A 144179-nucleotide genomic window follows, 5' to 3' on the forward strand; every position below is an offset into this window, starting at 1 on the left:
GTTTAAGTCTCGCGGGACTTTGTTGATGTTTTTTTATTTGTTAAGAACTTTTTATTTATTTTATTTATTTATAGACGAAGTGATCCTTCATCAAAAAAAAAAAACGAAGTGATAAACATCATGTGAAACTCACATACACAATTGTGATGTTTGAAATTCAACAAATCCCTAAAAAAATATCTAGATTAACAATATTAACATTGTTAGCTGATGTATGTCTTAGAGACATAATTTTTTTTATTTTTAATTCTGTCTTTATGTCTGATTTTGCGTTTTTTGTGTGGAGAGGTTTTGTACTTCTCTGTCTTTTATGTCTTGTTAATTTGTCTACGTCAAACATCTGTATTACCGTGTAAAACTAAGAAATATATCAAAGTACTACTCCCTCCGTCCCAATTTATTTGACCCCTTGGCTCATTTCACACAGATTAAGAAAAATGTATAAATAAAGGGGAAAGTGGAATATATTGTATTGGGAATGATAAAAGTAGTATTATTTAGTGTTATATTGTATTGGGAATGAAGAAAGTTGTATTGAAAATTGAAATGGGTCAGTTATTTTGGGACACTTTTTTTTAGAAAATGGGTCAGCTATTCCGGGACGGAGGGAGTATAAACTATCAAGTATTGGATCACAATTATAGTTGCGTTTTCATCCGTTCTTCTATTTTGTCGTGTCCACTAGTGAGACTGAGAGCTTGTATTATTGACTTGGAGGAAGATGGAAAAGAGACACCATTTGTGTTTGACTCCAAGAAGATGGCTGAAGAATTACATTGAACGACAAATGTATGATTACAAGCACTAGTGATTACACCCGTGCAACGCACGGGAAACTTAATAATTGTGATAATTGTATAGTAATTTTGTATTTTCAAGTCCTCGTATTTTTTAATGAGAAAATTGTTTTGATTCTCGTTTAAAAACATTATTCTCTTTATTAAATCTTCACACATTTAAAGAAATCAAGATTATATATATACAATTCATATATATTCTCGACCCGCGTTGAACATGTATTATCTTTTTTTAGGTTTTTTTTTTTGTTACAACATGTATTATCTTTATAATAAAAAGTCTTCACACATTTAACAGTAACATATATAAAAAAAGAGACACGATCCGTTGACACCTGGTGTCAACGAATTCGTTGACACGAAATCTTAACCGTTGATTTTATTTGATCAAAGGCCAATTACAATTCCACATTTTCATTTATTGTGTATCATTTCTTTCAATCACACACTATTATTGTTAAATGATGGAATGGTTCTCGACAATCGACATCTACAAATTAAAGCTATGCCCTTTTTTTGTGAAATCAAAAACTATGGTTGTTAGACTTTTTCATAAAAACCAGAAGCATGATTATTGAGTGGGGTTAAAGATGAGCACGTTAATACTAATATGAATAAATATGAGCCATTAAGATTATGAAAACTAATGGATAGGATTTGATGTCAACGACACGTGGTGTCAACGGATCCTATCTCATAAAAAAATAATTTAATATATATTTAAATATAAAATTTATCCATTATAGTTTGTCAAAAGTACCTCCAACTACGAAAATTGAAACATAATGACCATAAGAACAAAGAGATGTTTGTTTTCTTGTTAATTGAACCCCTTCAAATTTGTATTGACCATATGATTGTTCGAATTTTCTAATTGTAATACTTTTCTCAAGAGGAAATTACAATTGATTTTAAAAAACAAATAAAAATTGAAACCCTTTCATGACATCCCCTTATTTAGATTCTGCATAATTGTTGCCATCCTAAAATTTGAAATTTCAAAGAAGCTATAAAATACCATCAATGGAAGAAACATATTCACAATCAGCTATGAATGAAATTTTTGGTTTGAATAAAGGAGGAAGAAGAAGAAGAGAGAAGAGCCTTCCAACTTCTTAGAGAGAGTACAATGAAAGAGATAATCTAATGGTAGAGAAAAAGTGGTCCAACTTGAACCTATAGTTCAAGTGGTGCAAACTATGCAAAACCTTCAATACATAGAAACAGTGGCTAAATAACCATTTAAATACATTCTTTCAAAAAAAAAAAAAAACATGTAAATACAAATTTTTAAGCCCCCTATGCTAACAGTGATATTTGATGTCAACTCGCTTCCCGCATACCTACGCATAAAAGGCACCTTGTCAGAACAAATTTTATGGAAAAAAGAGTTCAACTCTCTTCTTCTTCTTTTTTTTTGGGTAGATAAGAGTTTAACTCTTTATTTTGACAAATCAATTTTATTTAGATGTACATTCACTTTTAATCAAGAGAGGGAGAAATTGATATTTGAAATTGATTCCAATTTCAAATTCATGCTGCAGAAAGAAAAAAAAATAGTGGCAGCCTTGATTCCCACTAAAAAGGGTGTGTTTGGGATGGTGGGGAAGGAAAAGATGAAAGCTAAGGTTGAAATGAGGAAAAAAAAGGAAAGATTCCATCTTCTCCTAGCTATTCTCTTTTGTTGTTTAGTGTTAACAGCTGTGGAGGAGTGTGGAGAAAGATTCCTGAAAAAATAGCACAAATATGGGATGCATAGAGAAGATTATTTCTGATTAAGTCAACTTATGTCTTAATTGGGTAAAATAGTTTGGATAGTAAGCTAATAAATTGGGGCCAAACTTGCAAAAAAATAATTAATTCCCATAAATCACACAATGTCAAAGTCAATGAAGCCAAGAATAGTCTAGTAAACATGGCCTAAATTTATCAAATAAGAAAATGAAATCAAACCAAAAGAAGAAGTGCAATGGCCCAAAAGAAGAACCGCTCATTACTTAAATGATATACCTGCAATTGAACCAGAAGCTTCAGCAGCCTTATGTCTAACCATTGGGTGCTCATTCACATCTATAAATATAAGCATCATCATTAAGGCAAGTATGTAATATTATTATTCGTTTAGGTTTGAAATGATAAAACTGATGTGTGAGGTAAGTAAAGACAGATCTGTCGCTTTCAAAAGGACAATATCACCCTATGAATTTTAATTACATATAGTAAAAGAAAACTTGCTGCAGATAAAAACCTGTTGTAGATTCAAATGTGAAAATTAAAAATATGATCAATTCCCTAATTAAGAGTCAATAATAATAAAGACTTTTACCATTTGTAAATTGTCTCATATGGAACTCATTGGGAGTGATACATATGTTTCATTAAAAACACCTTTGAACACCAAAAGCATACCAAAAGGATCAGAATATTATCAAAATGATTGACTAACCAAGTGATAAACTGAAGTAGGTTCAAATTTGAAATTTGAAAATTTAGTATAAAAACATATTTAATGTTTCTAACAACACAAACTTTTGCATTGAAGAATTGATCCCAGACACTATTTCATATAGGACTAAAATAGTGACTATAATTTTTATTACACTTTATTAGAAGAAAAAAACCTTGAACACTATTTCATATATTGAGTCGAGTAATGCCAAATCTGTTCCAATCATTAAATGATCAGACTCGCATATGTCTATTCCAATATATTACTTCTTTCGCGTACTTGAATTTCAATATATTACTTTAATTCTATTCCACCAAAAAAGCATTCAATAAAATTGACCTGTGTATCTCAATTGCTGGTGTGATGTCTAAGGAATTAGTAGCCGACAAGCAATGCAGCTGACCGAATCAATATTTAGACAAAAATACACTAAGGATAGTTATAATTTTCCCTGCAAAATAATGTACCGAAGCTGAAATTTAAAAACTTCAAATTCTATTCTAGTAGATTGATTATATAGATCTAAATTATATATATGATATACTCAACTACATAAAACTCACAAGATGTAAAAAATGTGACTATTATGAAAGGCAAAATTGGCATGAAATACGCATCTTGTAGATTGATTGATTAATCTCAAAGGTGACACTAATGACTAAACAACCTAATAGTTTTGACATATTGTATCAATGAAAGCATAACTATAGCTTTAAGATTCACAAAAGAAAAAAGGAAAAATACCTTATGTTGGTTTCGTGTCAACAACCTGTACAAATACATAAAATAACATCAATGGGATTGATAACATAGTTAAAATCAAACAATTAAAGAATAATAGTCAGCTTAATGATCATTACAACTATAGAAAACTAAGTAACTAAATATATTACCTTTTCATTAGGTTTAAAGCTTTTGGGAATTACTCCACCTGTCAGAGAAAACTAACTCAACATCAACCAAAGCATAACACAATTACGTAAAATGAAAAATACCATAAAAAAAGAGACACACCTTTGACCATCTCACCTGAATATATACATAACCTTCAAAAGACAATCCACTCAAATAATTTCACAACCTACAAAAAAGAGGAAAAAAATCAGGAAAATGAGGGATGAGAAAGCCATGAATTTTACAACCACATATAATATTAACACTTCTACACCTTAATTCAGACAATTATACAAACATCTTGTGGGTTGAACAAATCAGCATCAATGCATTTACAAAATTCAAATAACTAATTACAAAATAAATCACATAAATGCAAGTATCAAAAACATAACAATCAAAAATGAAAACAACATATAACAACAACAGCCCAATTCACATTTCAGTTAAAAATCAAAACTTATTTATAGTGTTTTCAACAGTAACATCAAAACAAAATTATACACGAGAAAATTAAGAGAGGGAGAATGAACCAGCTTTGAAATCAGCAACAACACTTTCTTTTGGGGTTTTGCTGCGGCTACTGCTGGCTTTGTTCATCATACTACTCGACATTCCTTCAATTTCGAGGTTCACCATTTGTTCTGCACAAAGAATGAAAAACAGAAAACACCATGAGAGAGAGAGAGAGAGAGAGAGAGAGCTTCTAGTGAAAATATCCATGGGCCTCCACCAAGGATTGGATCAGAGAAGAAGGAGAAGAGTGGGGGAATGAGAATGATGTAGAGTGAGATGGATGTTCCTTTGAAGCTGTGACAGATTGAGTTTTGAGAAGTTTGTTTTGAGTCTGACAGCTTCTTCACTTGTCTTTTAGTGGAATTTGAATTTCAAAAGAAATGATTTCCCTCGTATTGCATCAAAGCTAAATGTGGCTAAAAAAGAGAACTTTTAGTTTTTGTGATGTATAGGTGGATGACTTAGAAATATGACACTTGTCAAAATCTGCCTAAAATGAGACTTACAATAGTCTAATATTAAGATTTCAACCAACAATCCAAGAAACATTATTTGAAGCCAAAAGTTGAATGAGCATTACGTGTCTAACAAATTTTTTTTCTTTCCCTGTTGAACCAATTGAATTGTGCGGATAAAACCTGTATAGTTCAGGTCTATCATAAAATATAATGTTGAGACAATAATATCAATTGAAACTAAGCTCAAAACATGACGATAGAGGGGGGTCAACCTTTCTAGGAATTACGTAAAACAGAGAGATTTTTTCTTCTTTTTTAGTAAAGTATAACGTGCATCATCAAAGGGATAAGCACAAGCAAGGATAAAGATTTCCTTTAACAGAAAGGGGAACGATGCGGTGTTCCTAGCATTACTCTCCTAGATAAATCTAAATATATATGTGATAGATTCTAAAATAATCTTGAGTCTCTTCACCATTCTCATTGAACCTTAAATTTAATTAAGGACAAACTCGACGGCCTTTTGTAACCATTTGTAAAAAGTATTTTTTTTTTATCGTAACCAATGTCTAAGGGTATTCTTTAGCATTTTTTATTTTTTTTCACCTTATTAATTTCTCATGCATTACATAGATTTCAGATTATATAATTTGAAAAACTTAAAACAAGTTAAAAAATCCTCCGAAACTCTATTTCTTATTTATTTAAAATTCACAATAAGATATGCAAGAAGGTAGGAGGGGAAAACGGGTTGCCTCCGATGGAAAACTCTCATGTTTTCTTGTGTGGGGCAACCCACACCCTTAAATGTTAATTTTAATTCGAGGTAATAGTTATTTCGATTCTTAGGCGTGTAACGATAAATACAATAGTCTCTTAATGTATTAAAATTTTAAAATAATTTTTTGATTGTACATTTTGTTAGTCAAAATACTCTCTGACATTAAAATGTTTCTTTAATATTGCCATACTAGTCTTTCAATACTCACGTATTGTCATATCAGTCCTTATAATACTTACTGTCAGTCCATATATGAAAAAAGTTAGTGTGAGTATTTAGAGATTATTTTCGTGTCAAAGACTATTTTGACTAACGAAGTGCACAATCAAATACTTATTTTTGAATTTTGATACATTATAAAACTACTGTGACTACTCGTTACACATTCATAGACCAAAATGACTATTATCCCTTTTAATTATTAGAGTCTTTTACCCTTTATTTTTCTATGGTCAAGATTTCACTAGACTCTCCATTGACTAGAGAGGATCCGGTCTCATTGGAGGGTAAGAAAAGAAACATTCATTTGTGTCTCCATGAATTTAACTCAATTAGTAGGGATATTGCATAATACATGCAAGAATCTTGTTCGAACTCCGGACATCCAATATATAGAGGTCGAAGTTCAAGCTCTGAACATCCACTTATCCATCTTAAGAGGTGAATTTGATAGCTACTAAACTACTTGGTAAAAAAACACTCATTTATTAATGCCAAAAATAGGAGTATGGTAAAGGTGCCTTCGTGAGTAGTGACACACTACAATATAAAAGAGTTTAAGTTTTGCGCCTATAATTTTGTTCAGCAAAAGTTTCAAATATACTTCCTCAGAAATAAAATATAATTAAAAGAGTTTAAAAAACTAAATGTCTTTATTTAAATATTGTATTAAATATATTTGACATTTAAAATCTCTTATTCATATTTTGGGGTTAGAATTCTCTCCATTTGTTATTTTCTTCATTTGCTCTATTACTAAAGTTTTGAAAATAAATATAAATACAAAGATTTGAGTCTAAGAATACTAGCGGAGTTCGAGCACAGAACTTCTGGGTCCAATCTTTTGTACATATTTCAAACACTTGGAGTTAATATTTTGTAAAATAAATCTTTTATTTTAAATAAAATAATAAAACTTTTAAATTTTAATAACTCGTGTACTATCATATTTATTAATTGACGTGTCAACACATCGTTCCGTAAAATAATTGTACATTAACAAACATACTAATTAAGTTGTTTTCTTCCCCTAAAAATAATTAACTTGTTTTCTTAACGTACATGAAACGGTCAAATAAATAACTTATTTTGAGAGTGAGAGTATATGAGATATGATAATTTCAACTTCCATTGGTTCCTATAAATATCTGCAGTTTTATTTTTAGTCCCTATAAAAATAAATCACATTTTTTAGTCCCTACAAAATTTTCCGTTAATGTTTTTAGTCCCTGTTAAATTAAAATTTGTTTAATTATGCTTAAACTTCTAAATTTTTGAAAGATTTTTTACAGACATGTTCATAACCTCGTAAGATTCTCTTTTATAAAATCTTTTAGTTTTTTAACATGTAATGAATTAAATATGAATTTTTTAAATTCCAAAATTTCAAGATTATATTAATGAAAATTTGGACCTAATAATAAAATTTTGAGTTACTTTTTTTGCGGAGAAACTTTGTATAATGTGCTAAATAAGTATGTAAAAATTATGTTAAAAATTTAAAAGTTTAAGCACAATTAAGCAAATTTTAATTTTACAAGGACTAAAAGTATATGTTGGTCCCTATTAAATTAAAATTTGTTTAATTATACTTAAACTTTTATATTTTTAAATGATTTTTAACAGACATGTTAAGAACATTATAATAATCTTTTTTATAAAAAATTAGAATTTTTTAACATGTAATGAATTAAATACAATTTTATTAAAACGTCAAAAATTCAAGATAAAACTAACGAAAATTCGGACCTAAATATAAAATTTTGAGCTAATTTATTGCGGCGGAACGTTTTATAATGTTTTAAACAAGCATGTAAAAAATATTAAAAAATTTAAAATTTTAAGCATAATTAAACAAATTTTAATTTAACAGGGACTAAAAACACTAACGGAAAATTTTGTAGGGACTAAAAAGTGTGATTTATTTTTATAGGGACTAAAAACAAAACTGCAGATATTTATAGGGACCAAAAAATTAATTAACCCTTAAACCTTTGATATGTCCTATCTAAAAAATAAACGACATAAGAGCTTCAACTAATTGTGTGCGCACGAAACCTCTATAATGAAAGGATATAGATTCATGGTGAACAAGGCTAAAATAGAGAGAATAATGGAACTTGTTAATGATTGAAGAGTGTTTAAGTTTTCATTTATAGTGAAAGAGAGGTGTAGGCTAAGCATGCTCTCACTAGATCATTGCCTATGAGAAAAGAAGGAATAATATTTTTTCCTCTTTATTTTGAGCAGATAATGTTACAATCATTCTTAACCATGAGCAGATAATGCATTCAAGTTGAAGTCATCGTTATGATCAAATGACATTTAATATCAGTTCAACAAAATGATAAGAATTTGTAAAAAAAATAAAAATAAGAATGAACTTTGAAGAATAAATAATTTTAAGATTGAATGGTTTATTAAGTCATTTGTCGATGAGAGTGATTGAAGAACTATCTAACAAATATTTTCATGATCCTAAGCATGAAGAATCAGTCATAACAGACTTAGCACGATCCAAAAGTGTGCCAGCACTATTTAGGATTTGTGATACCATTGATTATTTGAATCAACAATTGTGGCTCTCAATAAACCTTCTATTTCATCAATGCCCCACTGTAGATATATATATATCTGCACGATAAATAAGTTGCATTTCTCTTATAAAATCTAAAATATAAAAGTTCAGAGCATATATATCATATAATTGAGACAATATTTGGTGTGTACTTGATAATACGAAACAATATTTGGTGTGTCAAATATTAAATGCAAACACCTCTGCAAATTCTCACATACGTATATGCTTAGTAACAATTTTTTTTATCATTGATATCAAAGTGGATATTTAAGTGATTACTAGGAATGATAATGATAATATTAATAAACATTATAAAAAAAAAATAATAACAATAAAGCAGTAGGTCTATAAAACTAATTGACTTTCACCACACACACACAAAAAAAAAACAAAAAAACAAATTGACTTTGAAACATACCTTTCCAATAGTACATCCCTGTGTAATTTAAAACACCGTAATTAAGGGTATTTTTTTTCCCATACATGCTCGAGTTTTAAAAATGGCTGGCGGAATGGGAGTGGATTCTGAAAAAATAACCTCAATTGCCATTAAAAAAATATTTCATTTCCTTGTCTAATACTGCTAAATTTAATTAACTTATTTTATCAATTTAATTAACTTATTTTATCTACATCTAATCTAACTATATCATATGGTAAACCAACCAATGCTGTGATCAGCATGTCCTCAATTAGTGTGTATAAATTAGTATGAGAATAATGTTATAAAAAATTGTATGAGAAAAAACAATTGGTTATTTATATTTTGGTTTGATATTTATGTCTGTCAATTATTGCACATACCTTTCAATTTCATACTTAACTTCTTAATAGGTGAGGTGTTGTAATAAAAATAAATAAATTCTTAGTAGGTGCACATTATATGATCAAAACCAGGAAGTTTCTTAGCATGCGGGTCAGATGGTGACTTCCCAAAGACATTGCATCATTTGCATGTGAATTGTGAGGTGAGGATATATCAAATGAATGTTTTTGTGTTGGGTGATGAGACTGCATGTAATTGAGTTGATGGACCATCACATTGAATTAAAAACAATTACACCAATGAGGTACTCTAACTCGAAAATTATCATATATCCAATCAGGTACTCTAACTCGCCCTTTTTCTTTAGAAGAGGTAAAGGAAGCGGTCTGGGACTGTGACAGTTGTAAAAGTCCGGGGCCAGATGGTATTAGTTTTGATTTCATCAAGCAATTTTGGGACTTACTGAAGGATGACTTTATGAGGTTCTTGGTGGAATTTCATCGGAATGGGAAATTGACTAAAGGGTTAAATTCAACGTTTATTGCTTTGATTCCGAAAATTGACAGTCCTCAGAGGTTCAATGACTATAGGCCTATATCTCTCGTTGGGTGTATGTATAAAGTGTTGGCTAATAGGTTACGAAATGTTATTGGAAGCGTGGTTTCGGACACTCAATCAGCTTTTGTCAAGGGGAAGCAAATTCTTGATGGTATTTTAATAGCCAATGAAATTGTCGATGAAGCGAAACGTTTGAAAAAGGAGCTTCTAATGTTTAAGGTGGATTTTGAAAAAGCATACGACTCGGTGGACTTGAACTATCTTGATATGGTGATGGGTCATATGAATTTTCCGACTTTATGGCGTAAGTGGATAAAGGAATGTACTGGGACAGCAAAAGCTTCCGTTCTTGTGAATGGTTGTCCAACTGAAGAGTTTTCCATTGAAAGGGGACTCCGTCAAGGGGACCCTTTGTCTCCTTTTTTATTTCTGTTAGCGGCTGAAGGTTTCAATGTTCTCATGAAAGCGGTGGTAGGGGCGCAAATGTTCCATGGTTATGGTATAGGCCGAGCTAATGATGTCAGGTTAACCCACCTTCAATTTGCAGACGACACACTGATAATTGGTGAGAAAAATTGGTTGAATGTGCGCTTGATGAGGGCGGTGTTACTCTTGTTTGCGGATGTGTCGGGTCTGAAGGTCAATTTCCACAAAAGCATGTTGACAGGTGTAAATGTTTCAGATTCTTGGTTGTCGGAGGCTGCGTTGGTTTTGAATTGTCGAAAGGGGACCATTTCGTTTAACTACTTGGGTTTGCCTATTGGTGGTGATTCGCGGAGGCTGAGTTTTTGGAAACCTGTTCTTGATCGTATAGTGGCTCATCTGTCGTCCTGGAATAATAAATTCCTCTCTTTCGGTGGCCGTCTGGTATTACTAAAATTTGTTCTGTCTTCTCTTCCGGTTTACTTTCTTTCCTTTTTCAAAGCCCCCACAGGTATAATTTCCTCTATTGAATCTCTTTTTAAAATTTTTTTTTGGGGGGGTGGTGAGGATAATAGGAAAATAGCTTGGATAAAATGGGATACGATTTGTAAACCTAAGGAGTTTGGCGGTTTGGGGGTTAGGAGGGTGGGTGCTTTTAATTTTTCTTTGTTAGGTAAATGGTGTTGGCGGATGTTGACTGACAAGGATGGGTTGTGGTATAGAGTCCTTAAGGCTCGTTATGGAGAGGTGGGGGGGCGTCTGCAGGAGGGTGGAAACCAAAGCTCTCTTTGGTGGCGAATGGTGTGTAGGGTGCGTGACGGGGTTGGTGAGGGAGTTGGACATTGGTTTGATGATAATGTCCGTCGGGTGGTAGGTGATGGCCGAGGAACTCTTTTTTGGTATGATAATTGGATTGGGGGGATTCCCTTACGTTTAAAATTCCCAAGACTTTTTGAGTTAGCTGTTTGTAAGGAGAGTACGGTGGAGGAGATGTCGAGGTTGGGGTGGGAGGAGGATGGGTTGGCGTGGGGGTGGAGGCGCCGTCTGTTAGCGTGGGAGGAGGAGAGTGTGGGGGAGTGTTCTGCTTTGTTAAATAACATTGTTTTGCAGGAAAATGTTCATGATACTTGGAGATGGCAATTGGATCCTGTTCGTGGCTACTCTGTGAAAGAAGTCTACCGGTACGTCACGAGTGCCGACGTCATGACGGATAGGACCATCGTAGATGATGTTTGGCTGAATCAAATTCCATCAAAAGTATCTCTGTTGGCGTGGCGACTTCTCCAAAACAGATTACCGACTAAAGATAACTTGTTAAGGCGGGGTGTTATTAATGAAGCTGCTTCAATTTGTGTTGCTGGTTGTGAAGTGCCTGAAACATCATTGCATTTATTCATGAACTGCGACGTTTCCAATGGGCTTTGGGCAGCTGTTCGATTATGGTTGGGTATTTATTCCGTTCATCCAGGTGACATTCGACAACATTTCCATCAGTTTACTAAAATGGCAGGCATGCCTAGGAGTTCTCACCTATTTTTATCGATCATTTGGTTTGCCGTTATTTGGGTTATTTGGAAGGAGAGAAACAATCGGGTCTTCGAAAATGTGGTTGCTACTCCCTTCATGCTTTTAGAAAAAAGTCAAGCTAAATTCATTCTTATGGCTGAAATCTAAACATGTTTCCTTCAGTTATAGTTATCACGACTGGTGGAAACATCCGATACCATGTATGGGCATAATTATGTAATTTAGCTTTTTGTTTGATTCGTGCTTTCTTTTGGCACCGTGACTCTGTAAATTTCTCCTGCTGTTTCTCCTTGCACACCTTGTGTGGGGGGCAACTCAGTTGTTTATAATATATCTCATTTTGATTTGTTCAAAAAAAAAAATTACACCAATGAAATTGAAATAAATATTGTTAAATCAAATTTTACGTCAACTTATTTCGCTATGGTGAAAACTGAAATCAACTCGTACAAACTTACCTTATATACTAAAATGTTATTAAAATTTTTTTTTTTTTAACAAATCAAAATGGAATATATTGCTCAAAAGAGAGTGACTCACCCCGCACAAGGTGTGCTAAAATGATGAAACACCCAATGCCTGTTACAAACCACCGTTACCTAACAAGAAAGCCACCAACTAAAAAATAATTACAAAGAAATACAAAGAACAATTACATGACACCCATACAAAGTAGTGGGTATCTCCACCAATCATGAAAACCAAACGCAATAGGTACCGGATGCGAAGAAAGCCACAAAAAAGAAGTTTGCTTCACTTTACCAACAATACTAGAAGGATCAAATACCGCATTTTTGAAGACACAGTTGTTTCTTTCCTTCCAAATTACCCAACAACAAGCCATCCAAATGACCTTAAGATAATAATGAGTACATTGTGGTAAGCCTGCCAAATGAATAAAGTGAACATAATGGTCTGTAACTGATCCGGACAAAACATAATGGACACCAAGCCATTGACTAACCAAATACCAAGCACTACCAAAAAAGTCAAAACCCCTGAAAAGATGATCCTTCGTTTCAACCAACCCACAGCCACTGACACAAACATTGTCAATAGATTAAAGAACCTGTCGACGCACTAAATTAGCCCGAGTTGGTATTCTATCTTGAAGTAAACGCCAAGCAAACAACGATACTTTGGTAGGGACTTGTTTATGCCAAACATCATGAACAACTCCAACAGGTATATGAACATCTGAATTGGTTAGGAAGCGATAGGCTCCACTAACTGAATAGCCATGGTTCGGCTCAAGCAGCCACCTCCAACGATCCTGAATAGTATCCTGCAAAACCACATTAGATAACAAAGCAACACACTCCCTCACACTATCCTCCTCCCACGCCATTAAAATTATTATATGCATAGCATGTATCCTTATTTATTAATTTTGTTACGTCTGCAGCAACTTAACCTAATTTTTTCCCTCTCATTTGCTTCATTAGGTTTGCAATTATTTAACCTAACAAATTTCATCTAAAAAAATGCATTGCACACCAATTTCATTCATATCCGCTTGCCTTTTTTTTAGAAGAAAATATTTTCTACCATATCACTACCATATCAATGATCACATATGATCCTTCTATTTTATACTCTTTTTTTTTGGATTTTTTTTTTAATTTCATGCCTTTTTTTTTGACATCCTTGTTTATTAATTTTGTTACGTCTGCAGCAACTTAACCTAATTTTTTCCCGGTCATTTGCTTTATTAGGTTTGCAATTATTTAACCTAACAAATTCCATCTAAAAAAATGCATTGCACACCAATTTCATTCCTATCCGCTTGCCTTTTTTTTGAAGAAAATATTTTCTACCATATCAATGATCTTACGGGTTAAAAATTATTTATTGGTCTCTATTATAGTCGAGAAAACCCGTGCGACGCACGGGTCAAAAGTCTAGTACTTATATAATATTATAGATCCATTGAACAAGCCGACCCTAGTTTTTTTCTCTCTAGATTTTCTCTTTCAGTTTCTCCGTTGATGGGTGGTTTTGTAACACCCCGTTTTCCCAACGTGAAAATTTCGTAAATAAATCAGAGTATTCATCATAAACGGAATGTCACATTTCATAAAAATCATAAATTGAATAAATAAATATTTATCCTTCAAAATTATTCAACTTAATCTTTAAAACTTCGCAGCAGAATTAGTTCAACAACATAAAAGTCTTTGGCACGCAGGCCTCGTCATAAAAGTCTCATAAATCTTAGTTCAAAAATAATTCTTAAACTTCAAAAGCAATACGTAAAGGAACAGAAAATAGTATTAAAATCCCCATCCCGTTACGTATCAGAGCATCCTAGACACAATGTGAGGAGTCTACTCACGAACATAGCTAGTCTTTATTACCTGCACATTACCCACGGTCGAGGCAACATATACGCAGAAGGGGTGAGATTTCTCAAACAATAATATTAAGCTTATAAATCATAAATTACATTTAACAACTTAAATATCATCACATATCTAACAATAATCATGTAACATCATAGAATTATCTAAACATAGTATTATCATAATCAATTTCATGTTCGTTCAGCAACATCGCTTGATAAATCGACTTAGCACTTGACTCGACAATGCAACTCAACTCGACTATGCAACTCAACTCGACTATGTAACTCTTAATCAGCTTAAATCATCTTAAACATCTTGATAATATGCATGTGGTACCACCAGGGCATTAAGCCCCCTTCGCTAAGGTCATATTTGGACCTGTCGGGCATTAAGCCCCCATCGCTAAGGTCACAAAGGACCTGTCAGGCATTAAGCCCCCATCGCTAAGGTCATAAAGGACCTGTCAGGCATTAAGCCCCCATCGCTGACTATGCAACATCACAACTCTAAATGCAACTTGGACAACAACTTGAACATCTTATACAACTCCATTAAAATGGACAACTTCTTAAATCATGACAACTTAGACTGACTCATGCAACTTCAAGACATTAACAGTCAACAGCAGTAAACAGCAGCAAGGTATATCATATAATGGTGCTTGAATGCATTAACATCATTTAAGGAATGAATTACATCAACTTAATTATCATAAAGCATCATAAATAACACGGATAGTGCGTAAATAACAAGATCACATCTTTATATAACCCATCTTTAAATCACACATCTTCAAATAGCACATCTTTATATAAGACATCTTTAAATCACACATATTCAATTAGCACATCTATATATAAGACATCTTTAAATCACACATATTCAATTAGCACATCTATATATAAGACATCTTTAAATCACACATATTCAAATAACATATCTTTATATAACACATGGTCAATTATTTTATTATTTACACATTGTCAAATAACACATCAATTACATCATTAAATAATACATCAATACACATCATCAAATAATTCATATAAATTATTTACACATCAAGAAATATTATGAAAAACAAATAGTAAAAATAGAACTAGAATTCTTTCACAAAATATTAGTGTGATACCGTGAGCCAATTAACAAGGGCAGGATAAAGATGCCAATTAGTATGTAAACATTTTGAAGCAAGACTAATTGAATTTAGAAGCTATCTTAAAATTCAATTTATTATAATAATAGTAATAGTAATCCTAAACTAGTGAACATATACGTACTCATAAACTTGTCAAAAAAAAAATATACGTACTCATAAAATTGCATCAGACTATTTTGAATCAAGTTCAACAATAAATGAATTGAGGCTCATCGAAGTGCAAGATTCTTGGCAATTTAAAGAAACAAATTTCATTCAAAGCTATACCTAGTCAAAAGAGTGTGTATGTTCCAAACCTTTTGGATGGCATCTCGTTTTGGATCATTAGCTTCTTAAGTAGTATATTTCTTTCAAAAGGTAATAGCATCATGCTATTGATAGTTAAAATTAATCTTCTGTGAAACTAGATACCACAAAACACGTTCAAATAGAGATAAGAAAAGCATTGGTTTCGGAGACTTCTGAACCATATTCAAAAATTAGATAGCTCAAATTAATTTATCAAAACATGGATTCTATAATATTTCTTTGCAGCATCTCTGCCGAATTGTAATTTCACTCGAACGAAAATATAACAAAATCAATTTAACTATACAATCAAACACGTTTTAATCATTCAATTATAACTATGAATCTATTGCAAATTTAGCACATAAAAATAATGAATTCAAAGACACAAAATCACAGCAGCAAATTAGAGCACGAATTTAACATGAATTCAGTAAAAGATCATGAAAAACAATGGAAAACTAAAGTCCTTCACTACTTATATGTTCATACAGCCCTTATGATAAATATAGACTTCCCTTACAACTCATCCTAAAGCATGTTAGATGCAATCTAATGATTCACAGACCTAATATTAGTGAAAGATAGTCTCACCCTTACCTTAGATTGTTTTTCTGAAATCAAAAGCAGCGTTCTTCGTTCCTAGGGTTTTCTCTCTGAGTTCTCCTCTTCTCTTCTCTTCTCTCTTCTCTTTCTCTTCTCTCTTGTTCTCCTCTTTTCCAAAAAACGGTTTAACGTAAAACTCTTTCTAAAAACCTAACTTCTCTATTTATAACACCTTCTTATTTCTCTTACACCTCAAAACTACTCTTTTCCTCATAATCTTATTTAATTAAATATATCTCTACACCAATTTAACAAATATATTATACTAGTAAATACCAACATATAACATATTTAAATAAATCACATAAAGAAACCCTAACTTAATAAAAATAATTAAATAAAAAGGAGGGCGTTACAGGTTTTGAGTCAATTTTTGACCTGAAATCACCCCTCTTCATCTTTTCCTCTCTAATTCAATATAAATAAGTGATTTTTTTTACATAGATCTAGGTTTTTTCTTCGTGATTTTGTCATCCGAGTGTGGTGGTGTGGTGTTCGTCGTCTTGTGCGGCGTTGTTTGATTTCCCGTATTGTTGCGGTGTTCATTTAATTCATACTGAAAGATCGGTTATTCAATCAAATAATTGGGTGTCAACGTTGTAGATCCGGAGGCATAGGTATTCCGGTCACTTTAATTTTATCGTATATTTTTGTATGCATTATGTCGTTATATGCATATAACTTGAATGTTGTGAGTTTGTTCGCAGATTCATCCTTTACGTTTTTAGCGGTGTTGAATGATGTAATCTATCAATTTGAATAAATGAATATCGTTTTGTTTTTGTCAAAAAAAAGTATTATAGATGCATCAATAATTTAAAATTTCAACTTAATTATAAACAAAAATATACAAAATCATTATACTAATGTATCATGCTCATAAGATACATGTATCAAACAACATAAACTATCCCACCAAATCATAAAAACATCTAAAAAAACAAAAAATTGACAAGTTTCTAAAGTTATTTAAGGTAAAGAAAATCCATAAAAAAAATTAAATTCTTCCAAATCGGATAAAACTAAAATAAATTAACTAGGGTTAAATTCATATTTCACTCAAAACTGATTTTACAACCAAATTTACCCGAAATTCACTCCTACAAACGTAAAATTAGACAATTTTACATCTTAACACGTGATTTTGACAATATTGATTGACATCGTATCTTCACCAAAAACATCAAGGAATTAGGTTTATATGTCCTCTCACTTGTATGTTAAAACATCACAAAGTTAAATATGAGTCTGATACCACTGTTGAGCCATGAGAGCGAGCCTCAACAAGTTGAATCATCATATTAAGCTAAGAACAACCACACAAGGGATATTGAACATCACATTTTCATCAAAAACCTTAAGACAATAGGTTTACGAGTCATCTTACTTTTATGTTGTTCAACCTCACACTTGACATATCATAACATTTTGTAGCTGAAAGGACACCCACAACAAAAGGTTACTTAAATCATATAAGACCGTATATAAACTTAGAGCAGTGTTACTTTAACACTATATTGTCTGCCGATGAGGGAAAGTCTCTTTGTTTTGAATTATCACACTAGACTAAGAGCAACCACGTATATGAGATTTGACACTATATCTTCACACAAAATCTTCAAATATCGAGTGTATGAGTATTCTCACTTATATGTTGCTTAACCTCAACTCGTATATCCAATGTGAGACTTTAACTCATATTTGACACATCAACATAATTCCTCTATCAATTGTGAGTCTCTTTGTGTCCTTGATCCAACATACACTAGAAATGTCTACCACTTCCCCAGTTGAATCAGACTTTGATACCATTGTTTGGCCATAAGGGGGAGCCTAACTGAGTTGAATCATCACATTGGACTAATAACAACTATACAAGTGAGAGTTGACACATCTTCACTTGAAACCTTACGGCATTTAGTTTATGAGTCCTATTACTTATATAGTGCTTAATATTTAATTTTTCAAATAATGTGAGACTCTTGATCACATTTGAAGTATCAACATATATAATCTCACGTCGTATTTAGACATCATATAAAAATACATTTATCAGAATTGTTGATTTAATTACATGGGAAAGGGAAAAAAAGTATATCTATACAATAGCCGACAACAATTTTTATTTTTATCAAACTGGCATTTCTTTAAGAATAAAGATACATTTTAATCCTTCACAATTTGTTTGCGAGGCAATATAATTTTTAACATAAAATAATATCTAAATTAATCTTTGATACTTTTATAAGAGGTCAATCTCTGTCCTCGTGAGCTTAACTCAGTTGGTTAGGACAATGCATAAAATATAATATGCAAGATCCGGGGTTCAAACCCCGGCCACTACAAAAAAAAAAAAGAGGTCAATCTCTAACTCGTTGTGTAGAAAGACTAATTAGTCCTTTGCAAAAAATGTCAAGAACTAATTTAATATTATTTTTGTTAGATATTGAATTGACCTCAAGAAAATAGTGAAAGACTTTCTTTAAATTTTATTTGGACATGAAAAATTTTATCCAAAAAAAAATCGCACATGAAGATGATTATATGTTTTTAGTTGACTATACATGATTGCGTCAAAAAAAGAGAAGACTCTATAATATATGAAGACAATCAAACAGTTCACTGAAATGCATTATTTCACATGGTGGCATCTCAATCCATCAGGGCCCGTCCCAAATTCACATTCCAATACATGCGAAATGAATTAAGGAAAATGATAACTAGTGTTTTGGGAGCATTGATTACAGAAATAAATATAGTAATTTTATACTTGAAATTGTGCAATTAATTCATTAAAAATATAAAAAGTGTTGTTTTCAACTTAAAATTTGATTTTTTTTTTGGACTTATTTTAACCAATGTCCCGGCCGGTTAGCATGACTTGTGAATTAATTATTCCAAAATTTGTAGTTGTAAGAGCTACCGCAACTATTGATAAACTAGCTTTATTCGCTGCACCACACTCTCCGCGAAGGCAACCATTGTGCTGACTTTTTTGCTAAGTTAGGAGCTATCTCAGATGCTGACATCCTGATCCATCACTCGCCTCCTGAAGATCTCCACCCTCTTTTGAGAAATGATGCTCTTGGGACTTGGTTCCTGAGACGTTAGTCTCTTTTTTGCTCGTTTTCCTGTTTCTCTTTCTGTTTCTTTCCTCTTGTAACCAAAAAAAAAAAAAAACTATTGATAAACTAGCTAGCAAATCTCTGCGTATCTACAAGATCAAGAAACTGTTTTATATTTCAGATGATTGAAACAAATTATTATACACTTCATAACTAAACCGTAGGCGTTGTTACCGTTGGAACAATATTTTTAAAAATCGGTTAAAAAAGTTTTTCAGCCATTGAAAAATTTCTGAGATGAGCCCAATAATAGGTCGTTTTTCTTAAGAGTATTTGTGACATTGTTTAAATTTGTGTAAGTAGTCTATCAATCAATAACCTTCAGGATAAAATAGCTTAATCTAAACTATATCATATTTTCTATTGTCATATTTTCTATTGCATTATAGGAATTGTTCTAGATATACACCCTACCCTCTATATGATAATCTAAACTATATCAGATTTTCTATTGTATTATAGAAATTGTTCTAGATATACACCCTCTAGATGATACTTGGATCATTCAATATGATACAAGACCACTCTTACTTTTGAAGAGATAAGAAAAAAAACTGAAGGGACTATTTTTACGAAGAAAAACGGAAAGGACTCTTTTTTTTTTAAAGGACTATTTTTTTCGAAGGGACAAAAAAGTAAAAGAAGAAAAAAATAGTTTGTCAACACAAGCCGAAAGAGGGAAAAGAGAGGAGGGAAATTTTTTTTGGCAACTCAAGAGAATTTTTAGTGGGAATAGAAGTGAGGGAAACGAGCTCTTTGTATAGTTGAGGAGTCAATGATTGGTTACAAATCCAATGGCTGAGATCATTTGACAATTGAAGAAATCAATGGTAAGATCAACCCTCATTAAAGAGCACATGCACTAGCGTGTAACAAGTGTATGATGACGTGTGCAAAATGCTTACGTGGTGATGATGTGTACTAAAACAAAAAATTTTAAAAAAAAAATTAATTAAACTAAATGTTTCAAGTCTTTAAAAAACTAGTACACCACACGGTCTAGGCTTAGCCGAACATTGGCGTCGCGCGTGTGTGGTAGTTACTTTGAGCGCGTCATCACCCGTTTACATAATTGTGTACCTCTAAGGACACACCTTTAAGAGAAAAACCTCCATTATATAAACACAAGTGTAGTATGTAATCTACCCGATATAAAACATATACTTTTTTTTCAATTCACACACCAACACATAATAATCAAAAAGTTTTTTATTTCTTGCGGGGATCTATAGTGAATACACCATATTCAATGAGGGTAGCACTTGGGCACCCCAATGTCGTGTGACATTGGCCAACCGAGAAGAGAACTACGAGATCCATGACAAGAGTCAAGCATGTGGCCCTTTTTTTAATTACACAATAAAAATATATTGAATTAGTTTTCGTTGTGGTAAATCTCCTCTAGACACCCCTATGTGGCACACACTTGACAATAATAAATAAAAAATGAAAAGGAAAGAATGTCAATCTTAGTTCCCTCACACTTCCTCCTTCGCCAATTTTTTCTCCGAAGTAGATGCAATATGCATTAAATTAGTTGAAAAAATTATCAACTAATTTAAAATATATTAATAAAAAATATTTAAATAAGTAAACTTAATAAAAATGGATAAATTTAGCTCAAAGTTTTAAAATTCTAAAGTTTATAAATTATTAACTTGATTCAAATGAATGAATAAATCTAGAATTTAATCAATATTTAATGTTAATGTAAAAATTATTTACAAATTTATATTCAATTCATCAAAGCATATTTTAGTAAAAAGATAGTTATGGGTAACTAATATATACTTTTTTGGTACAATAGGTGAAAAGAAACAAAAAGGGAGAACAGAAGGAAAAAACTATCTAAAAAAAGAAATACTACTAACTGATGCTTGTAGGGGTAGGCTAATTCCGACCGAAAACCGATAGGTCTCATGGCTACCAGCTTCATAAAAAAGTGTGAACAAATTAAAAAAGAAAACTAAAACAGATCGAGCTGACCACATGGATTGGACCAAACTCTAGAATATGTGACCCAATTACAAATAGATTGGCCTAAACTGACTCATTTATGTAATCAGACCTCTCGGATCGAACCGGACTGGGCTAGATCAGCCTGTTTGACACCTCTAATTTTGTCATTTTTCATTGCTGGCCAGGGGCATAGTGCCACGAGCTATTACGTGATTGTCACAAATTTAGTAACCGATCACCCATTGTATGTTTTAAATCTAATTACTGGTTTGCAGTTGCAGCGAGCCCCACAGCCAGGCTCCACCATCGTTTACGTCATGTCATGTCTCACTCAAACCTCCTACCTCAAACAAAATAACATTATTCTATCTATCCATATATATACAGTACTAACTAGTATTGTTATATCATCAATCACTCACTCACACATAATTAACAAAACAAAATAGGTTTGTCTTCTTCTATGGCGAGCGGCACACCATTCATTCATGATTCATCATGGTTCAAAGTATTTTAATTTATTTTGGTATCATTTTTTTATTACTTCTGAATTAAGAAATGAGAATTAATTGAATTAAAGTATATATTAAATAAAAATGAATACAAAAAACAAACAAACAAACAAACCAAAAGAAAAAGACTCATTCAGATTAATTTCACCGTTTGTTTACGCATCGAACAGTTGAAGCGGTGTGAAAGAAAAGACAAGAACAATGGTCCATACACGTGTCCACCATAACCTAACCTGTCTTTGAGAGCCGTCAGATCACCAATCAATTGAAACAAGGAAAACGAAAGCAGAGACCAAACAGCGGAAAATACTTAGGTGACATAATGTCACCGTGATATTAAGTCTGAGCCACACAAATGTGTTGTGTTGTGTGGCCCAGATGTGTTGTATGTGTTGTGTGGCCCAGATATTGTGTGACAATATGTGTTGTGTGGTTCAGATTTAATGTCACGGTGACATTATGTCACCCAAGTGCTTCCCCCAAACAGCACGCCGTATTATAAAACCAAACCTAATATCAGTAATCTAGAGTTGTCGAAACCAAACACAATTCAATCTCCTTTCTTAACCAATTAAACCATTCTTCATCGTCATTATCTTCTTCTTCATAAATAATTTCCTTCTTCTTCTTCTTCTTCTTCTTCTCTGTAGCTGTCTACAGCGAAGGAATGCAGAGAGATGAGAGGCCATTGCTATCGGTTCTCTCCATCTGAAATTGTAAGCATTCTTACAAAACGCATCATTGGCGGCAGACATTGCCACCGCAAACACGTTGAAGACGGTTGATCTATTCTCCATCTTCATCGTCTTCATCTCCTCTTTCCCAAAATACCCTTCATTTTTCTTCTTTCTTTTACTAGTTTATTACTCCTTTGTAAATACTAACCACATACCATGTGTGAGAAGGAAAACCCGAACTCTCACTCGGCTCTGCTCGATGGAAAATACGAGCTGGGTCGAGTTCTCGGTCACGGAACATTCGCGAAAGTTTACCACGCCAAGAATTTGAATACTGGAAAAAACGTAGCCATGAAAGTAGTTGGAAAAGAAAAGGTGATCAAAGTTGGAATGATAGAACAGATCAAAAGAGAAATCTCTGTCATGAAGATGGTGAAACACCCTAACATAGTTCAACTTCACGAAGTCATGGCTTCAAAATCAAAGATCTACATCGCCATGGAACTCGTCCGCGGCGGAGAACTTTTCAACAAAATCGTCAAAGGTCGACTCAAAGAAGACGTTGCTAGAGTCTATTTCCAGCAGTTGATATCCGCGGTTGATTTCTGTCACAGTCGCGGTGTTTACCACCGTGATCTCAAGCCGGAGAATCTCCTCCTCGATGAAGACGGTAATCTTAAGGTATCTGATTTTGGTCTCTGTACTTTCTCTGAACATTTGAGACAAGATGGATTGTTGCATACCACATGTGGTACTCCGGCGTATGTTTCGCCGGAGGTTATCGCGAAGAAGGGTTACGACGGTGCTAAGGCTGATATTTGGTCCTGTGGTGTTATTCTTTACGTTCTTCTCGCTGGATTTTTACCGTTTCAGGATGATAATTTGGTTGCTATGTATAAGAAGATTTACCGCGGTGATTTCAAATGTCCACCGTGGTTTTCTTTGGATGCTAGGAGGTTAATTACAAAGCTTCTAGATCCGAATCCGAATACAAGAATTTCCATATCAAAGATAATGGATTCTTGTTGGTTTAAGAAACCGGTTCCAAAGAGTATAGCGATGAGGAAAAAGGAGAAAGAAGAGGAAGAAGATAAGGTGTTTGAATTTCTGGAGTGTGAGAAATCATCGATGACACCGACGACAATGAATGCTTTTCATATAATTTCCTTATCAGAAGGATTTGATTTGTCGCCATTGTTTGAGGAGAAGAAGAGAGAAGAGAGGGAGGAGATGAGATTTGCGACGTCTGGGACGCCGAGTAGAGTGATATCGAAACTGGAACAAGTGGCGAAGGCGGTGAAGTTTGATGTGAAGAGTAGTGATACGAAGGTGAGGCTTCAAGGGCAAGAAAGAGGGAGGAAAGGAAAGTTGGCTATTGCCGCGGATATTTATGCGGTGACACCGTCGTTTCTGGTGGTGGAGGTGAAGAAAGATAAGGGTGATACTTTGGAGTATAATCAGTTCTGTAGCAAGGAGCTTCGTCCTGCTTTGAAAGATATTTTCTGGACTTCTGCTGACCCTCCAGCTGCTTGATGAATAATTTTCATCATTAATCACAATGTTATGTTCTTGTCTTGTTGTTTAATTTACTTATATTATGTCTCATTCTTCCCTTTGTAATAATTGTTGTTTAGGAGGAGCTTCATGTTTTTTAGACTTGAGATTATGAGATTTGTGTGGTTCTTGTTCTTGTTTTAATTATCAATTTAGGTGAATTATGTTTGTGCTTTTGTATCTCTATCGACTAAAATGGTTGATGATTGTCACTTGTTAGAAGAACAAGCTAAAAAATCCTTGTTGATGATTAATTGTCTTGTTTGTGTGTGATAATTTATGTATGTATAATTGGACTGTTATGAAATTCTTATTCTCCTTTACAAATTTCATAGCTGCCTTGGTTATTGTTTATTTTAACAATTTGCTTCATCCGTCTAGAGTTGATATTATTGAGGAATTTGATTCACTTGGTTCACACACCATCCCGAATTCTCAACCCGTGAGGGATTGCATCAACTTGCTAAAATATCATAATTTTGCTTCAACCATCTACAATCAAGATTATTGAGGAATGAATTGTTGGTTTACACCACCACCATCCCAAATTCCCAACCGTGAAAGATTGCCTCAACTTGCTGAATATCATATTAGAGAGGCTGCATTGAAGAGCACATGGATGGGACCAAACTCACTCTGAACATGTGCATGTCATTTTCTTTTTTTTTCAACCATACAGTTTTTTCAAGTTTTGCGGTCTTGATGTTATTTATTAAAAAAAAAAATTGACCGTCTCTTTGATAACTTTTTAGTTCACAAATTTTATTACTCCATTTAAATGAAGGGAAATGTTAACCAGGCACTGGTTAAGGAGTTAAATATATATCTTGCATTGGAAGTTGTGCTGTCATTGCATTAAAAGCTTAAAAAATGTTCTTTTTGACTTAAAATTTCCACTTTTGGCTTCCTTAACCAGTGCCCCCGGGGCACTGGTTAACATGACCCTTAAATGAATTATAAAAAAAATATAGAAAAAACATTAAAGAAAAACATCAATTATTGAAAGTCGAGAACTATACAATTATTGAACATAGTTGGTCAAGAAGAAAACATCAAAGAAAAACATATATGTGGTCACTGCATTATTTGGTACTCAGGTTTCACAGCTTTAATACTTGTATTTATGTGCTTTATATGCAGGTGAAGGATGATAATGAGGGACAAACATGGTCCCATATTATTATTAGATAAATTATTATGCAATGAGAAAAGAGAACTCATTCTCTCTTTGATTTCAAGAAACGATACTGATTTGTGAAGTTTGTACAAACTAACCTTTTCTCCTATATAAACTAAGTTAACTGGTAGTAGCTTGTTACTGATTCAAATATTACAGCTTGAATTGAAAGAACTATGTAACTTTTGGTGAAATGTCCATTTCAAAACGGGAAAAAGAGGGGTGGCATTTAGGTGGGTGAGGGAAAGATTTTCCCACCATGGGAAAGTAAATTTTGGCCACTAAATTAAAGAGGAGTACATATTTTATCATGATCTGTCAACACTATATCTTTTTTCACTTTGTCTTCAACCTCACTATCATCAACCTCCATGAAACTACAATTGACCCACCACCACACTGATTGACCCACCACCTATAATTTGATTATTCAACACCAAGCTATTATAGTATGAAGTATGAACTATATTTTGCCAAGTTCCTAAAACACCATTCGTGGTTGGAGTATCAGAAATTAAATTGAAATGTCTAAAAATTATAATGCTACAAGGTAATTGTTACCATATATTTCACAACTTTTTATGAATTATTACCGTCTCAAAGGAGAAGATAGCAGTCGAAAAGAAAAAGAAAACAAAAAGTAGCACATGAAGAGAAAAGAAAATATAGAGCATGTGTTGAACTTCCATCGCCGCATCTTCCTCCACCGCTCTCCAGTGTGGTGGTTTCGCCGCGAAAAAATGACCTCTACTACAACTAGTCGACGACGATGGTTGTGAGTATGAGCAGAATTGGGAAAGTTTCAATTGATGAGGAAAACGAGGTAAGTGAATGAGAGCAGGATAGATCTAGATGGAGAAGAGATTAAAATCATTGGTGGTGGTTGTGGTGGACGATGGAGGTTGAAGATAATGTTTTTTGTTTGACAGAAGGTTGAAGGCAAGGTAAAAAAATACAGTGTTGAAAGACCATAATAAAATCTATGCTCCTCTTTAATCTAATGACCAAAATCTATTTTCCTATGGTGGGAAAATATTTCCCTCACCCACCCTAAATGCCACCAGAGGAGGTAACAAAAGTAAAATCTTGGTAACAGAATTGAGCGAAACTATAAATACAAAATATCATATCTTTAGCCTTCAGCCGCAATTTGACACATTGACTCAATCGATGCATTCGTGGTGGTTAGATTGAGATCGAAATGTTAAAAATTCAAAATCGATATTTTTTATTTCAAAAAATCAAAATGGCATTGAACCATCCAATCTCGATCCAATAACCACACTGTAAGTACTTCAAAAATTCAGTTTTGACTGCTGGAAGTTAAATCTGACCAAATTTACAGCTTCATGCTTAGCTACACCAACCAAGGAGTGAAGACGGCAAAGAGAGATGATACTCCCTCCGTTTCAAAATGAGTGTCGCTTTAGCCAAAAAAATTGTTTCAAAATGAATGTCACTTTCTGTTTTCAATGCAATAATAACTTTTTCTTTTCAATTGTACCCTTCAATTAATACTATGTTACACTACTTCCAAAGTATTATTTTTTCTTTAATGAAAAACAAACCAATAGTTGATTAGGATAATTTGGTAAAATTGCTATGACATTTGACTACTTTATTTCATTCCTTAATCTGTGTGCAATTGGCTAAAGCGACACTTATTTTGAAACGGAGGGAGTAATAATTAACATTATCTACCTTTTTGTTTATCAACTAGAGTCCTCAAATAATTGGATAACATTAGCCAACACAACAAACTATTATGCATGCTATAATGAATTATTAACTAACTAAGAACAAAGGGAGCCCCTAATATGGACCTTGAAAATAAAGGTCCACCGATGGACCTGTATAAGTGACCTATTATAGCCAGTTCCATACAAAAGAAATGATGACAGACTTCTACCCTACGTGTGCACCTCTATTTTTCTTACTTTTTGACACTAGTCTTCCATCTCTATCTTCAACATCTTATGTTTATGTTTTTTTTAATGGAACCTATGATGATCTTTGTGATTAAACTATTTATATTTTTATTTGTAAACCATTTTAGCTCTAAATATTTGGAACAATAATCATTTCCCAAAATAATTTTTTGAATAATTAGATCTGGTTATTTGGAGATGATGGAAACAATAATCATTTCCCCTAATTTTATCCCAAATAAAGGGTCTTCAGCTGGGATTGAGTTTGCAAATTAGAGGAGAAAGTGAGAGAACAACAATGGAAACATGGACTTGATTTTTTTTTACTAAAAAACCACTCTTACTCCCGTATGTTCCCACATTGTGTCCAGGAACCTAAGCAGCAGCAACAACATAGATATAAAAAAGTACTTTAACAGACTTGCTTTTACAACCTTTTCATTTTTAGGTTCGACCATTTTTTGGTGATAAGGTTTGATTTTCAATCATGCTATTGTGATTGTTGCACTACCCCCACCAAGTCCATTTGCCACCAGATCAATAAAATCCCACAAAGTAATTAGGTAAAGACAAGCTTTGTTTGAATCACATAGGAAATAACTGTGGAAGATTTTCTGCATAATTTGTTGTTGATGAAATTCTACATAAATCTATTGAGAATGGATTTGGACCATCTTCATCATTCATCAACGTTCGGAAATGCAAGCTGAGAATTTTGGACCTTTCCAATAGAGACCATTTCTGGAAAATTAGCTTTGATCTTTTGTCAGGATACGAGGATATTCTAATAAAATTAAAATTATTATCTAAATGATGGTAACCTGCTGCAGCAAGTCATTTGTACTGGTCCACCAATGGACCCTTACTTTTGAGGTCCATATTAGGGGCTCCCAAGAACAAAGGGATCCAATGAATACATTTTCACAAAAATAAAATAAAATCATATATGTTGTTGTCCTGCCAGTCTGTTGTCTAAACCATGTATGCTACCCACTATACACCACTACAACTTGTGCATTTTCATCAACAAATTGTCTTCTGCGAACCACAAGTTCATTCTTTACATCACTTTGGAAATCTTGTTAGTCACCAAACATGATAGATGTACTATTATGACATATTTGTTTGTTGTGCTTGTTCAACCCATACTTTGGAACATTGAAAAGGATCCATTCCCAAAGTCACAATCCGTTGAAATAGTATAGAAGCATGTAAATTTGCATCTTCTGTGCTCCCGTTTTTGGAATCACTAGAAGTAAATGTGCATCTTCTGTGCTCCCGTTTTCGTAATCACTAGGCATCACGTACATGTCTGAAAATGCAAACCTGTGAATTCAAAATTTATTACCAAAGCAATAACAGTTTAAAGAAGCTGAAAGATAACATTATGATCATTAACAAACAATAATAGTATTAGCAGTACCATTCAAAATAACTAAACCACAAAATAGACTTAACAGACAACTAGAATTCAAACCTCATTCCGAATATCACACAATAAATTAATGCAAGATAAAATGACACAAGATATTATTTTTTTTGAAAAAGCTAAAATGACACAAGATATTATATCACCACAATGTTGCAACTTTAAGACTTGAGTATCTCATGTGACATGCAATGGAGCAATTTTAGAAAATAAGTTATTTGACGAGGTTAGCAAGTTGAAAAGGGAAATCAAGGAATCCAAAATTCCAAACAAAGGAAGACGATAAATCCTAAATTTTCCAATTTAATGTGAAACAAATCATATTCTTGACGTAAGGGTATTATTTGCTATTTTATCACAACATCATAAACATATATGGATTCAGAAACGGGAAGCCAAGGAATAGAAATCAGTTTCTTCCACTCTTGAGTAATGAAGGGTGTCGAAGAATACGCTCCATGTCTAACAATTCTTGAGTAATGAAGGTTGTCGAAGAATACACTCCATGTCTAGCAATGGATAGAAATAATTAACATTTTCCTCTATGATATTGCAACTAATTTGTAACAATCATATTCCAAGATCCTATATTAGCTTTCTACTTTTCTATTATTTTGAACCCTAGAAAATTATAAATAACATCATACCAATATAGTGGCAAAGCTTTTCATTCCTCATATTATTTTGAAGAAATAGGAATCTGTAAAACCTGATAATTTTACTCTGCTAAGCAACCACAGAAGTGTATATAATAAATAGGTACTCCCTCCGGTCACTATTATAAGCAAAAGTTCACTTTTTAGATTCATTCAATAAATGATGTATGTGGTCTATATATAGACTACAGACATCATTTATTGAATGAACCTAAAAAGTCAACTTTTGCTTATAATAGTGACCGGAGGGAGTATACTCGAGCACATGATCACAATCCACCACACACTGTTCTGACTTTACAACGGGAATAAATGCTCACTTTTATTGCATAAGGATCAAAATCAATTGAGGGGTAACCTTGGCGCAACTGGTAAAGTTGTTGTCATGTGACTGAAAGGTCACGGTGAAAGGTCACGGGTTCAAGTCCTGGAAACAGCCTCTTGTGTAAAACAGGGTAAGGCTGCGTACAATACACCAAATGGTGGGACCCCTTCCCGGACCCTGCATATGCGGGAGCTCTAGTGCACCGGGTTGCCCTTTTTTTTAAGGATCAAAATCAATTAATGTAAATAAGGTAAAATCTTGTATTCTTGTTCGATTCCTAGTCAAAGTAAATCCAGCTGAAATGGAAATAAAAAGAGCAAACTGGTTTAGTTTTATATCACTCTGATGCAAGTGCACTTTTAGGAACAACATTAAACAAGGAGTTGTTTAAAAAGGTGCATTTCAACAAGTTTACCATGGAACCTTTTATTCTTTTGAACTTAGATATATATAAAACCCATTGGTAAGCCTACACCTAATATTTGAATCACATGGGAAGGATGAATGCTTCCCTCAAAAGTACAACATCATAGTCATCTATGTGGTAATGAGATAAACCCTTGATATCTTATTTCTCTATGTAAAACATCATGGTCACATGGTCTTGTCTACATCCCAAGTTCAAGACCATAAGGCTTTAGAGAGCATAATAGATAAACATATATTACGATTTAAAGTAGTAACATGATAATCTAAACTTCTAGGAGTGGCTAGCTCATTGAATATAATCCATTTATCTGTGTGTGTATACTTTAGCTCACGAGTAAACAACACTTGCATCATGAGTTAAGCAGAGAGAGAGAGAGCCAATTTTAACAATATATTCTCCAACACACTTTTTCCAATACACTTTTATTACTAGATGAAATTTATGTGAATCCTATTTAATCATGAGCCAAACATACACTATATATATTAGGTGGGACTCTAATAAAAGAGAGTATGTTTAGACAGTATGTCAACGACATTTCTCTTAAACCAAAGGATAAAGGCCAACTAATAAAGTTACGACTATGATAATGGTTACGAAGTTTAATTGAAATATACAAATTCTAACCCAGCCAGACTCAAGTAAATACAAGTTATAGCAATTAATGACAAAATGCAATTGTTAGAGGGTAAGGCTTCTCCTATCCAAAATTCAAATTTTGAGCAAAATAATTAAGTTTTTGTAATGGAATTGCCACTTACTTACCAGAGATAAGTTGACATGCTTGTTCCTCTAGCAACAAAGCTTGAGAAGTAGTCCGTACCATTATGTATGATTTCTATCAACCACTTTGAATCTAGCCAATTTGTGGCTAAATTCCTGGTTATATACCGGCCGAATTTTTTATAATTATACATTTGGATCCTGGAATAAGATATCGCCACGTATAGCATTCCTTGTGACCTGCATATATATAGCCCTTAGTACTGCATTTCATATAATAAAATCAGTAGATCACAGTTGTATCGCCATGTCATGTTACAATGCCTGACAGGCATATCTACTGTTATTTTGCTGACAACAAGGTTACCAAAACCAATTTCTAGGATCACAGCCTGGTAATTTAATGCACCAATTTTTTTTAAAGCATGTGAGAAAATCTTATGTTATTTTGTCAGTGTTCACTTTTTATGTGTTAGTGCTCAAAACTTCCTGTCTTTTCTATCATGAAATTTCAGACAGATGAGTCATTTCCTTATGTGATGATGTACTGCACATACATAGGTGTATCGCAGTTTGAGGATTAATACCTCTTAGCCTGATAATATGGCTAGTAAAATAGTTAATGAGCTCTTAGCCTGATAATATATGAGAAAATCTTATGTTATTTTGTCAGTGTTCACTTTTTATGTGTTAGTGCTCAAAACTTCCTATCTTTTCTATCATGAAATTTCAGACAGATGAGTCATTTCCTTATGTGATGATGTACTGCACATACATAGGTGTATCGCAGTTTGAGGATTAATACCTCTTAGCCTGATAATATGGCTAGTAAAATAGTTAATGAGCCACAACAAAATACTAATACAAGTGTTCCAGATCAAGCTTAGTATTAAAAAAATTACCAATACAAAATTAGATAAGAAATCAAAATCCAATTAAGAATAAGAGATGATTTATGAATAGTTAAAAGATCTAATCCCATAATAAAAAGACATAATTAAATTTGTAATATTCTAATATGAAATGTATAATAAAATCCTATCAATTTGCATTACATTCACTAGGAACGCTAGCAACACAATTTTTTGGCTACAGTTTTGAATATATTTTTAATCTTATTTTTCTAATTAAATGTGAAACAAATCCTATTTATCCATCTTAATGTAACGGCATTGTTAGTTACTTTATCTCACCATCATAAGCACAGAAGGATTGAGAAATGGGAAACCAAGGATAGAAATCAGTCTCTACCTCCCTTGAGTAATGAAGGGCGCCAAAGACTACTCTCCGTGTCTAGCAATGGATAGAGATATGTAACCTTTTCCTCTATGATATTGACATATTGTAACTAATTTGTAACAATCACATGGAATTCATAGATCCTAAATTATTTAATACTTTTCTATTATTTTGAACCCTAGAAAATTACAAACAACATCATATCAATATAGTGGTAGTGACAATGCTGTTCATTCCTAATATTATGTTGAAGAAAATAGGAATCTGTAAAGCATGATAATTTTACTCTTCTAAGAAACTACAAAAGTGTGTGTATAATATATAAATATATTCAAGCAAATAATCACAATCCACCGCACTATTCTGACTTTCCAATGGGAAGAATTGCTCAAGTTTTGTTGCATAAGGATCAAAATCAATTAACTTAATGTAAAATAAGGTAAAAACTTGTATTCTAGTTCAACTCTTAGATAAATCCAGTTGAGATTTACAGAAAAAAAAATTCTATCCTAGAGCAAACTGGTTTAGTTTTATATCACTCTGATACAGGTGCAATTTTAGTGACAACTCAGACAGACAAGGAGTTTTTTAAAAAGGCTTATTTCAACAAGTTTAGCATGGAGCCTTTTATTCTTTTCAACTTAGAGATATTGGTAAGCTTTACCTAATATCTGAATCTCCTGGGATGAATGCTTCCCTCAAATGTAAAACATCATAGTCAGCTATGTAGTAATGAGATAAACCCTTTGCTATATCCAATTTCTCTTTTCTAAACTAAATTCCAGAACAAGACAATAGTCGCATGGTCTTGTCTAGCTCATAAGGCTATAGAGAGTGTTATAGAAATATATATTATATTATGATTAAAAGTTGTAACATAATAATTTTCTTTTTGGGAGTGGCTAGTTCATTGAACATAATCCCTTTCTTTTTGGGTGTGTATACTTTAGCTCATGAGTAAGCAAAACTTACATCACGGGCATTGAATGTACCGTGCCTTCATCAAGTTAAGCTTGAAAGGTGTGCTAACAGCATTTCTCTTAAACCTAAGGATGAAGGCAAACCAACAAATTCTACTTAACGAAGTCATGACTATGATAATGGTTATGGCATTTAATTAAAATATAGTCTAACACAGATAGACTCAAGTAAATACAAGTTATGGCTATAACTAGCTACCTATTAAAGACAAAAATTAAATTGCTAGAGGGTAAGGCTTCTCTAATCCAATTTTCAAAGAACTAAGTTATGGTAATGGAAACTGCTACTTACCAGAAAAACATTCCAAAAGTTGGCATGCTTATTGATTACTTTTTATCTAGAACTGAGTTTGAGAAGTAGTCCCTACCACTATGTTTGATTTAACAACCACCTTTCAATCTCCTTCAAAAAAAAAAAAAAAAAAATCTAGCCAAAATAGTGGCTATATTTTTACTTATACACAGACCTACTTTTGATAATTATACATTTTGATCCTAGAATTAAGAGATATCCACATAGAGCATTCCCAGTTACCTGCATTAGTATATCCCTCGGTATAAGGATTTTCATATAATAACCTCAGTATATCGTAATTATCTCCTCATGTCAAGTTAGAGTGCATGCAGGCATATCTACTGCTATTTTACAGACAACGTGCTTACCAAAACCAATTGCTATGACCCCAGCCTGGTAACATAATGAACCATAGGAAACAGATCATCCCCTTAAAAACACTCCCTACTTGGCTTAAACCATTCTGGAGGAGGGTTATTGGGGATGTCAATGCCATGTCGTGCGAACTGTTCTCGGAGTTTACGAGTCGAGTTTACCTAGGCAAAACGAGTTGAGGTAAACTCTCGAGTTGCAAAACCATGGGTAACCCTTGCTAGTGACTCCGCATGGTATGTTACACCTCTTATAAAACAAATGGATCAATCACAAAGTATGTTCTAAAAAATGTATTGCTAGCAACCCCCTTATATTCATTAACTAGCAATCCCCTTGTATTCATTAATTGCATAAACACTTTGCTAACAATGATAGTTTAAGACTTAATAAGGAGTGCTCTGCTTATTTATGTTGTAATACATAAAATGAGAGTCTCCCCAATATGGACCTCAAGAAAGGGATCCAAAGGTGGACCCCCATCATTTTAGTAAAATGCCACATACATCTATCTTTTTCATAAAAAAACCATTATTTTAGTGAAAAAGGGTGGGGGGGGGGGGGGGGGGTCCTCCTTTGGACCCCATAAAATGATAAAACTTTGCAAGTGAACCAACAATATACTTATCATCATAAATGACTGTAGTTTTAGCCTAATAAGATAAACTGAACCACATTTTTAATGTAACAATATCCATGTTGGTCTTTTTGTTAGTTCTCTCACTATAATAATTTATACACTTTTGACTTTCCATTGTTCTTATTATCTTGTTTGGAAAGAAAAAAAATTACTCTACTGCATAGTTTTTTTACTCTTTAGTAAAAAATAGATAGGCAAAGGTTGATGGACTGTATATCAAGTTAGGCTGAGCTTTAAAATGGAACCTGGACATACTATAAAGTTACATTGGACATTTGAGTTTTAGGGAAAGAATAAAGATCAAACCTAATCAAGTGCAACAACGTACATCACTGGGTAACAACAAGGGAGACAAGGAGAGACAGCAAATATGTTGATAACTACTTCATTTCTATGTTTGAGAAATCTGAATTAATTAACTGTTACTTTACTTGCAGCAAATTTTGTACATATGCGGAGAATCCAAAACGTGAAATTATTTATTCCATGTGTATAAAAACGATATATTTAAATGTGAAGAAATTAAGTCTTAAATTCTCGTTCTTATTTAAAAAAAAAAAAAAAAAAACTTAAAAGTCTCATTTCTCATAATGACAATAAGGAAGTTTGAACCATCTGCAATTGTCTATAGCCTCTCATCAGTAATCCAGTGGCTGAAGATAGAAAGTGTTTAGGATAGCAAGTAAGACAAAGAGGCCCAATGGTCTAGCCTCCACTAACCTATATACATATGTTTATTAGTTAATTAGTATTTATGTACTTAACCTAAAAGGAGATTAATCAAACTTTCATTTTGATTAATGAACAATTTAATCATTTTCCATAGATTATATTTTCTTTTACCTTCAAAAGAATAAAGCATCCACATTTACACTATCATCATAAATTTGAATACTGATACAATGAAAGTACAGAATTCCCGCGTATGACCATTGCCAAATTCTTAGTAGGCTACAACAAACTCGAATAAACAACAAAATACATAAAAAGAATTTTAGTATGAAACTGGGAACTTGGGACACACTTCATCTGTTAAATCCTAAGCAATTGTAAACTTCATTTCCTCTAGCCTGCTTCATTTCTTGGTTATAGATTTTTAACTTCATGCATGATGAATAATATGGATATCAATAAATCATCAAGAGTCACTTCTAATGTAATTAGTCCTGATCTATTAGTACTAATTGAGTGTATACAGGTTGTTTCGAGGAAGGGCTTTTTGGTTAAGTCAACTGGAGTTTTGCTTGTACTATGAGTGCTGTGTCGCTCCTTTAGAGTTTATATCTGGAGAGTAACCTTACCAGTTTGTGGGGAGTTTTTTTTTGTGTGTTTTTGATGATTCCACTTTGTATATGGGTTGGAGTACCCCTTGCACTCCCTATTCATCAAATTTGTATTGTTGTTCAACAAAAAAAAATTAAGTGTAAACTAGAAGTCCTTAGTGACAGAGACTACTGCTATTATTTCAGTCCAAAAGAGTGACCAAGATATGATTCAATTTCAAGTTTGAATGATTATTTTTGGCTTAAACGTACTTTTGGCCCTCCAACTTTACAAACTTGCAATTTTGGTCCCCGGCTTTAAACTGACACTTTTTTCCCCTATCTTTAGCCCCTTTTGCAAAAGTGACACCCCCATTGATTTTTACCAAGTCAATGCCGGTGTTGGGGTCCAAAATCGCCAGTTTGTGTCAATTAGGGAGTCAAAATTGGCAGTTTGTGTAAGTTGGCGGCCTGAAAATGCAATTTAGCCTAATAATAAAATACACAAGTGGCATTTGAGTCATTAAATTTGGTGTTTGCGTATGCATTGACCTGGTCAAAATCGAGGGGATGTCACCTTTGCAAAAGGGGCTACAGTTGGGGGGACCAAATCCCCGAGTTTGTAAAAATTAGGGAGCCAAAAGTGTGTTTAAGCCGTTATTTTTTTACACCATGTTGGGGATTCTAGGGCGCATCGGGAGCAACATTTCAAACTGTGGACCACATTATATGGTCACAAGAGAAGTGCTGGCAACACTCTCTTTAACGGCCACTTTTTTATCGGGTTAAATCAATGTGGATTCTACACTTTGGAAACGGGATCCACATAAAGTGGTCATACCTACATTGATGTCAATCAATAAATTGGTGAGTGTTAGAGAATGTTGAAAAAATAGTGTTGCTAGCACTCATCGAGGTCACAATATTGCGGTTGTGGCATGTATGCAAGCGCATCAGGCCGCAATTGCGATGTGATTGTAAATCATAATAAAAAGCACATCGCAACACCATAATGTCCGCAGTATAGTTGACCCAACAGCTGCATTGTGCCGCATCAGGCTGTAATGGACTATATAATTCTCACACAAATTATTTTTCTATCTTCCTTTTTCTTTACATCATATACTTAGAGATATCTTTAAGCGATAGTTAGTTTTCAAAATATAAAGTGATACATATATAGTTGATAATGAGATATATATTTGATTTTGAGAGAGAAAATAAGAGATATGCATGTGAGTTATAAGATAAGTAATAAATTATAATATTTTATGCTAATGAAAAATAAAATCCCACCGCAATGATCGCAACACCCACAATCGCAATAGCGGTATCCACTGCCGCAATTTAAAACCATGACAATCATCTAGAATCTTAAAATATATCATATACGAGTCTTTTATATTTTGAATAATATGATTCATCTCTGTTATATATCATTTATTTAACTCATTCAGTTAACTCATTCTCAATTGATTGGGAACTAAATATTCACACTTGAAATCAAACACATATGTTATGCATCTAGTGAACATTTAATATTTATTTATAGCAGTAACATAAACTATAAACTATGTAATATATTCCATGAAGGGGTTTATGAACCATACCCATCTCACTCAATCAACTTTGTTTCTCCTCCCTCTCTCTCTCTCCATTGATTGCCTGATCGTGAAAATTGAAGGAAAAAAAGTTGAAAATGTATGAGAAAATGATTATTTGAAAAAATAGGTGACCTAACAAGGAAGGTTGGTGCTTGATTACCTGTATAATCAAGGAAGGTTGGTGCTTGATTGAACTCCTGTATCACTGTACATATCCACTCCAGTCCACACCTAGGAAGCTAGTACAAAGGGGAAAGAACAAAACAAAACAAAACAAAAATTACCATATTTAGCTACAATATGCATCATTTGATTATGACCCATCAAATTCTTATTATTCCCAACAATTTCTTACAGAATAGTATATATTAAGCACAAAATCTGGATTCGAGAAGATGCATGTAAGAAAAAAAGGGTTTAATAAAACTTCATTCATCTAAGTTAGATAAATAGACTAAATTTTCTGTTAGAGAATGAATAGTAACAAGGCGTACCTTTGATTTGAGAAACTCCATTTTGATTTCGGATAATGAAAACAAGAAAGACAAGTACCATGAAAAGCCACGCTTTGATCTACTTCCATGATCACAATTGCAGCATAAATAAATAATATATTCTTTTATTATTATTATTATTATTATTATTATAATCAAAATATAATAATCATAGAATGAAGCTTACTTTTCCTTAAAAAAAATAAATAATTGGGATTATTTTATTATTCTAATTATAATTTGATCATTGTTTTATTTAATGAAAAATGTTAGATTGAGTTAATTGTAAGATTAATTTTTCTCTTTTGTCTGACTTTAAACATAAACCTCTAACTCCTTATCCATTAACTCAATCTAACCTCCTAATTTACATATATTGTTTATATGCATCTAATCAAATCACACTTTGAAATGATTTCTACATGTTGATATGATTGAGTGAATCTATAAAATCACACTATATAATATCTTTACAAAATTTACGTGGTAAAATATGATTGAATGTATGTTATAAAATAGTTTAAGCGATGCATAAAATTTAGATGGTTAGATATAACTGAATGCATGTATAAATTAAGCACATAAAAATTAAATTCTTAAAAGGACAAAACTTAGGTTCATTTCTTTAAGAATTTTTTGTGTGTTTCTTCATATAAAATACTCGTAACTAAAAATGATTTCTTAAATCCACAATTTTCTCTGTTTGTTTTAAGCATAAATGATTAATTTTATGTGAAGAACCACACGAAAAACACCTAAAAAAATGCACTTAAGTTTTATCATTATTAAAAAAATTAAAGTACAAATAATAGAAAATCGTATAATTAAAATAAGACACAAATATATGAAGTACATCTCATATGGTAAGAGGCTACATGGGATCTATGAACCAAAAAACAAAAGAGGTTGTATGGATATATGATATGCAAGGGAGCTAGTTTAAACCTGCCACTTCTCAATATATACTTACTGTGTGAGTTTCACCGTTAGACGCATCAAAATGCAAAAATTAAGCCATAGATATATACATTATATTGTTTGGAGTAAAACTAAATTGGAATCCCTTAAACATTGTCTAGGTGAAAAATATATGATTGGGAGAAAAAACTTCACCAAAATAGTCGATCAGGTTCTACAATAAAGATTAGTTATCGATAAAGACGATGAATACTTCGCACTAATAATGCTTAAAAAAAATTAAGTAACAAATATGCACCCAAAAGAATAAGGTCAGAATGAAATAAATAAGGGCTTCAATTAAAAAAAACATGGATAAAAGACTTAATTATCCAAAAAAATAAAATAAGATAGATAAGGCAATTGATCGAACTTGAAACAAGAAGATTCACATATCTTTCTCTCAAAAAAAAAAAAGATTCACATATCTTGTTTAAAGATAAGAGGCTTCATTATTTAGCAAACACAGGTGAAGGGATGTGAGAGAAGACTAGGTGAAGAAAATTACAACAATGAGCTGCAAGATGGAGTGGAATCATCAGAAAACTTGATTAAAGAGATGAGATCTATGGAAAAGAAATGGAAAGAGAGACACAGAAAGAAATGAAGAGTTGAGAAGATGACAGAAAGAGAAGTGAGCACGCACCAAGAATTGTATGCTATCATACAATCACTGCAGCATGTGCTCACTCTCTTCTGTCAATATCTACTCCACTGTGTGTCCCCTCTTTTGAATATTCAGTAACATATAATGGCACTGGCAGAAGCTAGCACGTATATTAATTGTTCATAGCAAAACATCCACAAATGTTGATTCACTCTTTCTTCTCTATTTTCTAATTTCTACCACTCTAATGAATGAGTCAGATCAGATCTGCAAACTCATATCCTCCTATTTTTGGCACAGTCCTATGCTGCACATAGCTAAATATATATATGAAACACCTAAGATTTCAACTATAATATCTATCACTCAAAATGGCCTATTTTGATCTATTTGCATTAGGGCTCTTTGTTTTCTTGCTTGCTTTCTGTCTCTCACTCTCTCCCTATCCTTTTCAACCAATATTGGACAACATTTATACCAACCAAACCCTTTTGCATCTCTTTTCTTTTTCATTTGGAGGGCAAAAAAAGAAAACTTTTTGACTTTCTATCCACCTCTGTAGCTAGCTAAAGTTACTTATATATATAATTAGTTGTCTTTAACCTCTGGTTATAAAAAATATATGAATGTTATTTATAAAAAATATAAGACACTAACACCAATACTTATACATATATAGTATAATTAAAGAAAATATTAATGTTATTTTTAAAACATCCAAATTGAAAATCAAAATATGCATCTAAATATAACAATTTGTTCCATTGCAAACAATTTAAAACCATATAATGTGATAGTCTTTCATTCATTCATTCAACGTTCAACACACCATAGAGAAAGACGAATAGTTCAAGAGAACTTGAGTGTGTATCCTGGCTAAAATAATTATTAATCAAGTTTTACTTACCTCATGACGAACTCCAAATTATCATGACCCCTTATGCCCTAAGAACCTAGTAAGTTTAAACAAAAACAAAAAACTCGCACCGAACACCATTGCTTCGACATGTCTCTAACGCCTCTATGTTTGAGATGTGTTCAGAGTGTCAAATGTGTGTGGAAGCAAAGGAAAAAATATATATTTAGACACTTGTTTGAGTTGTCATACAATGAACTAGCCTAAGGATCAAGTAGTTCAAGCTAGGGTTTTTTAGACCTCAAAATTTTAGACCAAAAAATGGCCTCAAATTAATTATTTTATAAAGAATAATGCTGCATGTCCCGACAAATAGCAATCCCGAAATCATCCCGAGAAAAATTTCAACTAAATGTGTTTTTCCTTAATTACAACAATACCCTCCCATGTATTGTGGGCCCTCCCTTTTATTGTGGCATTATACTGTTCGGGAATGCATCGGGACAAACCATGTCGGGACAAATAGCAATGCTGTTTTATAAAATATGACAAATTTGTTATAAATGTTGACCAACTTCAGTTAGTCATGATGAGGGTTCTGCATCCTATCTATCCTCGGCTCGAACTTAAACTCGGCAAAACTTGATTTTTTATATATTATTTTATTAGCATAAGCTTTATGTTATTTATTATTTTATAAAATAAAAAAGGGCAACCCGGTGCACTAGAGCTCCCGCATATGCAGGGTCCGGAAAGGGGTCCCATCATTTGGTGTATTATACGCAGTCTTACCCTATTTTACACAAGAGGCTGTTTCCAGGTATTATTTTATAAAATCTCAATATAAATTTTGTTGGACCGGTTGTACAAGTGTCTTACACCGACATGTGTCGAACACAATGACGCGCTTGATCTAAGAAGTGTATGTACTTCACTTAGGTTTGTTGGAAGAGAATAAAAATCTATAGATGGATGCTTGGTGGAAGAGAATAAAAATCTACAGATGGATGCTGGGGAAGGTGAAGCTAGTGATGATCGATACGCGGTGGTGTGATACATGTTTTTATATAATTTTTCCCATTTGTGAAAATTAAAGTGTACTGCTTTTTCAACGGCTTTGTGAGGTTTATTACTATTTCAGAAGAAAAACACGGCAAACAGGACAAGTTATGATATGATATAACACAAATGATGAGAAAGACCGTGTACTTTAATTTCAAATTTCAATTTCAATATTATAATTTAAAATTAACATCTTATTGTACAAAAATTTCATGCGTCCAATCAACACAACTGCAAGACAGTCGAAGAAAAAAGGACAATGAGGGAACGGAATGAAAGGGTAGATGTCGAGTGTCTATTGGCTTGGAAATAGGTTAAGCCAGGTGTCAAGATACAGTTGGTCGACAAGAATTTGACAGTTCTTAGCAACGATATACCAAAAAAATAATCCCTCCGGTCCTTATTATAAGAAACAATTTACTTTTTTGGTTCATTGTGTAAGTGATGTATCTAGTCTATATTTTCAATAAGATACATTACTTATTCTATGAATCTAAAAAGTCAACTTTTTCTTATAATAAGGACTGGAGGGAGGACATAAACCTCTGAATTACGGTACTTTTTTTAATAAAATTCTGATGAATTACAGTACTGCTGCTATGTACCATTAACACCATTATAGTATACTACTTCATGCAATTAACAACACTGTTTGGCTATTTCATATTTCAGTTACCATGTAGTCGCAAGACAACTGATTTTGTTCATTATATATTGTTTCTGCATTTTGAGAGATTTTACTATGTTACCACTGTCCTTTATTTTTGTTTTGGTTGATATTTGAAACGTTAGTTTTGTATGCTGATTAAAAATTAAAAATACAGCTTATACGTGTACAGTATATAACCCGCACAGTTTTGTGCCGGTAAACACAATTAACATCGACAAGTCGACCATACACTTGAAGTGGACCATATTTATTTAACGTTAGTGTTGGGTTAGTGGCAGCTGCAAACTATAGTAAAGTCAATAAACCGACAATATCAACTAGCTTGTCGATAGCCTGAGATTAGCAAGGAATAGGATTCTCTAACTTCCCATCCTCTATCTTTAGGACTTTGTGCATTTTAGTCAGGGCCGTCTTAACAAATCCGTAGGCCCGGTTTTAGTTTTTAAAGGATGTAAAAAAAATTAAATTTTAGGCCCAAAAAAAAACATTAAAGAAAATTATTACAAAAAATACTCAAGCAAAAAAATTATTACAAAAAATACTCAAGCAAGACTTGAACCCATGACCACCCCCACTGAATCATGAATCATCAAAAAGCAGCCATGCCACTGATGCACTGCAATCCGTTTGATAATATCACACATTAATTAGTATATAACCAATATTTTCGTGCCTTGGAAACAAAAAAATAATATTTTGGGCCCCAAAAAAATTGAGGCCCGGTGTCATAGCCCAGCCTCGACGGGCTATGGGCCGGCCCTGATTTTAGTACTATAGAGAAAGAAGTGAGGAAGAGAAGAAATTAAGATGATTGTCATAGACTCGTAGACTCATAGGAGAGAGTTATAGAGAAATGTGGTCGGCAGTTTTCTCGCTAGAGTTGGACAATCTCATCACAATTAGTCTACTTTTATCCCAATATATAAAATTATTTAAAATAAAATGTTGAGAATTTTAAGTTAGATGATGAATTGGCATGAATGAATGGTGTATAAGCGATGGACATAGCAATTCTTTCAAGTTCCATGACATCACAATTCTTTAAATTATTTAAAATGAAATGTTAAAGTTTTTAAGTCATCCATCTCATAATTGCTTCAAACTAAGTACAATTAATTTTATGAAGTTCTTAGGTTATTTTCTAACTAAAAGAAGATAATGTTGTTGACGTAGATAGTATCAATTCTCATAAATCTTTCTATCAACCATACAACCTCATACATACACGATCGTAGAGTTTCTTTCATTTCATCATGTTATATGTGCTCTTGCTTATAAGCTTGTCTGGAGTCACTTATTGAACATGTCTTGTGCATCGGAAATCAGTTCTCGCTCTTGGATTGTGTTACTTGTATCCACAAACAAACACAAGTATTTCTGGCACGTTTTGTTTTTATTAACACACTTTTTGCAAAACTTCCCAAAATATCGTCGATCTCATGATTGTTTTAAGTCAAGCATGCTAAACTATGAAGTTCTTATATTATGGGCTATCAAAAAAATATACATCTTGTTAGTATAAATAGTGTTCATCAATTCTTATGAGCCTCCATTCAACCGTATAGTCTAATAATTGCACAAGATCGGGATTCCTCTCATTTCAATATGGATTCGATTTATTTGCGTGTCATTTTACCTAAAAGTGTGTCAAAAGCCTCTCATTAAAAATGATATATGCATCAATAACCATTCTGGGCCCTCATCTGCCTTGTGTCACATGCCCACCAATTTTTTATTGGTTCGTGAACCACATTGTATTAGAAAGTGTTTGTTCTAATACCATTTGTAGCACCCTAGACTGTTTTTAGGATTTTCGATTATTCTCACAAACTAATATGGATCTTCTTAGAGTGTTTTATCTGAATAATCCCAAGTTGAGAAAAACTTTTAATTATATCCATCTATTTATATAAAATTGTTTCAAGTCAAACGCACTCAAATATAAAGTTCTATTGCTACTGAAAATAATATGTTTCCATTTCTTATTTGAATTCTTTCAATCGTATAGTCTCGTTCATGTAAGACCTCAAGATCCATTTTGTCCAAAAAAAAATTGTAAGGAAGATTCTAAAATGGTAGTACATATTTTAAACAAGTTTATTATTGCGGCCAGTTCTTTTTTTTAATATTGGTAATTTCGTAAACGAATCTTGCAATAAAATGAGATAAACAACTATACTTTAGTTCTTTTCTTTTCTGTGGTGGCCGAGGTTTGAACCCCGAATAATACTTTAGTTCTAAAATATGTGTCATGGTGTCACTATTGTCTCAAAATATATTAAAGTTATAAACTATTTTTAAATGTCTTTTTCATTAGTAATTTGATGGATTACATTTACCAACATTAGTTTAATATTTAATATATAGTCTAATGGATTACACGATATTTAATTACTTTTTTTAGAGTGTGGAGCCACCACTTTAACTTGCTAGTTTTTTTATGGATTTCTCAAGCGTTGCATATGTGTTTTATTATTGTATATGTTTTTTTTTTGAGCAAGTATTATTGTATAAGCTGACGCACTCCACCATGAGAAGAAAAGAAAAATACTAATGTAAAAATATACATTTGAAAATTAAATTGACTTACTAAAGATGCGTTTGAAGTCTCGTATGTATAGCTCAGTTGGTAGCTACCAGAGACAATGTTTGCAGGGGTCGGGGTTCGAACCCCGGATTTCCCACTTCTCCACACTTTAAAAGTGTGTGATCTAGCCACTAGGCTATTGAACAAAAAAACAAAAACGCGTTTGAAGACTAAAATAATTAAGAAAAGACATATTTAAACATACTTGTCATTTTGTTATGTTTCACGCTCACAAATGTCTTTTAAGGCACTTGCTAGAAATTAAAAGAAATGGGTAGTGTTAACTTGTGCCCTTATGGCACAAGTTAATATTCTAAAAATGGAATTAAATCATAAATTATGTTTTGAAAAGATAAGATTTTAAAATTTTAAAATTTTGAATGCACAATTTACAACAAAATATTTTTATTTTTGGTTTTTTAACTTGTGACTTAAGGATACAAGTTAACATTTCTCTATTTGCTCCATATTATGGCGACATCATTTTCCACACCGACTATTTATCCAATAAAATGTGGCAAAGTGTGGTTCTTGACTATGGCTTCACTATTTGATTGAAGATCTGGACATCGGTAAAGAAACATTGGCCGTATAATGGTCTTTATGGAGGGACCCGTTGTCCTTTGGGTGCTCAGAGAGAGGACTCGACCCCGTCCATCTATTATAGTACTACGTGAATGATTAATCGTGCTTAATAGACATTACACACCTGCAAAAATAAAATTATGTTAGTTGCAGATGGTTTTCATTTTGAAATATCTTGCTCCTAAAAAAATGTGTATGACTTTTCTTTAATTATAGAAAAAGAGAAAAGGCCAAAAAATGATTATTATCACAAGATTATTAAGTACAATTATTTGGTCTACTCATTATTGTTCTTTTGATTAATCATCAGCCACTACGGATGTGCTCAAGTGCATGCATTTAGCTTTTTGCCTAATGGAGTCAAAATTGGCGGGCACCCCTGAAGAACTTAATTAACACACGGGTACCAACTAAGTCCCCAAATGAAAAACAAAACAGAACTATATTTTGACTTCGGTTTGCAGGTCACGTTTACCTCCAACCACATGAAGTGTATCCTATAGTGGATATATTTGACCAATGTCCAAATTAATAACAAATGGTGGCAAGCTATTCTGTTGGAACATCATAAGCAAATAGAGAAGAGTGGGGGACTTTATGGGGGAGTCATCTCTTTGGATCCTCCCTAGAGATGTTTCCGACCATTGTCCGCTTATTTTAAAAGAAGGAGGTTGGGATTGGGGACCAAGGCCTTTCCGGTTTAATAATTATTGGTTGGAGAATGGGAACTTTAAAGGGGTGGTGGAGGAGGCGTGGAGAAAACTTCCTAGTAATGGGTGTGTTGAGGATTCGATGAGAAAACTCACACCAATAACAACTTGATGTGTGGAGCAAGAGATAATTAAGCAACCAAAATCAAAGTGTATGGAACAATTAACACAAGCCAAAAGTAGAAAACAACAGCGAAAGGAAAGGAAGAGAGAGCACAAAGAATTTGTTGACCCAGTTCGGTCCAAATTGACCTAGTCTGGAGGAGAGAGCAGCCCTCCGTTCCACTATATGATGAGTAGCGTTACAAAGAGATGGATTACAAGAATAAGTCTCCCGCCTAATTCTACCCAAATCCCAGCCTCTTCCCGTAACCAAGAGACTCAATCCTAATAGTGTTTCCCAAGGTGAATCAACCCACAAACCCTAGTTTTGTTGCCAAGAGACAAACTCTATACAAACCCTAGTTTTGTTGTTGCCTTTCTAAACCCTTGTTTCAGCCCCTCTATCTCTCTTAAAATAGTCTGATACAAGGCCTATATTTATAGTAAAAGTTTTGCTTAAAATTTGGAACAAATCTGCACTGAAAATACGTTTTCTTTATTTCCTTCAGCGTACCATCGTGCCACGTTACGATTCCATCGTGGCACGATTTTTCCAGTGCTTGCATCAGGATCTGCTTTCAACCCATCGTGGCACGTTGCTCTCCATCGTGGCACGTTGCTCTCCATCGTGGCACGTTGCTTCTAATCGTGGCACGGTGCTCCTAATTTCTGAACCTGATTTTAAGTTAACTCTTACAATTCTCCACCTTGACTTCAAATCAGTGATGATACCAAACCATCAACCACCTTGCTGCTCTTTCCCTTGTTCCCACTACACCAAGTAGCTCCACAAGTTTACACCCTAACTTCTTCAATCATCGGAATGCCTTCTGCCCCTTTGAAGATCCTTGTGTCCAAACTACTCAAGGAATTTTAGGTAGTTCCACAAGTACACACCTTAACCTCTTCAGCCATCGGAATGTCTTCCGCCTTCTCGAAGATCCTTGTATCCAAACTACACTAGAAATTTCAGGTAGTTCTACAAGACTACACCATACCTCTTCAATACGAGACATCTCCCGCTTCCTTGAAGATCACCTTGCATCCAATCACCCTTGGACTTTTAGGGTAATTCCACAAGCCGTGTTATACATTCTTCAACCTCCGGAATGCCTTCCGTCTTCATGAAGAAATCCCTTGCTCACCACTAGAGCATAGCACCCAAGGTCCTCCATAGTCGTACCACTCCCGGCGTGTTCAACTCCACCTAAAGCTGAGCTTCCAACCTCTCAACTAGCAAATGAGTACATCCCACTATGTCTTCAACCTTGAACCTCCACCTCAACCGGTAGATCATGAGTATTCTTACCACCGCCTCTCCAGGCTGATGTTGAGTGTTTAACGTCTCTCCAGACGACCACCGCTCTACCAGGCATCACCCCCAAGGTGAGAAACATCACCTTCATCCTCCAAACAACACACCATCAAAGATCCTGCATCCTCATAACCCTCAGAGACAATTTGTACGGAATTACCATTAATCTTCGGACAATCCTTCTTGAAGTGACCCATCTTGTTACACTTAAAGCATTTAAACTTTGTCTTGTTACTACTCTTTCCCCGGTTACCTCTACCTCCACCATTCCCTCTTGAAACACTTAGGCCTTCCCCGTTTTCATCAACTCTCAAGTCCTTCGACTTAGTCAACTCCTTGGTTCTCAAAGCTGCTTGAACTTCTTCCAAGGTAACAGTGCCTTCTTTTCCATAGAGCATGGTATCTTTAAACGATTCAAAAGATCTAGGTAGAGCACACAACAAGAGTATAGCTTTATCTTCATCCTCAAGATTCACCTCAATATTCTCCAAGTCATCAAGGATTTTGTTGAACTCCGTAAGTTGCTCCATGATGGCCTTTGACTCCACCATCTTGAATGAGTAGAGTTGTTGCTTTAGGAATTGCCGATGAGCCAAAGACTTTGTCATATACAAAGATTCCAACTTTGCCCACATCGATGCCGCGGTTGGTTCCTTTGCTACTTCTCTCAAAACTTTATCTCCGAGGCACAAGACAATGGCACTCCTGGCCTTGTCCACCATCTCGGTCTTCTCCGCTCGTGTCATGGTGACCGGTAACGAACCTTCACCCTTCAAAGCTTTCTCACACTTTTGCTGTATCAACACCGCTTCCATCTTTACCTTCCATAACCCAAAATCGTTATCTCCGGTAAACTTCTCAATATCCCACTTCGAACCCATGGTACTTGATTATCCTTTGACTCGTGCCCCACGGTGGGCGCCAATTGTTGAGGATTCGATGAGAAAACTCACACCAATAACAACTTGATGTGTGGAGCAAGAGATAATTAAGCAACCAAAATCAAAGTGTATGGAACAATTAACACAAGCCAAAAGTAGAAAACAACAGCGAAAGGAAAGGAAGAGAGACCACAAAGAATTTGTTGACCCAGTTCGGTCCAAATTGACCTAGTCTGGGGGAGAGAGCAGCCCTCCGTTCCACTATATGATGAGTAGCGTTACAAAGAGATGGATTACAAGAATAAGTCTCCCGCCTAATTCTACCCAAATCCCAGCCTCTTCCCGTAACCAAGAGACTCAATCCTAATAGCGTTTCCCAAGGTAAATCAACCCACAAACCCTAGTTTTGTTGCCAAGAGACAAACTCTATACAAACCCTAGTTTTGTTGTTGCCTTTCTAAACCCTTGTTTCAGCCCCTCTATCTCTCTTAAAATAGTCTGATACAAGGCTTATATTTATAGTAAAAGTTTTGCTTAAAATTTGGAACAAATCTGCACTGAAAATACGTTTTCTTTATTTCCTTCAGCGTACCATCGTGCCACGTTACGATTCCATCGTGGCATGATTTTTCCAGTGCTTGCATCAGGATCTGCTTTCAACCCATCGTGGCACGTTGCTCTCCATCGTGGCACGTTGCTCTCCATCATGGCACGTTGCTTCTGATCGTGGCACGGTGCTCCTGATTTCTGAACCTGATTTTAAGTTAACTCTTACAGGGTGGATGAGCTTTGTGTTAAAAGAGAAACTTAAAGGGTTGAAGTTGAAAATTAAGGAGTGGCTTAGAGGTGAGTATGGGAAAATGGAAGCTAGAATCGGAAAAATGGTGGAAGAAATTCATGCCTTAGATTTAAAAGGAGAGGTAGTGGGTTTGAGTGGGGTGGAGGTTCAAAGTCGCAAGACTTTGTTCGGAGATTTATGGAAACTTTTGAAGGTCAAAGATGTTAATATGGTTCAAAGGGCTAGAGCTAGTTGGATGAAGAATGGAGATGCTAGCACTAAGTATTTCCATAAGTGTGTGAAGTTGAGACACGGTCGGAATGCGATCAAGGCTTTAAAAGAGGGTGACTCTTGGGTGTAATCCCCGATGGAGGTTAGGAGGGTGGTGGTGGACTATTTTTCTAATCATGTGGCGTCAACGGAGTGGGTGCGACCTAAGCTTGATGGTGTTATTTTTGAGAGTTTGGATGCGGAGGAGGATGCGTCCTTAGTGGCCCCGTTTTCACTTGAGGAGATTGAAGGTGGTTTGGAAGAGTGTGATGGTGATAAGAGTCCGGGTCCGGATGGTTTTAATTTTGCTTTTATTAAAAAGTTTTGGTATTTGATGAAGGAAGAAGTGAGGATTATGTTTGATCAATTTCATGGTAATGAGAAGCTTCCGAAGGCTATGTTAGCTTACTTTGTGGCTTTGATTCCGAAAATTACCTCGCCTTTGGAGTTGAAAGATTACCGACCGATCTCCTTATTAGGTTGTCTCTATAAACTCTTGGCGAAAGTTTTGGCAAGAAGGTTGGCTACGGTAATGAATTCTATAATTTCTCAAAATCAATCGGCTTTCTTAAAGGGTAGAAATTTGGGGGATGGGGTCTTGGTGATTAATGAAATTGTGGATTTTGCTAAGAAGTCAAATGCGGATTGTTTGATTCTTAAGGTGGATTTTGAAAAGGCGTATGATTCGGTGGATTGGGGTTTTTTAATGTATATGATGGAGAGGGTGGGTATGAGTCCTAGGTGGAGAGCTTGGATGAAGGCTTGTGTGTGTGGAGGGAGTATGTCTATTCTAGTGAATGGAAGCCCGACGGAAGAGATAAATATTCAAAGAGGAGTAAAGCAAGGTGATCCATTAGCACCTTTCCTTTTCCTTTTAGTGGCGGAGGGTTTTAGTGGTGTAATGAGAAATGCGGTTCGGTTGAATTTGTTTGAAGGTTTCAAGATGAAGGTGGATGGTAATGTGTACTCACATCTCCAATATGCCGATGATACTCTTTGTGTGGGGAGGGCAACGATGGAAAATTTCTGAACTTTGAAAGCGGTTCTACGAGGTTTTGAGATGACTTCCGGGTTGAAGGTTAACTTTTATAAAAGTTGTTTGTTGGGAATAAATGTGTCGTCGGAGTTTATGGAGATGGCTTGTAATTTCTTGAATTGTGGTCAAGGTTCTTTTCCTTTCAAGTACTTGGGGTTGCCGGTGGGAGGTAATCCGGGGAGAGCAACAACTTGGGACCCTCTATTAGAACAATTCTCTAAGAAGTTGAACTCTTGGGGTAATAGGTACCTTAGTCTTGGAGGGAGAATTGTTCTTCTTAACTCCGTTTTGAATGTGTTACCTATTTTCTACTTCTCTTTTTTCAAGATGCCGGTGTGTGTGGCGAAGAAAATTGTTAGAATCCAAAGAGAATTCCTTTGGGGTGGTTTGGAGGGAGGGCGGAAAATTAATTGGGTGAATTGGAAGACGGTGTGTCATCCTAAAGATTATGGAGGTCTTGGGGTGCGGGATGTGGTTTTGGTAAATTTGAGTTTGCTAGCTAAGTGGAAATGGAGGTTATTACAAGGGGAAAATGCTCTTTGGAGGACGGCTTTGGTCGAAAGGTATGGTCATAAGGTGGGGGAAGTTTTGGAGGGTGGGGTAGGTCTTTGGCCTTCAAACTCCTCAAAGTGGTGGAAGGATTTGGTTTCACTTGCCAAAGGGGATGAAGTGGATTGGTTCAATTTAGAGGTGGTTAGACGTGTGGGAAATGGGGCTAATACGAGTTTTTAGAAGGTGGCTTGGAGAGGTAAGGTGGCTTTTATGGTAAAATTTCAACGGCTTTTTACTATTACAACAAACCAAGAGGCTACGGTTCAAGATATGTGGATGTCTACTACCAATGGTGGAAGATGGAATTTTAGTTGGAGGCGCCAATTGTTTGTTTGGGAGAATAACCTTCTCTTGGAATTATTGGATATCTTGGATGGCTTTGTGTGGAGTGATGGGGTGGATAGATGGAAGTGGAGGTTGGAAGATGATGACACTTTTTCGGTCAAATCCATGTACGCGAAGTTGGTGGGGAGAGATTTGAGGGAGGGGATTCGTCCGGAGGAGGAGAGGAGGGTCTATAGCCAAATTTGGAAATCCGGGGCACCTTCCAAAGTGTCGGCTTTTGTTTGGAAGGCTCTTCATGATCGGATTCCGACCCGTATCAATTTGGAGTTTAGAAATTGTTTACCTTCGGATATTGGTAATAATTGTTTGTGGTGTGTGGATGTTCCCGAAACTACAAATCATCTTTTCCTCCATTGTGATTTGGCGAGGAATGTTTGGCTTAATTTGATGATGTGGTTAGATATGTCGTTTGTAATGCCTCCGAATTTGTTCATCCATTGGGAGTGTTGGAGTGGGGGACTTTTAACAAGAAAGTTCGGAAGGGATTGCGGATGATTTGGGAGGTAGTGCTTTGGGTGATTTGGAGAACTAGAAACGGGGGAGTTTTCAATAATGAAATTGCTAGATGGGATGAGGTTGTGGAAGAGGTGAAGGTTTTGTCATGGAGATGGTTATTAGAAAGGTTTATTATTCCGGCTTGTATGTATTACGAATGGTGCTGGAATCCACGGGAATGTTTGAGCATGTAGTTTGATTTTTGCGTGGCTGTGGTTCAGGGCCGAACTTGCTTCTGTTGTTATGTAGTTTGGGAGCATTTTCTGTGGCAGCCTTTAGCATGTATTACGCACTGTTAGCTTGTAACAGGAAGAAGGTTGTGTTGTTTTCCTTTTTTGGTGGGCCATGCGTTTTTTGTTTGTGCATGTTGGTGAGCAGCTTGGTTTTTTGCGGCTGTACAAAGTCATGGGTTGTTGTATGCCTGGTGCAGCTTGTTGTGGGACTTAGAGGTTTTGGTGGTTTTTAGTTTTTTTAGACGCTCTTAGTCTTGACGCAGGGGTATACTTGAGGTATGTATCTTGTATATTTTTGCGTCATTTCTCTTGTGTTGTTGTCCTTTTTTGGGGTGGTTTTTAAAGCTGTTTTTGCTCGAGCCACGGTATATATGGCAACCGATTTCCCCTTCTTTGTTTTTTCTCCACCCGAGCTTATTAGTGCGCCTTGCACGGGCTCATTGGTTAATAATATTTTGCCAATTCAAAAAAAAAAAGAGAGAAATAAACCGTGATTTAGCTGAATATAACAACATCTTGCTTATTGACGGGCTTAATAATACATTTTTTGCCAGTACAAATTTATCAATCCTTAATTTTTTTTAAGGACGATGAATCCTGAATTCTTGAACCTCATGACATCATCATCATCATCATCATCATGTCATAATCTTATTTAAGTCATGCGGAGTTCCTCAACAGTTTAACTAATATAGTGTACACCCTCCGGTCACTAATATAAGCAAAAATCCAATTTCTAGGCTCATTCAATTAATGATGTATGTAGTCTTTATTATAGGCTACATACATCATTTATTGAATGAACCTAAAAAGTAGATTTTTGCTTATATTAGTGACCGGAGGGTGTATAGTGTATGTTTGGTTATATGTTGAAAAAAATTAAGTTTGAGTGAATTCATTATGCGAAATTGAGTTAAAGATAATGTAATGTTTTGACATATTAATGTAAGATTGAGTTGAACGTTATAATTTGAGTGTAAAAATTCAAGTATAATCAATTATGATGGCAAAATCAATTATACTATAGATTAATTAAACATAACAAAATCAATTCTACTAATGTAGAATCAATTTTGCCTCTTTCATAAATTTGAGGGTAGATTATTTTTATCTTCAATGTTGTTATTTCTTTGTGAACCTTACATCTCTCTCCAAGAAATTTGCTATCTCTTCTCTCTAGCAACCATTATCGTTGGCAACCACCTTCTAACCTCTCCCCCTTAACATAAAAAACCTAGCCTTCAAGATGTAGACATCTGATATGGATCACAATTTTTTTAGGTCTCTCTCCTCTCCTCTAAAGCATCGCTTTCAAACCCCCTGTTGGGGTTGTTTCAAGTTGTTGTCGTCAATTTTCGTGCACCGTCATCGGATTGTTGATCATTTGAACAACTTTCTCTCTCGCTAAGTTTAGTTATGGTCATTGCTTATGGGTTCGCTGCTGGATTTGCATCGAGGGTTGTTCGATTTGAGATTGCTAGCTCCAACATAAGTTTATTTGGCTATGGTTAGGTCTTTTCAGGTCTGAGTGCCGCACTCTTTTGTGATACTGGTTCTTCACGATGTTAGTAATTCTTGGTGTCAGTTGGTACATTGTTGCACTGCTAGTACTTCAAATACCCTCAATGGGGTTGCGACGGTTGAAAATCCTTTTTGTTTTTCCATGTCGTCTTAAGGGTTTTAATTACCAGGTATGTGTCTTTACACCATTTTCGAAAGATTCTTATTTGTTATGTTGTTAGCCTTCGCCTTCGGTTTGTTTGTTCGAAAGGGCTTTGACTTGGTAATATGGAAATTTGTTGGTGTTTCATGTGGTTTGATTGTCGTTTACTTGATGTTGTTATGAATTCTTTGCAGTGCAATGTTGGCCCGTGGATCTGCTTCCATGTTGGCGGTCGATTCATTCATCAGTTTTCAATATCTTGATTTGAGTTTGTCTCTAATTTGGTATTTGATTTGGTCCAAAACGATCACACACCTCGTAGCTAGATTGTGCACGTGGTGTGTATTTGTTTGCTTTAGATTTGTTTTTTTTTCCTTCATATTTTTACCCATAAGGGTTGGTCCACTTAAGTCCATTGGGTTTGTTGGTTGATTCATTGGATTTGCGGCGGCGGCGGCAGCAGTCAACAACTGCTGTATCAACGTAAATGGGAAATCTATAAAAAATACTAAACCCTAGTAGAGTCGCTAGATCATATTGTACCAATCATACTTCAACTTAAGTTGCAAAAAATATTGACTATATTTTCGAATCTGCTTGAACTAATATGTAGTACGTGAACATAACTTGTTCTTCCTTTGAGAAAGGATAAAATCTAGACTTAACAACAAGTTTGATCCCTTATGTTTATTTTAGGTTTCAAGTTGGTCCCTTATGTTTTAAAAGTTTCAAGTTGATCCCTTACGAGTTATAGGTTGAGACGGTGGAAGTAGAGGCTTAGGCTTGCCCTTGCTAGACTTTGCCTGCCATCCAAACGATGTCGATAGAAGACGATTTGTGGGATCTTCCTCAAAGTCAAAGAAAGGTAAAAACAAGTTAAAGAAGGTATGCCCAACCCATGAAATTAGATGTCGAATAAGTAGGATTTCGAGCATAAAGAGAGAATAAAAGGGAAGTGGAAGAATTTAGGTTTAGCAAGATAGCTGCCAGAAAGACTTTAAAGGTTTTAAGTTGGTCCAAAACGTTACTCACGTTGGAATAAGTAAGTCTCTTCCGCGACATGATATTAAGTTTAACTAAACAAAAAAAATTAGAAAAATGTTTTAAACTGATTTTTTTGAATAAGTTGAATTTCATCACCCATAAGTTGAATCTTTTTTTGTCAATCCGAATCTTTAAACGGTCAAGTGACGGAAGAGACTAACTTATTATAATGTGAGTAACGTTTTAAATTAACTTGAAACTATTAAAACATAAGAGACAAACTTAAAACTTTTAAAACAAAAGAGACTAACTTAAAACTTAAAATAAACATAAAGGACCAAAATACAATTAAGCATAAAATCTAGAACAATTATATTTTTCTTCTGAACCGAATACTCCATCATCATGTCATGGCTTGTTTCTCAATGGAAGCTCGTAGTACATGAATATGACTTGTTCCTCATTAACGTCAGCTAAGCTAACACTACCTATTTTTTAATTTTTTTTTTATAGTTCAGATTATTCAGTTTTTAAAATTGCCGGATTTTTTTTCTTAGAAATCTTTTGTTAAAAATGTGAGTGCAAAATTGAGATTTATGAAAAATGTGGGGTATAGGGACTAGGTGAGGGGTACCAAGTATAAATTTTTTCACTATTATATGGAAAAAAAAACATGTTTTCATCTTACCATTTATATGGGCTTTAATATATAACCTGTTCAAAAAGTTCAGCCCATGTATCCATCAACAACAACAACAACAAAGTTTTTTGATTTGTGAATCAGCAATGGCGATGGGAGCTTATGCAGCTGAAGGAAACAATGACAAAATCCAGTCCGATGTCCTCATCAAAGCCAGAGAATCCTGCTACAAGGTTGCTCTCATTCTCTTCTTCTTTGTTCTGTTATATTCACAATTTGATATTCATGGTTTTTTTTTTTTTTGAACAAGGCTCGTGATGCTTTCTACTCATGCATCGAAAATGAATGTGACAAGAAGCCAACAGAAATTGCAACAGTGGGTTTGCTTTACCCCAAAGAATGCCAACGGTCCAGGGATCAGTTCGTCAAACAGTGCCGATCTTCTTGGGTAACAAACATAGCCCTTTACATCCCTTTCTCCGTTTTCATCTTGCAATTGTAAAAATTAATTGATAATATGTTTGGTTCTGCAGTCAGAAAAATTGATTTTGAGTAAATTGATTTTGTAAAATTGATTATGCCTATGTTTGGTATCACATTATGCTCATGTTTGGTACTTTAGTATCACAAATTTTGCAGAAGTTACATAGCTTTTGGATAATTACTGTCAGTCACCGTGATTCTGACATACCTACCGTGATACACCAAACATAGGCATATATGGTTAAAATTGATGGTTAAAACTGAGTTGAAGGTTATGTGTGAATCAAAAGCTACAAACCCTAGCTTCAAGTGAGAATCAAATATTGAGGCAAAATCAATTATACTTGAGAGCAACCAAACATGTCTGAATCAATTATATACCTTCAAAACCAATTTTGGCCCCTCTAGAAGTGGAACCAAACATACACAAAATCAATTTTGCACCTCTAGAATCAATTTTGGCTCCTCTACAGTGAATGTTTTCTCAATTGGGTATGTTAATTTATCATGTGGCAGGTGAAACATTTTGATAGACAATATTGTCAGAACAAAAAGGCTCAGCAGAGACTTTTGGATGATAAAGGCAGCAGGAGAGGTCCGTTGTCGCTCCCAAAGCCTTACACTCTCAAACCCACTCCTTGATTTTCATGAACCACTCCTATGGCAGTAGTAGCAGTAGTATTAGTAGTAGTAGTAAATAATGGGTAATTTGGATTCACAATGCTAACTTATACATTGTTCTTTAGTTTCAGTATGTTAATGTTCTGATAAGGATTTCTATTACAAGTCAGGAAATGGTATATACAGCGAAAACCCACTTCACAAAATGCTCGTGAATTATTATGATTGGCAAGTCAAATACATTTACCAACATGTTTTTCACTCAAACCGGAATTAAAAAGTATTCTCTCTTTATTAAAGCAACATGTCAGCATCGTGAAAATTTTGGGACAGTTTATTCACGTTACATGGCATTGTTCTTACAATTATATGTTTAGTTAGCATTAGTCACTAGTCATTAATGTGATGTTGATGTTGGGTTCGGTTCACTAGTTTTTTCCTTCCAAAATTGAAGTTGCAATAAAAATATCCATTGATAGGAGATTCAATTTGAAGTGCCGAATGTTTATGACGGTACAAATAAAGAATACCCTCATTAGGTTCAGTTTATTCATGTTGGCAGGGGTTTAAAATTTAAAGATCAACTTGGCCCCTGACGAAGATGTACTTCACTTCGTCGTCTTTTTATGGGTGGAACTTGGAAGTGGAATAATCTGAATCAGTTGCAAACAGAAGCTTTAGAATGGTTTTCATGCTTTGCTTGCTGCGTATTTGAATCTTGAATATTGGCTTTACTGTTTCGGTGTTCTTAACTTTACTATGATTAGTTTGTACCTAATAATAACTGGTATTCATTGCCGCAAGACTTGACTATTCAAAATGTGAGACTTCAATAATTTATATTTTCCTTTGCTTCAATTGCTTGCTTTTGTTTTCAAGTATTGAGGCTATTAAACATTAGGGTATCTCTGCATTAGTCAAGAGAAAATAATGGAAACGATACATGCTGGGTTTAATCTTTTATGCAATAATAGCGGAGTCACCAAGGGATGTATGACAAAATGATTAAACTATATTGTTTGAGGAAGGAAGAAAGATAATCATAAAGAAACTCTGTTATTTTGCCCCTAAATGATTAGTTCAGTGGTTTGGGTTGGGACACTCAAGGAGTACCATGTAGAACGTTCAGGGTTCGACCCCTGCTGCTAGCTACTAACATTCCCCCCCTCCCCTAACAAACTACCCACTAGCATTTGCCTGTAGAAAATATTACTGTATATACAGAGATTACATCTTGGAAAATTCACCAACTTCTTTCACTTCCATTGTCTTCTTTGAAATCTAAACCTTCTTTATGCCAAGCCTTGAATTTGTTCAATGCTTTCAATGGTTGTCTTGTACTTCATTCCTTAGACATATTATTGATTCATGTCTCACCTCCAGTGTATAGAGACATCTAATCACAGATAACTCCAATCTTGGATGAAATTAAAAATTCCATTATTGCTGGAAATCTGATTTTTAGTTTGTTTAAAGTTGTGCTATTATTTGGATCTAGGTTCAATTTGTGCATTCACTTGTTATTCATTATTGTTTACCATGTAGATGTAGATGTAGAAATTATTAGTTTGATGAATATATAGTGTTGAATATTTGTCATCCCTCTCATGGATAGTAAAACATGAGGATTTTGTTTGATTTATGACACCACTTGTCTTGTGAAATAGTAGTTCATTGTATTCAAAATATGGCATTTTCCATACCTATTTCTTTATTCCAGACCCTCAGTTCACAAATATGTTAGATGCAATAAGAACTATAGAGAAAGCAAGTAACAGTTATGGGAATGACTTGTTTATTCAATATGAAAGTGCAGCAAAATAAATAGAAGCAAAAAACAAACGTGTTGTAACAAGCTACAGCCCACGTTCTAGCTAAAAATAAGGAAACAAACTTGACTAACAAACTTGACTAAATCAACTAACAAACAATGCTAAAGACTAGGACTCTTTTGACTAAGCCTTATCATTCCCTCCCTTGAACTAGACTGCATTTGCAGCTAGTTAACTTCTGAAAAATCACAGACTCCAAGCTTCCATCTCAGCTCCCGAAATGACTCCAATTTTAGCGGTTTGGTGAGGATGTCTGCTAACTGATGCCTTGTACCACAAAACTGAAGTTGTACAACTCCATCATTCACAAGCTCCCTTAAGAAATGATAGCGCACATCAATGTGCTTGCTCTTGCCATGCATCACCGGGTTCCTCGACAACTTAATTGTTGAGCTGTTGTCACAAAAGATGACAGTACTTTCACTGCCCTTGTAGCCTATCTTCTTCAGCACCCTTTGCATCCATATTGCCTGACAAGTACTTCCAGCAGCTGCTACAAATTCAGCTTCTGTCGTGCTCAACGTTACTATAGGTTGCTTCCGAGAAGACCAAGCTACTGCAGCTCCACTTAACATAAAAACATAACCTGAAGTACTTCTTCTATCCTCCGCCGATCCAGCATAATCACTATCAGTAAATCCAATCAATTCACAATTTCCTTCCTTTTTGTAAAGAATGCCAAACTTTGTTGTACCTTGCAAGTAACGTAAAATTCTCTTCGCTGCCGAATAATGAACTTCTGTAGGTCTTGACATATACCTGCTCAATAAGCTAACCGCATACATTATGTCTGGCCTCGTAGCAGTCAAGTACATCAAGCTTCCAATCAGCTGCTTGAAAAATGAACCATCCATCTCAACACCATTTTCATCTTTGGAGATTTTAAATCCTGGCACCATTGGATTTTCAACAGGATTGCTATGCTCCATTCCAAATCTTCTCAACACTTCTGTCACATACTTCGTTTGACTGATGAAAACACCGCCATCAAATTGGACTACCTCAATACCAAGAAAATACCTCATCTTACCCAAGTCTGACATATCAAATTCCTTCATCATGGACTCTTTGAATTCAGACATCATTTTTTCATCATTTCCGGTGTAAATTAAATCATCAACATATAAGCTAATGATCAAATGTTTACCTTGTTTGACTTTGGTAAACAAAGTTTGCTCGCTGTCCTCCTTCTCAAAGCCTTCCTTTCTAAAGTATGATTCAATTCGGCTGAACCATGCTCGTGGTGCCTGCTTAAGTCCGTACAAAGCTTTGTTAAGCTTATATACCTTATGCTCCTCATTCTTTATTTCATAACCCCTTGGCTGCTCCACGTATACATTCTCAGCTAACTTCCCATGAAGAAAGGCTGACTTCACGTCCAGCTGAAATACACACCAACCTCTTTGTGCAGCAAGTGCCAAAATCATTCGAACCGTGTCCATACGAGCTACATGAGCGTACACTTCTTCATAATCAACTCCATATTCCTGAGCATACCCTTTGGCGACCAAGCGAGCCTTGTATTTTTCTACTTCTCCCAGCTCATTCAACTTTGTTTTGTACACCCATTTGACTCCTATTTTTCTCGCTTCTTTCGGCAGCTCCGTGAGATCCCACGTTCCATTCTTCTCAATTGATTTCATTTCTGCATCCATCGCTGCCCTCCATTTCACTTCCTTTACTGCTTCGTCAAATGAAGTAGGATCAGAACGAACGGCATGAGCAAACAAGACTAACTGAGTTTGTACCTCTTCATCAGAAAGACCTTCACCAGAAACATAATCATTCATCCACCCAGGTGCTCTTCTATTTCGGCGTTCTGTCACGGGAGAAGTTGCATTTTCATCTTCATTATCATCAGTTGCATTTTCTTCTTCATTACCATCAGCTGCATTTTCTTCTTCATTACCATCACTCGATTCCTCCCTTTCTTCTCTTTCCTCATCTTCCCATTCCATATCAAACGTGTTATCTTCTTCTGAGCTCTTCTCCCAATTCCATTGCCCATTTTCTTCAAAGACGACATCCCGACTGATAATAATCCTCTTGGAGGTAGGATCATAAAGTCGGTATGCCTTTGATTCTTCACTTACACCAAAAAGAACACAACAAAGACTTTTATCTTCAAGCTTTGTTCGTCGAGCATCTGGCACATGTGCATATGCTATACAACCAAAGACTCTCAAGTGCCCGACTGAAGGCTTCACCCCACACCAAGCTTCCACTGGTGTCATTTCCTTTACTGATGATGTTGGACATCTATTAAGAACATAGAATGCCCAGTTTACCGCCTCTGCCCAGAATTTTCTTGGAACATTTTTCTCAACCAATAAGCTCCTCACCATATTCATCACGGTTCTATTCTTCCTCTCGGCGACTCCGTTTTGCTGTGGTGTATATGCAGCAGTTAATTGCCTCTTGATTCCATTCATTTTACAATATTCCTTGAATTCATTTGATGTGAATTCACCTCCACGATCCGTTCTTAGACATTTAATGGACAAGTCAGTTTCTTTTTCAACAAGAGCTTTAAATAGCTTAAAGGTAGTGAATGCATCTGACTTATAAGCAAGAAAATACACCCATGCCTTCCTACTATAGTCATCAATAAAGCAAATGAAGTACCTTTTGTTACCCTCTGAAAACGGAGAAATCGGACCGCAAATATCAGCATGAACAAGTTCCAACTTTTCTGATGCTCTCCATGTGCTTCTCCTTGAGATTACATCACGATGTTGCTTCCCTTTCAAGCAATTTGTGCACACAATTTCACCCTCAGAGAAACTTGGCAAGCCTCTCACCATGCCTTTTGTTTGCAAAGTCTTCAGGCCTTTGTAGCTGAGATGACCGAATCTTTGGTGCCAAAGGTGAGCCACGTCTTCAGTGGTTACTTGGAAGCACTCTTCCTTGTTTTCTTTTTTGATTGATTGAGTGCTCGATAACAGCACAAACATTCGATTTGCTGTCATGTTGGTTTGAAACACCAAACCTTTTGTGTGGTGATAAATCCGACATTCATTTGACTGCATTAGTACAGCCAAACCCTTTTCTTGCAGCTGCCCAACACTGAGAAGATTATTCTTCAAACCGGGCACATAATATACATCTCGTACAAGGTAACTTACTCCTTTTACATTCAATCGAACACTTCCTTTTCCGACAACGTTCATGCTTGCATAATTCCCCAATCGAACCACCTTGTTGAACCCTTCTTCTAACTCACAGAAAAGTGATGAATCACCACACATGTGATTGCTGCACCCAGAGTCAATATACCACAGAACATCTCGATCACCTCCGAACGTGTCTTCATACGCCATTAGCACCATCTCTTCAGATTCCTCCAAATCAGCATAATTTGCTTGGCACTCGTACTGGTAGTGTCCAAGCTTATGACACTTGTAACATTCAACTGTTTCCTTACTCCTTGGTTGGCTACTCCTGCCTCTACCTTGTCCCCGGCCTCCTCGGAAAGTAGTTCTTCCTCGTCCTCTTCCACCATAGCTCTGTTCATGAGTAACCTTCAAAGCATGTTCATCTTCTCCACTTACTTTGAACTTTTGCTCATGAACGAGCAGAGAACTTTGCAAGGCATCCACTGATAGCTGATCTATATCCTTGGATTCCTCAATGGAACAAACAATGTAATTCCACTTATCAGTGAGGGTTCTCAAAATCTTCTCAACGATCTTGACATCATCCACATCTTCCCCATAATTCCTCATGTCGTTTGCAACCGTCATTACTCGACCAAAATAATCAGTGATCGATTCACCCTGCTTCATTGCTAAGACCTCAAAGTCTCGGCGTAGACGATTGAGCTGTGCTCTCTTCACTCGAGCATTGCCGCGACACTTCAACTTCATGGAATCCCATAGCTGTTTAGATGTCTCCTTCTGCGTGATCGTCTTCAGAATTGACTTGTCAATTGACTGAAACAAGTAATTCTTAGCCTTCAAGTCCTTCAGCTTCATCTCATCCAGATTCTTTATTTGCACTGCGGTCATCCCATCTCTACTTGTTGGCTCCGTGTAGCCTGATTCGACAGCAACCCAATACTCTTTGGATCGGAGGAGATTCTCCATGACCATGCTCCAATGATCGTAGTCGCCGTCGAACTTTGGTATTGAGGCTGCGGCAAAGTTTGCTTCTGAACCCATCTCTCAGGTCACTGCTCTAGATACCAGAATGTTAGATGCAATAAGAACTATAGAGAAAGCAAGTAACAGTTATGGGAATGACTTGTTTATTCAATATGAAAGTGCAGCAAAATAAATAGAAGCAAAAAACAAACGTGTTGTAACAAGCTACAGCCCACGTTCTAGCTAAAAATAAGGAAACAAACTTGACTAACAAACTTGACTAAATCAACTAACAAACAATGCTAAAGACTAGGACTCTTTTGACTAAGCCTTATCAAAATAACATATCCCTGGTGAATTGTTCGTTTGTCTTGCAAACTGTTGGACCAATGACCAGTTGGATATTCGGTAGAAATGTAGCCACAATTGATGAAGTGCAAAGTTTGCAACTGTCATCAATTCTACGTTTCTACCTACCAATGAATAAAAGTTTGGGTACCTCTGTTTTTTGTCATTCATTACCAACTTGCTTGTTAGATTGTTGAGATATATGGTACATGATATAATGAGGTTAGGCATGCAAGAATGATATTTTGAGGGTTGCACTGCGTATGATGACTTTAGACATCCATGCACATCTAATACTTATATTCAAATGAATGACTGATACATCTCTTGGTCTAAGAGGTGAGATGTTTGGTTTCAAGCCGTGAATGAATACAATTGGTGTTAAGAGAGAAAAAAAAGAAGAGAGGAATGCATTCATGGCTTAGAGATATTAATTGTCTCCTGAACTCGTTCTTCTCCGGGCTGGTAGCATGCGGTGAAAAGGAGTGAAATAATACAGAAAAGGTTAGTTAGATTTAAAAAATGGACGTAAATATGTAATGTCATTCCACATCATTTCACTATATAGTACTATACCATCAGTCCAAAAGTATTCAGTGGTGTGATGATGGAGAGACGGTTCGTATTTAAGTATATTCCATATAATTACACCACCAAAAATATTCCATATAATTGTGTAAATTAATTTTAACAGCAGTGTTGGATTATTGCACATACCTAATTAGAGTGTGAGAACGTAGTGAGCTAGTTTGTGTTCTTGAGTGTGTAGACTCATAGTTCAAAAGTTCGAACCAATAGACTCAAATTCTGTCACTTATAATTATATACATCATAGTTTTTTTTTACCTATGTAGAACTTCTTGGTTTCCAACAGGTAGCAACAAGCAACTTTGTTTTATGAGTAATGGAAAATGGTAGGAATCCTGATTAATATTCAGTGACCATGCATGATATATGATAAGTAGTGCTCTAAAATGGTATATATAACTGAAAATTGGTGGTGGATGCGATCTCCCTTCCCCACCTCAAGAGCGAAATAAACCATGCTTTATGTTGTGAACTTGGAAGTTTTATTAGTATAAGAGAAATTACCCAAGAATTTCTCTTATTATAATTTGTCTCCATCCGAAATTGAACTGAAATTTTGACCCACCTTTACTTTTTTTGAAACAGCTAAATTTATGACTTTTACTAAGAATAGCAATACAAGGAGAACTCCTATTAAATATGAAGACCAAATTAATTGGTCGAAAAATAGAAGTTTTTTTTTTTTTGGAGCAAAAATAGAAGTTACTAAGATCAACACATCGTTCATATCGTAGAAGAAGTAAATGCATATTTTCCCCTTGTCAAAAACTATTTTCAATGCACTCATTTCTGAACACCAACTAATCCTAAAACCCTTTGTTCCTTTACTCCCGAACCACCGAAGATACGAACACCAACTATAACTGAGAAGTCTCCATGCATACCAATAATCACCCATAACCACCTCTGCATAGCATATGCCAGCAACCACAGAAGAATGACACATAGTAAACAAATCGACCTTCTTTTTTGAGGGTTCTAAACTCCTAAACATATAAGATAATTTGTGCTTCCAACAACAAATTGTCTGGTTGCTATGAACTCTGAAGGAAAAGTAAGGGAAACAGACAAGAAATGAAGCACTGGGCGGGTTCAACAACGCCTTAATCATTTCCGCTATAAAGTTTCTGTTGGTGTTTGTACTGTGTTCATAGCTATTGTTCGTATCGTTTTTAGAGCTCCTCTCCTCCACTGTTGTAAACGTTTTTCTTCCTATCTCTTCTCTCACTCAAAATATATTCTCTCCTCTTCTTTTTCATCTCGATCCTCTCCTCGTAAACATATACTCTTCTTTTTCCACAAGTACATTTCTCTTCCTATCTCTTCTTTTTCAACTTCTTACCCGTTTGTATTTTCTAAGCAACAAGCGAAAACTGTCCAAGTTATTGCCTCTAGAGTCTTTAATTTATTTACTAAATATAATTCTTGTATCTAGGGGATAAAATAATCTATCCTATTTTACCTGAGTTTTTTTTCCTTCCTATTTTTCGGAGAATAATATTTTAAAATTATCCTCATAATAATATTCAATTTTCAATCAAGGTTATTTTAGAGTGTCAAGCATTAGATATTTAGAATTTTAGATAGCAGGTCACAAGCATTAGAATCACCTTTTGGTTGGAAACAAATTTTATTCTTGTTATGCAAGCTTTCTCTAATAACTGCTTGGTGTCCAGGAATCTAAAGGATATATGGCTGAACACTTCAATCAATCAACAACATGTAATTTTGAGTTAGCCACGTTTTCAGAGAAGTAAACAATTTTACTGATTACTTAACTAATAATTATGCCTTTACTTTGTATGAATTTACATGGTGGGATATTCTACCTCATTGTATTAAGGAAGATTACTTTAATAATCGTCGATTTCTACCCTGTTTTAGGTTTTGCTATTATGGTTTTTCTTCTTTATTGATGTTGTTGATTGACTATTAGTGTTTGAGAAATGCTTTGTACAGCCAAAAATGATTTCCCAAATGCTTCCCGACACACTTAAAACATCAATTCCTGAATTGTTGGTAACCGCCTAGCATGCATGTGGAGACTTTTTTTTGGGCGTTGCTATACATAGCGAATATGTTTTTCGCGGATTTTCACGAAGCAAAGCTGGCAACTTTTTAGAACGTGGACATCTTAAAATACAAAGAATAGGTTCACAGTTGGGATAATACACAGTCGGGATAAATTCTTGAGATTCTTTCTCGTGATAAATAGCATTTTTGTTATTAAAATGGAATAAGAAAACAATAATGCTAAATGTCCCGACAAAAGTTACCGCGAAATTTTCCCGAATGACTTGTACACACTATTTCGTCTTCTTTCCACTGAAATTATACCTTTCAAAATACAGCCACCTTCCCATATATTATCCCATGGCTTTTACACACCCACACCTTCCACTGTATACGTGTCTTTAATTTGTTCCTCCCATCTTCATGGTGTGTATTTTATGGTTGTTAGGCTACTTGATAGTGTTCTAGAATGAAGAACAGTTACAAGGATGTGAGTCGGTGGCAAAATAACTAGTGAACAGAGGTGGGTGGGAGTCTGTCTCTACGAGGTGGGTGGCAAAATAACAAGGATGGGAGTTTTCGTGAACAGTTCGGGAAAAAAGTATTCGCTGTATATAGCAGCGCTCATAAGAAAAAGGCAAAACAGCTTTTGTGGTTTAATTCCGGTATTTGTGGAATACACCCCCGCAGTTGGTGTTAATTAACCAATAAAATGCATTCGTGAAGGATTCGGCATAATTTCCTTCGCTATACTTAGCATTATCCCTTTTTTTGGTACCATAGAAATGATTGTTCGTGATAAGTTTGGGATAAATTTGTCGTGATATATAGCATCACCTTGGTGTTTTGTTGCGCTCTTTTTTTTTTCTCCTCTTTCGGCGTGATTTTATCTCAATGAATTTTCGTGACCAGATTTTTATAAGGTAGTTGTATTGACACACTTTTGTTTCCTTGGACTTTGGCTTAGCAATCCAAGTCTTATTTTTCCTTATTTATGATGGAGAAGTGATTAGAACATTCTCTTTCTAACACTCACTATTTTATTAGGTGAAATTCATATGAATCTCACTATTTTAATTGAGATTTAATTCTAAAGTATAAAACTCACATGAATTTCATATAGTAAAAAAATGAATGTTAGAGACAATGTTCATAATACTCCTCTTTATTTTAATATACTGAGATGTGGTGGGTTTGAAATGTCAATCAAATTAAGATGGTGACACCTAGATTACCCTTGAAAAATGGTGGTAATTTACCCAACTACTCCCTCCGTCCCGGAATAACTGACCCATTTTCTAAAAAAAAATGTCCCAAAATAACTGACCCATTTCAATTTTCAATACAACTTTCATCATTCCCAATACAATATAACACTAAATAATACTCCCTCCGTTTCAAAATATATGTCCAAGTCAATCACTTCACATATGGCAATGCACAATTTTGACTGTTAATATCTTTAATTATCTAAAGTAAAAAATTATAAAAATTTAATATTTTGAAAATATTTGTCGAGACAAATCAAACAACATCTTACATGCTAATATTTGAATTTATACATTGGTTAAAAAGTATGGTCAAAGTAAGTCAAGTGAATAGTGCACATTGCAAAAAGTGGACATGTATTTTGAAACGGAGGGAGTACTACTTTTATCATTCCCAATACAATATATTCCACTTTCCCCTTTATTTATACATTTTTCTTAATATGTGTGAAAAACAAAATTGTGTCAATTAAATTGGGACGGAGGTAGTAATAAACATTAGCCACATAAATACATTTACATTGGTTGGAGGATAAATTACCTACCATTCCGTAAATGTAATTAAAAAAAACAATTAGGGATATCAAAACCATCGTATGATGTTTTTTTCTTTCACATTCTATAATAACACGAACAACTAAACAAATTATCAAACGTTCTATTATCTTTCTCTCCTCTATGTTCTTACTCTTACTTTTCTTTCGTCTCTAAATCAATATAATATGTTGTGAGTTGACACATACACTCACTCACTCTTTATATATATATATATATATATATATATATATATATATATATATATATATATATATATATATATATATATATATATGGTAAGCGTGATGCACACAATTAATTTAAAATAATAATTCTGTCAAAAAAATTAATTTTAAAATAATATTAAAACGATAATAATTAACATTTAACATTGCATGGACAAAATAAATTAAATATTTGTTATGTGATATTTATTCTTCGATAAAAAATACTTATTTAGAAAGTGAAAAGGCATTTTAGTTAAACAAAAAATTTCTTTAAATAAATTCACAGTGAAAATGATTTATGAAGTGAACAAATAAGTATACTATATTTTACGACAGAAAACATATTTATCATCAATTTTAATACATTGAAACCACATGTTAAAGGCGGTATTATGTTTTTTTTAAAGCTAGCGTGGAAAACTCCTCACGATCCTTTCTTAGGTTAATGCGAGTGTATCTCATCTCATAACTCCTTTCTTAGGTTAATGCGAGTGTATCTCATCTCATAACTCGATAGACCTCTCTTCTTGCGTTGCCCTTATTAAAGAGTCATCCATTTTAGCTTATTTAAATTGCCTTCAGAGGGAATCTCAAATTGCCACCAGAGGAAATCGAACCTGAGACCTTGAGGATGAGCACACTCCCAAGTCTCAGGTCAATACCATCAGACCAACTTAAGTGGGTTGAATTTTGATATACTTTTTCGAACTTTGTCTTGCTATTCGCTTATTGATTTTTACGCACCATCATTAAGAAAGACTTCACTTATTGTTTAAACTCAATTATCTCTTTGATTTAAGGTAATAATTAGAAGGCTCATACGAATCACAATCGCTGTGAAGTACTCAACATTTTGTTGATGTCTTAGCTATAGATGATATCAAGGCCTTAGGAAAGTTTTTCATATACTATTCTTGATTCCCCTCCTTTCAATTAATGTACACTTGCGCGAAACTCACGTTGAGTGCAAAAAAATAAAACCGTGATTCGAACTTTCATCCTAATATATCAAATGTCTCGGTAATATTTTTTATGTAAACCACATTTACATGAATCTCAGTTTTTATTTCCTTCTTTTTAAAAAACCAAAAAAAAAAAATCCACAGCACATTATTAAATTAAATTATAAGTATGAATCAAAATAAATATTTTTGTCATGATCTTGCTGTTCCAATCCAAGACATGGACATATGAGGAATGTTGATCAACAATAAAAAAAGGAGTTGGGAATGACTCGTATGAGGATCGTGGGAGAGAGAAGAATGAATGATATCACGATGATGAAACTACGCGCTATAGAGACTTCTTCTAATCTAACGTGGGATCCACAAATTCTTAAAACTGATGATTTGCCATGCTAATCAAACGTGGGCATTTAATCTCTTTCTCCGCACGACCGGATTATTTAGTTGCTCCCCACTATCACGGTCCAGTATGTTTACATTGCATTGCATATTCTACCTTTTTTTTTTTTTTTTCTTTCTCCCTTTTCTTAATTTTATGATTTTCTTTAGGAACAAGAAAATGAATTTGGCCGAGTGTTAAATAAAGTCTAACAAAATATCATATATTCTGGACTAATATAAGATCTGCTTTACAAAGGCCTAGCTCACCGTTCCACAGTCTCGGATCATCTCCGACTTATAAGATCTGCTTTACAATGGCTAATAACGTCTTCCAACGGCAAACCGAATCCAAAGGTCGATGGGCATCGATAGTCCCCAATATATGACCCCTATATCAGTCTCCAATGGCTACCAACCTTCACAAAACAATGCACGGTAGACAATTATTTCCACCAAAATCCACTCACTATTTGCTCTCTTACTGACTAGACAAAATGTTGTTCAAGCTCGAACAATCTTCTTGATCGATTCAAATCAAAATCCTTGAGAAGATTAGCGCTAAGTTATAATTTTGTGAGAAAAAATTATTGCCAAAATCTATTTTGATCATATAAATATAAGTTTTTTTTTTTTTGAGGAAATTTAAATATAAGCTATTAGCTTTAAACTAAAAAATTCGTCTCTTTTTTAACTTGGAAATAACTAAAAAATTCGTCTTGATAATGATAAACATAGCTTTAATATAATATTAAATTTGTATCGTCTATTTTTGAATCGTCACATCATTCCATATGTTAACTTACCTAACAAGATAATATAAAAAAATTAAATCATTAAGAATATACACCACCATGTTAATCATAGTACATTTCCGTAAAAAAATAAAACAATACATAACTAATATTAGAGAAACGTGACCAATTTCATATGTATCACTCTTGAAACATTATTTTCAATTTGCATTATGAACTAGTGAATAAACAAATATATTTTTTCACAAGAAATATACCAATATTCAATTTGATAAATTGTTATTCTCTTTTTGTTATCAATAATTTCTTCTTTAAAAAAAAACTTCTTTTCAATATGCGTAAAATAACTTAGTGTAACACACAAAATGAAACAAAACGAGACAAATCAAGCACTAATGAAAAGTGATAGCTAAGTGAAAAAGAATGATTTTTTTTTTAAACAAGACGTATTATTAGTTTTGTAGTATTGTTACTCTTTTTTTTGCTTTCAACATGTGTTCACCCTAATGAGTAATGCCGCATTCTTGAAATCATTCTTTCATACGCTACGATTTCAAACATTTGATGGAAAATAAGAAAATGGTCTTACCAATGAGTGTTTAAGAACATTGCATGAGAAATAAATAAACATAAAATTTGTCTAGAGAATACAAAATAATCATTTTTCAATATAATAATGATTATGCTATTTTCTCGTACAAACTCATCTCTTTTCATACCCGTTACATTTTCCAAACGGAAAATAAAAACAAAAATTTAAGAGTGCACCAATGTGAATAAAAGGAAAGTCATGACAAAAAATAAAGAAGATTACAACAAAAATAAGACCTATAGAAAGTGGTAAGGCTGAAATTAATACGAAAGTTAGCATCTGCCAAAGTCTAGGTAAATACGACGTCGTAAGAGTCCCACGCATTATTTTCCTAGACTTGAGAAACTCCACGTTATTTTGTGTTTTCATCTTAGATGCTACTCTTTTGTTTATGTCTCTGTTGGGAGAAAAAGTCAACGAAACAAACGGCGTCTACGACTTAGAAGCGGAGTTAGCATCTTTGACGATGCTGTTAACGGACATTCCGGGAGAGGATGGCCCATCACCGTTAGATGCGGTGATAGGGTTAGAACTACCGTTGATATTGTTATTAGCAGCGTTGATCAAAGGGTTCCTGGTGTGACACGTGGCAGTTGAGATAGCAGTAGCAAGAGAAATAGGCATGAGGCAAAGACCTTTGCCTTGCAAGTATTGCATGGCAGATCCCATGTCTTCTTCCATTAGCTTGGCCACTTGATGCTCCGTCATTGTGAGGCTTTCGTTAGAGGACGACGCTGTTTTAGGGTTTCGTGGGTGGACCCCTCCGTTGCCGTTTGTTTGGACGCAGTCACTGACACCCTGCAAGGAAAAAAGAACACGTGTCACTGTTAAGGGGAGAGAGTGGAATCTGAGAAAGTAGCTACGCGTGCTACTTTTGGGTTGTCGTTTTGTGGTGATTGAGAATTTCAGAATTGATTGATTAATACTACGAAACAAAGCTAACAAAAAATAAAGTTGGTGTGTCATCTTGTGAGAAGACTAATCTCTCTATTTTCGTGGATGCTGAGTATTTATTTCTTCTTATGGAAATTCTAACATGTTTTTTTAATACTTTCCTCAATTTCTTGCTTTCTCAATTTATGGTAGGGAAAGATAAAAATAAAGGGTCTTGTTAACCAGTGCCCCCGGGGCACTGGTTAAGAAAACTAAAAGAGGAAATTTCAAAGTAAAAATAACACTTTTTAAGCTTTTGATGAGTTGACAACACAAGTTCCAATGCTAGACTTTCTACATTTGATTCCTTAACCAGTGCCCCGGGGGCACTGGTTAACATTTCCCAAAAATAAATTGTAATAGGAGCTTGATTATTTTTTATTCCATTGAATTAGGAAGAAACAAGCAATCAGAAAAAGCAGAAGAAAAGTGGGATTGTTTATTTTCTTTTTTGAAAGATCAATGGCAACAAGAAAGCCACGAGAAAAGTTTCTTTTTTTACTATAAATAATAATAACTTTGGTAAATTCAGAAAGAAAGTGGAAAATTTACCTCGGAGGACATATCAGCCACAAGAGGAGCTACAGCCCCTGCTCCCCCTAATCTGCTCATACTCAAAACCTGTAAATCCAATTACGCAACAGGTAACAAAAATTATTTCAAACAAAGAATCCTTGAAATAAGTTAACTTGAGAAACGTAATAACATTATTAAGTCATGAAACAACAGAAGAAAAAAAATTGTTGAAATTATATAGATATAGATATTACAAGACATTTTAAGTGAAAAATGTATTTTGTAAATTTCCCAAAAGTATATTGAAGAAAAAGAGGGGAATCTCACTTTGACTTGGACCTGTAGGAACTTCACATAATCGATGATCTCATCCAGCATGGAAGCCTTGTCTGTCTGTCGATCCACAGACCAAACAAATAATTAAAATTTCAACATGGATAGATACACCCATTACATTATGTTTATAAGTGTCTTATATTTAAATGTTTTTAAATTGATTAATTAATAACCACATCTTGAGAAAATAATTGAGGCCATAAATTTTATGATAAAAAAATAAGCTCAATCAGCTAAAACAAGTGGACATGTAAACGCACGAATGAAAGTATATCACCGCCACACTACATTAAAAGTGGCGTGCTTACAAGTAATGAACCGCATTCAGTCAATTAAGAAAAAATACTTAATTTGATCGATCACAATTTTTTCCGACCCAATTGACTTCCTTACAAAAAAAGATATCAGATTAGTCCTCTGATATTTTCATACAATGAAAAAAATAGTTTACGACTCGTTGTAACAGAATAGTTTTTTTTTTTTTGATAAGGCTAGAAGTTGTAACAGAATAGTTAATTTGTCTACAAATTGAAAATATCACAGGCTATTTTGATATTTTTTGTCAGACACAAAATTATGCTCAAAAAATTGTCGGGGATGAAATAGAGTATTCATTATCTAACTAAAGAGTTATTATGATTTTAATACACTGTTTTTTCGTACATGATGTTTAGAGTTGTGGTTAATTCAATCGAGGAGATATCAAATGTAATTTAGATTAAAATTGTGGTTAATTCAATTACTACATGATTTACTACAATTTCACAAATTTTAACATGATCCAGATTTGTGTCAAAAAAAAAACATGATCCAGATTAATCATATACTCTATCTGTTTCAAAATGAGTGTCGCTTTAGCAAAAAAAATTTGTTTTAAAATGAATGTCATTTTACATTTCCAATGCAATAATAACTTTTTCTTTTCAATTGTACCATTCAATTAATCCTATGTTACACTACTTCCAAAGTATTATTTTTCTTTAATGAAAAACAAACCAATAGTTGATTAGGATAATTTGATAAAATTGCTATGACATTTGACTACTTTATTCCATTCCTTAATCTGTGTGCAATTGGCTAAAGCGACACTCGTCTTGAAACGGAGGGAGTAGTAAACTTTTTTTTGAGGGATAATCATATACTCAACTAAATTAATCACATGAGAAAATTGGACATGCATGAAACATTTTTTTTTTTTTTGTTAAGTAGAATATAACATGATGATTGAAATTGAATATCACTCTTACTTACTCATGATAATCAACAAAATAAGCCATAATTGAGTATTAAATTAAGTCAGTGTTACCTTGTTTGCATTAGGAACAAGTTCCTGCAAAGCTTTCATCCTCTCAGCAATTCTTTCCCTCCGTAACTGCCATACATAAAAACAAAATTACCAAATTACCATTGTACTATTACCCTTCCACATTGATCCGAAAGGAAACAAAAGAAAGAGATTTTAAAAACAGAAACAGAATGATAGTAGGCGTAGGCCCTCCCAAATAAGGGTTTATATTCTGTTAGCCACTGACAAACAACCGCATTTTCTCTGAAAAAATTGCACGTTTTGGCGTTCTCATAAGTATATTACTATTGCTACACTGAAAATGACAACTTAAGTTATTTATTGTACCCAATTTTCTGCACAACCAAACACGTTATAGTGAGATACATACCCTTTCGGCGATGCTGTGTGGGTCGGTGGCTTGACCTCTCCTTGCCCTAACCTTCTGCCTTGGCTGAGCCGGAGCTCCACTCGCCGGAGCTTGGTTCGTTGCACTCACGGAACCACTTCCAAAACTCTGCCCCTATCGTTCAAATTCCCAAAAAAGAAATAAATCAAATCAATTTACATGCACATGAAAAATATTTCAATGATTTTGTTTGAAAAACTAAGAAAGAATAGAACCTGAGGAGGTTGAAAATGATGAGGTTGAGGGACACCATGGAGAGATCCGGAGAAACCGTTGAAGAGAGCTTGAACGGAAGCGTCACCAGCAGCCTGTAAAAGCTAACAATATTAAAATATTCAGTAGTAATAAAAACGATAACGTTGTTAATTAATTAACGGAGTGAGAAAATATGAATATACTCACGGAGGAGGTGTTAACGACGTCGTTCTGGGAGGAGTCAAAGTCAGCAGGCATGTGGAGGAGACCTCCGGAATCGGCGGTGAGAAGCATAAGAGCGGCGGCGGTTTTGTCAGTGATCTGGTGGTTACGAAACTTGGAGGCAAGATTGTTGTGTTGTTCATCGTAATTAGGGAAAGTGACATTTTCATCGGAATTGGGGTCCCATAATAAAGGTTTGTTATGGTTAGGGTCGAGAGTGTTCCAGGAAGGAGGAAGATTGGTGGAGAGGATTTGTTTGAGAAAATCGTCGTGATGGTTGAATGTGTCGTTGTTGTTATTGTTTTGGATCTGATTTTGGAGAGGAATGGGAATTTCAGAAGAAGAAGAAGAAGAAGAGTTGAAGAGAGAGTTAAGAGATTGCATTTCTCTGCTACAAGGCTGCATGAGGAGAGGAAAGAAGGTGCGTGTGTGTGTGGAAGTTAGAGGAGAGAGAGACTAAAGAAGAGAGTTTGTTGAGTCAATGTGGAGTGGGAGGGTTGAAATGAAAGTTTATTAATAAGTAACTTGAGAGAGAGAGAGAGAGAGAGAGAGAGAGAATGGACAGAACACATGTTGCAACAGAGCAATGCGTTTCACCAGGAACGGACGGATAATTGCATTTTTTTATTTTGTTAGATTTCATACTATAGCATACCATTGGAGTACTATTTTGTGGGTCAATAACTACTCCTTTCTTCTTTAAAAAAAAAAAAAAAACTACTCCTTGCATTCAGATTAGAACTTATTTAAGATAGGACAAATAATGAATCGAGTAAATTTGAATAGTGTTTAAGATTCGATCCGATAATTGCCTCATTAAACTTGATTCATAAACAGGGATAGATGTATGTGTTAGCTTGTGTGAACTTATGCCTACACAAACTATTTAGAATTTGTTATTTTAATAATATAATATAGTAATAGTTGATATTTTGATCAAATGGTTCACACCTCTCGCACAGTCTTTCTCTCTCGGTCCACATTTGTTTTGACCAAATGAAAAAAAAAAAAAAAAACTATTCAATGTTTTTAGAATATGGACAATTTATATATATGGTGCCTCATTTTTCAATTTTTTTGGATATGTCATTGTTCCCAAACCAAACAAATTGAACTTTAGCTAAATGAGTCCAACTTGATCAGTTACATATAGTTCGATTCGTTTAGTTCATAAACTGACTCAATTATATATAATATTTTTTAAAAATTAATGTTCTAAGTTTATATAATTTATGTTATATATTCAAGAAGTAATTTATGTTGAGTTTGTTTTGAAAACTTCTCATATTTCTTAAATTGAATATTTTAAAAAGCAAATAAAGCGTATGCAATTTTTTACGTTTCTGGAAAATGGATTGCCTAATACTAATAGCATATTACTAAAACCTTTAAAAAAAATACTAGGATTAATCACCTAATAACATATGCAGTAGTTCTACATAAGCTTTCACAGTCTCGCATAGGATACATTAGTGGAAAGTAGAGAAGAATCATTACTGAAATCTTTCAAAAAATACTAGGATTAATCCTAGTAACAAATGCAGTAGTTTTACATAAGCTTTCACAGTCTCACATAGGATACATTAGTGGAAAGTAGAGAAGAATCTAGCCACATAAACATCAACTTGTGAGGAAGTTTGGTAGATTTGGAGTTGAGGTTACATAACATTATCAATCATTTAATGTAATGTGTTCTCCACCAATTTTCTCACTAACACTAGCTCAAATTTTGATGATTCCACTAAGTCAAATTTTAACTTTTGAGCTTTAAACTAATTCTTATTGAACCGAGCTCAATAAAGTTCGATTCATTTATGGCATATTTGATTTCCACTCTTCAACTTAAAATATTTGTGTTTTACACGCTTATTAAAAAAATAGTTAGATGTGATGGTTTTAATAGAAAAATGTTATTACATTTACTAGAACACCTTACTAATCATAGTTTATGGAATAATTAGACGATTGAAATGCAATAAATAATTGTATGTTAATGGAAAAGAATAAAAAAAAAATATTGTATTGATATCATAAAAATGAAGAAATTTGAGATAAGGAACAATGGTAAAAATGACACCTAATTTGAGACGAATAAGGAGTATGTAATTTTTTAGAGGTTAATGTCACTTTACTTATTAAGCCATTAACTATTTATTAGTCTGTAATTTATTTCAGTTTCAATTTTATCGTTTTCATACCATTAATTAAGTATAATTTTGTAAAATAATTTTTAATTTATCTTTCTTGTATTAAATTAATGAAATGATCAAACGACTAATTATCATTTGGAATGGAAATGTATTTGTGGTTCAATAACTACTCCTTGAGGTCTCAACTCTCAACACAAACAACGACGAAAGTTTGTTTTATAGAGAGATTTTATCTAGAATCGATCAAGAAGAGGTTTCAGCCAATTAAGTTTTTTAATGGCCAGTAATCATGGGAGGTAATGGGTGTAATTAAGAAAATGTAAGGAAAGGTGTTGAGGAATTAAACCATCGGGATATGTTCGTGATAATTTTCTCGCTGGATTTATCAATTTCCAATATAATATTACCAATAATAAATTGATTCAATGATAATAGATTTGAGCCTTTAATTAAGAGGGCATAAATTTGATTTCTAACTCTCTTGCCTAGAAAATTTGGTGAAAAATAAATTGGTTAGACAACCGTCTCATGATAAGAGGATATTATCATAGCATATCATGTTTCTTCATGTACTAACAGATAAGACCATATTTAAGGGAGAGCGATCGTCCTAGATCTAAAAAATAAGTCTAACATTTAGGCCTCAATATTTTTAAAAAAAAATTAGGGGTTCGGTAAGTCAAAAATAAAAACAATATTTAAAAGTTTGCTTCTTTGTTGGTGCACACGTGATGTTGCTTATTTAAGTCTATTGAAAGAAAATTATTGGTTTACTCTAAACATATAGATATAGTATATTGTCTTTGTTGTAGATTGTTCACTTCTCAAAATAGCAGTCACAGAAGTCTTTTAGCAAATGATGAAATGAATAATTGAAAGCATTTAAGAAACTCAAAGAACATGAGAATAGTGGTTAGCATATCATTAACTAATATTGAAAAACTACTTGAGATCGACAATTTCACAAGATGACTTTGCTTGATGTTTGTATCTGATTATTTTTTTAATGTAACACAAGTTATAATCTTCAAGCATAAGAATTTAATATTATTATATACTTATTCATTTACATATTATATACATGACCTGATGATACATAATAAAAAACATAACTATACTATGCTAGTTCCCCCCCCCCCCCCCCCCCAAGTATATGTATACTTCTGCATGGTATTGAACTTATCATTTGAAAGTGCAACTCTAACACAGTTCAAATTATCAATTGCATCAAATCAAATCGCAACACTGCTACATAGTGCGACAGATTGCTTCTTGAAAATTCACGAATGAATATGTGTTTAATGTGCATTGGTGTAAAGTCCGCTATTATTGGAATACAGAGGGTTGTGGTGCTATTTTTTTGTATCAACAAGCCAATTGCATCATAAATTTGTCGCTGTACATTTTTTTTTTGGAAGTTTAGCATTATTCAATCGAATAATTCTAAACTTAATTTTGTGCTATAGATGTCAAAACTGAAACCCCATACAGTGAGAATTAAAGAACAGATTTAGAATGGTCATAGAATTTATCCGACAGAATTATCAAAAAATAAATAATTTATCCAAAGATTAGAAATAAGACCTTATGATAAGGAGTGATGCTATTTACAGTAAATTATTTTATCCCGAACCAATCGTGAATCGTTTTTCAGCGTTAGATCTTTGATGAGCAGAAATCACGGTTGCCCGTAAATATAAAAATGCTTCGAGCTACGGTAGCAATTCATCATCGTGATGTTTTCGTGAAGTTTTGTTTCGCATGAAATAATATTTTCCTTATGATATATCATATATTTCATCTGTCTCAAAATGTAAGTTAAAAGAAGTCAAAAAAAGTTGATATATTTGGTATAAATTTTGAACAAAATACGTTAACTTCTATTGACCAAATTTTTATTATATTTTACGAAGATGGGAGTATATTCTCAATTTTGACGAGATATATATTCTTAATTTGTTCTTTCGAAATTGATGAGCATAAAAGACATTGGCTATAGTACTTACTATACATATATGCGTCGTCGGTGATTGAACCCATGTTCAAATGGAGGGATATTTTTCTTTAGAAGGGTTCAAATGGAAGGAAATGTAAAGTAAAAGGTTGCACAATTTAAGTATTCGAGACAAGACTCAAGAGAGCTTGAAAACATACATATACAATAACATTGATGTGTCTAGACGACATGGGGAGGAAAGTATTTGTTAGACTAAACATGAATAAAGCTTCATTGAAGCTTGGCAACCAACAGCAAAAGATATAGGTATATGTCCTTGTCCTGTAGCAATCACATCCCTCCTTCTATTCAGGTGATAGGGCTCTCTTTACACATCAACCCCCACTCACTTACAAGCCTAAATTTACTATACTGTGGTGTAGAACATAATTCTTAAGCGCTTTAGGAAATTTTTGAAATTTAGTGTGTTTTATTAGGTTTTATCCGTTAAAAAAAAAAAGATGTCGATTTGTCCTTTAGTGGTGGTGACTTTGTTCTCCCAATCTTTATTAGTTTCTCACTTTGAAACTCACCTCCCTTCTCCTTCAAAAAACTTATCGTAGTCTCGAGGAGTCCTTAGTTCTCACATTCTTTGTTGTACTTTTCTTTTCCTCTAAACCACATCTTCTCATTACCCATTTCAACAAAGAAGATTGCATTAGAATCCCCCCAGATTGTTCAATCCCTAAAAAAGACCGATAAGATAGCTTCTAATAGAAAAAATCTGATCAAAAGGTATCTTCTGATATGTTTGTGTCATTGAAAGTTAGATAAATTTAGGGGGTTTTGAGCAAACGTGATGGGTGCAAAGGACAATTTCCTTCAACAAATATGTTGATAAAGCTCATTGGGCTGACATTTTCAGTCCACTTATTTTAGGTTGGGCTACAAATGAAATGGCTTGTTTATCGTCAAAAAATTAAGAAATTGAGCAAATTAAAAATTAATTTTTTACAAGAAATAAAAAATTAAGGTTATAAAATGGTAATATGTCCTGTCAAAATTTATTCTAAAGAATTTTTTAAACAGTTATTTTCAATAAATTAACATTAAATATTTTCCATAGAAAAACATGTTGGTATGCTAAAACCCTTCTCACGTTTGGATGACTGAGTCTTGACAAAATGTGTTTTCTTTTATGTTTAAAATGATCTTTCAAACATAAATAATCTTTAAGACACTGTTTGGGAGTTTGGAGGGGAGGGGGGAGGGGAAGACTTTAAAGGGTTGAAAATATAACAGAAAATTGTAAAATCTTTCACAATTTTGAAAGAGTATTTTTTTTAGAGAATGATAAGGAAATATTAATGATTAATATGTTTTTAATTTTAAGAATAGGGAAATGTCAGGGGCACTAGTTAAGGTTTATAAAATGAAATATTATATTGGAAATTATGTATTTTACTTTTTGAAACTTGAAAAAATGTTCTTTTTAAGGGTGATTTTAGTTTGGACCACTTAAAGTTTAAGTCCAAGTTGAACCAGTTTTTTGTACGATTAGATTAAATCAGCCCATCAAATTTTATTATGGTCTCTCCACATCAAATCCCTCTATCTTTGTCTCATCTCGTTGTCTCTTTCTCTTTCTCTCTAAAAGAATCATGCAGCAAAAACTTGCCGGGAAGGACTTGCTTCAGCCTTCAAGTTTGCTTCGATTTGGAGATAGATAACATTGTTGTACTCATTTCTGTTTCTTTTGACTTTTACAATTTAATTGTTTATTTGTAATTTTTAAAAAGGTAAGAAAGAATCATCCTTTCCCTTCATTCTGCGTTTCTCTCTCACCTCCCATTTTTGCCTCTCTCCTCCTGTCCTCCATGAAACCCTAACCATCACCTCTCTTCAATTTTGCGGCCACTAATAGCACAGATCTGAGAAACGAAGGTCATTTTTTATCTTATCGTCACCTTAGCTATCCATTGTACTGAATAAATTGAAGTTTAGAGCAACTTTATTTCCACCAATTTTTTCTTCACACAAAAAAAGAAATAAATCAACGCTTTACATAAGAAAGGAAATCCTAACAGCTAAAAAAGAAAAAAAATATGTGTTGATGATTTTCTACATTCTTTCACTTCCATTTTCAAGTTTTGACAGAGACAGCAACGAGAGAGGGAGAGATTTGGTGTAGATAGACTACCATTAAATTTGATTAGCTGATTTAATCTATGGTACAAAAAACTGGTCCAACTTGGACCCAAACTTCAAGTGGTCCAAACTAAATGCACCCTCTTTTTAATACTTTGTCTTTTCTTTCAGGCATTGGTCAGCATGACCCAAATAAAATATTACAACTACATAGATTAAATTTGAAGAACCCATATAAACCCTCCAAAACTCTCCAAAACCATCATCCATTATAATTTTTGAGTTTCCCAAATGAGTAAGATTTTGTATTATGAAGAAAAATGAACCCCAAAGTCTTCTCCTCTCACTATCATATATTTCTTCCACTTGCTCTTTTTTTTCTTTCTTTCCAAACCCTCCTCTTTCTTCTCCTTCAAATCGTAAGTTAACTGACTTTGCCACGGACATGTGTTTCTTTTTCATTTCTTCATTATCAATCCACAAAATATGTATTTTTTCTTCTTCTTCATTTCCACTAATAAGCACGATTAAGCAATAACAAAATATATCAAGTATATTACAGAATACACGATAATATAAAAAAATATGTTGACGCATAATGTTTTGCTCAACTCTTTAAAACATTTAACTTTTGCTCGTTGTGCCTAACACGATGTGCTTGACAATGATGAGACGATAGAAGGGAAAGATGTTAAATTTTTTTTGCTCATTTCATTGATTTGAAATTCAATTTATTTGGAACAACATCATATTCCTAACTTTTTTGACAAGGTACAAGACATTTTAGATTCATCATATCATGCTAAACATTAGTACAATAAGTAGACACATGAAGTAGCTATGTGACAGAACTATCACACAGCCACACTTGTTATTTATCTCTGATTCTGAATACAATGCTTAGCTCATGTGGTTTGTCAGCTCACTATGACTTATGGAGGAGCTAAGAGTAAATTGATTTTTTTCCACACATACATAAAAATATGCTATTATTAGCCCATGGTATAAGAAGGGCTTGGCAAGTTTATCACGGTAGTTTTGATTTTTGTCATCATGTTTATGCTGTTGGTAATTCCCTGTGATCCAATTCCACTGTCTTTTATACCCTGTGAATGATAAAACATTTGATAGTATGAGACATATATATAATTTTTTTTTGTTGTTTTTGTAATTTTGGAAATTGTATCAAATAAATAACATGTGCATATTTGATGTTACAGTGATTTTGCCATAATTAGAGCTTTTGCAAATACACGCTAGCTCGCCGTGATTCTGGCCATCGACCGTAATACCAAATATACACAAAATGGATTGATTTTATAAGTTTCACCTGAAAGGGAAAATGATCTGGCCCACGAGCTGGGGCAGAATTTATCTGAACTGTTCCTGATTCCATTGCATCACTAATCATCATTGCTTTGTTGATATCCTTTGTGAACACACATCCCTGAACAATTTCAAGTTCAATGTTGTTCATACAAATTATTATTAGCATGCTAACACATCACAAGTATAAATTATTAGAATTTAATTCATGCACGGTAAATGCAAAGATTTTTTACACAGTCAATCTTAATCGTCATATCATTAAATTAATGTTTGGTTCTAATTTCGGAGGTGTTAAAAATGATTTCAGAGGTTCCCTAAAAAAAAAATGATTTCAGAGGTGTAAAACTGATTTTGACATGTTTGGATGTTTTTCAGTAGAATTGATTGTCTCTAAAGTCGATTCTAAGTTGAAGCTAAGATATATATTTAAACATAAAACACTTTATTTTTAACTTGGTGTTAATCAAAATCAATTTTTGTCACTCCATAATCAAACACACAGTAAAAACGTTTGGCTTAAAGCAAAATTTGTTCTAAAGTCACACATACGATCGTTTGTGCTCTATTGTTGCTAGTATAAAAAAAATTACACTCAATATGTACCAAAACTAAACTCATTTTAGTATTAGAAGGCATTATACTATTTCTTTCTAAGAGTAATTGATTGTTGAAGTGAGAGGGTTGAAGATTTTACCTGAAGTCCAAAGTTGCTAGCATTACAATGGTGGATACCTTCTTCAACAGAATTGATCCTAATTACAGGCAAAACTGGTCCAAATGGCTCCTCCCATGCAATTCTCATGTCTGGCCTAACATTATCCAATAGCAAAGGCCAAATGAGATTCCCTTCTCTCTTGTATTCTTGGCAGAATGTTGCTCCTTTCTGTTTAGCATCATTCACCAAGCCTTCAATGAAATTGGCTGATGATTCTGATACAACTGGGGTGATATCACAGTCATCCTCAGGTGGTCCAACACTTAGTTTTGCCACCTTAGCCTTCACTTTCTCAACCAAACTATCAGCAACTGATTCCATTACCAAGACAACCTTAACAGCAGTACACCTCTGACCACTTTTCATAAAAAAATTAAAAAAAAAGTTCAGTATCAAGAGACTATGCATTTAATTTCTAGATGAGAATTTTAACCATGCAACATTCATCTTATATTGTATAATGCATATCAAGAAGCGTATGATGTAATTGGCTGAGGTGTCTAGCTTAGTATTAGCAGTTATATGAATAAACGGTCATTTTGGGCTTTGAATGTGTTAAGCGATGTCAGTTTTCTTAGAGTGTTTGGTCCTCAAATGTATCTTTTGTTAGTTATTTTGATCATCAAATGTATCTTTCGTTAGTCGTTTGGTCTATAAAATTACTAATAAAAGATAAACATAGAGATGCGTTTGCAATTTAAATACATTCATGGATTGTAGTGGCACCGGTTATATTTATGAAGTAAATGCATGGAAAGACAAACCCTGCCCCTTCCTTTGCACCAGAAGTGCTAATTGAGACATGTTATTCACCTGTATGAAAAACCTCCTTTTATAATGTTTGCAGCAACCAAATCAAGGTCAGCATCTTCAAGTACAATGCAAGCATCTTTTCCTCCCAATTCCATTTGTAACGGAATCATGCCTGCCTTCTTTGAAATTGCAATGCCGGTATCTCCACCAGTGAAGCTATCGGATAGCAAGGTTACAAGTCAGGATAGGTAAAAGTAGCATATACTATCACAGCATCATATAGATATATAATCACCTTATACAGTTCACTCCTGGATGCATTGTAAGGAAGTCACCAATCTCCGAGCCTTTGCCAGTAACACAGCTGATTAGACCTTTGGGAAAACCAGCCAAGTGAAAGCAATGAACCATGTGAAGAGCTGCAACAGCTCCCTGAAATGCAGCATCGTACAGCCATTAGAAGGAACAGTAAAGAAAATAAGACTTAAAAATTCTGACATAAACTTTTTATTTTGGTTTCTTTTAACGGCTCAGACATTAGCTAGAACTTTTATGAGGTAGGGCCTGTTTGGATTGATTTATTTGAGCTTATTTACAATTATAATCACAAGTGTTTGTGAGAGCTAATGGAAATCGCTTATGACATGCCAATAAGTTGTTGTCAGCTTATTAAGAAAACAGTTTATGGCCTATATGAAAATAGTTTGAGTTTATTTTATTTGTTATAGAAATGACTTATGCATAAACACTTATATGTTAAGCGCTTAATCTATAAGTTCTTAATTAAGCTTTTTATCGAAACAGGGCCATAAGAAAGTGGATAGTATGAGAATATGGATCCCATATGTAGTGTTTTTGACGAGTATCACAATGAAGGATATAAATTACCTGAGTTGGAGGCTTGAGCACAATAGAATTTCCAGCAATGAGTGCAGGAGCAATTTTTGAGACAGCAAGATTGACTGGATAGTTAAAAGGCGGAATGGCTAAGATCACTCCTAATGGGATCTGAAAATCAATTGCAACTTTCTTAGACCACATCATCAACCAAGCAAAATAAAACAATAAGATTACACATGACAGTTCACCATGATCATTTAATTTACAAGTCATTAAAAGTTACTAAGATAATTGAATGCAATGCAGATATATTACACCCTTGAATGCATGTATCTCAGGATTTTGGTGTCGCGCCAATTTATTGACTTTATAAAGTACATTGTCCTATTGATTTTCCAGTTCTAAAATGATTGAAGTATATAGTAACATATGAATTGAATATTAAGAAGTAGCATATGTAGTGAAATAGACCTTGGAAGTGAGGCAATATTTGGTCCTTTCATTTCCCGGAAAACTATCTGAAACCAAGAACTTTCCCTCTCCAAGAATCCTTACTCCTTCTTCAGCACAGTAAGAAACCAAATCACCAGATCTTACAACCTTCATTGAAAAAATTTAAAAATTCCAATCATTTTCATAATTTCTCGATATTATAGTCCTAAGCAACACTTAACTTATTCAACATAACACTGTAACACAATATGCACCTCTGTAACTGCATCTTTTGCTGGCTTTGCTATTTCTTTGACTAGGCATTCTGCAATTGCAGCTTTGTGTTCTTTGAGGATTGCAGCTGCCTTGTGAAGAAGTTCAGCCCTCTTCCAAAGTGGGGTCTTTGCCCATGACTTTTGTGCTGATTTTGCTGAATCCATAACCTTATTAACTTCCTCTTGGGAGCAAGCTGCATGGAGATCATTGTTAGAGGCTTAGAACCTATTGAACATAGTTGTTTTCTGTTATATTTATCTATCAGTCTATTTTCTTTTTACTGTTATTAAAAGAATGACATAGTGTTCAAATGTCATCTCCATTCCTTATAACTTCATTTCTCGCCGAAAAGAGCAATTAGGGAAATTAGTCGTATAAACTGTAAGCATCGGTCGAAATAGTCCTTGAGTTTTTTGAATCAGCAAATCTATCTTCAAAATTGTAAAGAATCATCAAAACGGTTCATTTGTTAATTGAATATATAGCCCCCTATGTAGATCTCACATCAATAATACATTATCTACAGACTACAACTAAATTGCATACGAAAATTCCGAGGTAATTTTATTTAACATGCTTGGATCTCAAAGTAGAAACTCTAGAGTTGGCATTAAATACATGAATTTAACGTGCAACAAAAGTTTTTGGTCACGTAGGATTCACTTGTAGGCTACATGTTCATTTAGCATACCAAGTTATAGCCTCTAACAACATAAGTTAATGGATGGATCATTTTGACTGATGTGTTACTATTTCAGAGATGTATTTGCCAATTCGTAAAATTCAGAGATTATTTTGATCGTTGTTCACAATTTCTAAGACCAATCTGCAAATTCACTCCTCCCTAAACGTTTTTAACAGTATCTGTGTTTTCACAATTACTAGCAGTGAAATTAAAAGTTGAAATTTCAGAATATATCCTTGTTATAAAATTTTGAAGTCTTGCATTCAGTAAACATACATAGTTGCTTTTGTTCATCCTTTTTAGGTGTAGCAAGTCCATATTCTCACATGATCACATCCACATGAAGAATCATACAAAGTAACTAAAATAAAAGGACTTGAAAACAAAAGAGAAAGGGAAATTACCTTGAACTTTGTATTGAGGCTTTCTTGTAGTAGGGTTGATGATAGCAACACTTTTTCCAGAGGTAGATTTCTTCCATTCTCCATCAGCATAATATTTGTAAACATCTCCGTCTAAAATCTCGGCAAGCACTCCAGTAGCAGCCATGTTAGAAAATATACTCAAAAGAAAACTCTCAAGTCTCAAAATGCAGAGAGAAGAAGAGAGTAGGAGGAGTGTCTGGTTAATATAGTTGATTTGGTTTTCTTGTTGATTGTTTGGTGAGTGTCAATCAATATTTATGGTGTAAAGAGAAGGTGAGCCACAAATAGCTTTGTCATGTGACTAGGGACAAACTAGAATTGTTTTGGTGGTTCCAAGTGATCCAGCGTTAATTATCTTATCTCACTTTGTCCCTATCTTTTGAATTTTTTTTCATAATTTAGTTATCTTCCTTTAGGAAGAGAAGGATGTGCTAATCTATATATTCCATGCAGAAAATGTTTTCAAGTAAAATTGAGTAACTTGCTTAGAAATGAATGCTTGGAAATGAATGAGCGTAGTTCTCAACAGTGTTTATTATTCTACTTGTGAGAAGCAAGGTGAATAATTTATTCATTTTGTCAAAGTAGAATATTAAACGGTACTATATGCTATTTGTACCCGAATAGGAATCTGTGGTTGATAAACGGTTATCTAGTGGAATTACTAGTTTTTCAAAAGAAGATTGACCTCATCAATATTGGAAAAAAATCACTATCAGAAAATCAACAGTTATTTTAATACATTCATGATCTACGGTTTATTTATTCATTATTTACTTTACCTTTTTCAAATAATAATTGTTTTCACCGAGAATGAATTTGTCCAAATGGTAAGAGATTTAGACCTCTTAGTGATCAGGTGTTCGCTTCCTGCTAAGCGGTGATGGAAATTTTGTAACAATACCATTGTAACAAAAAAAAACATTGTTCACTAAACCAAACTCAATAGCTTATATTTTACCTATGACATATTTTTGGAGGATTTTGTTCAAGTCAAATTTTATGCCACAATATGTGACACATTTGGATTTTAGTTTTTGGTATACCATCAAAAGTGGGAAAACAAATAAATTGAACCCACGATTTGACTAAATATAATGCCAATTTCTTATATGTGAAGCTTTGAAAAATAAAATAACTCATTTCATTTTTAAATGAATTCACATGTATACACATACATAGACGCATGCTGTGATTAATTTATAATACTAAATGTATAAATACCTGAGCATGTTATAGTTCATAATGTGTAAATATCCTATCAATCACTTTGGTAGAGTTTGCAAACACTACATCCATAATGGGAAAACAAAATCAAAGGTAAATGTAATGGTTTTCATAACAGTGAACAGTGAAATGCAAACCCAAAAGACACCTTTTACTGCAGAAATTTCAGCTATCAATGTGCATTGCATACATTTGATATGCTGTGGCCGAAGAAATGTGAATTTCTGGATAAATTTATCTCTCTTCTTGGTTGGAACCTTAATATTAAGAGCTAAACTATTACTCCTGCTTGTGAAGCTGATGCATGGCGTCCACGAAGATAGCATATGTTAGATGGAAAACTAAAAAAAAATAAAAAAATTGAGTGAGGTTAGTTAATTAATTGATTCAAATCTGTTATAGTACATAGCTTAATATATTTTGCTAAAATTACATATTGGACGGAAAGTGGAATTTTGTAATACATATTTATTTTACACTTATGAAACATATCAAGAATTATGTGCTATTGGCATCAAGTTATGAGATGGCTATTTTGCTAAAGTTACATATGTTTATTTTTTTAGACATCAAATCGTGAATGAGATGCAACACAAAGATTTCTTGATCAAGTCATTTATGATTAATGTTATTTAAACTACATTTAGAGTAAGGACCCAAATTAAACTCGGTTGAAAGAAAAATATATTAATCTAACAACTAATTACTAATATTAACCATTGAAAAAAACAGTATGGAAATGATCGTTCCTAAGGACTTGCAACTCTATATACCTTGGAACTCTATATATCACAAGAAGAAATTAACCTTAAAATTCAAAAGTGAGCTCTATAATTAAAGGGTCTTGCTAACTTCCATCTCTTTTTATAAGACTACTTTACAAAAAAAGTTGTCCCTAAATATAAGACTATTTACAAACTTTTAGATGTATTTATTACTCTTTTTTCAAATACACCCCTCATTAATAGTATAAATACATCTTTAAATATGAAAAGTTAACATTAAATATCTCTATAGAGAAAGGGTAATTTGGTAATAGTAACATACATTTATGATAAATTTATTACTTCAACCACTTTTTTAATACCCACGATTTTTGTAAACTATTCCTATCAAAAGGGACGGAGGGAGCAGTGCTCTAAGGCAGCTAAGGAAACAAAAAAGAAAATAAATATTTACATTAAAAATATCATCTTTTACACTTTTAAAACTTTAATTACATAAGTTTTAAGATGCTTATTCTATATTTAGTAGAACACCAGTTAACATTTTCCATCGTTAAATTATGAATCTTTCCAAGAATAAAATGACAATAAAGTTCAATGTGCTTTTTTCATTCGTGAAAAACTAGACTAAAAGATGAAAACTGATTTTTTTTTTTTTGCTATAATCGTCATTAACTGCCAACAAATGCTTCAAATCAATTCAATAAGCATTAAGCAAAGTAAAACATTGATCAATTACTAATTGTCAAGCTTGGTCTTTTGATCTAGGTGTGATTTAATTGAAGACCACACACAAGCTGACAAGAAAAGAACGGGGTCGTTGTGGGAATGGGGTAGTTGATAGTTCAAACATGATATAAAGCGTGTAAAGCGTGCTGGGTTGCTGATACTTGATAGCATGTCTACCTCCCATTCCTTGCTGATTTGTGGTTGAGGACCACTTCAATTTAATTACATTTTAGCCATTTGAGATTATGGCCATACAGTTCTTCCATTTTCTTTTTCTTTCAAAAAAAAAAAAAAAGTTCTTTCATGAAGAAAATATAGATTGGACCACGTTGAAAAACATTACATTGCTTTGTTTCAAAGTAAAATTGCATGGCCTACCATGCATACTACCATACCATGACATTGATCGAGGCTCCCGTTAAAACTACATTTATTCTTACCAAATTTCGTCCTTCTCGCGCCCTCTGTTTCTAAAATTTTATCCATTTTAGATCTATTAATTTGAAGTGTATATTACGTTTTTCAAATTATAAAATTTAAAATGTATCATTTTCTCCGTCGAACCTCACTTACAATTCACTTTTTTTTTTCTCGCTCAGAAATACCCACTTTGAATTATAGAATTCAAACTGGATAACAATGTTAGTTTTGTGCGGTGATGGAGAGTTTTCGCATTTCATAATCTGAACCATGTTAGATTTGTTTTGTATTATAGAATAATGAAATGCTCCATTAAGAGAAGAGTATGCCTGATTTGATGATGGCATAATTTAAAATCGACAACACAATTTAAAACGAAATAATTTAAATTTACAATACAATTTATTCACAATTTCATAATTCATTTAATTAACATTGTCATCGGAAAAATATACAAACACGTATAAATCTTGTAATATAATTACTACGAAAAACTACTACAAACCTGTTTGACGATTAAAACTAAATTTATAGTATAAGAAGATGGAGGAAGAACCCAATATTCAAACTAATCTAAAATACAAGATGATGAAGGACAACCTCATTTGATCAATCATACTACCAATATAACTATGAAATGAAGATCCATATTGACCATCGTACTACCCCCACAACTACCGCAAAGCAGCTATATGGATAGTATGAAAGGTTAACCGTGAAACCATACCATCATAAGCACCCCAAGAATTTCATGCAACGCTCTAAAAATATCATGCAGCACCAACACATGGAAAAACATTTTAGAATAAAAAGAAACGTTTTTTGCATTGGATATTTGTATACATTAGCAAACCTCGATGGTAACAACACCAACTAGTTAAACCTCAATGGTAATACCAACGTCCGTAGTCTGGATGTTTTCAGATTATATAATTCAAAAATAGTATTTTATGGGTTATAATTTGAACCATGTCAATATCTTGATGTCCAAGTTATTTAAAAACATCTGCATTTGGAGGTTTGACACGTTTCAGATTATGTAGTTTGAACTAGTCAAATACATAAATTTTTTGTGGTCCACATTACACTGATAGTTTTGGTGGTTTACAACGTATAAGACCTTTTATACATTGGTGTGTTTGGTTCATTTGCAGTCCACACTACATAACCATGAACATTTATCCAATAGAAGTGAACATTAAGTTAACTGCAGTATACTACAACATGGAGAAATCCAATCTCTTTGTGGTTCGTGTTTGAACCGTCATAAATATTCCTAAAGGCTTAGAAGCCCTCCAGAAAGGCTCTAAGACCTCCAGAAGGGCTCATGCGCCCTCCAAAAGGGCTCCTGAGACTCCGGCGTGCTCGCCTTAAGGCATCGCCCATCTAAGCTTCTAGAAACCTCTAGAAACCGCCTAAAATACACAAATACCCCTGTTGCTTGGGAACCAAGCAACCGAAACCCAAGCCCATAGCAGGCTATAAATACTACTCTTGAGAGCATTCTCGAGGCATCCAATAATCAGTCTAAACCCTAGCATACGATACTTACCCTAGTATCCCTTACCGTACTTTTTGCAAGTACAGTTGGCGCCGTCTGTGGGAAACCGGTAAAACTAACCCGGGCCACACCTTTCAATCTTTCCCACCCCTTCACGACCTCATAATCGGTACTGACCTCGCCCTTCTTCTTCGCGGCGGCCGCCGAGGAATACATCAAAAGCGGCTGTGTTATCAGATTAGAGGGAGTCATGTTCGAGAGGTGGTGTGTCGCACAAGCACGACAGTCATAAAAAGCGTAGTTCATCAGAACGTCAAAGTTCACGTTTGACGTCGCAACACCAATCACTTCCAACGAATTCTTAAATCAGGTTTTGCACTCTTTTATTAAATACGATATGTCAACATATACATGTTCTTTGGATATTTAGGTTATATATATATGGCGGATGATCCTAGCACCTATGAAGTATTCAAATTTGTTCACATGCGTGGTCTTTCCTTAACCAGAAGCTAGTTTAATAAGATTGTGTGCTCCAATCAGTCTTACGGTTATTCCATTGATCGTCTAAAACCACAAGGAAAATCTCTATTTTTAATTTGGTTAATTGAAACTTCATATTCTCGTTCTCCATCTAACTTCTAATTTCGGTCTCTGCAACAAATACACCTATGATCCAATTCTAAATACATGGCATATGCCTCATGATTCCATCAACGTAAGTCCTCAATTTGACCTAATATAGTTATGCTATAGTATGAATATTTAATTAGCCTTCATGTACCTGTTTCTTTCATTGGTTATGAATTATCACTTTTAAAACAATTAGTTTACTCTATGAATAAATTAAAGTATAATATGATCTTTGTTATTATAATTATTTTCGAAGTATATAAAATTGAGTTTGAAACTTAGTTGTTTTCATCTCTATAATAACAGAATGAGTAACTCTATATTAAAGGCTTAAATTCCAATCTCTTATGATGTTCTATAATTCATAAAGGCGTATTCAGTATCGTTTATATTCATATATTTGAGACTCCCCACATATTTTGGGACCTAGTGTTATTGTTTATTGAAATATGAAGCTGGAAAAGTTACTGAGACATTAATATAAACAAGCTTGGTATTTTCTGATTTTCCACGAATCATGTTTTCTCTTCCAAATACTTGAACTTTATTACCTCGCTATCCTTTGATAAAAATGCTACTATACTCAATCACTATATGTCATAAAGTTTAGGTCAACTACACATGCTGCACGTTTTGGTTCAGGTGACCTAGTTAGCAAATTGGTTTAAGTACACACTAATTACTTTTTGATTGACTTGCAAATTTGTTAGATTCTCTCAATATTCGGCTATTCTCCAATAATTTCCCCTAACATGCGAATGTTCTCTAACAAGACTTTATCAGTAAATATAAATGTCAATGCATAAGAGCCAGGTACTCGGATGAACACTCCAAGGGAACACTACGCAACTGTAACAACGTCACTCAAGACTCGAGAAAATTAAACAATCAGGTTTCATCTTTTTGATCTTTAAATATATAACTACCGTATATTTGAGGTTATCCAAAAAAACAAAATTGATGCCCTATATCTTTGGAAAAATATTTGTATGAGCTGACAGCCTCATTTATTTTGGAATTATTTTTGGTGCATATACATTATATGTGGACGACCAGCTAACTGGTTATTATTCGTCGCTAATCTAGTGTTTCAGCAACAATAGTTCGTATCTATTCCTGATGGGAGAGTGAGTGTAAGAGGAGTGAAAATAAGATAATAGGCAACTTAGTTCCAAATTAAATAAAAAGAAAGAATAGGAGGAGTAAAACATTAAGAAAGGCAAGCTAGTTTCAATCCAATAGACAGAGGAAGATTAAACTACTCTAGGTACCCTGAGGCAAAAGTAAAGTGTAGTATTGTTAAAAGGTCACATATGAGGGATTCTGGCAAGGAAAGCCTTGGTATTTAAGAGGTTCAAGGACCCACCTCTCTTTCCTGGGAACCCCTTCTATGCACCATTTACTTTGCAAACTGAACTAACTGCTTAGTAGATACATAGATAATGGAGTAATAGACCCAGATTAGACAAAATCGACCCACGTTAGAAGAATAGAATTGGATGGAAGAACTAGTTTCCAGCTTGGAGATAGTATAATTGAATTGAAAGAAAGAAAAATATTAAGAGCAAGTTGTGGAGTGAGAAAAGCGAAGAAGAATAGGAAGAGGAGTAAGAAATATGGGCGAGTTAATAAGAGACGAACAAGTATGATTGCATATGAATATGGGCGAGTTAAATAGTTAGTTCTCATTAAGTATGATTGCATATGATTAAAACTCTTTTATTTATTTACTTTGGAAGTTCGGAAGTAACGTTATATTTCACATGAATAAAGTTTGGAAGGCAAACAAGCCCGCCAAGGGCGAGATTAAACAAACAAGAAGAAATCGCCAAATAAACACGCCAAAATGAAATAAGCAATGATCCAACCATTCAGAGCTTGAAGATGAAACACGGAGTTATTCTAACCTTTCTCGACCTTTGAGATTTGTTTTGCAGGTTTCTAACAAGGCACCCTACTTTCTAAAAAATACTTTGCTATTTTCTGTTTGTTTTGTCCAGGTGCTACTACTACGACATCAACGGAATCTACAAATTATGCGACCACCCTGTAGAGGGTTCGACTAAATAAGTCGCCAGCAACAAATAGGCGGCCACCCTAAAAGGGTTCGACTAAATAAGCCGCCGAAAGAAATAAAGATTATGCGACCACCCTGTAGAGGGTTCGACTAAATAAGTCGCTAGCAACAAATAGGCGGCCACCCTAAAAGGGTTCGACTAAATAAGCCGCCGAAAGAAATAAAGATTATGCGACCACCCTGTAGAGGGTTCGACTAAATAAGCCGCCGAAAGAAATAAAGATTATGCGACCACCCTGTAGAGGGTTCGACTAAATAAGTCGCCAGCAACAAATAGGCGGCCACCCTAGAAGGGTTCGACTAAATAAGCCGCCGAAAGAAATAAAGATTATGCGACCACCCTGTAGAGGGTTCGACTAAATAAGTCGCCAGCAACAAATAGGCGGCCACCCTAAAAGGGTTCGACTAAATAAGCCGCTAAAAGAAATAAAGTTATGCGACCTCCCTAAACGAGTTCGACTAAATAAGTCGCTGATTGTCCGGCAAAATAAATGTTAAAGGCGCCACAACCTCAAAAGTCGCCGGAATATCAACGCTAAATGCTGAGAATCTGAGCTGACACAGTCACCGGAGCATATAAGAAAATAAGCTCGACAATTCAAATCGTCAAAAATCGCCAAAGCATCAAAAGTAATAAAATCGTTTATGTAAATCTCCAAAACGAACTCAGCAAACAAAACCGGCGCAAATTTAAAGAGGAATCACCATAAAGAATTCAACTCGTCACGACGATACAAACCACTTCGCCTTGTCCCAAGACTCGTGCTTGGGGGGCTGTGAGTGGTCGACCTATAAAGCAATTTGAATACATACTCCATGGGGGTCTTCGAAGAAAACGTAAAATCACCCTAGGGGGTTTCTCCAAGTTCGGACGACAGCGCCCAAAGGCACATACATACTATAAACAGAGCATTGAGCAATTCAAACACTTCGCCTTGTCCCAAGACTCGTGCTTGGGGGGCTGTGAACCACCAAAACCTTCCTAAAGACTTAATGACTTCCAGAAAAGTCCAATCCCATGTTGTCATCACTTCGCCTTGTCCCAAGACTCGTGCTTGGGGGGTTGTGAACCGTCATAAATATTCCTAAAGGCTTAGAAGCCCTCCAGAAAGGCTCTAAGACCTCCAGAAGGGCTCATGCGCCCTCCAAAAGGGCTCCTGAGACTCCGGCGTGCTCGCCTTAAGGCATCGCCCATCTAAGCTTCTAGAAACCTCTAGAAACCGCGTAAAATACACAAATACCCCTGTTGCTTGGGAACCAAGCAACCGAAACCCAAGCCCATAGCAGGCTATAAATACTACTCTTGAGAGCATTCTCGAGGCATCCAATAATCAGTCTAAACCCTAGCATACGATACTTACCCTAGTATCCCTTACCGTACTTTTTGCAAGTACAGTGTTGATTTTACATTGTTTGACTTTTAGGATCGGCGAGACCAAATCAATGATCGTATCTACCACGAAGACACAAGAAGGGTAGACAATGTTGAGTATCATCGTCCATCGATTAACTTAGATGGGCCGTTCGGTTCGACCAAATGAAGCTCCGTAACAAAGACAATGTAAGAACCACGTTCTCTATATTTGGTCACTATTGTTGGAAGGACGCGTGAGAGGGTAAGAGGATGGAAAAATATCTAAATTATGTTTTGGTATTATCTAACCAAATCGAACCAGCTCAACTTTAGGGTACAACCTTTACAAGGGAAATTATGAACAAATATTACATAAGTAAATTACACTCCTCTCCCATAACAGAAGCTTGAATTACACTATCATCCCTTGTGTTATAATAGACACTCCTTCCCTTGTAAGTGAAAACGTAAAATAAATTACACTCCCCTCCTTAAGAGATGTTTGAATTACAATCTTTTTCCTTAATAAGTTAATTCACCATTCAAGGATATCTACAAATTTAAGAAAAGTAAATATTTTTATGATATCTACAAATTTTGATCCACAATTCAAGGATTTTTTATTTTTTTTAACTTCAATGTCAATCATAAATAAGTTTTATTATTTTATTATTAACCTAATGATTTAGAATATAAAATACATTTTTAATACCCATATTTTATTGGTTTTAGTAAATTTTTAAACAGTAATTTTATTTTGTATCGTTTCATATTATACAATAAAATGTTAAACCATATGTTAATCATATTGCGAATAAAAAATAGAGAAAAATGTGTATTTAAATTTTGATTATAATAAAATGGATCCACGGCCTTTTTGATCGTCCTTTGCGCGTTTATACCATAAAAACAAAAATAAAAAAGATTAAGGGAGAAAATTGTAGATTTTAACATAAGAGGAGAGATAAATGTAATTCAAACTTCTCTCAAGAGTATAAAATGTGATTTTTTTTCTTATAAGTTTTGCACAAGAGAGGAGAGAAATGTATATTTTGACATAAGAGAGGAATACAATGTAATTTAGACATCTCTAAAAAAAAAAGAGTGTAATTTACTCATACTGCACACCGATCAAACTCAAAAAAGAAGAGTGTAATTTACTCATACTACACACCGACCAAATGTAGAAAACTAGTATCATATGCTGGAATAGAATACTACAATCGGAAATTAGAAAACTACAATCGGTTATGTGACAATCTTTGCAAATAATTGGAATTGAAGCACAGTGAATATGCTGGAATAGAATGGCATATGTGAGGTGGTCCAAGCCTTCAATTAACTCCAAATTAGAGCAAGAATGATGGTTTATTGTGAGGTTACATGAAACAAGACCTAAATAACTAGATTGCCGACCCGTGCGCCGCACGGGTCTTATGAGCTATAAACTAATGTTGATAATCAACTACATGATATGTTTTATATCAAACATTACGGAATACTTTCTCATAAACGACATTAGAGGTAAAATTTGTATCTTCGCTGTCTTCATCAGTGGTTAATATCTTTAACCCTTCTCTCGAGGTAACTCTCGAACAACAACATACAATTGTCCATGTGAAAATACATGAGTTGGTAGGTATATGCCAACATTTTCAAGTGACTGTCGTTCGATCTTATTTTTAGTCATTGCAAACAACACGGCCAAAGGAAACTTCCTTCTTAAAAAGTTGAGAGGAATTATCATATCCGAGGGCGTCAGAGATAATGTCGGTATAAACTCTTTGTTTAACTCTTCTTAAAAAATTTATGGTCGGTTAAATTCACAAACTAAATTGTAAGCTGCACTAATTAATGAAATGGTCAAAATTAAAAAAAAAAATTGACTTAACAAAAAAATCTTATGGATAGGTAAGTAATTAAAGAGAAATTACACCCCCATACCGTGGATACTTTGCTTTAACATATATTGCAATAGTGCCTATCAAGTGTGGAGTACGTTTATTGTATTTATTTATTTTAGTTCATCCTCTGTTGCAAGCAGCCATTCTCAGACAAAATTCAAGAACTTAATAACCATATAGACACTAATTAAAATTAAACAACAAAAAATGATTAATGTATTTTTCAGATTATTATTGTAAAAACAAATTATCATAACGTGGTGCAAAATTGGCGTTCACAGTAATACAGTGGAAGCATTTTATTATTTGGATACACCAATATTCAGAAAATAGTAATAGGGACATGGAGGTGGTCATCCATATTTAGATGGTTTTACAGTCTTTATTAATAACATATCACTGTATACATAAGCGAACATTATATTTTGTTTATTGGACATGAACTAATTCGTAATCGCTTGGTATATACAAAGAATCATTTGTTCTTTAAGCTTAGTTGTTAATGCATATAATAAGAGAAACATAATATCAAGCATATAAGAAGAAAATTGCTTCAATGACTTTGTCCATTAACAAATGATAAATTCAAAACAACTAAGTCTGGAATAGAAAACAAACTGGATACACAATTTAACTGAAATTGTCTAAGACAAAATAGTTGTGCTAAACTTCAACAACTTTAACGACAACATAATGCAAAAGAAGGAGTCAACATGCTCCAAACACAAAACAAAAGGAAACAACAAACTTTAGAAAAACAACGACGAAATTAACTCCAGCAAATCCCAGTTTCATGCACGCCAAATATAACTACTATTAAACTTGAATGTATAGCATATCATTGTTCCCAGCAACAGGTGCCCCTAGCCTCATTCTAACCCCTTCATATAGGTTACGTGCGTCCACAAAACGCAGGGCATGGCCACCAATTCCACTGTCCAGCAAACCCCTTCGTGTGTTTTACTTTTTCCTTCACTGCACAATGAAACCAAAAGGTTGGAAACTCCCTCGATAACTCAGTTAGTACAAACCAAGCCCTCTATACAAACTCATAATCAAGCTTACTCCAGCATTTCCTTTAAAAGGTCCTATGGTCAAACAACCTACATTATGACAGAAGAGCTGCTGGTGTAGTGTTTGCTGGTGTGTTTTCGGTTGTGTAGTGGCTGCAGTAGGGGTTTTTTTCTGCTGTTTTTTTTGGTGTTGGAGTTGCTTGACAGCAGCTGCTCAGCTGTTACTGCTGAAGCAGTTTTGGCTTTTGCTGTTCTTTGGTTGTAATGTTTTGCCTACCCGTTTAGTACGCCTTGTACAGGGTTTGTTGCAATAATATATGTTGATTTAAAAAAACCTACATTACGACAATTGATACAAAATCAGTATGGTCACAAAGATGAATATCACAAAAATGTGAGTAAATCATTAAACTACATAGGAGAACCAATCTCTAATCTTAAGGACATGCATAAGATTCATTTGCCCTAGGACACTACATGCATTAGATTCAGTTGCATAAAACAAACTCATGATTTAAAGGAAAAATAAGAAAATAAATGAATTGAATGGACTAAACAAAAAATAATTAGAGGAGGTATGAGAGAATCAATTGCTCTCCCTAATCCTTCAAAGTATGAACTCTCTCCACCCGAATGACTGTGTCAAATTACAGATAATTAGAGATAAATCTTTCTTCAGTGAAAAGTCAAATATAGCATTTATCTCATCATAGAGGTCACGATACCTCATATTGTTCACAACAATCCAAGATCATGTCATTATTTAAGTTTATATAAGTTGAGGCCATGAAGGGTTGGAAATTAAAAGAAAGAGGTTACCTCCTTAAAAGTGTTACAAAGGGCACATGACAACATAATTCCTTAACCCCCCACGCCTTATGCGAAAACCCATGCTAGAAATAACAACAAATAACAATCAATTAGAGAAAAATGACTACAGTGCTTGTACAAATATGATGATAATTTAAACACACAATCCTATGCCCTTTAATACACATCCACTCATGCCACACAGTAGGAAAAAAAAAGAGCCAAGCTTCTTCATTTTCTGCTTGAGCAAAATCTGATTGGAGAGAAAAGGAAGCAATGTTAAGATAACACTTGCAAAGGAACTAAAATAATATGCAAACACCAATATGTTGGCTAATTGATGGTTCAGAGTGCCCTTCCCCTTTTTTCTAAAATGGTCTAATTGAAAGAAAAGTCAAAAACTATCAAGCAACCAATTGTGCAAGATGCTGAAAAGAAGGAAAAATAAAAATAGCATAGGATTCATTGACTAATAGTTCAAGAATGCCTAATTAGCATACGCAATACGAAATACATCATAATCACAGGGAATTGAAAAAGTCATTTGGAGTTATACTGTGATACACCAACCTAACCTATAGTGAAAGCCCATTTGAAATTAATCTAAATTGAAGTAATTGAAAAAAAAAAAAAAAAAACTACATCAGAATCACAATACTAAATACTTTTCAATTAAATTGCACATCCCTGCATATTCAACAGCAAGACATGCGTATGAAGCATTTATTCATTACATTGGAAAACAAATTATGGAAGCAAACCAACATTTTTATAAAGTAAATATTCACTTAAAAATTTTACTACCCAAATTATCCTTATTAGTCCCTCATTTCATTTGTTTGTCTGTTGTAAAAAGAACCTTTTCTTGATACACACATGACGATAATCATCCACTAAGGTAATTTATCTTTTGAAAGTTACCATTGAGATCGTTATAACTTCTTGGAAGTCATTAGTTAGTGAGATCAGAAGATACAGCTATTAGCCAAATTATGAAATGTGAAAAGGAAAACAAAAAATCAATTATCACTTTGGATTTTCAACGTACATGCCTACATGGTGATAATGCTTTTGTGGTGTGAAAGAGCAAAGTTTTGTCAACTTTCTAGTTTCAATGTATTGGTGGTACCCCAAGAAGTAAGCACAACTAATGAAAGAGTTAATTGTGAAAAATTGGATCCTTTCTAATGTCCTAATGATGTGTCTTTTATTGATGCACTTCCAATACTAATTCTAGATCCTAATTAATCACTAAAAGCTTTTCGCATACCGCTACACCATGGTGGCTATGACTTACACCGATATAACAACCTTCCATTGAAACCAACCTTTTATGAATAAAAAAAAATCAGCTATCCTAAGCAAAAACAACCGGTAAACACTTTTTACATACATTGATACTTCACATACAAAACATTCTTTAAAAGATAATCTTGTGGTTTTAAACTAATCTAACATTGAATCAAAACATTCATAACTGTCATTGGGTTTCTACAAAATAATAACCTCAATTGGACCAAAATACTTCATCTACAAAATATCAATGTTGTCTTGAAACCAATGACTGCATCTTCAATCCCTAATCAGAAATTAGATCTAGAATATAATTTTTTTAGCCAAGACTACACATTATTTTCATATTAAATATCCAGCTTTTGGTCGTGCTTAAAGAATTCATATTTGAATGAAGAAAAGTAAAATTAAAAATCTTTTTCAGGATAGAGTTATAAAAGTTAATTTTACCATGAAAAAACTCCTATCATGAAAAAACCCTAATCCATGAATTCAACATCAACTTATGCTCTTCCAATTGCTTATCCAAACAATTAAAAAAAAATATAGAACATTGTTTATTAAATGGTTAGAGAATGAAATTAAATACCTTTCCTCTATCACCATCTACACACAACTCATCAGACCTATTTGGAAAAGTATTCACACATTTAACTTGAGTTTTTTTTATCACCAGCTAGAACCAGACAATCATCATCGTCAAACTGGAAAGAAAAAAAAAAGATGAAACAACCTGGAGGTATACAAACACTGTTGAATTGCTGATGGCTTCTCGAAGTCGTATTGACAGATGGGACGCAGTAAACCATCTTTCATTTCCATCTCTTTTAAGTTTCTTTTCGCCAACGAATAGCCGGCACCACAGATGTCACCGTTGAGTTAATCAATGTTAGAAGAAGAAAATATTTGAAGGAAGGTCATTTGGTGAGGTTAGATTCATTTGGTGAGATATAAAAATGACAGAGAAGACAAAGGGTGGAGAACCGGAGATTAAAGATGAATTGAGTCATGGGAGGCCTTCTGAAATCATTATATTGGTATTTCCAAAAGAAAAAAAGAAAAAAAAGAATTGAGCACCGCATGTTTTTCTTGGAAATGAAACAAAAACAAACGCGCCCTTGAGACTTGCAAAACTGAGAGTGGGAAATATACCAGTATGAGGGGGAGAGATGTATGGTTTTGCATGGGATATTCCAATGGACTAATTAAATGCATGTATTTCAAGTAAGTATAATTTGAAATTCAAAATGCAAAGAATATAAAAAAGACTATTGTATCACAGTTAACAACATATCTCAGTTAATGCCACCGAATTTTCAGCTTTATTAATTTAAAAAAAAATCGAAATTCAAATTGGTAAGGTTTTGGGAGGGAAAATTTGTAGGGTTGTATGCATTAGCATTTAATGACAGATTATTAGAGGGAAAAATTAGGTTTAGATGTTGCAAGACCTAATAAGCTTTTAGAGTAAGGGATAAATGTAGATTTTAGGTATATATGCTTCTATTTTCAGGTCTGGGATAGGGAAGGGATGTGGGAAATAGTGACTTTGCAATTAAAGGAGAAAATGATGAAAAAGACACACAAAAATAACTTCATGTATTCTTCCAATAAAAGGGAATTAATGGGAATTGGTGTGACATTTATTCTTCCACTTTTATCTTCACTTAATTTTTTTTACAAGTTTATCCTTCTTTAACAGTCAAATAACTTCATTTTTTTTTTAAATATTCGGATGAAATTTATAACTTCATTTTTTTAAATATTCGTAGTATCATTTTTATAGATAACTATGAAAAGACAGACACATTGAAGCCACTAGCGTCAATATAAAAAGGGAAATGTTAATTTGTGCCGACACAAGTTTAGAAGTCAAATGTAAAAATAATGTATCGAAATGTGTGCATTAAAATTAATCTTTATGTTTTAATGAATTGAATGCACAAGGTTTAAATGAATATTTCTTTTTTTGGATTTCTTAACATGTGTCCTAAGGGCACAAGTTAACACTACCCATATAAAAACGGATAAAGTTCACACTTTCTTTTTACTCAATATAAGTTCACACTAAAAGAGATTCTTCTCTCCCAAACTATTTCTTAAAAGCCATACAGTCAAAGTAATTTTTTGGGAAAGAAAAGCTATGTCTACTTCATAAAGATTTAAAAGACAGACAGTATTAGTATAAAACAATTTTACACTGACATCTAAAGAAAATTCATCATTTTGTCATATCTGTCAACTTTTATAAAGATAGTTTGAGTTAGTGGTATAACATGAAATAAGTATAATTTTTATTTGTGTAAAACTATTTTGCTTTTATTAACGGTGATCATCGTATATAGAGAAATGATGTTTATACAACTATTTCTTAACAACTTTTAGAATAATTCTCTTTCTTATATTTATATTGTGTTCTTACTCTTTCTATCTCTTTCTCTTTTTTTCCTATTGTTTATGTCCAAAAAAAAAGTCATGAAAATATCATTTGAATTTTGCTCTCCACCCAGCACTTTTCGCTCGCACCCTGCACTGCTTCCAAATATACCCTTGCGTTAGTTAAGTCACGCAGCGTGACTTAACTAACGCTCGTTGTAAGCAATGCGTGACTTAAGTCACGCACGTTGTAAGCAATGCGTGACTTAAGTCACGCACGTTGGCCGGTGGTCAGAACTGAAGAACAAACGTTTTTTTGGTCTGTGGTCAATGTTTCGACATTCAATCCACACGTTTTCTACCAAATTTGACACGTTTTTGACCACATTAATGGTATTTACCACATATACTACCATTTCTACCTATAAATACATCTACATATTTCCCTAATTCCTCACACCATCTCACTTTCTCCCCCTCATCACTCTCTCCCTCTATTTCTCTTCTTTCTTCTTTTTCTTTTCAATATTCTCTTTGGGGTAAAAGGTGATCAATTTTCGTCGGGCTAAAATAGTGAGTAGCCGACTTGGGGAAATGATCGACCCTTGGGATAATTTTAAACTTGTTTTTTTAACCGCAGAAACTTTTTACCGTGGGTAAAAAGAACTTCGTGTGGTAAAAAAAAACAGCTTTAAATTTAGCCCAAGGGTTGATGGTGTATTTTCCCCAAGAAGGCTGCTCACTATTTTACCCCACGAAGATTGTTCACTTTTTACCCCAAGAAGGATAAAATAAGTAGATTTAGTGAATAAGTAGATTACTTTTTATCATATGAATTATTGTAATGTAATTTATGAATTATTAATAAAATGAGAGATTATTTATGCCTCAGTTTTGTTCCTTTGTTTTATATTTGTTGTATTTACCTTTATTTATATTTGTATTGTATTTACCTTTATTTATATTTGTATTAATATAAAGAATAATATTGAATCAATAATTTAGAATAAAATTAAGAAAATAATTTAGATTAATGTAAACAAAATAATTTCAAAAATAAAGTTAATAAAATAATTTTGATTAAAGTTAATAAAGTTAAGAAAATAACATAATTTGAATAAAGTTAAAATAAACAAAATAATTTCGAATAAGTTAATAAAAATAATTTGAAAAAGTATCCTTGCGTCACTTAACTTGCGTTGCGTAAGTTAAGTTCCGCACAAACTTACACTTGCGCAAGTTAACTAGCGCATGGGCATTTTCGGCATGGCTGCAGGGTGCGAGTAAAAGTTGCTGGGTGGAGAGCAAAATTCATACACCCTCCGGTCACTATTATAAGCAAAAATCAATATTCTAGGTTCATTCATTAAATGATGTATGTAATCTTTATTATAGACTACATACGTCATTTAATGAATGAATCTAGAATATTGATTTTTGCTTATAATAGTGACCGGAGGGTGTATCATTTCTCCGGTGTATAGTACAATTTCTTCGGTGAGAGACAAATTCTTCGTCAAGCCCAACACGCTTAAAACAAAGCCCATATTACAACTAATTCCCAGGCCCAATAAAGTGAAGTTGTCGTCTAAGTCGGTTACCCGCAAGCATCGATCAATTAAAATCAATACCCAAAAGCTCCGGTTTCGAAAATTCACGATACAATAGTTATTCAATCTCCAATCTTCGTTTCACAATACAAAATTCACAAACCCTAGAAAAATCGAAAATGCATCGCAAATCATTCCAAATCCTTGTTCAATCACCGGACCTACAAATTCACCCTAAATCCGTCACCGGCGATGAAACCCTCTCCGATCTAAAACACTCTTTCTTCCCCAATTCACAATCATCTTTCTACTTCACCCTCAACGGAAAACCTCTCTCCGATGACACCAATTTCTCCACCTCCGGAATCGCACCTCTATCAACCCTAGTTCTTCAATCACGCCTCCGTGGTGGCGGTGGAGATGGAGGCTCTACATGTGCCGAGTCACGTGACTGCTACCTCAAGATGTACGCGGAGAAGAAACCTGATAAGGTTGATCCAAACGAGCAGAGGCTATCGAAATGGCAGAACTGTGCGTTATCGAATGAACCTTTACGTGAACCCTGTGTGATTGATAAGCTTGGGAATATTTTCAACAAGGAATCGTTGGTGGAAGCTTTGTTGGGGAAGAAGCTTCCTAAGGAGTTTGGGTATATTAAGGGTTTGAAGGATATGATTAAAATTAAGCTAGAATCTGTTCCTGGTGAGGATGATGGTGCTAAGTTCCGGTGTCCAGTTGCGGGGCTTGAATTCAACGGAAAGTATAAGTTTTTCGCGTTGAGGAATTGTGGCCATGTTTTGAGTGCTAAGGCTTTGAAAGAGGTTAAATCTTCAGCATGTTTGGTTTGTCATGAGGAATTTGGTGAGGGGGATAAGATTGTGATTAATGGGAATGAAGAAGAGGTTGAGGTTTTGAGGGAGAGGATGGAGGAGGAGAAGGCTAAGGTTAGGGAGAAGAAAACCAAGAAGGTGAAGAATAATGATAGTGAAGCTGTGAATGGTTTGAGTTTGGAAGCGTCGAAGTTGAGTGGTACTAAGCATGATTTGACTGTGGAGAAGGCTTCGGCTAAGGTGGATAAGAATGGGAAGGTTGGGAATGGTAACAAAGGTGTTAATGGTGGTGGTGCTGCTGCTGCTAAGCGTTTCAAGGCAACTGATATTGCCCCGGCAAATGCTACCGAGGTCTATGCTTCCATCTTTACTTCTTCTAGAAAGTCCGAGTTTAAAGAAACGTATTCTTGCAGGTCTCTGCCTCTTGGTAGAAATTAACTTCAACTTTATATTCATATATCATGTTAAATGTACTCAATTAGTATTGAGAAAAACTGATAAATTCGCTAAAATAATTTATTGTTAATTACAATTTTCAATTTGTTGTGTTCAGTTATGGAACAAAATGTTAAAAATTTCATTCAATGGTAAATATAAACATGAATACACTAAATAAGCAGCGTAACTAAATATATTATTATTATTATTATTATTATATGATGACTATTGTTTTCAACAACATAAGGCCTTTGCTTATTGTCGAATGCTCCTCTTTGGAAGTTTAGAACCCACTTTGCCGTCCTTTCTTTTCTCCCTGGGCTGTGTTGTTGAGGAAACCAAAAGCATAACTTGTTTGCTTGTATAGGATGAGTTCGGGTCCATCTTCTCCATGTTTCTGACTATGCACAGGTTGTAGCTTCATGCTATTTATACTTATGTGCCATACCATCTAAGTTAAAGCTTGATAGATTGAACCTGAAATATTTGGGTTTGTTATTTTTGTCTCAGATGTGTAGGTTTGTGCTGTCCATAGAACTCGTACTATTGTACTACCCAATCTTACTTTGTAGATGAAGAATATAATTCAACCTACCATTCAACTCAAACATATCTTCAACCTAAGGGACTTGATAGATATCTAGAACAGTTGTCATCATCAACTATTACTAGGAAAATGAGTAGTATATAATGAAATCCGAACAATTTTTTATTTATGGTTGCAAAATCCGAACAAAATATAAAGCAGCCAAGAAATGGTGCTTTGTATTGTGTGTGGCGGGTTTATAGAAAGAATGGTGGTATTGCAAAGGATTGGTGATTCCAAGTCAAGGGTGTTCAGTGGGTTTATAGAAAGATTCTAGTTTGAGGAGTAAAGAAATAAATAAGCGGACTGCTTTTCACTTTTCAGTGTTGTCTGTAGCTTGGAGAAAGTGCAGCCTATCTAACTAGGATTGTGTTTTGGCCGTTGTGTATTTAAGAAATGACCAAGCCAAATCAGCAGGATCAATCTCAATGTTGTGAAATTTTTGGTTATTTCTGCTGGTTGTCAAATTTTAGTTATTTATGCTGGTTTTGAAATCAGTTGATTTGGGTGTGGGAGTTTCAAAATCATAACATGTGGTGGGAGCCATCCATTGGTCTCATCTCAATGGTGTATTAATGGTTACTCTGCAGTGCTGGGCGAATGCACTATGGTTTGTTAAGCAGACTCCAAAAATTGAAGTGCAGTGGTGCGAATAGCTTGGAGTACTATAGTGTAGAGGATAATTTTATTCACAATATAATTAACATACGGTTTAAGGCTGCTAATGGGAACAAATGTCTTAATGGCGGTGCTACTTCTAACCGTTTTAAGGCGACTGATATAGCCCAGGCAAATGCTATCGATTTTTACTTCTTCTAGAACGTCTTGAGTTTAAAGAAACATATTCGTGCAGATCTTTACCTCTTGGTAGAATTAATTGTGGTATATAGTATACAAGTTTCTACTTTTTTATTCTTGTTGAATGCACTCAAATTTAGCTTGTTATTATAGCTTTTTCTGTGATAATGTAATTATTCATCAATCGACAATCTATCTTGCTTTAGAAGGTGTTTTGTTAATAACGTATTAGACATTTTAATTATTGCACTCTTTGAAAATTGACTCTGCAAAATATGTAATTGTGTATTGAAATTAGTATCTGTTGTTGAGGAAATAAAAAAGCTGAAATTGTTTGCTAGCATGAGATATGTTCGGGTCCATCTTCTCAATGTTTCTAATTATGCACCGGTTGTTGTAGCAGAATGCCATGTATATTTACGTGTAGGTTTGTGGTGTAAGTACATAGAACTTATATAATTGGTTGTTGTAGCAGAATGCCATGTATATTTAAGTGTAGGTTTGTGGTGTAAGCACATAGAACTGATATAATTGGGTTAGTCAATTTTATCTCAGAAGTCTATGTTTGTGGTGTCCATAAACTGTTACTGGCATACTACCCAGTCTTCGTGATGAAGGATGTAATTCAACCTGCTATTCTGCCCAAATATATCATATCTTCTACTTGAGAAATGTGAGGTTTGATAGTTGTCATCTTCAACTATTCATAGGATAACGAATCAAGTGAAATCTGAATAAAATATGAATTATGAACGAGTGCCAATAAGTGATTCTTTACATACATAGTCTAATCTGTTTATGACTAACGGATGATCTGATTGCTCAAGCGCTCATCAGACCTTAATATTTGACAAATTGATTGGTATTTAAAAAATTCAAAAAAAAAAAATGACCCAATAATACCTCGCAAGTCCATCTTGCTTGGTATTTAAAAAATTCAAAAAAAAAAAAATAAGAAACTACCTTGCAACTTGGAGTTGCGAGGTATAGAAAATTTTAGGTACCTTGCAACTTGTAGTTGCGAGACTTGGAGTTGCGAGGTACTGAAAAGTAGGGCATTTTTGCAATTTTTCAAAAAAGTAGGGTATTTTTGTATTTTTGGGAATAAAGTAGGGCACAAAAAAAAAATCTCGTAAATAGATAATTCATTAGCCATTTTTCAAACATAAATATGTACATGAATTGCTTCAACCATAAAACAAATAAATGATCAATGCTGTTTGTCAAAAATTCAATGTTAAGAAACAAAATACCATTAACCACCTACTATACGTAATTATTTGAATTGTCTTATTAATGCAATTCGCGTGTGAATAGTAATATACGATATTTCATATTTGTGTTAAAAAAATTATTTGAATAAAAATTTTGTTACGCGAATTCTCACGTGCATTATTATGTAACCATACATGTAGCAACAAAATCATGTTGCTCACAACCTAAGACTCATGATTATTTGTTGCACACCTAATATTTGTGGAAGGAATATCATGAGGTGAAAGATCCGCGTGATTAACATCAACATGAATAATGTCATGATTAACATGAAACTCCAGAGGTAGCATTCGATCGACCATCTAAGATTATTTACACATTGAGAAACCATTGGAGAGCCCCCTCCCTTTGATTACTTCATATAAAAATGGTGTTTATATGTCTCTCCACATATTGATATATATTATATAGATAAAATCAATAGGGATGTGTAGTTTATTGATATAAAAATGGTGAAAATCATTGGAGAGACCCCTCCCTTTTTTTTTGGTACAAGTGGACAAATTTAAGTAGGGATGTGTAGAAACAAGTTCAGCAACAACCTAATTTCATGTTCACGATTCATATATTGCCCAGATTGTTGAGCGGTTGAAGCAGGCATGGAGTGTGAAAATCAAGCATATAATTGTGTCAAACGACAATAGATGAAATTAAAGAAAACATGCTATATGAAATTTGACCTAGTAATTGAATGTATCTCAACCTAAAAGATCAATGAATGGTATATGAAATTTGAACATACAATTCACAAATCATATTAGCTGAATTAGTGTGTGTGTGTGTGTGTGTGTGTGTGTGTGTGTGTGTGTCTATATTATCGGGTGATTCTTGCATAGTGGAGAAGGCCATTGCTCAGTTATGTTTTAATTTGAAAAAACAAAATCATATCATAGTGAACAAAAAGGAAATTTAAATAACACAATGAGGTAATGAAAATACTCTTCCATTTCCCTTTCCTAGTGTCTCAACCAAATAATAGACACGAAAGGGGCCATGTCCTGCATATAATTGTTTATGATGCGTAGCAGTATAGATAAGTATAACATGTCTGAAATGTCAAAGGAAGGCATAAATCAATTAAAAAGAATGAGTTCTACGATGACCGGCCCGAAGAAAATTTCATTCGGTTGCAACTTCAATTTCAGTTTTCTTGTCATTCATGTCAATTTCAGCTTTCTTGTCATTCGTGACACCTTCCCCGTCAAGGATGCGCAGATCTGGATAGTTTCTATGGTTCAAAGAATGCAACCATAGACCAACAGTTCCTTCCTTATATTCTGTGGAAGCAATATGAGGATATATGTACTGCATTTTGAAATCCTCAGCCTCTTTCTCATATGCTTTCATTGACACCTCTTCATGGGTATCTTTCCACTTCTGGTTATATGAAGTAAAGAAGCACTCATCTAAATATAATCCAACCTCGGGTGCAGTAGGCACAGTGATGCTAACATCCCTGCATTTTGGACGAAACAATCAAAATAAGAAACTATATTAGATGATTGTCACATTATTTCAAATATAAAGTTGGAGATAAACTACGCTACATTAGCAGCACTCACTTCTGCAAAGCTTTCTCGATAAGTGACTCAGGTGCACAATTTCTCATAATTGCCACGGCAAGCCCCATCATCTTCCGTATCTGATGAAGCATGAAGCTCTGTCCCACAATCTCACACTTCACAAATTCCATGCCCTCAACTACAACAGTGGTGCTTGCGTCAAATGAAATAATGAAACGTTTTGCAGAAGGATCCTCGGGTTTTATTCTGGTCGTGAAGTTATGGAAGTTATGAGTCCCAACATAACACTTCAAAATATTGTTAAATCTGTCCCTCTCCTTCTCACCATAACAAAACCCACTTCCATTGGCAGCCGTATCCTCTCCGTTCACTTTTTCTTCCTCGAGAATGCCTAAATTATTCTCAGATCCACCATTTGTAGCAGCAACCTCATCCTGATCAGAAACCACAGTTTTAGAATTTACTTCTTCAACTGGAACCTTACCCTCGTTGTCATTAATGGATTCTTTATTTAAATGATTAGCATCACCTTTGCTTAAAGAAACCTCAACATCCTTTGTAACTCCAGAGTCAACCACATCATTTTTGTTTGATGAACCATTCTCAACATCATCAGCTTCTAGCTCAAGATTGCGCTTACTATTACCAACCACCCCTTCCACTTTTCTTCCTCTCTCAGAACATGGCAAACACTTAACAAGCTCATTTTCAGAACCTAAACTAGCCAATACAGTCTCTCTATCGCGATGACAACATGGATCAAGAGCAAACACAGGAATGAGATAAACATACCTCCTACGATCACAAAACTTCTTAGCACTAAAAGAAGCAGTCACTCGCTTAAAACCAAAGATTCGTATCTGTGAGGGAAGGTTTGAATTAAGGCGATCAACGAAGCCAGGTGGATCAATATAGAATCGGCCCGAAACAACCTGACCAACAGCACTAACTCCTTTATCAGTTCTAGCTGACCGAGCCCAGTCATAGCGTTTAGAAAGTCCACGATCCTGTTCAGGTACAGCTCCAGAAACATACAAAGCTTCTTCTAGTTCACCTTCAATAGTCTTTGCACCAGGGTTTTTCTGCATACCCTGATAACCAACACCGCAGTAAGCAAAGAAAATCGCTACCTTACGGCGCTTGTATCTTACCTTACTTCCTTCAGCAGTTGTGCATCCTTCATCATCAGAAGTAGTGGTAGACATCTTAACCTTCTTGGCCACCGGCTCTTCCGCGGCTACTGAAAGTAACGGCGCTGGAGATGATGAAGTTGACGGAGTTTTATCTGAGTTTTCCATTATTTATAAGCGATAAGAATCCGATGCCACAAACCTAAACGATAGCTAGATATATTAATACAAATAAAAACAGATCCTAAGTAACACTACAGATTCTTTCACAATTTTATCCCTCCTAGTACCATAAAAGCTAAAAATCGATTTAAATTATTGAATTAAACAATGCATACAGAGAATTTATGAAACTAAAACTATTTAAGTTTATATATAAATATATATGTTTTCAACAACAGAAAAAAGAACAGAAGAGTATGTGTATTACCGGAAGTAGATCAGACGCAAGAGACAATGGTCGGAACAACCTTAAACCCTCATTTCAGAATCACGCACGATTCACAAATGAAACTGCATCCATCCGAGAAAACGAAGTTAGTGGTTTTTCATTGGGCCCCCGAATTCAATGGATACGGGTTTTAGTCATTTTGCTTTTTTATTAGACCTCCAAACAATTTCTTTTGATGATTTCTCAATCTACCCCCTCATTTTACTGGAGGCACCTTCCTACTTTAGAGAATATAGGGGATGAGTTGAATTGAGAAGTCATTCATTTTTAACTGTAAAATATTTAGTAAATTCTTATGTATTTTGAAGTTTGGTTGAGTACCGATACCTTATAGGTAAAATTCAATCAAAATTTGACTTGATTTTTAAATAAATAAATTCAAAAATTTGACATAACATTGAATAATTAGTTAATGAATACATATCCAACCAAACATGAAGAGTACCATTGTGTTGACTGAAATGTTTTTCGCATAAAAATAATGGCACCATATAAGTTATTTTTACGGTTCAATGTGTTTTGTTTTTTTAACTGAGGAACAACTCTTTTTCAGGTGATTGGAACTAAGCACCTTGAGGTAACAATTTAAAATTCTTAAAAATTATTTTTATGGTACTATAAATTATGTACGGTAAAATATTATTTTTAAAAAATTATGTGCCATTAATGTCATCTTTACAGTAATTTTTTTTTTTTGTTGAAGGAACAGTGTTGTTTTTCTAGAAAATTATGTATCGTAAAGTAATTTTTATGGTTAATTGTAAAAATTACGTATTGTAAAAGTAATCCAAGATTCATATATGAGCCATAGATGCCTTTTACTGGAAATCTTATTTCTTTACTTTGTGTTTGTGCATGGAGTTTTATGTACGTAATTATCACAAGAGAAGATCAAGATTACAAATGAGACATGACAAGGTAATATTTGAAGAAAATAATGATCCAATGATTCCAATAGTTTTAGCAAAACAAACATTGTCCACACAATCAATGTTAAATGCAATTTCAAATGCATGTTTACTTCTTGTACTTTCAAATGCAAGGTATCGATTTATGCTAGTATTGTTCAAACATGTAATGCAGAAATTGATGTTTTTCTAATTACTTGTACTTTTGAGTTATGTGTATTAGTGTGTGAGCATTCAGAATTATTTTAATGCTCACATATAAATGATCATCAGGGCTGGCCCAAAGGTCAAACTAGAAAAAGAAGTCCTTAAAGTCTGCTGCCAGAAAAATGACAGGTTTCATAGACTCCCATAAACCATTTTCCTGCCACATTTGTATGGATTTTTGACAGCACATGAACAGATGCCAGGTGGTCTCGTCGTGTTGATCACATTTCAGGCAATTTAGAGGACACTGAACTCCTTTTGCACGCAGACGGTCTCTGGTTGGTCATAGGAGGTGCTTCTGAGTTCCATACAAGGGGCCATTCTCCTTTGACATGAAGTTTGGTTGGAGCAATGAGGTTAGTTATAAATTATATCAAATGACAAACTAATCATAGATGTTTGCTTAGCTTAGTTTGTCAAGTTAAGGGCCACAAATGCTTCTTGTCCTCACTATAAAATTTGTAGGTCTCTAAAGGTCAATGGTATTATACTCGGTTATACAGAAGATATGCAAGACAAAGATGAAATGGTGTGGGGATGTAGTCGAGATGGCAATTATTCGGTTAACTCAGCATACTATTTCATCATGGACAGAAGCAGAAATAACTCGCGTCTGTGCAAACCAGGGGAATGGGATAAACTCTGGAAGCTGAGGATATCGAATAAAGTCAAGGTGTTCCTTTGGACAGCTTTATGCGGTGTGCTGCAAACAAGATCAAGATTGATACAAAAAGATGTGTTGTGCAGAGGAAATTGTGCCTTCTGCCTAGGAGGATTGGAAAATGAGTGGCATGTGTTTCTTTGGTGTGATGTAGCAAAGGAAGTATGGATGGAAGTAGGAATATGGGAGCTAATTCAGCCTATAGTGAACGAAGCTGAAGGTTTCTGTGAGGCCATAATTCATATGCTGTCAAATTTATCAAGTGAGCAAATTGTGTTTTAGCAATGAGAATATGGAGTATTTGGTGGAAAAGGAATGGCATTGTGTGGGAGAATTGCAGTAGAAGTAACTTTGAGGTGGCAAGAAAAGATGTAGAAACATTACAAGATTGAAGGGCAGTTCACGAGAACCAAAGTGTAGCCTCAGACCAGGAGGCAATATCAGATGGTAAAAACGACGAGGAGGCATGCTAAAACGTAGCATAGGTGGCTCTTTTTCTGACAGAGGATAAGTTTGGTTACAATTTATGTTTGGGCTATGGACTATGGCAAGCACTGCAGTGGCTACAATTCTGAAGCAATTGTCATATTCAGATCGAAATGGAATGTTTGCAGGTAAATGGTTCTCTTCTTCTCTATCCTCTATGTTATACACAAAAATCCAAACAACAAAAATAGAGTAACTAACCTCTCAAAAGGTCTGAAATTTCATACCCTCATGGACAAAGAAAGTATTATATACCATATCCATTAAAGAATACAACAAGTTCAATTTCAGTCTGCTGATACCACCTTTGCCAACCTATAGGATAATCACAGACCTCTCATTGTTATGAGGCTAAGCAATTAAATTGAACTCTTGTTTGTTGAGACTATTTTCGAGATCATTCAGGAGAAAATTTACTTCTAAGGTAATTCATTCCAAAGTTGAAGCACACGCAACAACAAAATATATATGTTTACCATCATATTGCAAAATGTTTCAAAGAAAAAGTGTGCCTGAGACCTTTAATGAGTTGAATTGCATAAATTCAAACTAGACCATTTCCGCACGGGTCTTATTAATAAGAATATAGTATACCAAAGAAAAAAGTTGATTTAATAATAAATAGTACAATACAATTGTAATAATATTAATATACTTAATCATAAATTATGAAATACCCATGCAATGATTCGGTCGCACATGGTATCATACCATAATTTATGTATCATGCAATATATTGTCTTAGTAAAGATTACAACATTTACCTAAAAAAACGATTAGAACATTTTTTTTTTTTTTTGAAAGGGAAATTAGAACATATTTTATAAGGCTATAAAACCGTAATATCTTATCAAGTGTCCTTTTTTTTTAGGAAGGAAATATCAAGTGCCCTTAATGAAATAAATTCATATAGAGACAATTAAGGCATCTGAGAACTTTGAAATAGCTTTGTTTTTCTTCTTTGGAGTAGTGTCCTTCAATTCCACTTTATATTATTAGGTTGTGATCTAGGAGAAAGTTACTTTCTGATACAGAACAAAATACATGCACTCTAACATAATAAAATGCAAGAATACGATCATTGAGAAAGAATAAATTAGTCTTTTGAGAGGGCTCTTTTTTTAGTGGCGTCTGGGTTTCGAACCCCGGACCTTACATATATTATGTATTATCCATACCAATTGAGACATTTTTGAGAGGGCTTTATTGCATGCCACCATGTATTGACATAAAATATATTATTGTATTGATTTTAAAAATGGATCCCACTAAAAATAACTGCACCATATTTTACTAAATACTTGTTTATGAAATTCTTTTTCCAATCAAAATCAATGACCATTACCAGTTTTTTTTTTTACTTTTAAGCTATTGTCTCCAAATTGAAGCATACACATAAGAAAGTACTCCAAAAATTATTACAAACCAAGGAAAATTTAATATGTAACTTACTTTAAGCAATTTTGCACTATCATCAAAGGCTGCAATGAAACCTCAAGTTGTACACGCAGGAAAGTCTACTCACAATTGAGGATTTCCCGTATTGTTAGCAAGTAAACTGTTTAGTTATAATTGAAAAACCGACTTCCCTCTCCAAATGCCACAAAGCAATATGCACCAAACAACAATGCCTCATAAACATAGCATCACACACTAAACTCAGCAAGCACAGACCACATCCCAATAATAACAGATTTGCAACCTAAAATATTATTAATTAACGATGTTAAAGAAAGCACAAAATGAAACATAGAAAAAAATTCTCTAGAAAAGGGAAAAAAATTGAACCAAAGGACAAATAGTAATGTAAATGAGGTTGCAATGATTGCCAACAACTCATTCAGTTATAAAGCATAAAGAAAATATTTGAAATGGTTGTGATAGTAAGCTATAGAAAGTGACGATGATAAATGATTGAGTATCATGGTTTAAGCTTAACTAATCCAATAACCTATGCTTAAAACTAATCCAAGTTATTTGAAAGTATCACGATTTAATTAACCTAAAAAGTTGTTTGACAGGACAAACTTATTCAATCTGAACAGAGAAAATTTAAACATTTAGACATTGCGTGGGTAAAATTATCCAAGAATCCTGATAGATAAAATGTATTCATCCGTCTTTAACCAATAAATGGCAGACCTATGCATAACAAATATAAAAAGGAAAACAATTTTCAGTGTAATAAGTATGTCAAGAAGATAGAGGAACCCGTAACATCACGAAGAAATGCAGAGAAAGAATGAAGAATAACTTGTAACATCACGAAGAAATGCAGAGAAAGAATGAAGAATAGCAATATAATGAAACAATAAAAACGCTTTATTTCCATCAATTCATTAAAATTCACTTCAGGAAATGTTTAGAGACAACCCAATTGTCAAAAGTTCTTTCAAAAGTAAAAATTGTCAAAGGTTAAATAACTCAACAGTATAACCTTCAAATTTAGCAAGATAAATAAAAAAAACAAAAGTAGACAAAAGTAGTGAGAACTCATCAACACACAAAAGTCATAACTAATGACAAACTTGCATGCATGAGGGAGGGAATTCAAATTTTAAAATTTAAAAACAGCATTAATGAGGTATGATAACTTGTTTAACACACCTAGGTTACATGCTTGGGAGGGAAAACACCAAAGCTACTAGGGTTAAGCATTTGCTTGACCTAATAAACTTTTAGAATAAGTATGATAAATATTTTTTTTTGTGGTGGTCGGGATTTGAACCCCGAACCTCGCATATTTTATGCATTGTCCAAACCAACTGATCTAAGCTCACGAGGACATAAGTATGATAGACATAAATATATGAAGCATAGGTTTGAGGTATTGAACAAATAAAAGAAGATTTTAAGCATATGAAATTGAAGAGAAAAGATTAAACATTCCAAATAGGTGTGTGTGCATGGATGAGTGTATAGAAAGATTGTGAGAACAAGTTCTTGATTGTCAGGGTAGCACAAAGGGAAGGGGTAATTGTGAGTGGGTAGCTTTCTTTTGAGTTCTTACAAATCCCACATCGACTAACGCGGAAATTAAAACTGAGCAGTTCACATATAAAACTAAGCAATCCAAAGACTTTTGATAGCCTTGAGATAGATAAAACATCGAGAGGATTGATGTTTAGGAGAAGTTGTTTACTTGAAGTGGGTCTTTTTGTTGACGACAAGTCGACAACCTCTCGTAGACATATTCTTCTCGATGTTTGGAGTCTATTGATTAAGGTCTCTAAAATATGTGTTAAATTTTTCATCTAATATTTAACCGTTGTTAAAAAGGTTAAATTACATTTATAAGTTATTTTTTGGTCTGCCTTTGTTCCTTTTTTTTTTTTTTTTGAAGGAGCCTTTGTTCCTTTTAAATTGTTTTGTTTCATTTGATACTATTTAGTGTCTGTTTTGATTTGGAGTTTACAACCACAAACGTCCAAAACAAAATTGCCGTGATTCGTATAAGCTAGCATTTGAAATTATTGCATTAACGTGGTAAGTTGCCGTGGCTTACAAATACCTGCATAACTACAAACTAAATAATGAAGTTTATTAATCATTATATTAAACACAGAGCTCAATTAAATGGACAAATTTTTTCTATGTCTCCTAAATCTTCCACATTTTGACCTATATTCCTCAAATACAAATTTCATCCCACAAATAGTAACGCTCTGCTGCCAAATTATTATGCTTGGTGTTAAGATACAAAGCTCCATTTTAAAATTTCTTGGCCAACAGAAAGATGTGGCTGGTATTGCTGGAAGTTTCACTCTTTTAGTAATTCCTAAAATTTTCTCACTTTGCTTAAATTTTCAAACCCAAAAGTTCCTTCAGGCTCAAAGTAAGGTTAATGTCATTGCATGGATTGTGTATTTCCCCCGCAAGCATCATTAATAATGAACAGATTGCTTTCTTCAAAAAATAAATAATGAACAAATTGCAACACTCCGCAGTGAAATGCGATCGTGTAAACGGATATACCACTAAGAAGTTGAGTTGTTTATGAAAGGAGAAAAGAATATATTGTTTACAAACAATATAAAACAATAATTTGGAAGTAACAGCTAACAGGATTTTTCCCATGGAGGAAGCAATGATATAGGTCACATGACATCCATGCTTTACCATGAAGAAACTTATTTCATTACCTATAAATGCAATGATCAAATGCAAAAAGTATGATGGAAGAAATTGGATAAGAGACAAACAAATTGAGAATCAATATAAGAGATACAAAATATTAGAGAACTTTTAATTTAAGCAAGTACTATCAGAAGATGTGTATTTTCTAAGAGGTTCTAGCTAATAATTTTTGTAGATTGATCTTGGAATCAATATTTTCTTAGGAGCTGGTATTGACCTGACCTTGATGTAACTGCATTATGAAGTACGAATACGATGGTAGTGCCAGTATCTAATGTCCACTCTGAGAGATGATGTTAGGTAAAGGTTTTGCAGGATTTGCCGAGGGATGCTTCTTTGGTTCTTTAAAAAATTCTGGATAAGCTCTTAATATGTCATATCCTTATTTGTACTTCTGATAAAGAATTGTTCCTTCAGAACACATCCCAATTTTGTGCCAAACCTGAGTCAAAGGCTTACAATTTGAAGAGATTTTGTTGTCTCCAAAAGTGAACCCTTTTGGATGGAAATTCAGCCTAAGTTGCATCACAAACCTGAGATTGTTTGAAAATGTGAACACGTAAGGTTAATTTTTTCAAAATAGATTCATGTTCGTCATAATTTTACAAAATGTATCAAAGACCTTTGGAAACATAAAATTGGACAATAGGAGCATTATTTAACGAGATTGCCCTCTAAGCTTAATGGAAAAGAAAGAGATGAATCAAAACATAACAATTAATTGACCTGGGAATGAAAGTTGAATTGCATAAATTGAAATAGAAAATGAAATGAATTGAACTGAAAATAAAAACTTGGATTAAAGATTGAAGATATACCTTGTGTTACGTGGTAATCAATTTCAGGAAACGGTTGGAGCTATACCTTCACTGTCGAGAGTAGCCGAAATTAAACCAAGCAGCTCACATATAAAATGAAAAGGCAATCAAACACTTGTGATGATCACTTAGCAAACTATTGCAAGTTAGCAACATTGAAAGGTTGTTGATGTGGGGGTAAGCTATCGTACTTGAGTCGCCTTCTACCTGTTGATAGCTTGTTCGACATCAACCATCTTCTCGTGTTGCTCTACCATATCAGTTCAATTTTTTATTTAATTTTTTACTATTGATTTGGGGTTTGAATTTTTTCTTATAAATAGGACTGGATGTATTATATCACAGTCATTTGTGACAAATTTATTCTGCTACTTCTAAAAATTTTGGTGATATTTTTACAATAATTTGTGACAACTTTGATGACAACTTTTTGTTTTAGGGAGAAAAGGAAAGAGAGAATAAGAACAGAGAGAAAATTATTAAAAAGTTGTCACAAAATGGTTTTTCAAATATTATTCATTTTTTTTTATTTCAATTTTCATGCTTGTTTTTCTTATGGTTTGTGTAACTGACTTCTTTTTTTAGGAGAGTGATATTTGAACAACCATTTGAAATAACTTTTGTGACAATTTTCTTTTTCTATCTTTTTATTATTAAAAAATAATAAAAAGAGAAAAAGGAAGAGAGAGAGAATAAAGACATAATGATTTTTACAAATATTGTTTCTCCTTTTTTAACGTTAAGATTGAAGTAGATAAAATAGTCACAAGAAAGGGGGGTTTGAATTGTGACCCTTTAAAAATTATCCTGAAACTTAAAAGTTATTCTCAAGTAGTTTACTTGGAATGGTTAAGTTAACTTTCTGAACTCAGAAGTTCTGAAGTTCATACACAGAAACTGATTAATAAAGTAAATGTGTTGGTGTGTGTTGTGTATACTGAAATTAAAGAGTATAAGGAAGAAAGAAAGAACACACAGAGATTTATAGAGGTTCACCCAATGTGGGCTAGTCCTCTCTTCACAATCTTGTGAGAGTTTCCACTATGATGCTTGAGATAACCTCTCAAGTCCTGCACCTTACAATCTTTGTTCACCTGAACAATTACAATCCTGTATTCTCTAAGCCTCAGCAGGCTTGCACCTTCTTGCTAAGTTACCCACTTAGACTTTTACAACCTTTGCTCAAACTAACACTTTAGTACCCCTAAAGCTAGATGAGACTTAGTTACAATTTGTATGGAAGTTGAATGTTTGTGAATCAAACAGAGGAGGAAGAAGAGAAAGAAGTTATCTTAGAGATAACAAGGAGTATTGATTTGCACCAAGTAATGAAAGCCTTAGAGATTGATCAATTTCAGTTTGCAAGAGCTTCAAACAAAATCAAAGTTGTTTTCTTGTATGCTTTGCAATGGTGCAAGTAATGCCGAGCCTTTGAACTGTATTTATAGAGTCCTTGGGCTCAAATAGCCGTTGTGGGGTGTCCAATGGTGTTATGCCATGTGTCCTGGGTCCCACAAGCTTTTACTTGAAATTCTGGGCAAACATTCTGATCTTTGATGAACTTCAGAATGTTGTTGCGTTCATGATGATCTTCATCTGGGTTCATCATGTTCTTCATCTGGGTTCATCATGTATGAATGAACATATGAAGTTCTGGGCGTGTCATATGCTTTTCATATGAATTTCTGGGCAATAACCAAAGTATGGACTTTTCTTCATACTTCAGAAAGTTCAGTTCCCAGATCTGCCTTGGAACTTGGTGCAGGAGGATATAGTGGGATTCTGCATCTTCATACACATGCTTTGAGAGATTGTGTGGTCCTTGTACTGTACCAACTCTCATGCGTGTCTGTCTCTCATTGAGCAAGACAGATTTGATTTGCTTTGGCTTTTTGCTTTTTACCTATTGTACTGTTCATGAGGTAAGCATGTGCTGAGCTGAACATTCTGATCATCAGAATGTTCCATTTGTTTCACTTAGGATGATTTGTAAGACGATCATTTGATGTAATCAAATCCTAATAGTGAAACACAATGAAGAGCAGTAAATATAACATCTAGGATGATATTCCCTTGTGGAATATTCCTAGGACTTTAATGTTCATAGTCTTAAATGAACATAAAGTATCCTTTTTGACATAATCCTTGTATATGCCTTTATTGCTTGATTGATCCATGCAGAAGTACTTCTCTTGACATTTATTTATGTCACATGTGCCTTGCATGACCTTGATCCATGTTCTTGAGATTCTGGGCTTGTATAGAAGCAACCTTCTGATCTCATGTGCGAACATTCTGATCTCTGAGCAACATTCTGATCTAACTTTCTGATCTCAGTGTTAGATCTTGTATTCAAATGTCCTTTGATTTCTTGTTTCTTGGTATGATTTAAACCTTGTTCCTGTCTTAGTAAAACACTCAAGAGCACAAGTTAAATACCAAGGAAATAATCAAAGTCCATTAATTCTTTAATCATATTGGTTTATTATCTTTAAAATTACTTAGGGATTTTGCCTCAACAATCTCCCCCTTTTTGAAGATGATAAACCTATGATTTAGGATTAAGGATTTTGATTATATATGAAGAGTAACAGAGCTTGAAAATTTATTTTAATGCTCCCCCTCATTTTTATAATCCATTATGTAGAGTTTTTAAGAACTTTAAAAAGCTCCCCCTCAATTTCATAATTCATTGCATAAAATAAAAAATATGCAGATTTGAACCAAATTCAATATCATTCATTAATGTAAAGCATGAAGTACAATTACATGAATTATATGGTTCAAAAAAAAAAAGAAATTCAAAGTATGTGATCAAGCAAAAAGTGAAGTTTCTAAACTCCAATAACTATTGATCACTAGACCTACTTAGGGCCTAAAACTAAGAAAGACTTAAGACTTAAATCCTAAAGCTTCTCCCCCTTTAGCCAACTGCAAAAAGGATAGGGAGGATAACACAGAAAGATTCAGGGAGTAGAATCCCCAGAATCAGAGGATGGTTCTGCATCAAAGATGGATTGGTCAGCAAAAGTTGGTCCAGGAATGGCTAATCCAGGAGCATGGACTTTAACAGTCCAATCAGCCAAGGCACAAACAATTTTGTGTGTCTTGGTGGAGACCCTGAGTGCCCTTGAGGCCAGCTTCTCAGCCCTTGAAGGCTTGGCAGGTGCAGCAGGTGGAACAGCATCAGAAGCTTCAGCCTTCTCTCTGTTGGCAGATACAAAGGTATTGAGGGCGTCAAACAGAGCAGCCATGTTGGGAAGCTTACTTGTGGTGGTGGTTTTCATTGGAGGTGGAGGTGGAGTGTATGAAGGGATGGTGTTTGGAGTAGGAAGATTAGAAACCAAAAAGTTGCTTGTACCAGCAACAAATCCCATGGTGGATGAGGAAATGTTAACATTTTGATCTGGTTGAGCCATGAGTTGTACCTCCACTGAGGGCAAAGATCCTGAGGCCAAAGGCGTTGGATCTGCTGACAGCTGGCTACTGATAGGGCCAAACCGCAAGTGCACGGCCTATCGAAGTAATAGTAGTAAGTAGAGTTATCGTTCCGCTAGGGAGTTGGTCAATCCAATTAGCTTTTAGAAATTGATTAGAAGAGAAAGAAATAAGGAGTGGGAGAGTGCAGTTTTTGAAGGTAAATAACAATAATATTAAAAAGCCTTGGGATCATTGGTTCATCGTAATAACGAATCTTTTCACAAGCAAGCCTTAAACTTATAATTAAACGTTAATCCTAATTAATAAGGACAAGTTTCTCTTTAGCATATCACAGCTCCTCTCGAAGTCAGTGAGTGTATCCCTCCAACAACCACACCTATTCTCATGGGTGATTGCCTTTGGGACCCTTGAAGATCGAAACTTTATGTGTCCCAAGATTTGCTAGACTATTCTCATGTTTCGCAAACCTTGTCTAAATTCACTTGTTCGGATATCAAAGCTCCGCGTTCGCTTTATGAATTGATATCTGTGATGATGAATTAACCATTATCAAACCCTTCGCGTTCGCTTCCACAGTTTGATAATAATTAATTCATGTTAAAACGGTGAATTTAGATTAGGAATTAGGGTAACAATTAATTAGGGTTTAAGACTTGGCTTGATCCGGATTATGTCATTAGACTTATCCAACGATCCCAAGACAAAGAAGTCTACTCACTCATGTTCATCGTAGACATGGGGGAAGAAGAGAGAATGCGATAAAAGTAAATTGCAAAAGAAGAAAGTAAAACGAAATAAAGACTTTATTGAAATAGCAATTGAAATAACAAAGTAAAAGATGATTGTTTATGGTGGAGAGCTACTCTATTTATAGCTTTACAATCGACTTAGAAACTAAGCAACTAAAAGGGTAAAACAGTAAAGCTGCAACAGGGTAACTTGGGCCCGAAGAAAAAGCAGCAAAAGAGACTCCTGGAGGTGGCACGGCCGTGCCACATGTTGGCACTGGCCGTGCCAAGCTTCTGACTTGGTGGGAACATATTTTTGTCCCGTATCTTCGTATTCTTGCGTTGTATTTGCTCCAGTCCTCTTTCTTTTGCTCCAAGACACCTTCCACCATATATTTATTCCTAAAATAAAATAAAACATAATTTGAAGTAAAATATTCTAATATAAAATAAAATGCAATAAAACTAAATCAAATCTAAAATAAAACTAAACTAAATAAGGCAATAAATTATACTATCTATGACTCATCAAACTCCCCCACACTTGAATCTTTGCTTGTCCTCAAGCAAAAGGCAGCAAACATAGCAGCAACAAAGATTGATTTATGGCAATATTAAGAACATAAGTCTCAAAGAAAGGTTTTGTTCCAAGTACACTAATTACAATTTCAAATACTTCTCATGAACCTATTCTACCCAACATCAAGTCTCAAGTGAGTGTGTGTGTGCAGTCCAACCCTTTTCTTGCTCCTGTATAAGACAGATATTATGAGGAATAGGTTCTATCCTTAGTGCTAAAGTAACCGAGAAAAGTCCTTTCTTCATTTCATATAAGAGTGATGGGAATTTGAGTTAAAATTAAATTAGAATTAACAATTAAGCACAAGGGGCTGCAGATGCTTAGGGGCTATCTATCCTCGTAGGGAGTCTTCTCGGATGTGATTGTCCTTTCCCCCTAGATTCAAAATCACCCTAAGTAGTGCTGCAAAATTATTGTTTGTTTCATCTCCGCATAGGAAGTCTTTTTGGATGTAATTGTCCTTTCCCCCTAGCATTGATGAATTTGTTTCACTTTAGGTTCAAATTAGGGAGTCACCACCACAATTAGGAAGTTAGGGATTGTCCTTTCCCCCACATGTTGGTGCCATTCTCCCGCCCCATTTAACATTAACAAATTAATAAGAATATAACAATTAAGAACAATTTGATTAATTTTCCCACACAAACTTATACTACTTTTACTCTTAAGACTTTAAAGGGTCTAAGTTAACACTAAAGATAGAACGTGTTCCTTAAAATACCTATTCATACATTTACTCAAGGATTGCAACCGGGTGCTTTTCTCATTGGAGAATTTTCACATTTAAAACAGGATATGGGCATAGCAAGAACATAAGAAACACAAGAAACTACTTTTATGTACAAGAAACAACCTTTAGAGAAGAGACAAAACAAAAATTTTCATGCCATATTTACATTAAAAACAAGCTACTTAGTCATGCCTCTTGCTATAAAAACAAAACAAAAGAATAAAGTTCAAGGGAGTTTGGGAACACTACGACTCTAGACACTTTATTAGGCCCCCCCCCCCCACACTTAGGGGAAGCATTGTCCTCAATGATTCAAAAGAAGAAGAAATTAAAAGAAGAAGAAGAAGAAATAGAAGGAGAAGAAAGAAGAAGATAAGTAGAAGAATGAGAGAGATAGGAAGAAGAAGAAGAGAATAGAGGAAGAGGAAAGCTCACATTTGTTTATTGAGGTCCGTAAGGAGGACCTTGAAGTTGGAGGTGTTGCATCATCCGACGGAGCATCTCATTATTTTCATCATTGACACGGTTGCCCCTTTGAACTTCATTGCGAAGGCCGGAGATCTCAACACCTTGCCTTTGTTGCTCGGTGCTCATCCTCTCGATTTCATTGTGAATCCATGTCCATCTTTGATTTTCATGAAGCTCACCGGTTTCATGGCCATGGTGCCCCTCTTCATGGTGCAAGTTAGCACCTTCTCCTTCATCATGGTGCAAGTTAGCACCTTCTCCCTCATCATCATCTTGCTCACCAAGAACCTGCACATCATTAACATACAACCAATTTTCTTCCACCTCGGTGGTAGTCCGAGATGGGTTAGGCAATAAAAACATGATTGGCACATTTAGCTTGAGTTGGTAATGGAGGGGTGGACGGTGTTTGATGAAATTCATAGCAATAAGGGTCTCTATGTTAAGCCTATTGTTTCCCTCAATTGGTTTGATCCCCTCATCTTCACCCACTCCAAAACACCTAGCTATATATGTAATGATGCCACCCACCACTATGTCTCCTCTACCGGCCGGTCTAGTACCGACAAAGTCTAGGTGATCAATCAAATAAAAACATGTATTGACGGGGTGGTTGTGGAGCATTGCCCATAGCATGAACAATTCATCGGTTCTAGTGTTTCCTAGCTCGGTTCTACCCCAAATAGTGCAAGCCATTACCCTCTGAAGGTACCTAAGTACGGGGTTGTGAATATTGCTAGCTTTGTTCGCCCTAGGGACGTATTTGTTAAGACCGGTGATTTGTTTCCAAAAGGCAGATGGGTCATAGTTAGTTGGTTTTAGACTAGGATCCCAATGATCATGAATATATCCTTCATTTGCAAAACCTAAGGCTTCACAAAAGTGCTGAAGTGACATGTCATAATCAATATTCATTAACCGGAAAACAACTCTATGGTTAGGGTTATCATAATCCAACTTATCTTTGGTAAAATCTATTGAGCTCAAGAATTCATAAGTGAAATTTTCATAACCCCGCATAGGTTTCAGCAAATCAGTCCAACCTAACTTTCCTATCAACCTAGAAACATCATCAAACAGCTCTAGCACATCTAATGTGTTGGGATCAGGATAACGAGAAGGATGCAAGTGTTTAGAGATGAGATTTTTATACCTGTCCCTTTGCTTGTTATTTTTGAACTGGATCCCATGATTTTTCATTTGAGCTTGCTTCTTTGGGGGAGGTCCTCCTTGAGAGCTTGCTGGTTCTTTACCACTTCTTCTTGAAGCCATTGACCCTTGTTGGAATTGGTTTTGAAGGTTTAGGGTTGGGGAGGATTTTTGGTGGAAAGGATTGGTTTAGGGTTGGGGTTGATGTTTGAGGAAGGTTTGTTGGTTTGGATGTGTAGTTTGGTGAAGGTTTTGTGGCGTTTGGGTTAGGTTTTGAAAGATTAGGGTTTTGGTGAATTATGGGTTTGAATGGATGAAAGATGTTTTTGATTGGTGGTCTTTGTTTTGGGTGAGGTTTGTGGTTGATTGGTGAAAGAATGGAGTGATTTGGTTAAGAATTGAGGGAGATATGAGGGTTTGAAGTTTTGAAGGTTATGGAGGTTTAGAGAGAAGTTTGAAGGTAGAGAGAGGTTTGTGGTTTGAGAATGAATGGGGAAGAAGAAGAAAAGTTAGGTTTATAGTGGCTAGAACACGGGCACGGCCGTGCCACCTATTGGCACGTGCCGTGCCATCTTTCTGTTGCTTTGGCCATTTTTTTCTTCAAATACCTGGCACGGCCGTGCCATACTTAGCACGGGCCGTGCCACCTCTCTGGTCACAGGGCTTCAAAATTTTTTCAATTTCTTGATTTTCTTCAAATCAAACTTGGACAATTACCTACAAAAGAACTTAAAACAAAGAAAAACAAAACAAAAGCAATTAAATGCGTGGGTTGCCTCCCACGAAGCGCTCTTTTAATGTCATTAGCTTGACGGTTAGAAAGAGTCCTTAGAATGGATCAAAGATATCATATTGTGTAGATGACGCTATAAAACGTTCTTTCACAACATGATCGTTAAGCATGCAACAAGAGTAAAGCGCGGGACCTTTCATAACGTTTTCCAACTCAAATCCTACCATCTTATCACTCACTTGAAAGACTATCCTACCAAGTTTAACATCAATGAGAGCTCCTGCAGTTGCACGGAAAGGTCTACCTAGGATTATGGGGACGTCATCGTCCTCTTCAATGTCAACGACTACAAAATCAGTTGGGATGTATATCCCTTCTATCTTAACAGGTATGTCCTCGACAAATCCTACAAGTTTCATGGTAGAACGATCAGCAATTTTCAATTCCATCTCGGTAGGTTTCAATTCTCCTATCCCTATCCTTTTAAGAAGAGACAAAGGCAGCAAACTAACACTAGCTCCTAAGTCACATAAAGCTTTGTTTATGGTTTCATTCCCAATTTCACATGGTATGGCAAAGCTACCTGGATCTCTAAGCTTAGGGGGTGCTTCTTGGATGATTGCACTAGTTTCCTTAGCCAAGGCTATTGTCTCATTATGCTCTATAGCCCTTTTCTTTGAAAAAATTTCCTTTTAAAAACTTGGCATATAGAGGCATCCTAGACAAAGCTTCAGCAAAGGGGAGTTTAATGCAAATCTTCCTAAGTATGTTAACAAATTTTCCAAACTTACCCTCCAGTTTAAGCTTTTCAGGATTTAAGGGGGATGGAGTTTTGTTTTCTTCAAGTGGTTTTGCTTCTTCTATCACAACTTTATCACCTAAGGGCTTGACATTCTCTTTCCCAATGTTTTTAACCTTAGCAAAAGTTTCACCTAACTTACTACCCCTAAAAGATATGACATTAACTTGGGCTTTGGGATTGGCTTCGGTTTGACCAGGAAAGACTCCCGGTGTTTGGGAAGAGGTAGCCACTTGTTGGGCTATTTGAGCGATTTGAGTTTCAAGCATTTTAGAGTGAGTAGCAATAGAATCAACCTTGGTATTGAGCTTGGAAAGAGAATCATTCAGAAATCCAGTTTGGTTTTTAAGTTCTTGAAGTTGTTTGTTTTGGTTGGCAATAGAATTTTCCAACAAAATTTCCAAATTGGATTTTTGAGTGAATCTTTGGTTGTTTGCATAACCGGGTGGTGCTACTTGTCCATAGGGATTTTAGTTTTTATAAAAATTTTGATTTTGTCTCATCCCTTGGTTGTATTGAGCATAATTCATTTGCTCAACACCGTTAATAGCACTACCTAGTTGGCAATCAACACCAGCATGACCAGTTATACCACATATTTCACAAGAAAGAGTAGAAGCAGAATTGATAGCACTAACGTTGAGTTTTTCAAGTTTTTCAGTTAGTGTATCAATTTTAGAAGCAAGGTGGTCATAGTTAGAGACTTCGTGTATACCTGCCTCCTTTTTGGAGGGTGAAGAACTAGTGATGGCTCTCTCGTCGGTCCACTTGTAGTGATTTTGAGCCATGTCTTCGATCAAGGCATACGCCTCCGTGTAATTCTTGTTCATAAGTGCTCCACCTGCAGCTGCATCAACAGACATCTTAGTGGTATAAGACAAGCCATTATAAAAAGTGTGGACTATAAGCCACTTCTCTAGGCCATGGTGGGGACAAAGTCTTAGCATTTCTTTGAAACGCTCCCACGCCTCATAGAGAGATTCCCCATCTTTTTGGTTGAACCGCGTGATTTGGTCTCTAAGTTTAGCGGTTTTAGATGGTGGAAAGAAACGGGCAAGGAATGCTTGCCTCATCTGATCCCATGAAGTAATGGAACCGACTTCGAGGGAATGGAACCAAGCGCTAGCTCTATCCCTTAAGGAAAAGGGAAAGAGATGAAGTCTTACGGCCTCTTGGTTCTCCTTCATGGTTCCACTAATTCGTAGGAAAACAGAGATGTGAAGATTGGGATCCTCAGTGGTGGATCCCGAGAATTGGTTTTGCTGCACCAAGTTAAGTAGGGCAGGCTTAATTTCAAAATTGTCATCCTCAATCGTTGGGTACACAATAACAGCTTGTGGCTCAGCCGTAGACGGCGTTGCATACTCTTTGAGAGTGCGATTGGCCATGGCGGTGTTATTTTGTGCTGCTCTCCTCCTTCTATGTAAGAACCTTTCGATCTCGGGTATGAATACCGCTTGATTTCTAGTTCTTCGCATACAAGGTTGAGAACCCAAGAAGTTAACGATAACAGAAAAATTAAAAGTTAAAAATAAAAAGAAAAGAGAAAGAAGAGAGAATTCTAATCGCTAAAAAAAAGCTAATTAAATTAGTTAACTCCCCGGCAACGGCGCCAAAAACTTGATAGGGCCAAACCGCAAGTGCACGGCCTATCGAAGTAATAGTAGTAAGTAGAGTTATCGTTCCGCTAGGGAGTTGGTCAATCCAATTAGCTTTTAGAAATTGATTAAAAGAGAAAGAAATAAGGAGTGGGAGAGTGCAGTTTTTGAAGGTAAATAACAATAATATTAAAAAGCCTTGGGATCATTGGTTCATCGTAATAACGAATCTTTTCACAAGCAAGCCTTAAACTTATAATTAAACGTTAATCCTAATTACTAAGGACAAGTTTCTCTTTAGCATATCACAGCTCCTCTCGAAGTCAGTGAGTGTATCCCTCCAACAACCACACCTATTCTCATGGGTGATTGCTTTTAGGACCCTTGAAGATCGAAACTTTATGTGTCCCAAGATTTGCTAGACTATTCTCATGTTTCGCAAACTTTGTCTAAATTCACTTGTTCGGATATCAAAGCTCCGCGTTCGCTTTATGAATTGATATCTGTGATGATGAATTAACCATTATCAAACCCTCCGCGTTCGCTTCCACAGTTTGATAATAATTAATTCATGTTAAAATGGTGAATTTAGATTAGGAATTAGGGTAACAATTAATTAGGGTTTAAGACTTGGCTTGATCCGGATTACGTCATTAGACTTATCCAACGATCCCAAGACAAAGAAGTCTACTCACTCATGTTCATCGTAGACATGGGGGAAGAAGAGAGAATGCGATAAAAGTAAATTGCAAAAGAAGAAAGTAAAACGAAATAAAGACTTTATTGAAATAGCAATTGAAATAACAAAGTAAAAGATGATTGTTTATGGTGGAGAGCTACTCTATTTATAGCTTTACAATCGACTTAGAAACTAAGCAACTAAAAGGGTAAAACAGTAAAGCTGCAACAGGGTAACTTGGGCCCGAAGAAAAAGCAGCAAAAGAGACTCCTGGAGGTGGCACGGCCGTGCCACATGTTGGCACTGGCCGTGCCAAGCTTCTGACTTGGTGGGAACATATTTTTGTCCCGTATCTTCGTATTCTTGCGCTGTATTTGCTCCAGTCCTCTTTCTTTTGCTCCAAGACACCTTCCACCATATATTTATTCCTAAAATAAAATAAAACATAATTTGAAGTAAAATATTCTAATATAAAATAAAATGCAATAAAACTAAATCAAATCTAAAATAAAACTAAACTAAATAAGGCAATAAATTATACTATCTATGACTCATCAGCTACCTTGAGCAAAAAGAGGTTCATTAGAGGCATTGAGACCAGCAGAGACTTGAACATTCTGACTGACTGGAATGTCTTTAGCAGGAATTTCAACATTCTGATCTTTAGATACTTCAACATTCTGAACTGCAGCTGGTTCCTGAACATGTTGAGTGGTTCCCTGACCATCTTGAAATACTTCATTGTTGAAGTCAGTGTTGATATCTTCAATGTTGAGGTCAAACCCAGTTGAGAACTCCATTTGTTCAACTTGAACATCTTCCTCAATTGACATGTTTGAAACTAAGATCTCAGCCACTTCCTGAGTATCTTCATCAACATTCTGAGCTATCTTCTCAGTATTTTCTTCAACTCTTTGATTTGGATCAACAGAGTTTTCCTTACCAGCCATCTGAGATATACCTTCATGAGTCTCAGTTGCTTGCTTAACATTCTCAGCTTCCCTTTGAAGAGATGCATTATCATCCTTCTAAGCATCATCTTCAGTCATTGATTCACCAATCAAGGCCTTGAACTGAGAGCTTCCTTCTTGAACAATCTCCTTGGCAAGTTGAGAGACTTGAGAAAACAATTCCAAAGCTGGTGGAGAGGGAGGTCTGACTTCTGCATTCTTAGGAGATTCATCTCTGATCTCTTCTACCTTTCTTTTCTTCCTGGTTTTCTGAACATTCTGATTAGAAGTCCTCTTAGAAGATCCAGAAGTGCCTGAGGTTGTGAAGGAAGGCATATTTGAGGTGGTGATGCGTAGTTGACCTAAAGTCTTTGATGTGAACTTCATGAAGTCAAGCTTGCATGGTTCACCCTCAAGTGGCACTTTTGCCTTCTGAAATATAGGAGTAAGGTGCATTGCATAGGGCAATCCAGCCACAGTTTGTTTCATTGCCAAACATGAGTCAATCATGTGTTGAATGATGAGAAAGCAGAGGTTCAATTTGGTTTTGGTTATGAGGTGGTAGAGGATGCATAGATCCATATCAGAAACAACATCAAAAGAGCCACATTTAGGGACTAGAGTGTGTCTGACCATATTATGAAGAATTTTTGGAACATCTTCTAGATTTGTGGAGTTAAAGGTGTGGCTGTCTTTGGTGTATTTGACTATAAGTTGATTACGGTTAACCCTAAGATCATTGTACCATGAACAAGAAAACAACTTATTACCTTCATTTGGGATTTTCAAGGCTTCAGAGAGAAAGTCTTGAGTGATAGTGATCTGTACTCCTTTTACAGAAGAGATGAGAAAGTTCTCATTTTCCTTTTTGTTCTGCTTCACAATCAAGTTAGTGTAGAACTCTCTAACCAAACCTTCATAGGTGTGCTCTTGTAGAGACACAAAGTTAGTCCAGCCTTGTGGATCTGTGAATTTCTTCAGATCCCAACCTTTTGTCTTTAAGCTATCAAACTCAAAACACTTAGTTCTGCTCATTGGTCTGAGGGCAATCTTCTCTGCTCTCTGAGCCTTCAGAACAGCAGCAACTCTGGCAATGTCTTTTCCTTTGCCATGCTTCTTAGGAGAAATTTTCTCTTCAGGAATCTTTTCTTCAGACTCTTCCTCATCATTCTCATCATCATCTTTCTGAGATGATGAACTTCCTTTTGATGGAGAGGGAGTGACAACTTTCTTACCTTTCTTTGAGTGTACTCTCATGGATTTCACTATTTCAGAGAGAGTTTGCTCAGAGTCCTCTTCCAATTTTTCTTCATCTTCCTTTTCAGGAACTTCCATTTCTTCTTCTGGATCCTCTTCAGAATCTTCTTCTCTTTCATCATCACTTGAATCTGTCTTCTTCTCTTCGTCAGAGGCGAGATTCACATGTGAGACCTTAGGTTCCTTTGAAGATTTTCTCATCCTAGTTGATCTTCTAGTAGGAATGGGTCTGGGTTTGGTGATGGGTTTCTTAGAGGCTTTTGATTTTGAGGATTTTGGTAGATCAAAAGCAGGATAGATCACATCTGGAAGAACAGTGTGAACAGGGGTTTCACTTAGAGGATGTTGATCAAAGGATTGACCAGCAGCAGCGTTTAGTGGTGGTGATTGAGAACGTTCCACTTGTGGAACTTCATTATCAGAGAGTTTTGAAGTGGTTTTGGTTCTTGCCATGTTCTTCGTAAGAGAGAGAGAGAGAAACAGAGGGTTTGAAAATTTTTGAGAGTGAGAAGAAAGAAGTTTTGGATTGAAATGGTTGTAGAATAATCAGAAGTGGTTACTGATTATATAGACCAAACGTGCAGAAGGGAAAGAAAGAGAGAAAGGAAATGATGGCAGTTTTGCATTGGGAAAGAGGAAACTGCAGAAAAGTAACGGTCAGAAGAGAGAGAGAGAGAGAGAGAGAGAGAGAGAGAGAGAGAGAGAGAGAGAGAAAGAGAGAGAGAGAGAGAAAAGTAGCCGTTTGTGGGAGATGGAAGGGATTGGTTGATTTGATAGTTCAGGTTTTACATGGTGGTTAAACCTTAAACTCATCTTCTTATAACCAAACATTAAATGCTTGAGATTATAGAAGGATTTTTGGAGAAAGTCAACACAAAATCTCACGCATGAGATAGTTGACCCAGAAATCAAGTTTTGAACATAACTGAGTTTTGTGGACATCCTGAAAGAATGAAACTCAGATGAACAAACTTGTGAATGTTTTGATTGAATGAATGTTAGGATGAACATTCTGATCATATGAACATTCTGACCTGATGAACATTCTGAACTCAGGAATATTCTGAACTCAGGAACATTCTGATGAATGTTCTGATTGTGATAGATCTATCTGATTTGCATCAGATGACATCAAGGGGTTTAGTCTAAGGCCCTTAGTGATCTGTAATCAATCTTTATTGGGATTTTTTATGATTGACAATTTTTCTTTAAGAAAATTGAATCTATCCTCAACAAGGGGTTTTGTGAAAATGTCAGCTAGTTGATTTTCAGTATCAACAAAGCTTAATGCAATATTCTTTTTCTGAACATGGTCTCTAATGAAATGATGCTTTATTTCAATATGTTTAGACCTAGAATGCTGAATAGGATTCTTAGAAAGATTAATTGCACTTGTATTATCACAGAAAATAGGAACACTTGTGTACCTTAATGAGTAGTCTTCCAACTGATTTCTTACCCATAAAATTTGAGAGCAACAACTAGCTGCAGATACATACTCAGCTTCAGTTGTGGAAAGAGCAATGGTGTTTTGCTTTCTGCAAGACCATCCAATCAATGCTTGTCCCAAGAATTGACATGAGCCACTTGTACTTTTCCTCTCAACTTTGTCTCCAGCATAGTCAGCATCACAATATGCTACAAGATCAAAACTAGAACCTTTTCTATACCAAAGGCCAAGATCAGTAGTACCTACTAGATATCTAAAAATCCTTTTAACTGTAGTTAAATGGGATTCTTTTGCACAAGTTTGAAATCTAGCACATAAACCTACTGCAAACATTATGTCAGGTCTGCTAGCAGTCAAATATAATAATGAGCCTATCATGCCTCTATATTCTTTTTCAGAAATAGATTTTCCACTCTCATCCTTATCTAAACTTGAAGATGGATGCATAGGGGTGACCATGATTTTTGCCTCATTCATTTTATATTTCTTAAGAATGTCTTTGACATATTTTTTTTGACTTATGAAAATTCCATTTGGATGTTGTTTGATTTGTAAACCAAGGAAGAAACCAAGTTCACCCATCATGCTCATCTCAAATTCACTTTGCATAAGGTTGGAAAATTCTTCACACATTTTCATTTTGGTGGCACCAAAAATAATATCATCCACATAAACTTGAACAATAAGTAAATCAGAATCATGTGTTTTTCTAAAAAGTGTGGTATCAATTTTTCCTCTTGAAAAGCCATTTTCAATTAAAAATGTGCTAAGTCTGTCATACCAAGCTCTAGGAGCTTGTTTAAGACCATAGAGTGCTTTAGTGAGTTTGAAAACATGATCTGGTTTTTCTTTACTTATGAAACCAGGAGGTTGACTTACATAAACTTCCTCATTTAGAAAACCATTTAAAAATTCACTTTTAACATCCATTTGAAAAAGTTTAATGCTTTTATGTGCAGCATATGCAAGAAGAATTCTGATGGCTTCTAACCTTGCCACTGGTGCAAAGGTCTCATCATAGTCAATACCTTCTTGTTGGTTGTAACCTTGAGCAACTAACCTTGCTTTGTTTCTGACAACCTTACCATTTTCATCAAGCTTGTTTCTGATAACCCATCTTGTTCCAATGATGGTTTTCTCTTGATTATTTGGAACCAGGTTCCAAACTTTGTTCCTTTCAAACTGAGAAAGTTCCTCCTTCATGGCCTCAATCCAGGAATCATCAATAATAGCTTCATTGATTGACTTGGGTTCCATTTGAGAGATCATTGCCATGTTGGTATCTTGAAAGGACAATCTGGTTCTTACACCATCAGTTGTGCTTCCAATGATTTGATCTACAGGATGATCTCCTACCATTCTCCAACTTCTTGGTGGACTTTGGAAGGTTTGATCCTGAACATTCTGATCATCTTCTTTCTCAACTGGAGTGTCAGTGTTCTGACTGGGAACATTCTGAAGTGTTGGCACTTCTGTGTCTTCACTTTCTTTTGGTTGAGAATGTTCATCATACTCATCAAATATGACATGCATACTAATTTCAACTGTCTGGGTTTTTAGATTGTACACTCTATAACCTTTAGAAGTTGTAGAGTATCCTAAAAAGATAGCTTTATCTGATTTAGGATCAAACTTACCCAATTTTTCTTTATTGTTCAGAATGTAGCAATAACAGCCAAATATGTGAAAATAAGATATGCTAGGTTTAATGTTTTTCCAGAGTTCATATGGAGTTTTATTAAGAACTTTTCTTATTGAAACTCTATTCAAAATGTAGCAAGATGTGTTAATGGCTTCTGCCCAAAAATAATCTTCAACATTTGATTCATTTAACATTGTTCTAGCCATTTCTTGCAAAGTCCTATTTTTTCTTTCAACAACTCCATTTTGTTGTGGAGTTCTTGCACAAGAAAAATTATGTTTAATACCATTTTCATCAAAGAATGTTTTGAAAGATGCATTTTCAAATTCTCCTCCATGATCACTCCTTACTGTAATGATATTAGAACCTTTTTCATTTTGAACTCTTTTACAAAAGTGTTGAAATGCTTCAAAAGATTCATCTTTGTGTTTTAAAAACAACACCCATATAAATCTGGAAAAATCATCAACAATAACAAACCCATATCTTTTGCCTGTTAGACTAGCAGTTTGAACTGGACCAAAGAGATCAATGTGAAGAAGTTCTAAAGGTTTCTGAGTTGAAATAAACTCAATGGTTTTAAAACTACTTTTCACTTGTTTACCTTTAACACATGCTTCACAGGTCTTGTCCTTGTCAAAGCTGATTTTAGGCAAACCTCTAACTAGATCAAGTTGAAAAAGTTTAGCAATGGTTTTCATGCTTATATGACCAGCCCTTTTGTGCCAAATCCATTTGTCCTTTTCAAGAGACATAAAACAGGATTCTGCAGGCATATCATTTAGTTCTAAAACATACAAGTTCTTTCTTCTTGATCCAGAGAAAAACAGTTTGTTAGAGGAGGTTTGTCTTATTTCACATATGTTAGGTTTAAAGATCACTTCAAATCCACTATCACACAATTGACTTATGCTAAGTAGATTGTGTTTTAAACCTTCTACATACTGAACATTTTCTATCTTAGCAGAGTTAGGTTTACCTATAGTACCTTTACCTCTGATCTTACCCTTGTCATTATTTCCAAATGTCACCAGTCCTCCATCCTTCTTTTCAAAGGTCAGAAAACAGTTCCTGTCACCTGTCATGTGCCTAGAACAGCCACTATCCAAGTACCATGGCTTTGTTCTTGCACCCTGAGGCAGTACCTCTTCTTCATCATCTGACTGAGCCATCAATCCCATGTTGGCTTCTTCATCTTCTTGAGGTTTTGACTCTTCTAAGTCATCCCAAGTGATCATTGCCTTCTTCTTGAAGGGAGGTTTCCTTTGCACCTTCTTGATGTCAGGACATTCATTTTCGTAGTGTCCAGTTTTGTTGCAGCCATAACAAGTGACTTGGCTTTTGTCAGCTTCAGTTCTGGTGCTATTGTTGGTGTTTGGAAACTTCTTTCTGATCTGATTTCTTCTCAACATCATTCTTTGAATTCTTTTGGAGATTAGTGCAAGTTCATCTTCAGCTTCTTCTTCATGAACTTCATCTAATTCTTGTGGTTCTTGTACCTCATCATCAACAACTGATGGGTTTGCTGAGATGCTTTTAAAGCAAGTGTTTTAACCTTCTTCACTGGTTTGTCTCCTTGAAGTACAACTTCATGAGCTCTCAGTGATCCAATGAGATCTTCCAGGTTCATAGATTTTAAATCTTTGGCCTGAGTGATTGCAGTGACCATAGGTCTCCACACACTTGGAAGACATCTTAATATTTTTCTGATTCTATCATGAGTGGAATATGCCTTTCCAAGAGATCTCATTTCATTTACTATTGTAGTAAATCTAGCATACATCTCATCAATGGTTTCATTTTCACTCATTTCAAAGACTTCAAACTTTCTGACACCAATGTCAATTCTAGTTTCTTTGACATAAGATGTACCCTCATGATGTATTTTCAGAGTATCCCATACTTCTTTAGCATTCTTACATTCATCAACTCTTTCACTTTCTTCCATGGTTAGTGCACATGATAAAAAGAGTCTAGCTTTAGAGTTTAACAATACCTGAGCCTTTTCATCTGTTGACCATGAATTCTTTTCTTTGACAGCTCCTTCTTTGGTTGTTGGAACAAAGTCTCCATCTGTGATGACCTGCCACATATCATTGTCTTGAGATCTGAGGAAGAGTTCCATTTTGCCTTTCCAGAAGTAATAGTTTGAGCCATCAAAAAGTGGTGGTCTGTTTGATGATCCTCCTTCAGCTATGTACTTGACTTTAGACATGCTTCCTGAATCTTTTCTCTAACACTTGTTAAAGTGTTCAAACCCTTAGAACCGGGCTCTGATGCCAATTGAAGTAGATAAAATAGTCACAAAAAAGGGGGTTTGAATTGTGACCCTTTAAAAATTATCCTGAAACTTAAAAGTTATTCTCAAGTAGTTTACTTGGAATGGTTAAGTTAACTTTCTGAACTCAGAACGTTCTGAAGTTCATACACAGAAACTGATTAATAAAGTAAATGTGTTGGTGTGTGTTGTGTATACTGAAATTAAAGAGTATAAGGAAGAAAGAAAGAACACACAGAGATTTATAGAGGTTCACCCAATGTGGGCTAGTCCTCTCCTCACAATCTTGTGAGAGTTTCCACTATGATGCTTGAGATAACCTCTCAAGTCCTGCACCTTACAATCTTTGTTCACCTGAACAATTACAATCCTGTATTCTCTAAGCCTCAGCAGGCTTGCACCTTCTTGCTAAGTTACCCACTTAGACTTTTACAACCTTTGCTCAAACTAACACTTTAGTACCCCTAAAGCTAGATGAGACTTAGTTACAATTTGTATGGAAGTTGAATGTTTGTGAATCAAACAGAGGAGGAAGAAGAGAAAGGAGTTATCTTAGAGATAACAAGGAGTATTGATTTGCACTAAGTAATGAAAGCCTTAGAGATTAATCAATTTCAGTTTGCAAGACCTTCAAACAAAATCAAAGTTGTTTTCTTGTATGCTTTGCAATGGTGCAAGTAATGCTGAGCCTTTGAACTGTATTTATAGAGTCCTTGGGCTCAAATAGCCGTTGTGGGGTGTCCAATGGTGTTATACCATGTGTCCTGGGTCCCACAAGCTTTTACTTGAAATTCTGGGAAAACATTCTGATCTCTGATGAACTTCAGAATGTTGTTGCGTTCATGATGATCTTCATCTGGGTTCATCATGTTCTTCATCTGGGTTCATCATGTATGAATGAACATATGAAGTTCTGGGCGTGTCATATGCTTTTCATATGAATTTCTGGGCACTAACCAAAGTATGGACTTTTCTTCATACTTCAGAAAGTTCAGTTCCCAGATCTGCCTTGGAACTTGGTGCAGGAGGATATAGTGGGATTCTGCATCTTCATACACATGCTTTGAGAGATTGTGTGGTCCTTGTACTGTACCAACTCTCATGCGTGTCTGTCTCTCATTGAGCAAGACAGATTTGATTTGCTTTGGCTTTTTGCTTTTTACCTACTGTACTGTTCATGAGGTAAGCATGTGCTGAGCTGAACATTCTGATCATCAGAATGTTCCATTTGTTTCACTTAGGATGATAAGACTACCATTTGATGTAATCAAATCTTAATAGTGAAACACAATGAAGAGTAGTAAATATAACATCTAGGATGATATTCCTCTTGTGGAATATTCCTAGGACTTTAATGTTCATAGTCTTAAATGAACATAAAGTATCCTTTTTGACATAATCCTTGTATATGCCTTTATTGCTTGATTGATCCATGCAGAAGTACTTCTCTTGACATTTATTTATGTCACATGTGCCTTGCATGACCTTGATCCATGTTCTTGAGATTCTGGGCTTGTATAGAAGCAACCTTCTGATCTCATGTGCGAACATTCTGATCTCTGAGCAACATTCTGATCTAACTTTCTGATCTCAGTGTTAGATCTTGTATTCAAATGTCCTTTGATTTCTTGTTTCTTGGTATGATTTAAACCTTGTTCCTGTCTTAGTAAAACACTCAAGAGCACAAGTTAAATACCAAGGAAATAATCAAAGTCCATTAATTCTTTAATCATATTGGTTTATTATCTTTAAAATTACTTAGGGATTTTGCCTCAACAAAGATGTTAAAACAACGTTCCCTTCAAAAAGAGTAAAATTATTCCTCTAAAAATATCATTCCTCTAAAAATCTATTCAACCTTCAGATTTAACAATTTTAATTTTAATTTTTAATTTAAAGTTATAAATAAATTAATAAAAAATAAATATCAAATAGTAAAATTATTAAACTAATGATATTTTAAGGTTTTATCAATGACATATTATCAAAAAAGATCAATTAGAAAATGAAAAATTGTAATTTAAATAAGGGTCCGCTAACAAGTAGGGGTGTTCAAAACCGAACCAACCCAATAGAAAAACCGCAAACCAAACCAATCCAAACCAAAACCGCAAAAAACCGCACTTGATTCGGATGAATTCGGATGACTTTTGCACTGAACCGCGCTGTTCGGTTCGGTTTGCGGTTTGCATCTCAGCAACCGAACCAAACCAAATCAAACCGCAAGAATAATGAATATTACTTAAATATGTACTAGCCCAATTACATAGCTCAAGAATAATCTCTTTTGATTCGATTTTTCCATCGTCGCACCATCAGGTTCGATTATAATTCCTTTCCATCTCTTTCAATTCATTTCCAGTGATGAATTTGTTTTCTTTACTTCCCAATAATTTGTTTCATGCTTATGTTTCTTCTTAATTTTACCTATTTTGATATAAGTTTTACCTAATATTTTATTATATAAACATCAAAATAAAATGTCCTATGTTTATTTTGTAACAAGTTGGCAATATTAGAGTTAATGTAATATTTTTTTATCTCGCGATAAACCGCACAAACCGAACCAATCCAAACCGCATTGGTTTGGTTTGGTTTGGATGACTTTTTAAAAATCAACCGAACCAAACCAAACCGCATGCTTTTTTATCTCGCGGTTTGGATGACTTTTTTTCTCAAAACCGAACCAAACCGCACCGCGAACACCCCTACTAACAAGTGCCTTAACGACGGATTTAGATTCTCTCAATTGAAAATTCTCTCAAGTTTTCTCCATTTTCAATCCCCACCATAAAAAAAATACAACAACCACTTTTCTTTATAATTACATTTCACTTTCTCTCTTATATTTGATGGTTGAGATTCAACTTGAGAAAGCTTGAGAGAATTTTCATGGAGAGAATCAAAATCCACTAACGACGTTGTTTAAGGACAAAAACAAAAAAGCAAGAAAAAAAGAAAAAAATATATAATGTGACTATCACAAAATCCTCATATCCGGATAAAAAAGTTCATTTGCTAAAACTTGTTTTATGTCTCAGAATATTGAAAAATATGGACAGGCCTTGACCTATAATCATCGCAATGCAACAAAAACGGTATTTTTCCTACCAATGTGTACTATTGATTTATCTGTGAACAGCTCAACATAAACTTGAAATTACTATGCCACAAAATATTGCTACCTCCAAAACAAATTTTCTGTTAGAAAAACAAAAGCCAGCAATGTCTGCAATTGATTGTATGCATTCAGTACTCATGGTCACGAGTGAAAAAGTTTATGATTTATAGTATGTTTGGATTCACATCTGAGTAAATATTCTCGCTTTCTAATGTCTAATCGTATTAGTTTTGATAAGCTAAAGTTTATAGCTTCTATGTTTTCGCTCATCTTCATCTGAAAATGCAATTTTCCAAACACATGCTCGGTGAATATCCTATGTTGTTATACAAAAATCTTATAATAGTGATATAAAAATACAAACTAAAGAGAAAGCATGATAATCACTAGCTTACTTGAAAATATTATTTCTTTGCCCTGCCCATAAAGACTTATGCACACCTGATTACCAGAAGATAAGATCAGGAGTACACACACATGAAGAAAATAATGATCCAAGGATTCTAACAAAATGAAGCAGACTTTTAGCAAAACAAACTTCTCTACGTTTAGGTTCAATGAACATCTTCAATGTGGATAACTTTTGAGTATTGAAACAGCAAGGGAAATTTCGAATGCACGGATTTTTTTTTTAGCATTGTCTATTGAATACATTTTCGCTTCTAGTACTCTCTCCACACAATCAATTTCCATAAGCTTTGCCTAGGCGTTTATCTTATGATAAATACGAAGTGCAACCACTCTATGACCTCCAAAAGTTGTAGTTGTTTGCTTCCAATTATTCCATTGATGAGTTTGGCTTAAACAGTCCAAAAGAACAACTTAAATATTGTCAACACTCAGTTTCCTAAAGTGAATTTACATAATTGGAATTCAAGAAAGTATACTTCGTTAATTGCTTGTCTATTCAACTTGTCTTAAAGTTTCCCGCTGATTGACCCAGGTGGATCAAGTGACTACTGACCTCTATATGGTTCTAATCACAATTTATGCTAGTATTATTCAAACATATAATCCAGAAAATGATGTTTTTCTAATTACTTGTACTTTTGAGTTCTGTGTGATACAATGTGGATCATTCAGAATTATTTTAATGCTCAGAGATAAATGATCATCTGGGCCGGCTCAAGGGTCAAGTGGTTCAAGTTAGAGTTTAAGCCTCAAAATTTTGAACTACACAAAGGCTTTAAAATAAACTAGTTTAGTGATTTCTTTTTTTTTTTGAGGCAAGCAAACAGAACTCATTTCATTAACAATAATATCATGAATACGCCTTGCAATTGTATAAAAATTGAGGACTAGTTGTATATGTGGCCACACTAGCTGTTATGAAACATGGCATCCATTGATGAAGGAGAGAAAAGCTTATGAAATTCTTTCTATTGATGGAAAATGAAAATTACAATGTGAGAAAGTTAACCCACTTATGGGGAGGTTACACCTATATATACTAATAGGACTAGTACTCCTTGTAACTAAACTATGTATCTCTAATAGTCCCCCTCAAGTTGGAAGGCGTTCAAAAACACATCCAACTTGAAACGAGAAAATACAAGGAAAGATGCCGGAAATACATCGGCTAAGAAAAATATCAAACAAGTGTTCATCCAACAAGAAGCAACCACAACTCAAGGTTGAACCAATTGAAGGAAGGAGCACCGGTAGAAGCCAATATCAACAAAGCCAATTAAGGCACAACGCTTAACCATCAAGAGTGTTCAATCACTTAAGATAGAAGCACAAGACAAGAAATACAAGGATATCCAAAAAACAATGATGATATCCAAAAAGAAGTGCAAGGAAGAGCCATAGTCTACAATGGAAGGAGGTCATATACAAGACCAAGGTTCCAAAGATAAAAGTGATGCCCTTCCAATGCCGAGCCGAGACAAGAAAAACCAAATGCAAGGAAGAGCCATAGTCAACAATGGAAGGAGGTCATATGTTGAACAAACTTCACACCAAAAGTACCATGAAGCAACAAGACCAAGCTTCCAAAGATAAAAGTGATGCCCTCCTATGCCAAGCCGAGACAAGAAAAACCAAAAGCAAGCCAATAGAGATGCATAGCCATGTGATGTGTCTTCAAATCATAGAAAACAAAACCATGTTGATGCATTCAAACCATAGGCCAAAACCAATGCTTCCAATAATGAAGCACTCCAAATAACGATCCCGGACAAAGAAACCGAGGAAAAGTAATCAATCCAAGAATCTTCCAACAATCCAAAACTGAGCCAAAAACATAAACCTCACCAAATACAAAACCAATGGCATGAAAGTGCCATGTAGAGCTCATAAAGGAAGGGAGCCGAGTGGTAAAGACAATCTGCCAAAAACTAGCACAATTGTGCATCCACAAAACTACTAATGAAGAAAGCCAGAAGCAAGCATCTAAATCATATTCAATCAACAAACAACAACTAAGAGCAGCATTCAACAATGTGCTCAAGAATTGTATAGAATCCGAATATCTTGTTTTATGAATCTCTAATGCCCTCAAACAATGAATTTGAAAAGTGAGCCTCAGAACCATCTCAAAAAACAATATCGAAAGTCTCAAAGTCAATATCCAAAAATGATGAATGAGTACTAATAGTCCCCCTCAAAGTGGGAAAGTTTACCAATTTGAGTTTGAAAAACAATGAAAAGTGCAATTGATTCTTACTAGGTAACCAAAGCAGCTTCTGAACCAAACAGCTTCTGAACCAAACAGCTTCTGAACCAAACAGATTCTGAACCAAACAGCTTCTAAACCAAACAGCTGCTGAACCAAACAGCTTCTGAACACAAAAAACAGCTTCTGAACAGCTTGTGCAAGAAATAACAGAAGCATGAAGCAAATCCAGATTCAAAGAAATCCTTCAAACAACATACATACACGTGCGAAAGCAGATTCAAATCGAATCAAGGACGATCGGATCGAAAATCAAGACCGAATTGCAAACTGAAGCAAAACCACAAACTGTAATGGAATGCGATGTAAACAGAGTCGCGATCGCAAGAACATGAGAAATCAAATTGCGAAATCGCGATATTCAGAAACAGGAAATTGCAATCGATGGAGAATTCGAACAAGACATACGAATCGCACGTGAAATCGAAGTTGAAATTGATCAAGAAATTTCGAAACCCTGGGATTTGGGGGAAAATGACGAAAACGAACACAGATCAATTATGAAATTGAATGAGAACAGGATTTCGATCAAGAAATCGTAACCGAATTTGAAGATTGAAGGATGAAGGACTGAATAGCAGAAGAAAAAAAAACGAAAAAGCAAGAACAGGACGCAGAGGAAACTGATTCAGAAAAGAAAGGAAAAGAAAAAAAGGAATAAGAAAGGAAGAACGGAAAAGGAAAATGGAACAAAGCTGAGAAAATAATTTTCTTGAGAAAAATGCAGCTGAAAATCCTTCAAGGAGGATTCCAAATTTGCTCTGATACCATGTTATGAAACATGGCATTCATTGATGAAGGAGAGAAAAGCTTATGAAATTCTTTCTATTGATGGAAAATGAAAATTACAATGTGAGAAAGTTAACCCACTTATGGGGAGGTTACACCTATATATACTAATATGACTAGTACTCCTTGTAACTAAACTATGTATCTCTAATACTAGCCAACCTGTGATTCTAAGCCACTGCATCAGCTTGCCTCTTAGAAAAAAACTATCAATGAGTTTTGACAAAAACCATCCTCGAGCCTAAAACAATTATGCAAAATATATAGGTAGTCCTTTTATGGATTATTGAAACGGTCCACCACAATCTTAGAGTCTAATTTAAAAATAATGTCATTAATGTTGAAGTCCTTCATCCACAGAATATCATGATATAAGCCATAAGCCTCACCTTCTGGGACACCCAATTTGATTTTTTTTGCCGACACAAACATACTGTTTTCATCTCGAAGACACATACCGAGGCCTTACTGTTGGAACAAAATGTGTTTAACAATGAACCTTAAAGAGTTTTGATGATAACAAGGTATTAAAAATTGTAAATTGGACTAGCTAATATTTGTTCAAGTGTACAGGACCATAATTATAAAGTTACATCATCATTGGTTCTGAATGAGCAAATAAAGAGCAAAGGAAACAACAAAAATTTGAAGCTTGGACGCTCCTGAAGGCAACTTGTTACTGAAGAGAAAAAGCGCTCCTGAAGTTAAGTCGCTTCTGAAATAAGGATAGTGCTCCTGAAGACAAGAAGTCCAGAAGTCATATCATCAGAAGCTGCATCATCAGAAGCTGCCTCATCAGAAGCTATTTCACCAGAAGCTGAATCTCAACTGGATTTGCAAAAGATTCAAGAATTGAAGAATTATCAATGCAAAAGCTGTCTATTGGATTCGAAAACACAAACAAAGGATTAGTGGAATTTTGCAACGGTCATTTCAAAGGTGTTTGAAGGCTTGTGCTTGCAATTTGGACGAAAGCGTTGACATTGTACTTTGTACGAATTGTACAACCACGTTCTCCACTACTCTGTTTTGTGTCCACGCTACAAGACAAGAAAACAGCTCCAGAATACGGTTACGCCTGCTTAGATGTTCCTTTGGATAAGGAATGGATTTCAAATTTGTTCTTCATAGGACAACAACCAAATCAGGCAAAAGATCATTGGTGAAAGATCAAGCTTCAACAACGACTCTTTGGTGTGCTGGCAATTTCACAACGTCTCTTTCACACCTCTATATAAAGGAGTGAAGACCTAGAGATTTGGTAATGCAAGAACGCTGAACGAAAGACTCACAAGATTTTCACAAGTACCAAACCTCTGCTGAAATTGTTCTGCATTCACTTAGAATTTCTGTGTCTCAAAGTCATATCTTAGAAATTCTTAAGTCCATTGAGTCTGTATCTGATTTGTATTGTGAGCACCTCTGATTGTATATCAAGTGTTCAACCTTAAACAATTTTCTGTGTAATTTTGTTTAGTTAGGAAGTCTCTTGCAGTTGTGCTTGAGCAGGAAGTCTCTTGATTGTGTTCTTGAGCAAAGGAAGTCTCTAGCTTGTGTGCTTGAGCAAAGGAAGTCTCTTGCTTGTGTGCTTGAGCATTTGTAATCAGATATTACTCATAGTGAAATCTCCTTGGAAATGCAAGGGGGACTGGACTACTTCCGGATTGTGGAAGGAACCAGTATAATTGCTTTGTGTCGTTCTTCTTCTCTCTCTCTGTTTTATTCCGCTGCATTTAGATTCTGATTATCACTTCAGAAGCTGTCTCATCTAGCTTCTGATCAGTGTATTCAGTTGTTTAGGAGAAACGAAGAATTTTTCAAAACACAATTCAACCCCCCTTCTTGTGTTTTTCTCACCTTCAATTGGTATCTAGAGCCTTGGTCTGTTGTGTAACACTTA

At 34.6% G+C, this 144179-nt stretch overlaps 7 protein-coding genes, 4 long non-coding RNA genes, 1 other non-coding gene and 1 pseudogene across 16 annotated transcripts; 4 read left to right on the plus strand and 9 right to left on the minus strand.

The window, feature by feature from the left end:
• Window positions 1–1494: 1494 nt before the first annotated feature.
• On the minus strand, window positions 1495–5200 carry LOC146903342 (uncharacterized). The gene is made up of 7 exons (XR_015022882.1): window positions 4674–5200; window positions 4276–4327; window positions 4140–4177; window positions 3991–4015; window positions 3586–3697; window positions 2808–2867; window positions 1495–2140 (listed from the first exon to the last, which is right to left on the minus strand). It is a non-coding gene; the product is annotated as an uncharacterized LOC146903342 (long non-coding RNA).
• Window positions 5201–22495: 17295 nt separating this feature from the next.
• SIP3 (SOS3-interacting protein 3) lies at window positions 22496–24521 on the plus strand. The gene has a single exon (XM_085732895.1). The coding sequence runs from the start codon at window positions 22857–22859 to the stop codon at window positions 24171–24173; it is 1317 nt and encodes a 438-aa protein (XP_085589021.1). The 5' UTR covers window positions 22496–22856; the 3' UTR covers window positions 24174–24521.
• Window positions 24522–28081: 3560 nt separating this feature from the next.
• On the minus strand, window positions 28082–39756 carry LOC146903344 (uncharacterized). 2 transcript variants are annotated; one of them, XR_015021564.1, is made up of 5 exons: window positions 37749–39756; window positions 37415–37493; window positions 37261–37315; window positions 30905–31102; window positions 28082–28625 (listed from the first exon to the last, which is right to left on the minus strand). It is a non-coding gene; the product is annotated as an uncharacterized LOC146903344 (long non-coding RNA). The 2 variants fall into 2 exon arrangements; XR_015021563.1 differs by lacking the exon at window positions 37749–39756 and having other exon boundaries at window positions 37415–37729.
• A 15369-nt stretch (window positions 39757–55125) lies between these two features.
• On the plus strand, window positions 55126–57038 carry LOC146903345 (Cytochrome c oxidase, subunit Vib family protein). 2 transcript variants are annotated; one of them, XM_085733815.1, is made up of 4 exons: window positions 55126–55309; window positions 55387–55524; window positions 56076–56154; window positions 56743–57038. In XM_085733815.1, the coding sequence occupies exons 1-4, from the start codon at window positions 55223–55225 to the stop codon at window positions 56748–56750; spliced, it is 312 nt and encodes a 103-aa protein (XP_085589941.1). In that variant the 5' UTR covers window positions 55126–55222; the 3' UTR covers window positions 56751–57038. The 2 variants fall into 2 exon arrangements, with proteins under 2 accessions (XP_085589941.1, XP_085589940.1); XM_085733814.1 differs by lacking the exon at window positions 56743–57038 and having other exon boundaries at window positions 56076–56386.
• A 12733-nt stretch (window positions 57039–69771) lies between these two features.
• LRL3 (LJRHL1-like 3) lies at window positions 69772–74146 on the minus strand. Of its 2 annotated transcripts, none has more exons than XM_085732897.1 (7): window positions 73647–74146; window positions 73460–73552; window positions 73227–73358; window positions 72857–72922; window positions 71542–71607; window positions 71251–71319; window positions 69772–70563 (listed from the first exon to the last, which is right to left on the minus strand). In XM_085732897.1, the coding sequence occupies exons 1-7, from the start codon at window positions 74064–74066 to the stop codon at window positions 70198–70200; spliced, it is 1212 nt and encodes a 403-aa protein (XP_085589023.1). In that variant the 5' UTR covers window positions 74067–74146; the 3' UTR covers window positions 69772–70197. The 2 variants fall into 2 exon arrangements, with proteins under 2 accessions (XP_085589023.1, XP_085589022.1); XM_085732896.1 differs by having other exon boundaries at window positions 73460–73561.
• A 6634-nt stretch (window positions 74147–80780) lies between these two features.
• Window positions 80781–85578, minus strand: LOC146903347 (NADP-dependent glyceraldehyde-3-phosphate dehydrogenase). The gene is made up of 9 exons (XM_085737980.1): window positions 85330–85578; window positions 84240–84433; window positions 84004–84132; window positions 83581–83700; window positions 82988–83124; window positions 82753–82908; window positions 81919–82297; window positions 81226–81342; window positions 80781–81001 (listed from the first exon to the last, which is right to left on the minus strand). The coding sequence occupies exons 1-9, from the start codon at window positions 85472–85474 to the stop codon at window positions 80888–80890; spliced, it is 1491 nt and encodes a 496-aa protein (XP_085594106.1). The 5' UTR covers window positions 85475–85578; the 3' UTR covers window positions 80781–80887.
• A 10890-nt stretch (window positions 85579–96468) lies between these two features.
• Window positions 96469–98000, minus strand: LOC146903348 (uncharacterized). Its single transcript, XR_015021565.1, has 2 exons — window positions 97753–98000; window positions 96469–97268 (listed from the first exon to the last, which is right to left on the minus strand). It is a non-coding gene; the product is annotated as an uncharacterized LOC146903348 (long non-coding RNA).
• Window positions 98001–103061: 5061 nt separating this feature from the next.
• LOC146903349 (RTF2 RING-finger protein) lies at window positions 103062–104331 on the plus strand. The gene has a single exon (XM_085732900.1). It carries the CDS (start codon window positions 103142–103144, stop codon window positions 104228–104230), a length of 1089 nt encoding a protein of 362 aa, XP_085589026.1. The 5' UTR covers window positions 103062–103141; the 3' UTR covers window positions 104231–104331.
• Window positions 104332–107816: 3485 nt separating this feature from the next.
• LOC146903350 (Pseudouridine synthase family protein) lies at window positions 107817–110051 on the minus strand. 2 transcript variants are annotated; one of them, XM_085732899.1, is made up of 3 exons: window positions 109973–110051; window positions 108452–109697; window positions 107817–108345 (listed from the first exon to the last, which is right to left on the minus strand). In XM_085732899.1, the coding sequence occupies exons 2-3, from the start codon at window positions 109615–109617 to the stop codon at window positions 108009–108011; spliced, it is 1503 nt and encodes a 500-aa protein (XP_085589025.1). In that variant the 5' UTR covers window positions 109618–109697; window positions 109973–110051; the 3' UTR covers window positions 107817–108008. The 2 variants fall into 2 exon arrangements, with proteins under 2 accessions (XP_085589025.1, XP_085589024.1); XM_085732898.1 differs by having other exon boundaries at window positions 108452–109744.
• Window positions 110052–115702: 5651 nt separating this feature from the next.
• Window positions 115703–117460, minus strand: LOC146903351 (uncharacterized). The gene is made up of 2 exons (XR_015021566.1): window positions 117211–117460; window positions 115703–116925 (listed from the first exon to the last, which is right to left on the minus strand). It is a non-coding gene; the product is annotated as an uncharacterized LOC146903351 (long non-coding RNA).
• A 2716-nt stretch (window positions 117461–120176) lies between these two features.
• On the minus strand, window positions 120177–130775 carry LOC146903352 (uncharacterized; annotated as a pseudogene).
• On the plus strand, window positions 126757–126863 carry LOC146903353 (small nucleolar RNA R71). Its single transcript, XR_015024312.1, has one exon. It is a non-coding gene; the product is annotated as a small nucleolar RNA R71 (small nucleolar RNA).
• Window positions 130776–134891: 4116 nt separating the features above from the next.
• Window positions 134892–135629, minus strand: LOC146903354 (uncharacterized). Its single transcript, XM_085737233.1, has one exon. The coding sequence runs from the start codon at window positions 135627–135629 to the stop codon at window positions 134892–134894; it is 738 nt and encodes a 245-aa protein (XP_085593359.1).
• Between the last annotated feature and the right edge of the window lie 8550 nt (window positions 135630–144179).

This window comes from Medicago sativa, chromosome 8, assembly GCF_051527215.1.
Source record: "Medicago sativa cultivar Bolivia chromosome 8, Bolivia_mono, whole genome shotgun sequence".
Lineage (NCBI taxonomy): Eukaryota > Viridiplantae > Streptophyta > Magnoliopsida > Fabales > Fabaceae > Medicago > Medicago sativa.

Excerpts from the sequence above, each read along its gene's own strand:
- LRL3 (XM_085732896.1), bottom strand. The coding sequence starts at position 74,066 with ATGCAGCCTTGTAGCAGAGAAATGCAATCTCTTAACTCTCTCTTCAAC. Across the intron at positions 71,608-72,856 it reads TTGTTCCTAATGCAAACAAG|ACAGACAAGGCTTCCATGCT; the intron begins GTAACACTGACT and ends GTGGATCGACAG. Across the intron at positions 71,320-71,541 it reads TCCTACAGGTCCAAGTCAAA|GTTTTGAGTATGAGCAGATT; the intron begins GTGAGATTCCCC and ends TTGGATTTACAG.
- LOC146903350 (XM_085732898.1), bottom strand. The coding sequence starts at position 109,710 with ATGGAAAACTCAGATAAAACTCCGTCAACTTCATCATCTCCAGCGCCG. Across the intron at positions 108,346-108,451 it reads ATCGAGAAAGCTTTGCAGAA|GGATGTTAGCATCACTGTGC; the intron begins GTGAGTGCTGCT and ends TCCAAAATGCAG.
- LOC146903354 (XM_085737233.1), bottom strand. The coding sequence starts at position 135,629 with ATGTCTAAAGTCAAGTACATAGCTGAAGGAGGATCATCAAACAGACCA.
- LOC146903345 (XM_085733814.1), top strand. The coding sequence starts at position 55,223 with ATGGCGATGGGAGCTTATGCAGCTGAAGGAAACAATGACAAAATCCAG. Across the intron at positions 55,310-55,386 it reads CCAGAGAATCCTGCTACAAG|GCTCGTGATGCTTTCTACTC; the intron begins GTTGCTCTCATT and ends TTTTTGAACAAG. Across the intron at positions 55,525-56,075 it reads AACAGTGCCGATCTTCTTGG|GTGAAACATTTTGATAGACA; the intron begins GTAACAAACATA and ends ATCATGTGGCAG.
- LOC146903349 (XM_085732900.1), top strand. The coding sequence starts at position 103,142 with ATGCATCGCAAATCATTCCAAATCCTTGTTCAATCACCGGACCTACAA.
- SIP3 (XM_085732895.1), top strand. The coding sequence starts at position 22,857 with ATGTGTGAGAAGGAAAACCCGAACTCTCACTCGGCTCTGCTCGATGGA.
- LOC146903347 (XM_085737980.1), bottom strand. The coding sequence starts at position 85,474 with ATGGCTGCTACTGGAGTGCTTGCCGAGATTTTAGACGGAGATGTTTAC. Across the intron at positions 82,298-82,752 it reads AAAGGAGGTTTTTCATACAG|TGGTCAGAGGTGTACTGCTG; the intron begins GTGAATAACATG and ends TTTTATGAAAAG. Across the intron at positions 81,002-81,225 it reads CAGATCATTTTCCCTTTCAG|GGTATAAAAGACAGTGGAAT; the intron begins GTGAAACTTATA and ends TATCATTCACAG.